The 144,179-nt window shown below is 42.2% G+C and overlaps 1 protein-coding gene, 1 long non-coding RNA gene and 1 other non-coding gene across 3 annotated transcripts; 1 reads left to right on the forward strand and 2 right to left on the reverse strand.

Moving 5' to 3' along the window:
- The first annotated feature begins 3,412 nt into the window (after positions 1-3,412).
- SLC1A3 (solute carrier family 1 member 3) lies at positions 3,413-82,955 on the forward strand. Its single transcript, XM_020900514.2, has 10 exons — positions 3,413-3,545; positions 5,139-5,410; positions 27,607-27,744; positions 67,666-67,870; positions 71,006-71,048; positions 74,089-74,381; positions 76,902-77,135; positions 77,737-77,931; positions 78,844-78,978; positions 80,637-82,955. The coding sequence occupies exons 2-10, from the start codon at positions 5,230-5,232 to the stop codon at positions 80,839-80,841; spliced, it is 1,629 nt and encodes a 542-aa protein (XP_020756173.2). The 5' UTR covers positions 3,413-3,545; positions 5,139-5,229; the 3' UTR covers positions 80,842-82,955.
- LOC139038247 (uncharacterized) lies at positions 66,693-67,687 on the reverse strand. The gene is made up of 2 exons (XR_011491191.1): positions 67,604-67,687; positions 66,693-66,867 (listed from the first exon to the last, which is right to left on the reverse strand). It is a non-coding gene; the product is annotated as an uncharacterized lncRNA (long non-coding RNA).
- A 59,665-nt stretch (positions 82,956-142,620) lies between the features above and the next one.
- Positions 142,621-142,692, reverse strand: TRNAC-GCA (transfer RNA cysteine (anticodon GCA)). Its single transcript has one exon. It is a non-coding gene; the product is annotated as a tRNA-Cys (tRNA).
- Between the last annotated feature and the right edge of the window lie 1,487 nt (positions 142,693-144,179).

The following is a 144,179-nucleotide window of genomic DNA, read 5'->3' on the forward strand; positions in this document are numbered from 1 at the left end:
AGTCCATAGGATCACAAAGAGTTGGACACCACTGAACTGACTTAACACAGCACACACAGAGTAAGAATAATGTTGAGCTAGGCACAGATTCTCCAAGAGTCTCTGAGTCTCAGAGGAAGACCTGGTAAATAGGCTTCAGGACAGGGTTCCCATAACTCTTTGGGCCGCTCCCACTGCCCACTGAATAATAATTACAGATGTGTTTGTGGGCTCCTAGAGAAAATGGGCTGGTTTTTGGAGCACAGCACTTGTTCAAGGTTTGTTGAATGAGTGACTATGGTAAAGGTTACTTATAGTTGTTCAACTGGAGTGCATAACCTTTCCTTTCTCCAGGGGATCTTCCTGATCCAGGGATCAAACTAGGGTCTCCTGCATTGCAGGCAGATTCTTCACCTTCTGAGCTACCAGGGAAGCCTAGCTGCCCACTAAAATTGGGATTTTCAGGCTTCACATAGGTTCAAGATAAACCAATCTGTTAAAAACCTAACCAGAATTCATCACCAACTTTTTGTTGTTTTGCTTTTTACATTCGGGCTTAAAAGGAAAAAAAAAATTAAGACAAAATGAGACACCAGCTACCACAAGTACTATTTCTGTGCCTGCTACCTCTAGTACTTCCACTGGAGTTAAATCAAGTCCCCTTCATTGTCCTAATATTCTAGAATTTCCAAATTGTAAAAGGAAAATTGACATTTCTTATGCTAATCCTAAACTGTAAACTACTTCAATAAGGATGGGCAAAATCTCCCATGAAATTACAAATTAAAGTGAAAAATATTCAACAAAAGTTAAAAGGGTTTCTAATCACATTCTTCCTCAAATTCCAGAATTCCCTTATCTTGAATGCTGAAATTTGATGGTTCTGTACTATGTTACAAAACTTACTAATACTTCATACTTCAAACTAATGGAAATTCAAGGATAGGTTGGATCTGGTTGTTTCTTGTTATTGTGACATTTCCTCTCACCTCCCACCGGCCCAATGAATTCACCTACAACAAAATTTATAATAGCATGTTCAAAGAAAATTCTGGAAAGTTTTCAAAAGAAATAGCATTTGCCACATCTTTTTTTTTTTTAAACTCTGTAATAGAAAACTTAATATGATTTCCTAGCCCTGTGTCTCCTACTCACAGTAGCATTAAATAAAATACATATAGAGACTTGTTCATAATTTCTTGCTGTTTGGCTTATTCAGTATTTCTATAAAGGAAAAAATGTTTGAAAGCTCAAGGGTCTTGTTTATAAAATAGAGGAAAAGGAAGAAATATGTGTTGAGTAAACCCAAGTTGTCCCAAGGGCATTATTGCTATAGCTTTCCAAAAGAGAAAGTGGTACTTAAAAGTAGTAATTCCTAATATTTCCCCCAGACTACACCCTTGTAATTCAGATGAACTCTGAACTGAGGCTCTTTGCATCTCATTTTCTCATTAGGTTTTTATTATAGAAAACAAAACTTTCAGTGGTGAATTACTTCCCTTCTCTGGGGTTCACCAGACTCCTCTAATGTCTGCGCTAACTAAAATAATGAAATGGTTTTTAACCAAGATCCAGGGATTAGAAAAAAGGAATAAAGAGAGGGCACTAGAGCCTTCTCATCTCTATACTAACCAAAGTATGGTTTTCTAATCCCTTTTCTTGTCCCCCTACTCCAAAACAACCAGAAATAAAAGACGGAAATGCCACTTGGCTTGAAATTCCATTTAAAATTATATAAAGATTTCTCTTTTAAGTTCTCTTGAAATACAAGACATTTCCACAAGAAATGTGGACAAGTTAGTCTTAAATCCATGACTCACAGAGGACTTAGTGTACTAAATAAATACTTTAAAATGTAGTCAAGGCATTGAGAAATGGCGCCTAGGCCAGAAATGCCAACATAAAAAGCGATTTTGTTTGTCGCCAAGTGTTATTATGTCACTCATTCCTAGGAGTTAAATTTAATATTTACTGTGTATCAGGTATAAAACCCATTCTTGCTTTCAAAGAACTTACAATTTAGTTGAGAAGCCAGAAATTTTAACAGGATTTTTTAAAAGAAAAGAGCGGTAGGAGACTTGTAATTAAATGTTAAACTATGTGATACAGATGCTAAGTGACCTAGGAGATAAAAGAAAGAGAAAGACTGCTGAGGGTTGGGACTGCCAAGAGCATATATTTTCAATAAACCCTTAGAATGATGCAATTTTATAAGTTGTTGTAATTGCTGCTAATTTATACTTTTAGCATTTACATGATTCACCATTGCTTTCCAACCAGGAGATGTTCAAAAAAGTATAAACATGCAACAGTTGAGACTTGGCAGGAGACATATCTTCAGAATCTCCCTGGATTTGCTAATGAAAGAAAAAGACATACTTTCTTGTTGGAAAACAGACGTAAGAATTAAGCGGATTTTGTATGGGGAATATGAGATTTAATAAACAGGAATACAGAACTCTGGCTGTAATTTTTGGTATGAGCTTTGTTTCTATTAAACGTTTTTCTTCATGCTAAACATATTCTAAGTTTTGGAGTTGAGTCAGGCTCAAAATTTTTTTTTTAATTTTTAAAAATCTATTTTCTTTCTTAAGAAAGGTGGACTAGAAGTGCGAGTTACAGTCTCAAGGAAATGAGAATTTTCTAATTCCTAAAAAATGATGGGGCAGGTGGGGGTGTAGAGGACATTTAGCATCCTTTAAAATTGAGACATCTGTCTACACAGCAAACTTATCTTTTGAAATTACCAAACTTCAAGTGTGCGTTTATACTCTTGGTCTTAAAATGCTTTTTACTTTAGTAGTCTAGCAAAGATCTTGGTCTCTTTGTGTTTCTTACCTTTTTTAATCTTTGCCATCAGACAATTTGAGCTAAATTAGATTTGCTATAATAGAGTTTTAACTGCTAAAATAGAGGCATGTCTCATCTTGTGTTTTGAGTAAGTTAGTCAAGTTTAGAGCATTATAGCATTTTTTCCCTCCATGCTTGATTGCCTCCTGGGTCTTCCCAAGAAATGTCAGTTATTTCCCCAATTCTAAAAAGAGGGACTCTTTCATAATAGTGTACAACCAGGCAAAAGAGCACACTCGTGTTTCCTTAAGGGGAGGAAACAGCAACAATGTGAGATAATTAAATTTAGCTCCAGAAATCTCTTCTTTGAAACGTTCTAATCAAGACTTCAAGCTTTCTGAGTGTGTGCGCGCTTTATTCTTCGATTCTTCCTGGTCCCGGTTTTGCATTTCTAATGAAAGTGAACTGACAAAGCGGCAAAGTGGTCTAAGGAGCAAAACAAAGCCAACAAGCAGGCTTCTGGTGCGCCAAGATTAATCAATATTCCAGAAACCTCGGGTTTCTCCCCTCCTTCCCTGTGGTGTTTTCATTTTTCCCCACTCCCCCTTTCCCGGGCACAGACTCCGCCCCTTTTCTTAAGTTGCCCCGATAGTAATTTGCAGTTTCAGAGCACATGCACTCCTCGCTCGCTGCGTTCTGTTGCTCTGCCGTACCTGCTGGGAATTCACCTTGTCATTGCCTGGGGTATCTTCCACCCGTTACAAAATCCGAAAAAGGTAAGCCTGACGTCCTGTATTCCTGCTGGGCTTAATTTCTCATTCCATTCCTCTGCCCCTGTATTTTTTGTTTCCCAAGCAGAGGAGTAGCGAGAGTAAAAGCTAGCCATTTTGGTAGATAAAGTCCATGTTAGTGATTTAATCAAGGAGCGTGTGGTGTCTATTTACGCCGCGTCCTCTCTTCATTTGGAGTTGAGTCATTCAGGGTGGATTGGGGGCAGATTGTGGTTCCGGCGCTAGAATAGAACCAAGGCTGAGCTGGTCTGTTTTAAAAGTGACTGGTAAGGGGAAAGAGAGATCGGTAGCGGGGAAAAAACTGGTCTCTCGCGTCTCCTCTGCTTTACTTCTCCCTAAACGTTTAATCTGCGATGACGTCTTGAACGACCTGTACGTCTTATTACCACTGACCCCAACCTGTAGTTTTATTTAAAAGTCAAAGCTGTTAGGGTTGTTTCCCCCACCCGCCCCGCATTTGAATTTGCCAAAAGCTTCCGAGGAGTCCCTCTCTTTCTAGTCACTTCCCCCACGGACGCACACGCTGGCTGTTCGCCAGATACACACGTCCACTGCTTTTCACTTGGATTTATCGTGGGAAAGGTTATGGATTAGAAATCTTGTTAAACGGCAGGAGGAATTTCTTGATCTTTCAAAAGAGCTGATTTCTACCAACGGGAAATTTGCTTAGATATATTTGAATAACCTAGGAGCACTTTAAAGAAACTGGAAACCACGCTAGCTGTAATGTTTGGAATGAAAATTGGACTCATCTCTTCATCTGTTCTAGAAATCCTAAATTTTAAAATACAGAGAAGTAGGCAATAGTTTCCTCAGAAGACTTCAGCATGTTTGCCACAAAGATAAATGCTACTTTGTACTTCTACTTGTGACAGAAATGTAAATGAATTATGATTTCAGATCATTTATAAATATGCCCAGCCCACTTTGCTCATTTTGTGAAAAAAACTAAAAAGTTGCCATGTGAAAGAGTCATTCTTTCTCAGGGCCTGTGGGTACTTGTGTTCTTTTCATAAGCATATTTGCTATTGGATGTTATCATGACTTTTTTCTTAATGAAGAAAATAGTTACTTTATTATATCTAACAGAAACCTCTCACTGAAATCTCAACATCTTAATTCATTTTATTGAGCTGGTTATGCCTTTGCCATGTATACAACATAAGCCATTAAGTATAGTTATTGACCGTTTCCCGTGCATTTAATTCAGTTGGACATTTATTGAGGGTGAGCCCTGTGTAAGGCGCCCAGCTGGGTTCCAGGGGATCAGGTTGGGGTAGGGGTTTCTCCGTCACACCCAGCTCTGATGAGCCCTTTTATAGCTTCACTGGAGAAGGACGGGCAATTTTTTAAAAATGTAACACAAGTTCCTGCTCATATATTCTGGATTTATGCACATGTTTCACACGTGGTTCAGTAAGATATCCACATTTGAGCCCTAAGGTCTGGCATTGCCGCTCTCCAGTCCTTGATTCCTAGTGAGATCATGCAGTTTGCCAACAGCTTCCCCTGGTGTGAGGCAGCCCTGATTTTTCACCCCTGGAGGCTGTAACTCTTGTCTCTTTCTCTCCCGTCTAGTTGTGTTCCTTAACACCAAAGAGGACTGGCTTTCTGGGGCTGATTCCGTGACATTGACATTCAAAGCAGAGACACTCTAGAGAAGTAAAATATGACGAAAAGCAATGGAGAAGAGGCCAGGTTGGGAGGCAGGATGGAGAGATTCCAGCAAGGGGTCCGTAAACGCACACTCTTGGCCAAGAAGAAAGTGCAGAACATCACAAAGGAGGACGTTAAAAGTTACCTATTTCGGAATGCATTTGTGCTGCTCACAGTCACTGCAGTCATTGTGGGTAAGTCATTTGATAACAAAACCCCCTTCCAAAATTAAAAAAAACAACAACTGGATCTTGTTTCTCTGGGGCATCTGACTGCCTGGGAAAATTATCTGATGAACTGATTGTATGTATTCAAAAGAACCGCCCAGGCTTTCCTCTGAATTTGAAGATTCCTTTTTTCCCCTTTACATGACAGTCTGTTGGCACGTTTGGAACTTCGGTAAACATGTGGGAATCTGAAGAAGCATCCTTAGGCATTATGCAAATCAATTGATTGTGTGGAGAAGGGAAATAAATCAAATGTCTTTCCATCTATTGTAAGAATAAAAGAGGATAATTTAATCATTAGGCCTGAGTGGTCAAATAACAATAATAACAAGCAAGCACAGTAGATCTGGCCAAAATGTGATCATCATACAATGTAACTTTCACTTAAAACTAATTTACACAATTAGCATACCCAAAATGAGACACAGGTCCTTGATAGTAATTATATTCTAACTGATGCTGACTTGAAGCTGAGTATCAACTCTTAGACTTAGAGGTGGAATCTTTTTTTTTTTTTTGCACTCTCTCTCATCCAGGGACTGGGAAAGCTAAATTTCGGAAAATGATAACACAGATCTCTCATTCATCCATTGCCTCTATGTACCTGACGTAAATGGCTATAACTCTTTTGAAACATTTTAGCCTCTTGCTAATTTAGCATTGTTGACAGCAATCTGTACAAATAAGAATTATTGTTTTGTTTGATTTATTTTTATCTGAAATTACAGTTCATTACTTGTGAGTAGAATTAATCTTCCTTTAAAATGTAGTTGAATAAACTCCTTACTTGGAATAAAAGTCCTTAGGCTAGTAAACAGATAAGCCACTGCCATGTTGTTAAAACAAAACAAACAAAAACAAAACAAAACAAAGCTTAAATCTGCCACCAGAAAAGGCTTTAATCTCTAACTTGCAGTTTGCTAAAATCTCCATCAAATGTAAGAGGTAATGACGAAACAACTAAGAAAATTCTGTAGCATGTAAATATAATTGTAACTTTGTCTCCCAAAATGGGATTCTTAGGTCACAGACAGATAGGAATATAGCAGAAGAGTAGTTTGTCACAAGACTTCAGATACATTCCATTTCAACATCATTGGCTCCTTCTAGTAACTGTTGTTGATTAATGACTGTTCAATTAACTCTAGAGACGTTCCAAGGGAAAGTGTCTTGACTAACTAGGAGAAGTAATGGCTTTCTTTAGGTTGCCAGGTTTGAGTACCTTCCTGGAAGAAGTATCTCAGTGCTGTGTCACTGTCTTGGAAGCTGATGTAAAATACATTATTCTCAACGAATTACAGTCTTTGTCAAGCCAACTAATAGCTGCATAATACTAACAGTGAACGTTTATACAGCACTATGCCAGCTACTTTCTAGGTGTTTTGCTTATATTAGCTCACTTAATCTTTAAACAAACCTATGAAGACCGTGGACAGGTATGATTACTCTGATCTTCATTTTATAGTTGAGGAGACTGAGCATGAAGAGATCAAGCAACTTGGCCAACATCACACAACTAATAAATGTTATAGCTGGAAGTGAAACTCAGGCTGTCTAGAGCCAGAGGTGATTTCTCTTAACTACTCTGCCATCTTGCCTCTCTGCTCTCCTGACTAGTTTATATCTCATGAGAGTTGCCAAGAAGAAAATGCTGCCATGCCTTGGTAGAAGCCAATTACCAAGCAATGCTAGATGCATTCACATAGCCTTGTCATTTTGCTATATGATTTACTCAGTTAAATTCAGCAGAAAACATATAATTCTCCTACAAATGATTAAGCTGCATCCCTATCATTAATTTAACAAATACCCATCTATTTTGTAACTCTATCCGTATAATAATAGAGCTTAGTGATTCTGGTGTATGTTTGGAAAAGATGTAGAAACACTGATTCAAAATGGTGTTCTAAACACAAGAGTTCAGTTTCTAGGACAGAAGTGTTTCATTTAAAGAATAGAGAAATAAAAAGTGATAAAAACCTGAGCATGGAAAGCAGATTAATGGAGAAGGCAGTTCTTAAGTGACTAAAAAGAAATAACATCTCTAATAGAAGGAAGATAATCCCAGATTTAAGAGTCCATTTTCTCTTTGAGTTCTGGGATCATTTCCTAGTCCAATGAGTCGTTGCTACAATTTGTGAGATTTGTGATGAGTTGGCTGAGCTGGGGTAGATAGCTTGGCAGGTTGCCCTTGGTGTTGGCTTTACTAATGGAAACTGAGGAGGTAGAAGTAAGGAGAAGAAGGCACTAACAAAGAAACAAATAGAAAGAGCTCATTGACAGTCAGAGAGACCACTGAGTCTACACCAAAGACTTGGAATCTCAATTTAGTAACAAACAGATTTAGGAAAGAAGGAAGAAGCTTCGGTTATCTCTTGGTGTCTCTTCCATTGAGTGAAAACACGACTTAAGCTTGTCACTGGTACATGTCTACATCAACCTTAAAGAAATATTAGGAAAAGGAAATGTCTGTGCACGTCTTCTCAAATTTATTTGCTGCAGCGTAAGAAAAGACTGGGGAGTTGCTACGAAGAAAGGAGAAAATAGTTTCTTTCCCCAAAGATGAAATGAGACAAAAGAACTATAGCTATGACTTAGTTTACGAATTCTTAGGTTTTGATCACTTTTACTAAGAAAGACTGTAAAAACCTACATATTGGGGTGAACTTTTTATTCCAATCTATTTTCTTTATCTTTTTACAATAAAGTAAATTTTCATTTAGTGTGTGGAAATAGAAACTAGAAAAAGAGAGGAAGAGTAGAGATATGTAAATCCATATACACAAAAAAGTAGAGAATTATAAATATTAATATTTCCATAGCGGTTCCTCTACAAACACAGGCATAGAACTACATGAACAATTGGATGTCATTTCTATGCAATAATATTTTTACTGTCATTTCTAAGTGATATCAAAAGTCTGAGAATGCCAGGTTGCAAAGCCCATGTAACAGGAACAGGTTAGCAACCTGAGAGAAGGCAGTGCCAAGTGCTAGATGTCTGTAAGATAGTTCATCATGAAAGCATTAGATGAAGTGTCTTCCCGGGCTATTGCAGACAGCTGTCTGACAAAAGCCACACTGAGAAAGTGGTTACTGTTCTTCTTTCTCCAGGAAGCATTTTCTCATTTTCAACTGTGGTCAGTTGTGTTAGAGTGACCTCAGACATCTCCCTGAAAGAAAGGAAAATCCTTTGTCATGGTCAAGTAACAGAATGTTACTCATTTCATGTGCAGGGAATGAAGAGAAAATAAAAGTGAAATCTCAGGCCAAAGAATTATGAAGAAATGGGTCTTAAGATCAATTTCAAGGGGAGGGAATCTTTAAATAGAGTTGCAGAGAATTAGATGGTGGTTTTACCTGAGGAAGTTCACAAATACAGCACCTAGCACCTTTTTCTGCTGTTGGTCTTAAGACAGACACACACACATACAACGTTAATGTTTAGGCTATTCTTTATGTGGCTTTGAAAGAAATTGGTGACTTTTTAAGAAAGAAAACCTGCTGACTGAATATGTATAAAACATTTCCCACCATTCCCTGACACTCTTTGGCAATAAATTTCAATTGCACTAAAATTAAGTGCATTTCAATAATATATCTGAAAGGATGTGCAAGAAATGAGCCATCATGACTGCCTCTTGGGGCAGAATTTGGATAGCTGGTGAGTAGGATGGAAGAAATGTTACTTTATCCTAAATAAGTTTTTGTATAGTTTAAATGCTTTAAGGGCTGATTAGTTCAGTTGGCTATGGCCTGATGCTAATAAATGCTTTATACCACATTCATACATTACCCACTGTGATCTATTATTTGCTAAATAAATAAGTTAATTTTTTTTAAAGATTCAGGGTTATTCAGTGATTTAACAAATATTGTATATTGTGTATCTGGCCCTGTGCTTTGAGATGAGGTGTCTCTGCCCTCCAGTCATTTAGTAGAAAAGATGAATGAAACATGAGATGACAAAGTGATATACAGGGTTCAGATATTGTAATAGAGGAGTTTGTAGCATTCTTTAAAATGAGATCGTATTTGTATATACAGTGCTGTATCATACATGAGGTCTTCCTGTGTTGGTACTTTAGAGATTCTACTATATTATTAACAACCGCACTTGGAGCCCTAGATGTGCCATGCGGAATAATTATTTTTTAAACTGTGGCGTTTGATGAAGGCTAGATCTGGGTTCATATTGCCAGCTGTACTTAATCACTGTGTGAACCTAAATAACGCGTTCAGCTATTCTGAAGTTTCAGTTTCCTCATCTATTGTTATATGTATAACAAATACTGTGGACACTTACATGGTGCCAAGCAGTGCTACAGTAAGCCAGGGAGGGAGGTATCTTTATTCTCATTTCATAGATGAGGAAACTGAAGGTCAGCCACAGTTGATGCACAGTTGATGCATTTTGACCACGGTTGATGCATTTTGACCATGTTTCAAACCCACCCTTCTGTCTCCAAGTTCATATTCTTACCCGCCACAGCGTTCTGGGTGCTCATCTCTGCTCTCAGGAAATGTTCATTCTTATTTTATCACAACAGTTAGCTACAGATGTGCACTGACACATCAACACAAGGCGTGGAAAGGAGAGATTGAATCGACAGTTCAGAACAAGGGTCACGCTTGAATCCTGGTGGTTGATTACATGTGAGTTGACAGAGAAAGTGGACTGCAGGTGAATCGTCCGATTTCTGGTTTGGATGCCTGAATGGTGATGGTGGAATACAGGAAGAAGTTGGGGGAAATAATAAGTTGGGTTTTGGATATATTGAGTTTGAGATGCAGGCTGCCACTGCAGTGAAGATATAGTGCAAGAGGCTCACAGAGATTTGGATGGTAGCCTTACCATCTCCAGGCCCAGTGAAGACAGGCTCTGTCTTTGAAGGTAAATGAATAATGGTCAGTGAATCAGGTTATTCTGCTACATAAGCTACTCTGTAGGTGAGTCTATTCTGAGAGCAGTATTAACTCTAGGGCCTTTCTTTATGACTAGAAGCAGTAATCTCCCAGAAATGCTCTAGTGGTATTCTGAGCCTCGGACATGTAACACAATACCCAGCTGAGTCAGTTCAGCTCAACAGGTTCATCGATGCGGTGAACCATCAGCTGCTGCACTGAAGTGACGGGTCTTGGGACCAAAGTAGCCAACTATTTGAGTTAGTGGCCTCCCTGCTGACACCTTCCACCTTACTAAGAGAAGGGCATCTTCTCTCTGGTTGAACAACAGGAATCCAAAGAATGGTGAACGGATTTCTGTTTCCTTCACCACTTCCTGGAAAAGAGAAGAAGAGAGAGAGCTTCTGGAAGTTTCGGGGAGGGTGGCTCCCAAGGCAGGCCTTCCCTCCCCTGGTGTTACCAAAGCCCAGCTATTTGTGGTCACGCAACAGAGGCTCCCCGGGCAGAGGGCTGGAATGGAAGGGTTAGACTTTCAGAGCTGAGAACCAAACGCCCTGCTCTAGAGAAATGACCCAGGGATTGAGTATTAGGGATTAGAGTCTGATTTTTTTTTTTCCCTTTTTTTTTCTGCTTTATCTTCTTCAGGGAACAGAACTACAGAAAAATTGTCAGGGACAGCAATAGCAAATAAGTGACTTGTGTTAGCTGACTTGATCCTAGCCCTCCTCCCACCCCACCTTCTCCACAAGCGTTCCAGGGAGCTGCCTCCTGTCGGGACAGAGTCCAGGACTGGAGAGGGGAGTGAATCAGAGCTATGGACTCTGGAGTCAGACACTTAGGTCTGTGTCCCACTTCCGCAACTGAGCCTCTGTTTCCTTGCGTGTAAAATAGAATAATTATAACACCTCTCTGCCAAGATTTATATCCCAGTTCTGCCATTTACAGTCGTGTAACCTTAAATCACTTCCTTAAATGCTTGGCAGGCAGAGTGTCTGTAGGAACTGTCCACAATTTGCCTTTGCTTCCCATCTTTGCTATGGCATCAGGTGGAAATATGCACAGGTTTGATGATGCTATTTGGTCAGAGGACGGAGACCCAGGAATGAGGGAGGCCTGGGAGCTGGAAGCAGAGAAGTCAGTCACCTGGTCTAGGTCTGGAAGTGGCTTCTGTTTCCTTGGCTAGAGAAAAGAGCCAAGAGAGTTGTAGGAAGAGACCTAATAGTTGTTAAGGGCTCTGAGAGCTGAGATGAAAGCCTCAGAGTAAGTGACACCATCCTTATCTGTCCCTTATCCACCTGGCCTCTTGGGTCAAAGCAGAAAGCAATCTCCAGGCAACCGCTATCACAACTCAGCTTGCTCAATGCAGGGAGCACCTGACAGCTGAGGTCCCTCTCAGGAAAATGGGAAGTTGCTGGAAAAGTGGTTTCAATAAATGTTGTAACATACTCAATAGCTCATTTTTGTTCCTAGCACTTGGGGCCCATCAGAGAGTCCATCGTCTCCTTGATTTCTCCTTTTCTCCAGCCTTTTGGTGTCTTACTTGTTGTTTAGTCGCTAAGTCATGTCCGACTCTTTTGCAACCCCGTGGACTGTAGCCCGTCCAGCTCCTCCATCCATGGGATCTCCCAGGCAAGAATACTGGAGTGGGTTGCCGTTTCCTCCAAGGGTTCTTCTTGACCCACGGAGCAAACCATGTCTTCTTCATTGGCTGGCAGATTCTTTACCGCTGAGCCACCAAGGAAGCCCATTTTTGGTGTCTACTCTTCATTAACTGTCACCCCCCATCGGAGTGGGGGCAGGAAAGATGAGGGGTTCTGGAAACTTGGAGAAACTTGCTGGTTTCTAACAGAGCTGGTAGAGGTTGTTTTGAAGTAGGGGTAAGGCTTAATGTTGTTCTAAGCTTATCTCTAGGTTCTATTTTCTTTCTGTTAAATCAGACAATGAGAAAACTGAGCAGGCAATTTCAAATCTGTTTCTCTTAAAAGTAGGCCATCAAATAAGTAGGTATGTTCAGAACAATTACCTGCAATAATAATAGTACCTTCCATTTTTCTGTGTCACTTTACAGAGCACTTTCTCTTTGCCCTCTATAGCAATGTTAGTCCATGGCCAGTTCATCCCCTCTTCTGATTAGTATCTGGGAATGTCTGGAACACAGCTAAGAAAGTGCTAAGACTCTAAAGGTCCTGCTTACAGACCCTGCTCTGCCATCAGCTCCCCTTATGATTTTTAAAGATTTTTATTTATTCTATTTTCTGCTGTGCTTGGTCTTCTTTGCTTCATGTGGCTACTGTAGTGGCAGTGTGCAGGCTTCTCATTGCAGTGGCTCATCCTGTTGGGGAGCATGGACTTCAGACCTTCTGGGCTCAGTAGTTGGGGCCCACAGGTTTGGTTGTTCTGTGGCATGTGGACTCCTCCCAGACCCGGGATCAAACCCATGTCCCCTGCATTGGCAGGAGGATTCTTAACTACTGGACCACCAGGGAAGTCCTCCCTTTATGATTTAAGACAAATCTCTGGTCCTCACAAATTCTCATCATGCGTGCATGCTAAGTCACTTCAGTCATGTCCAACTCTTTGTGACCCTACGAACTGTAGCCTGCCAGGCTCCTCTATCCGTGGAGATTCTCCAGGCAGTACTGGAATGGGTTACTGTGCTCTTCTCCAATGGATCTTCCCCACCCAGGGATCGAAGCTGCATTTCTTACATCTCCTGCATTGCCGGGTGTGTTCTTTACCCCTAGCACCACCATCAGCAAAATACATTTGGACTACTGTCTGCTGCCAGCTCCATTTAAATCAAATTTGCCTTCCTCTCAAGCTATATATGAAATAAGATACAAGAGTGTTTGCAGCTCATGACGCTGTATCATTGCAGGGACCTTTTTCCTGAACTCATGATCTCCCAACCCATTTGAGCCAGTCTCTCTAAACTAACAAGCAGCTGGCTTCTCTTGCTTTGCATTCTTGGCTGTCAAGTTCCTGACTCTGGGTAATGGCCAGTGTTTCCTAAGCAATGTTCGAGGACACACGTGAGGCATACCTCTTCTGGAGCCACTTCCAACATTCTGTCTTCTGCTAACCTATCATAGGTCCGAGAACGAAAATTTCAGGTCTCTGATTTTGCTGTAGAGTAAACAAGGTTGTGAAGAGCCTGCACTGTTTGGAAGAGGCAACTGGAATTTAAGCCCCATCTTTCCCAAGCTGTACATTCCAGGTGTTAGAGTTCTTGATATTTATGGAACACTGGGGTGCCATCATTCATCAGGTATTTGATCTGGCAGCGAGGTGAGCTGTATCATTGCTGTGAGATGTGGAAACACAGAGCACTCCAGCTCACAAAGTATTGCCATTGTACTGACTGGGGATAAAAATTATGAGTTTTATGTCAAGCTTCAGTGCAATGAAAGCAGCCCAGAGCAGATTCCCTAGACCAAGAATATTCCCATCTCTAGGCCCAGTCAAAAATATGCTCAAATGGTTTTGAAAGCAAAAAGAAAAAAATAAAACCCCCAAAACTACATAAAGAAAGATATACCCTGGCTGAATTAAGGCAAGGTTTCCTCTGTGTAGCTTATCAAAGAGTTGAAGGTAAATTTAGGAGCAGTGAGTTGAAAGGCACACTTGAATTTTGAATTTCAAGACTGAGTCTCTGTCTCCTGAGAGGACAGCGTCATTCTTCTTGGCCCCAAAGAGACTTCTCCAGTTCTCCAGCAATGATTCCAAGCCACACACTGCTATCTCTTCTCAGAGAGAAAATAGTGGGCTATTAATGACAGACTTTCTATTCAGAATCTTGTAAGACGAAGCTCATTTGTCCCTAATGAGAGTAGAGATGGGCAATTACTGCCCTTCTCACCCTGAAAAGATGGCCTCTGCGTTTAAGTCCATTGCATCATTGCAAATTCCGTCTTTAAAGCAAGAAAGGCAAAACCCCAGAGATCCATGTGTTTGTTGCTGTCTTCATCGTGTTGATGAACGTGAAGACAAAGACATCAAGAAAGAAATTTTGTCTTTGAAGAGATGCCTATGACCCTAGTTGGTTTTTTTTCTCTTATTTATTTACTTTTGTCTTAGATTTGCTTTTTTAAGGCAAATGAAGCAGTCCTGTACTAAAACTGAGACTCAGTAAACTTGCCAGGGCTTTGTAATTTCTGGCATTGGGATGCTTTACACAACATGGTGAATGAGGAAAGAGCATACCTTTGCCGAGTTGTCGAGTCTCTGAGTCTTCAGCTCTGGGGTACTTGTAACTCCAGCTAATTAGGTGAATCGGCACATGAGCCTCAGATGACTGAGTTCAAAGTTTTTTCAGAGTCATTTCCTTGTCTCCAGAAAAAGAGTCTTTTGGTCAGAAAGTGATCCACTCAACTATAGTGTCTCCTTTCTCTGTGACCCAAGTTAAGTAAATTCATTATTAAAACAGATTGAGGACAAGCCGACCCAGACCCAGAATGACTTTTTAGAAAGGTCTGGGCATCTAGCAGAAAATACGTAAAATAGAATTCCATCAGATTGCTTTTTGTAGTTGTGGACCATTTTTGTGTGTGTATTTTGTTATTTAACTTGTGAAATAAATCACACTGCCCCAAATCAAAAAGAACAGAAGTGAAATGAAAGTGTCACAGCCACCAAAACCCTCCCCCAGGGATCTAATTTGCTTTGTTATCAGTTTCCTCAGTGTATTTAGAGTGACTTTATGAGCATAAAAATAAATTCATATTGATTTTTTTTTTTTGGTCTTTTCCAAATAGTAGCATAGCATATATAGCCCACTTCATACTTTGCTTTTTTTCACTTTGCAACATTCCTTGGATGTCATTCCTTACTGGCACATAAAGAGCCTCCATTCTCTCAGGCCTGCATTGTATGGGCAAATTATAATTTATTTAAACAATCCCCAATGTAAAGCTTGTTTCTAGCTCTTCAAAATCATTTTTCAAATGGTATAATGAATTATCTTGGATGAAAGTTATTTCACCTTAGTAAAGTATGTCTATAGAATACATCCTTTAAAGTGAAATTGCTGACACTAAGGATATATGCATTTGTGATTTTGATAAATAGGCTAACTTATACCTCATAGAGGTTGTTGTCATTTACTCTTTCAAATTGTGAGATTTGAAAGTTTGTCCCAGTGGGACTGCTGCCACAGGTAAAGATGGGTGGACTTTGTAGTTTATGTGGACTGACGAGCATGTGACACATAGCAAAGGCATAGGAGGAACTTGGAAAATTTTAAATATATTTTATTTTCAGTTTCTGCTCGCGACTATATATGTACATGTGCTGTGCTTAGTCGCTCAGTCATGTCCGACTCTTTGCAACCCTTTGACCTGTAACCTGCCAGGCTCTTCTGTCCATGGGGATTCTCCAGGCAAGAATACTGAAGTGGGTTGCCATGCCCTCCTCCAGGGGATCTTCCCAACCTAGGGATTGAACCCAGGTCTCACACATTGCAGGCAGATTCTTTACCATCTAAGCCACCAGGGAAGCATATATGTATATAGTTATGTAACTATAAAATATAATACATAGTTATAAAATATAATATGTATTTAAACCAGAAATAAAGGCAACAGATTCTGGTGATTATAGTTACTATTTCTAAAATAAAAGACTTTTTTAAAAAAGACAATGGATTGGACATTTAAGAGCTCTATAGAATTATTTATAAATCACATTACCATTTTGCATAGCCTGTGTTACTGCAATTTGAAGAAGAAAGTCACACCGCATTGAAAGCCACTCTGCTGTCCCTGGGACATTCTGTGCTCACTATGCCATTTTGTTAATATTTATTGAGTCCTACTGTGTGTCAGGAACTGTAACACAAGTGGATCATCTGGTGATAAATAAATATTAGTCTCTGTCTTAAAAAAGAAGGAGAAAACCCCAGGTTTTTCAGAACGCCAGGGTTCTTGTGATTCTCTTGGGTCCCAGGGCTGCACGCCATGTGGATTCCAGTATGCGTCTGTACCCCGCCTGCTGTCAGTCACCCACGGCTGGTTATCTGGGCACCATTGGTGGAACAAGGCTGGAACAGGTATTTCCCACCTCCAGCGACAGGAAATACCAAAGGACAAAACAATGAGCCAAGCCTGGGCCCAAATCTCCGAAGGATGTGGGAACTGAGGAGGGGGGAGGGTCGAAAGGTTGACTCAACTCGGGGCAGCTTCTCACCAGGAAATGCCTGCAAGTTTGGGCTGAAACAAAAGGCCAGGGAGCTGCAGACCCCCCACCCCCTTACCCCCAGCAGGTAAACTCTCCATTTTTGCCTTGGAGTCTTTCTAAAAATGAGTTAATGATGCTTTATGTCCAGCAGCTTCCTCAAGCTGACATGAGACCGGCCTTTAACATCTCCAAATGGATTGGCCGCAGTCTAACAGATTTCCAAAACAGAAACTTTTATTCAGTCTCAACCTGTTGCGTACCTGCCATAATAGCTGTAATGGCCAAATTGATAAAGTATTTTATGACTTACTACAAGTTTCGTATGCATTGTCAAGGACTTCAGAATTCTTTAGAAGAAACAAGATGAATTCATAAAGAAGCTAAGATAATGCTCAGGACATTTAGCTGAGAATATTACAGTTTAAGAAGATCTTAGATACTGGCTTTCTGATCTAGTTCTCCCACTTTTCAAATTAACGAAGAGGGCAAGGAGATCAAAGAGATTATGTGACTTGAAGGTAGGAGCTGTGGAATTAGGGAGATCCAAGGCTATAACCCTATTTTGCCAACATCTCTTACTGGCCGTGTAATCCTGGGCAGACAGCTTATTCTTTCTAGGGTTCAGTCTCCTTACCTATACAATGGTGATTCTAAGTCCTATATGTCTGCTATGATGATTCAGTCATTTAAGTGAAGTGTCTACTTGCATAATTTACTAACAGCATCTGACTTTCAGTCCATGATCTTGCTATTGCATCACACCTGCTGCTCTTCACACTCAAAAAAATAAATAAATAAAAGCAACCTGCCTTGTCAGAGTATTAAAGATTGAGAGCTATCATGCCTAGTTAGAAGCCTAAGCGTATGAGAAATCGTAGTTCAATCAAGAACCGGTTTCCCAAATCATGAGAGAAACCACGGTTTGGCAGACAGGAGATGTCTCTAACGGCAGGCTCCTATGTTCACACAGCACAGTAAGGAATCAGATTCACTATGGAGCTAAGTCATTCTTCTGTTCAGGAAATTGTTCAACAGCAGCTGGAGGCCAGGCCTAGAGACTTTACAGGTCAGACAAACCATTCATCACCCTGCGAAGCTTGCTTGTTGGTGTGGTGGAAACTTATCTTGCTTTTAGCCAATAGAATACGGCAAAGGTGATGGATGCCACTCTTGTGATTTTATTACATCACACGTTGTTGTTTAGCTGCTAAGTCATGCCTGACTCTTTTTTGACCTCATGGACTGTAGCCCACCAGTGTCCTCTTTCCATGGGATTTCCCAGGCAAGAATACTGGAATAGGTTGCCTTTTCCTTCTTGAGGGGGTCTTCACAACCCAGGGATCGAACCTGCATCTCCTGGGTCTCCTGCATTGTCAAGTGGATTCTTAACCACTGAGCCACTTGGGAAGCCCACATCATACTTTAGATTGTTGTAAACTTGAGGCAAAGTAGTGCTAGTTTTTTGTTTGTGTGTGTGTTTGGGTTTGGTTTGGTTTTGCTTTGCTACAAAAATGAAAAGACCGTAGCTGGGAAACAGCAGCATTTGGTACATAAAACCATCGGTGCACTATCAACTTTTGTTGTCACTGTTATGTCCTTGAATCATTTTACAGACAACATGGTCTTTCTGGCTAAAGACCTACAGGCCAAGCCTTTTCTTGGTAGGAGTTTGAATGCGCTTGACCGGTTTGCAATGTAAATGCTAGAAGAGCTAGTTGGCTCATCTTGGGTGGGCTTTTGGTAGTTTTCTTACAGCTGGCCTCAGAATGTGAGGTCCTCCTCTCAAGATCAATGCCACTGTCACCTTTAAATTCTCTTGACATCTGAGCCTTTAGGGGACATCATCTCTTTCTGAGAATTTTGCACTGTAAGTAATAATTCTAGAAGGCTTTCTACCAACTCTCCAAACAGAGTTTGGAGATAGGGCAGGAATCTTAGTAAAACTTTTATTTCAAACTCCAACATCCAGCAAAACTTAAATTGGGTGACTTGATCTAGTTTACTTCGGATTGTGCCTCGTTCTTTTACTTTTAAATATGTTCTGACTTCTTAATGTTTTCAATAATTTTTTCAGATTAGATATGGACCAAATGCTTAAAAAAGGTCTTTAGCTTTTACTTGTGTGTGTTTGGCCTTCAAAAGCGAGCTGAGAATGTGTTCTTTCTGAGGCACCAGGGTACAGTTTGTGTCTTAGTGTGGAAAGTGAAGTGATATTTAATCTTCCAAAGAAGCACTTGTTACGTAGACTCCCTAGGAAGAACAGTGAGCCTCTGAAGGACCCCCGTCTGGTGCTTTACACGTTAAGAGAAAGAGTTGAGTATTTTTGACAATGCATCTTTGTTCATAGCAATTAACTATCTACAGTTAGTTTTCATCCCTGTAAACATTTTTGTTAATGTATTTCCTAGATTCTAGAAATCTTGTTAAAATACCAAAACAGGAGTGCTATAAGCCTACTGGCTGAGAATGAGTGATCTTGATATTGCCCATGACATCTGTGTATTACATAATGTCACCAAGATGCCAACCTTGCAATCTTTGCTTCAGCTCTGACCAGTCCTGTTAGGAAGTTCTTCTGGTTTTTATTGTTATTTCTGCAGAGTAATCGATAATAAAGGGTCTGTTCTTTTGCACTAAAGATCTGGTGGCCATAAAGGTCTCTATTAATTCTGGGAATATGGATCAATGTGCTTAAGTAAGTGCCCGCTAATGGAACCCAGCTCTGCAGAGGCATTGAGCTGCTTTACCGAAGGGAAACGGGCTCCCCTAGCCTTCTCCTGCTAACAAGTCAGAAGGACAGTGGAGAGGGTGCCGAGACATCTACGCATCAGGCTGTGAGAACGCGTTTCGGAGAGGGCTTCATTTCTGTAATCAGAAACCTGAATTGCTTACCCCCAAAAAGCCATCTTTGCGTGCAGAGCATTCCCTCTTGATTTTGATGTTGATCGCTGGCTGACCTCATTACTCTGGCTTTACCTCTAACTGCCTGTCCCAGCAGAAAGCTGAAGAAAAAATTGTCTTTTGTTTCTTCATGTAACAAATGAATTGAAAACAACTAGATGTTAACTTCACTAATTCAATGAAATCTGTCCTCAACTTAAGCTCCATATTTAACCTAATTAGTTAACCTAATTCGAAATAGAATGAAAAGGTAGATAAAATATTACCTTTAAAGTAGTGTCATGACTATTTTTTTAACACCAAAAACATTTTGTATTGGGGTATAGCCGATTAACAATGTTGTGATAGTTTCAGGTGAACAACGAAAGTACTCAGCCATATAGACACATGTATCCATTCTCCCCCAAACCCGCCAGTGACATGACTATTGAGAGGCCCTGAGTACAGCGTAGTGGGTGATGATCTGGGCCATGGAGTTGGATGTGAAGTCCAGCTCAGTCACTCAACTGACCTTGAAGAACTTGACCACTCATAAGGTGATCTACCTACACAGGTTTGTGGTTTTGGCAGTTTACTGACCTTATCGATGACCGGTTCTTCATCTGAAATATAGGTAGTGCTAGTCTTGGCCTCCATGGTATCTGTGCTTGTGAGAACGTGACATCTTGCACGTGCTAAAGTCTGATATCATTAGCTGATATCATTAAGCGAGAAAATCTGAAGCATGTTTCTTTTCATGTCTTTCCTACCTTTGTGTACTGATGGTTTCCAAGGATTAAAATGTGTGCCCTGGAAGGAAAAGGCAAGCTACTTTAATGAATAAATTCTATTTAAGTTTAGTTAAATCTATGAAAAAGGACTTGGTGTAACCATTTTAAAAAGTGCCTTGATACTAGTAACCATACTGTAGGACCCTCAGCAAGTCAGAGGACCTGTGGAAGGTTCCAAGATGTGCTGGGTACCTTTACAGCATCTTCAGCAGATCAAAGCTTAGTACTCAGTTGCTTCTATGATTTAGAGGTGCTTGAAGACCCAGAAGTCAGGTGCATTTGAGAACTGTCTTTAGGCAGGCTAAATGGAAGAGAAGGTACACGGAGCACTCAGAAAGAAGGAGGCTGGATACAGCTGAAGTGGTTATTGAGAGGGGAGTAGAATCAGTGTTGGCAATGGTTGGACTTTGGGGAATGGGGTCAAATGTACCTAATATTTAGAAAGAATAATCCCTTCTTTCATCTATGCTAGCTTGTCTCTTGCTCTCAGAACCTGTATCATAAGTAGAGAAGCTATCTTGCCAGTTTTTTTCTAAATTATAATTTAAGTTTTCTGAACTAGGCAGGATCCTACCTACCCTTGGAAATATTGTTGTATCAATACATGAGTAAATACATGAATTTAGAAATGAACTTGTAAAGCCAAGCTTATTCTTAAATTGTTGCTTGAAGGATATCTAAAATTCCTACTTGCTTGGTATGATCAAATTCCAGAAGACCAAAGTGAGTTTCTCATGTTTACTGTGCATATTTTTTGTTATAATTGAATGACCAGTGTTTAAATGCATTTAAACAAAAGTCACAAAACATAATCAATACCAGTGTAAATTTGATTTGGAAGTAAGGTTAAAATTTTTAAATATTTATTTATTTACATACTTATAAGATAAAGCATTTAAATTAGTAACAACCTTTACATGAACAAGTAGGAAAAAAACATGTATAACCAGAGGTTTTTATAATTCCTATCTGCTATTAATACTGCTATATCAAATAATGCACAATGAAAATTGAAGTCAAATCCTTTATACCTAAAATCAAGTTCCAGGAAGATTAAAGGTTCAATATTTTAAAACCAAGCAAACTATCAAAAAAGGAAAAATGTATTAAAGATTTCTCAAACTTGGGGGGGAAATTAAAGTTTATAACTCTTGAAGAGATCATCTAATAAAAAAGATGTGTAGACATTGTTTTATAAAGTAGAATACCTGTATATTTTAAATAATAATATATGGCAAGGTAAATTAGGAAAGTAGTTATAGCAAATGTCATTTTAAGTATAGGCAGAGAGTAATTATCTCTATTACATAAAGAATATATACCAAATATACACACAGATACATAAACTCTTGAACTATCAAAAGTTAATAAATGCTTGATGAAAATACAATTAAGGGAATGGTCAAGATCACTAAGTATTAAGTAAATTCAAAAGAAAACAAATATACATACTATTTTCTCCTCTCATTCAAAAATTCTGCTTCTTTTAAACAATTTTTTATAATGCTCCATTCCTAGAGGTATAGGAAATAAGCCATCTCAGTTCACTAATGAGTTAAACTGTTGAGCCAACCCATTGAGAAAGCAGATTGATAGCATGAATTGAGGTAGTCATATGTTTTATTTTCTTCCAGTTTTGTTGAGATATAATTGACATACAGCACCATACAAGTTTAAGATATAGTGTGGGAATTCCCTGGCTGCCAATGGTTAGGGCTCTGAGCTTTCACTGCTGAGAGACAGGATTCAGTCTCTGGTCAGGAAACAAAGATCTCACAAGCCACACAGCTCGGACCCATAATCCCCCACAAAGATGTACAAGATAATAATTTGACTTATTGTTGTTCAGTCACTCAGTCGTGTCTGACTCTTTGCAACCCCATGGAGTGCAGCACACCAGGCTTCCCTGTCCTTCATAGTCTTGCAAAGTTTGCTCAAACTCATATCTGTTGAGTCGGTGATGCCATCCAACTGTCTCATCCTCTGTCGTCCCCCTCTCCTCCTGCCTTCAGTCTTTTGTAGCATCAGGGTCTTTTCTAGTGAGTTAGCTCTTCACATCAGGTGGCCCAAGTATTAGAGCTTCAGCTTCAGCATCAGTACTTTCAGTGAATATTCAGGACTGATTTCCTTTAGGATTGACTGGTTTGATCTCCTTCCATCATGAAATGATTATCACAGTAAGTTTGGTGAGCATCCATTATCTTATAGATACAAAAACTGAATAAATAGAAATATTTTTTCCTGTGATAACTCAAGATTTATCCTTTTAACAGTTTTCATATATAAGTACAGCAGTGTTAATTTATCATGTTGTCCATTACATCCCTAGTATTTCTTTGTCTCGTGACTGGAAGTTTGTAGCTTTTGACCACCTTCCTCTAATTCTCCTTCCGCCCACACCCTGCCCCATGTAACCACAATTCTGATCTCATTTTCTTCGAGTTTGTTTTTGAAGTGTGATTGACCTGCAACACTATGTTAGTTCCTGGTGTACAACACAGTGATTTAGTATTTCCATACATTTAAAAATGATCCTCATGATAAGCCTAGTTACTATTTGTCATTCTACCAAGACATTATATAATTATTGACTATATTACCCCACACTGTACGTTTCATACCCATGACTCATTTATTTTGTAACTGCAAGTTTATACATCTTAATCTCTCCCACCTATTCCTCTCCTCTTTCCACCTTGTAGCCAGATTCTTTAACGCACAGGTTCGCTTTCCCTGAACCACGCTAAGCAAAATATTCCTGGATAAAAACCAGCCTTCTTATATTCATAATGGAGTTTTCCATAAAGTAAAAAATGTGAAACAACAAAGTGCGAACAGAAAAAGAATATTAGGTCCATTTTGATACAATCATTAGATCTCTTATCTTGAGGCTTGAAAGTGTTATTTAAAGTAACAGTATATGGAAAAGTATTGTCTTCATGATTTCAGTATATTTCACTCTGTTTGGGAACATTCTGGGAGGAAACTCACAGAAGCACTAACAGTGGTTGTCTTTCCTACTGAAGAGGCAGGAGAATGAAATGTAGTCAGCAACGTGAACTCTGAGTCCAAACGCCTGGGTTTAACTCCCAGCTCTGCCACTTCAGTAACTGTTTAACTCTGATGTGGAAGAGCTATTGGAATGGGGCATGTTTTAAGTTCACTGTGATTAAATTTCTGTGTGAGTAAATTGGTGGTAAATTAGTACCTAGGTCCTGGGATTTTTTTGAGCATTAAATATACTAATATAAGCCAGGAAAGGAAGGAGAAGGAAATGGCAACCCACTCCAGTATTCTTGCCTGGAAAACCCCATGGACAGAGGAACCTGGCAGGCTGCAGTCTATGGGGTCTCAAAAGAGTTGGATACTACTTAGTGACTAAATACAGGCAAAGCACTTAACAGCAATGTTTGGCAAATAGTAAGACCTCAATAGCATTAGCTATTTGCTGTTTAAATGGCAAAGCAAATAAAGGCAGGGTTTTGCCTGGACTTTTCCACCTTTTCCCAATCAACTTTTCTATCTCAAACCTGTTACTGTTATACTGAGGGAAAGCAATAAATATTTTTCTGAAGGTCTTGAAAACTGGGTCAGCTGGATTTTCTAGTAAACATAGATTCAGCTCATAATTGGGCTATCATAGATTCAGCTCATGATTGGGATATCACAGTGTGTAATCAAATGGATACTTCATTGTTGCTGGAATCCAAGAATTGAAATTGGAAGCTGCAGTAACAACTGAAATGAACTTTGTGTCTCATTTCATAAGAAGTTAGGATGGCTCAGTTTCCTTAAAGGAAAGCTTGCTTCCTTTGGAAAAACTTGCATTCACACAGTATTCACTTCCCCAACCTCTAGCCTCTAGACTACTCAGTACTTCTCTATAACTCACATGTTTTAGTAATAGCAGGGCAAAATTTTTGAAAATATTTATAATAATGGAATAAGCACATTTTAGGGGTCAAGGATTAGCAAGCAAACACCCTCTTCCAATAACACAAGACAAGACTCTACAACATGGACATCACCAGATGGTCAATACCAAAATCAGGTTGATTATATTCTTTGCAGCCAATGATGGAGAAGCTCTATACAGTCAGGAAAAACAAGACCAGGAGCTGACTGTGGCTCAGATCATGAACTCCTTATTGCCAAATTCAGACTTAAATTGAAGAAAGTAGGGAAAACCACTAGACCATTCAGGTATGATCTAAATCAAATCCCTTACGATTGTACAGTGGAAGTGAGAAATAGATTTATGAGACTAGATTTGATAGACAGAGTGCCTGGTGAACTATGGACGGAGGTTCGTGACATTGTACAGGAGAGAGGAGACATTGTACAGAAGACCATCCCCAAGAAAAAGAATGCAAAAAAGCAAAATGGCTGTCTGAGGAGCCCTTACAAATAGCTGTGAAAAGAAGAGAAGCAAAAAGCAAAGGAGAAAAGGAAAGATATACCTGTTTGAATTCAGAGTTCCAAAGAATAGCAAGGAGAGATAAGAAAGCCTTCCTCAGTGATCAGTGCAAAGAAATAGGAAAACTAGGAAGACTAGAGATCTCTTCAAGAAAATTAGAGATACCAAGGGAACATTTCATGCAAAGATGGACACAATAAAGGACAGAAATGGTATGGAACTAACAGAAGCAGAAGATATTAAGAAAAGGTGGCAAGAATACACAGAAGAACTGCACAAAAAAGATCTTCGCGACCCAGATAATCACAATGGTGTGATCACTCACCTAGAGCCAGACATCCTGGAATGTGAAGTCAAGTGGGCCTTAGGAAGCATCACTATGAACAAAGCTAGTGGAGGTGATGGAATCCCAGCTGAGCTATATCAAATCCTAAAAGATGATGCTGTGAAAGTGCTGCACTCAATATGCCAGCAGATTTGGAAAACTCATCAGTGGCCACAGGACTGGAAAAGTTCAGTTTTCATTCCAATCCCAAAGAAAGGCAATGCAAAACAAAGTTCAAACTATCGCACAATTGCACTCATCTCACACACTAGTAAAGTAATGCTCAAAATTCTCCAAGCCAGGCTTCAGCAATACGTGAACCATGAACTTCCAGGTGTTCAAGCTGGTTTTAGAAAAGGCAGAGGAACCAGAGATCAAATTGCCAGCATCCAGTGGATCATCGAAAAAGCAAGAGGGTTCCAGAAAAACATTTATTTCTGCTTTATTGACTATGCCAAAGCCTTTGACTGTGTGGATCACAATAAACTGGAAAATTCTGAAAGAGATGGGAATCCCAGACCACCTGACCTGCCTCTTGAGAAATCTGTATGCAAGTCAGGAAGCAACAGTCAGAACTGGACTTGGAACAAGAGACTGGTTCCAAATAGGAAAAGGAGTATGTTAAGGCTGTATATTGTCACCCTGCTTATTTAACTTATATGCAGAGTACATCATGAGAAACGCTGGGCTGGAAGAAGCACAAGCTGGAATCAAGATTGTCAGGAGAAATATCAATAACCTCAGATATGCAGATGACACCACCCTCATGGCAGAAAGTAAAGAAGAACTAAAGAGCCTCTTGATGAAAGTGAAAAAGGAGAGTGAAAAAGTTGGCTTAAAACTCAACAGTCACAAAACTAAGATCATGGCATCCGGTCCCATCACTTCATGGCAAATAGATGGGGAAACAGTGAAAACAGTGCCTGACTTTATTGTTTTGGACTCCACAATCACTGCAGATGGTGACTGCAGCCATGAGATTAAAAGACGCTTAATCTGAAAAAAAAAAGCTATGACTAACCTAGACAGCATGTTAAAAAGCAGAGATATTACTTTGCCAACAAAGGTCCGTCTAGTCAAGGCTATGGTTTTTCCAGTAGTCATGTATAGATGCGAGAGTTGGACTATAAAGAAAGCTGAGTGCTGACTAATGCTTTTGAACTGTGGTGTTGGAGAAGACTCTTGAGAGTCCCTTGGACTGCAAGGAGATCCAATCAGTCCATCCTAGAGGAGATCAGTCCTAAGTGGTCATTGGAAGGACTGATGTTGTGGCTGAAATTCCAATCCTTTGGCCATGTGGTGCAGAGAGCTGACTCATTTGAAAAGACCCTGATGCTGGGAAAGATTGAGGGCAGGAGAAGGGGATGACAGAGGATGAGATGGTTGGATCGCATCACCGACTCAATGGAGATGAGTTTGAGTAAACTCCAGAAGTTGGTGATGGACAGGGAGGCCTGGCATGCTGTGGTCACAAAATCCAACACAACTGAGCGACTAAACTGAACTGAACTGAGGGGTCAAGGAAACTTAATTAGGGAAAGGGGAGAGGGAGTAAATTTATTCACTACATTTGTTAATTTCTAAACATTTCCAAAGGTATCATGCATAGTTTAATTTCTGCATAAAGTTATTAAATATTTTAAAATTCTATTTATTTATTTTTGACTCCACTGGGTCTTCATTGTTTGGCTTGACTTTCTCTAGTTGTGGCAAGCAGGGGTTACTCTCTAGTTGCAGTGTGCGTGCTTCTCATTGCAGAGCACAGGCTCTTGGGTTTGCGGGCTTCAGTAGTCGCATCTCATGGAGCTTAAAGCGTGGGCTCAGTAGGTGTGGTATACAGGCTTAGCTGCCCCTCAGCATGTGGAATCTTCCTGGACCAAGGATTGAACCCACGTCCCCTGCATTGGCAGACAGATTCTTAACCGCCGCAGCACCACAGAGTACTTCATTTTGATATTTTTTAAAGTTCCAGGAGCAGAATCAAATTAAGGGAAAAATTGCTTTTTCTCTCCCCTACTATCCCCTAAGTTTTTCAGGGAAGATTTCTGGAAAGTCTCTGGTAATTTTGAAATCCTCTCTTGCCAGCAACTACAGGATAGTTGCCAAAGCAATATCAGGACCATGTAGACAAAAAGTGTGGTATGTAGATAAGGGGATGATGAAAATGGATTCACAGTGTGAGCAAGAGGAGTTTTTTTTTATTGTAAAAAATAAAATTACACTACCCTTTATAAGTGGTTATGTCAGCAGTTCTAACATCTGTTGTTAACAAAGGAACTTGACTATAATAAGCCTTTCCCCCCTATATTGCCTTGTGTATGGGTAAATGCTTTGTTTCCTAGATATGCCCCAGTCTTCATAACTTTGTCCTGGGCCGTGTCAAAATTGGTTGCAAGTTAGACAAAGAAATTTTTCATTGGCTAAGACCAGGAACATTTTTTTTCTCTAACTTCTATTTGAAGCCCTGAATTCCACCAGACCCTTTGAGATTATGGTGGAAAAGACAGGCAACATCCCTTGCAGGAAAGCAGCACAAATATTTGCTGCTTAAATAAATTGATTCTTGTTAGACAGGCATGATCACCAGCCAAATTCTTTCATATTTTTGTAGGCGTGTTACAGTTTCAATAAAAGACTCAACTTTTCTTCCTTGTTTTTCTTTTTCCTTCAGGTACAATCCTTGGATTTACCCTCCGACCATACAGAATGAGCTACCGGGAAGTCAAGTACTTCTCTTTTCCTGGGGAGCTACTGATGAGGATGCTACAGATGCTGGTGTTACCCCTCATCATCTCCAGTCTTGTCACAGGTACCCTATGCAGTTTTGTTTTGTTTTTTATTGTGTGCTTATTGCCAAAGATCGCTTAGAAAAACAAACGCTTTAGGTTTCTGCTGGATGCATGCTCTGTTCTAGAAAATAAAAGTCCCTTCAAAATGATGGAAAGGAGGCTTCAGTAATGCATGAATGATTATAACTCTCGTATTTTACCAATCACAAGAGGAAACGGATTTGAACTGCCAAGTAATCTGGTCTGCCTCGCTACGAAAGAGGCACCCTGCTAGACACTACACCACCAGCCTTCTCTGCCCACAGCGATATAGTTGACAACAGCGTACAACAGGTCTGTTTTCTCACCCTCTTATCCCACCCAGATAACATCTGGTTGGACAGCCTATTAGCTATTGATGCAAGAATGCTTGTTCTCAGAGCCACCACGACTTGAGCGGGAGCCTTCTTGGAAGCCTCATCAAGAGGTAATGCCCACGACACACTCACCAATTCTACTGCCACCAACACTGTATCTTTTCCTGGTGAACCCGCATGACTTCTCCATTGTCCCCCACCCCCGTTGCCTTTTACGCTGGTGGGAGAATGGGGAGGGGGTGGGAGATTTCCCCATCCAGATACTTTTGTCAGTTGACACTTGGATTGTTGAGGCGTGGAAGCTTGGCAGGCTAGGATTCTTATTCTCTATGAATGCGAAATAGCGATTTACGCCCCCGTGGGAAACGGTTTAAGAGTACATATGATTGGTGAATACGAACAGAGCCAGAAGTTTCAGAAAAATGTTGCTGTACGTTCCTCCCTGCCCACTGTTCTCTTTCCCCGCAGCACATCTCTGACTTGGAGAAGGAATATCCGTAGACACTACCCCCAGCAGGATGGTTTCTGGGTTTGTAGCTCAAGCCCAGACCTCAGGTATTACTAGCCCTGTTTTCTTTTCCGTCCTTGGCTTACTGTCCACCCTTAGGCAGATCATTCTGTGAGCTGGCTCTCAGCATCTTTTCACCTCCCAGGAGTTCGTAAGGATGTTTATAATCTCCTTTCAAGATCTCTGTGTAAAAAGAACTTCATAGAACAACTCAAAAGTCTTGAAGCAAGATTCTGACTGCTTCATGCCCTGAAGGGCTGGCCATTACTTGGAACAGAAACTACGTCAGTTTCTTTTTTTTTTCCCCAATGCCTTGCAAATCTCTGCTGGCTTCTACTTGCCCAGGTCTTCAAACAAGTGATTGCATGAACATAAAGCTCCCATTGGAGGATGAGTTGCCCATAAAACAGTCATTTAGACAGGATGATTTGGGACACTTGTTTTTGAAACTAGCCTGGCCCATTCCTGACCAGAGGTAATCACAGCCGGCCACAATTCTTATCAGAGAAGCTACATTCATACTGTGAAGGCATGTCCTTATTATGCATTTGCTGCCATTTTTCTGAGAAGCAAGTTCTTGCAGCAAGCACTCAGAGGACAGAACTCACATCTGCCATTTTGTTCAGTGGAACAGGGAGTCCCTTCCCACCACCCTATGGCTGGAGTCTGAATTGAGTACCTGCAGTTTTCCTGGATGCAGACTGGGAGTCCTGTGTTCCTTTATGCTCTCTCTTCAATGGCAAGGCCAGTGTTTAGAGGCTTCTGCTTTCTGGTAATTGTGCTTTAAAAAAAAAAAACCCACTGTGTTACCCTTTATAAGAGGAGAGCCCTTGTTCAGTACAACTAGAGAAAATATTAGTTCCCTTTAGCAATCCTAGTTAACAGTTACTTTGAAGTAGAACTCCGGAGTGTTTTCTCATACTTAATACATCAACTTTGTTGCTGGAATAAGAGCTTTCGTTGAGTAATTTTTCAGGGGGAAAAAAAAAAACAGCAACACTATGAGGCAGTCCCTCTGCTTGGTTAAAAAGAAACTGTGTGTAAACTTTGGAGAAATTATCAAATTTATGATATATGTGTTAAAGAGAAAGGAATTTTAAACTGTGAACAGCCAGTATAAAATGAACCTTTAAAAGGTAACCTAATTGCAAGTTGGGAATGCCACCACTTGGGACCATTAAAAGAGTCTCAGTTCTTTTCTAGGATTGTTAAGGCAAGGGACATAATGAAGTTTGCTAAAGATCTTTTCAAGGTGTTCGTCTCAAAGGAATAATTTCTGAGCTACATGATAATTTAGACACTTATGATCAAATGGAATGAATGATAGATTCAATAAGAATTTCTTTCATGATTTGAAGTGCAGTGATTCTGAACCAAAGCAGGATGTGATCCAGTGTAAATAAGGAGGTCCCCTTTGGGGACTTTTGCAAATTACACGTACACAAGAGCATCTCTGTGTATGTTGGGAAGCATTACTGGAAAATGTGTTGGGAGAAGACAAAGTGAGGGCCCAATATTTTAGAATGGAAAAGCAAGCTCAAATGCCTCCAGTGGCCAAGCAGGTGAGGGATTTTTATATATGAAGTTGCCCTTTCAGGCTCCTTTTTGTTTTCCTACTGGATAAGAGACGTGGATATAGGGAAATATTTCTCTTCAATGGGAGAGGTAGCAGGGATGAGTGTGACGATAAATGGAAAGTGACCCACTGCAGAACAGTGTAGACAAAGGGAGGAAAGGATGTGATTATGACCTGAAAACTGTCAACTCCATCCAATTGTTGCCATGTGTCAGTAAGGGCCAAATCTTCCAATTTTTCAAAAGAATCCAGAAATCCAAAAATTGATAAGAACCTAGATTTTTTTTTAAATTTTATTTATTTTTGGCTGTGCTGGGTCTTTATTGCTGTGCATAGGCTTTCTTTAGTTGAAGTGAGCAGGCTTCTCATTGCAATGGCTTCTCTTGTTGCAAAGCACAGGCTCTAGAGCATGGGCTAAGTAGCTGTGGACACAGGCTTATTTGCTCCATAGCATGTGGGATCTTCCTGGACCAGGGATTGAACCCATGTCTCTTGCATGGACAGGCAGATTCTTAACCACTGGACCACTAGGGAAGTCCAGAACCTAGATTTTTTTTAAACGTTGACATAGGTAACAGAACAAAACAGTACAAGCCAAACAAAGCACATCTGCAGGCTCAGTCCAACACTTGGGCCACCAAATACTGGAACTCAGGTTTCGGTGTGGGTGCTATTAATTATAACAAACGCACTGATAGGCTTGTGCATGCATCAGCCTATCGCTGGGTTTCATATGTTGCCTTATTCCACTTGGCAGTTCCGTGTCAAAGCTTAACTTAACATGGAATCAGCTACTGAACACCACGTTTATTGTCTGCTAAACAAGCAACTGTTGGAAAATCTCTCCATCTTCTGTGTTATAAACATGTTGTGTTCTGGCCATGCTGGCCTTTTCGGCACCCATCAGGAACACGAGAACTCAGCACTCTTTAAATTCAAAAGTCCCAGGGTCTGGGCAGGCAGAACTTGGAATGCATGAAACCCTTACTGCATTGCCTGCATTTGCCATTTTGTTTTAGAAGGTTCTGTGTGTTGTTTTTTCTTTAATTAATTAATTAATATATTTTAGGCTGTGCTGGGTCGTCGTTGCTGCGCCGGCCTTTCTCTAGTTGTGGAGAAAACTTGGGTGCAGTGTGCAGGTTTCTCACTGTTGTGGGTTCTCGTGTGGAGTATGGGCTCTAAGGTGCACGAGCTCCAGTAGTTTCGGCAAGTGGACTCAGTAGCTCAGTCCCCGGGCCCTGGAGCACGGGCTCAGTGGCTCAGTCCCCGGGCCCTGGAGCACGGGCTTGGTAGCTCAGTCCCCGGGCCCTGGAGCACGGGCTCAGTGGCTCAGTCCCCAGGCCCTGGAGCACGGGCTCAGTGGCTCAGTCCCCGGGCCCTAGAGCACGGGCTCGGTAGCTCAGTCCCCCAGCCCTGGAGCACGGGCTTGGTAGCTCAGTCCCCCGGCCCTGGAGCATGGGCTCAGTGGCTCAGTCCCCGGGCCCTGGAGCACGGGCTCAGTGGCTCAGTCCCCCGGCCCTGGAGCACGGGCTCAGTGGCTCAGTCCCCGGGCCCTGGAGCACGGGCTCAGTGGCTCAGTCCCCGGGCCCTGGAGCACGGGCTCAGTGGCTCAGTCCCCGGGCCCTGGAGCACGGGCTCAGTGGCTCAGTCCCCGGGCCCTGGAGCACGGGCTCAGTGGCTCAGTCCCCGGGCCCTGGAGCACGGGCTCAGTGGCTCAGTCCCCGGCCCTGGAGCACGGGCTCAGTGGCTCAGTCCCCGGGCCCTGGAGCACAGGCTCAGAGGCTGTGGCTCGCTGGCTCTCGAGTGCGCGGGCTTCGGTGGCTGTGCTATGCACGCTCTAGAACACTGAGTTGGTAGTTATGGCGCACGGACTTAGTTGCTCCACAGCATGTGGGATCTTCCCAGAGCAGGGATCCAACCTGCAACTCCTGCACTGGCAGGCAGATTCTTGACCAATGAGCCAACAGGGAAGCCGGTCCTGTATGTTTTTAATTCCATTTAAACTCTGAGAAATTTAAGTTAGATTTTCACACTTGGAGCATCCCTCTTGGTGAATTGTGGCACTAGAGACCCTGTAAGCCATGTTCTCCTTTTCTCAAAATTGAAATTTCAATCCTTCCTAACATCCTTGGTATGTATTAGCATTCCAGAAGCTGCCAGAGAGAAGCCAGGAGAAAGCCTAACGGCTAGATTTGTACTCAGGTACCTAGTTTTTTGAACAAAAGGAATACATCTGTGCCAACATACCACACAATAAAATGGGAAGTTGGCACCAATTTCTATTGATTTGGTCAAGATAGGCAACCAGACTAGATATTTCATGCCAGAAATATGAGTTCGTTTGACTGACTTAACCCTCATTAAATTCACTAGGTAATAGTTAGACTCATTTCGGGTTGCTCTGTGTAGACATAGCTACCACCTCACCTCCCCCTTACTTTGGAATCTTTTCAGAAAACTAGTGCTTTCTTTTCTCATTCTGAGTGTGCATTCCTTCTCAATCTCTTACCCTGCAAGAAATCATCTGTGTCTCCAGTTTTCTGGAAGGGGAGAGCATCCCTTTTGACAAACAACCTTCCAGATCTTTAGACCCATGAATTCAGTGGAATGTGGGACTTCAGAATAGGTGACGCCAACAAGCTCCACTCAGCAAAGGGCTCCCTTACTTGAGAAAACAGAAGTAGAGACAGTGAATGGTGAACCTCAAAACCCCTTAGTGTCAAAGAAAAGACAGCTACAATAAGAATGACCTAGAGTTTTGTCTTTTCATTTAACACAAGAGGGCAAGCAATAAGCTAGACAATTCTTGGTTCTTGGAAATATGAAGGTTTTGAGAAGGTCTTGCGAAAATGAAAGCCAAAACACATAAGAAAAATTTACTATTTTAAATGATACATTGTCGTGGCTGAGGGGTATCTCTGAGGCCTTGATGAAATACTCCAGGTGCTTATGTACAAGAAAAGGGACAGTAGATTTCTTTCCTTTTCTCCCCTACACATACATTTCATTGAAGAAGGAAATATATCTATCTCTGGTGGGGAGGAGTGCCTTTGAGCCTCCTTTTCATTCTCTGTAAAATGAATTCATTCATGGTAACTGTGTTGTAGGTCTCTTCTGAGGATTTATGCTTGGCACACAGTTCAGTTCAGTTCAGCCCAGTCATGTCCGACTCTTTGCAACCCCATGGACTGCAGCACGCCAGGCTTCCCTGTTCATCACCAACTCCCAGAGTCTACCCAAACTCATGTCCATTGAGCCAGTGATGCCATCCAGCCATCTCATCCTCTGTCGTCCCCTTCTCCTCCTGTCCTCAATCTTTCCCAGCATCAGGGTCTTTTCAAATGAGTCAGCTCTTTGCATCAAGTGGCCAAAGGATTGGAGTTTCAGCTTCAGCATCAGTCCTTCCAATGAATATTCAGGACTAATTTCCTTTAGGATGGACTGGTTGGATTTCCTTGCAGTCCAAGGGATTCTCAAGAGTCTTCTCCAATATCACAGTTCAAAAGCATTAATTCTTTGGTACTCAGCTTTCCTTATAGTTCAGCTCTCACATCCATACATGACTACTGGAAAAACCATAGCCTTGACTAGATGGACCTTTGTTGGCAAAGTAATGTCTCTCCTTTTTAATCTGCTGTCTAGGTTATACGTGCTCAGTTACTGGTAGCTACTGGAGGTAAGGATAGCAGTAGTAAGAGCTGTCCTGGTCCACACAGTATGAGTGAAAATTCTAGAAGAAGAGAGAGCTTCAGCTCAGGGGCATGTAACTAAGCCTCCAGAGTCCTTACTTTTTATTTGTCTGCGGTCTTCACAGTGATCGTTTTCCTATTAAAGGTTGATTAAAGAAACCATGAAGTTAATTGAGTAGCAACTGGGAGCCAGGGAGAATTCCTTCCTCTCCACTGGAAGTGATTGGTTTCTGCCCTGCAGGGTGGGACGAGATGACCTTATCACTGCTGCATCATTCTAAATATTATCATTGGTTATGCAACTGCCCAGTCCTTACCGAGCAACGAGGCCCCAGTGTGCGGCACCCTGGAATCCATAGGGCAGCAAAGTCCACTTACTGCTTAAATGCCACAAGCGGAGCCTTCCTGGCTAATCAAAACTTGGACAAGTGGAGTCTGTCTCGACACAATGCTTGGCAGCCTAGAAACAAGCCACCCAGAAAGCAACTGCAGCCCAGTTCATTTGAAGCCAGTAGGTTGGCCCCGCTTTATTTTCTCTCTAGATCTGTTGACAAACATGGGGAGGGAGGCTGAATTACATCCACAGAAACAGAGAGATTGTAAGATATAATAGGAAGACCCTCCTGAGGGCTGAAGAGATCACCTGGCTTTTTTTTTGCATCCTGTAGAAAGGAAATCTGGGAAACTAAATCCTCTTTATTCTTAGTGGATTTAGGTTTTGTTAAAAGGTAGAAAAAATTATTTAAGTCTAGCTGTCCCAGAAAATATCTACCTTTCCATCACAAATAATTTCGTTCAATAAGCACTTGAATTTTTTTTTTTTTTTAATGCACCAGCCACTTTTCTAGGACATGCGGATGACACAGAACTTACCTGGAAGTCCAGTGGTTAAGACTCTTAGCTTCCACTGCAAGGGGTGCAGGTTCGATCCCTGGTCACGGAAGTAGGATCCTGAATGCTTCGAGGCACAGCCAAAAAAAAATTTTTTTTTAATGAGGAAGACAAAACCCCTGACTTCAGGAGTTCAGAGTCTGGTGGGAGATAGACTTGCAGTGTCCGTGTCATGGACAGGAACAGTGACCCAGGGAGGAAGAGCCCCGTGCGGGACAAAGCAGGGACTGAGTAACCCCAGGCCAGCTGCACTCCCCAGTTTTCAGGCTCCCTAGTCAGGAAGCAACTCTGCTAGCAGAGAAGAAGCTGTTTAGGTTGTTCTCCTTACACTTGGCTCACCGTTAAATGCTGCAAGAGCCAGAGGTTGGGCCCCGGGCAGCTCCCAGCAAAAGTAACCCTGGGTTGTGTGGCCTCACAGAGGGAAGAGGCACCTTACAGGGTTTCAGCCGCAGAAACTCCCTCTGGGAGCAGAGCCTCTGAGCTCTCAGTGGGGGACGCAGGAGATTAGGTCCCTCTGAGCTGGAAAGGCAGGGAGAGGTAGTGCTGGGAGCCCCCTCCCCGGCACCCCGGAAGGCGGCCAGCAGCCGCTGCCTGAAAGTTTTGTGCTTCCCTCGCCCAGACTTAAGTTGAACTTGTCTCCTGTGAGGTCCTTGGAGAAACAGAGGATGACAGTTCGGACGGTGTCAGGAAAGCACTTGAGCACAGCCTAGAATTTTTCTGCCAATTCTTCTCAGGTGCCCAGTCCTCCTAGGCCCTTCACCAGCCTGGTTGCCTTCCACACCCCCTTGTGTTCCCAGAGCTGAACCCAGCAGGACCAAGTAGGGGCAGTCACCAGGACCCCGTCCTCTGCTCTTAGCGACTGGGGTTGGCTCAGCTGTCATCAGCTGCCAACAGACCCTGGCTCAAAGGGGTTCAGCCAGTGGTCACCTAACCCCTCAGAAATAAAGTTTGTGGAGAAGTTTTTGTGGTAAAAATCAAACAGTTCTTAAAAGATCAGAAGCCCCAGGCTCAAGGCTTTCCTAGAAAGCTTAGGCTTCTATGACTTGGGAATTCTTATCTGTGAGATTTCAGCAGCTTTAAGGTAGGTAGCCTACAGTTTTGATCAGTTCCGGCTAGTAAGACATTTTTGAAAGTTTCTTTAATTTAAAAAAAAAAAAGATTTAAAACTTTTTTTAAAGTTAAATTATTGTCTAAGAAAAAAAGATCCCCAAGCTCCCATCCCCTACCCCTCCCACCACCCCCACTCCCCACTTATGTTACCAGTCTGGTAATTTCTTTCAAACCAGTCTGAAACTGCTGGTCTGTGGGCGGTGCTGAAAACATTTGCTTTTATTCTGCTGATACGATAATGGTTTTCAGCAGAGCGAAGATGAATCCTGACTGGAGATTTGTGCTCAAGGACACACACAGACACCCAGTTTATTAACTTTGATTTGAATGGACTTTTGCTAGGAAAACTGCTTACCTTGAAAGTGACTGGGAAAACTGCCTTCCATTATAAAAGATTTCTGCATGTCCCATAAAGCCAAGTAAAAAGGTGCTGGAGTATCTGCCAGCAGAACGAGAGATAGAGAGAGAAAGAGAGAAAGTTCTATAGCTGGATAAGGCTTTCTGTCACAATGTCATGGATTGTATGTCTTCAGGGGATCATACCCCTTCTTCTCTTTGTTCAGTGTTTAGTGGGTATTTCATGATAAGCAGAAAGAAGGCTTTTGGGGGTGATAATATTTTCTGCTGCAGGATGGATCTGCTGAAATGGTTAATCAATTTTGAGCCTGTGTAGAATCTAGCTTCCCAAGTCTTGTATTTGTGCAAATTCGTTTCTCTAGGCAAGATAAACTTCTTTTGAGCTTCTTCATGGAAGATCTTTACAAAAATCCCAGATCCTCAGGCTGGAAGCCAGTTTACTACTCATGATTGCAACCTGTTTTGCTAACCCAGCAACATCTACATTTTCCATTAATACTGCTTTCAGATGTCCATTTCCTGGACTCCAGTGTATGGGGAAATAGGTTTTGCATCTTTGTGTTTAATTTGTTAAACAATTACTTTAGTTTTCATCTGAGTTTTTCTCAGAGGGAAGAAACTTCCCCTAAATTACCAAGGGGGTTTCCTCTCACAGGGCGCTGGATGAAGGGAGGCCACTGTCTGAGCTCTGTGATGCTGGGGGCAAGTAAACAAGTCAGAAGAAGCTCTTGGCTAGCCATTTAGAAAGAGTTTTAGAAGGAAGAGCAAGGTGGCAAGATGATTGTAGACTTCCTCAATTCAGCCTGTTGAAATGACATTTATATTACCAGGACTTGTCAGTGCAGTTGAGGGAAAATATAAATATATACATACCCAAAATCTTGTCTCATCTGCAGTACCCCTAGATCCCCTCCCCCACCTATACTCCTTCTCACCATTGGATTATTTTGAAGCAAATACCAGATTCTTCGTTATGTTTCTAAAAGCAAATAACACACAAGACAGGAATGATATTTTAAGATAATCGTAACTTATTTCATGTTTCTGTAATGTCCTACCCCGCCACTCCTGCACACACACACACCAAGAGCTGTCCCTCACTTTAAAAAAGTGTTGCCAACCAAGTTCTTTCCTTTTGTGGTACAAACTTCTCTGCTATTGCTTTACAGTAATTACCAAAATCTGCTTCCAGAGAGCATGACACATCTCTAGTAGAAGATAATGCAATAAAATGTTGATGCTGTGAAATTTGGGGACACAATTTTTCATTGTAGCACAATACAAGTATGTGTGTGGACACATAACTTTGTGTGTTTTTTCCAAAGTTCTTCCAACGCTGAAAAGTACTGTCATTTGGCAGTCTGACTCTTGCCTCTACTCTTTGTAATTTACAACTTTTCCAGAATTTCTGTCTGTACTTTATGGTATCTCACATAGATTATTCCTAGTTAAGCTATAATTTGAACAAAGGAATTTATGCTACGAGCCGACGTTTCAATTATTTTAGAACTAACTTTCTTAAAGAAAATCACAAAATTTTCCTGAGTTGGTGCATACCATAAAATCCTTCATATCAGTGTACCTTACCTATGCACTAAGTATTTTGGAGTTTGGGAAAGAATGAATACATATGTGTGTATGGCTAAGCTGCTTTGCTATGTACCTGAAACTATCACAACATTATTAATTGGCTATACTCCAATATAAAATAACAAGGTTTTTTTTTAAAAAAAAAAGATGGAAACATTAGTAGCTTCTATACTAGAATCTTGTAACTTTTATACTAGAATCTTGCCTTCTTTTTTTATTTTAGAATAGAATTTGGTAGTCTTATCTTGGGACCTAGGCTTAATGACATATCTGAAAGCATTCCTTTGGCATACTTAGGCTTAAAGCCAGACATTAATGTAGTAGTTCTTAAACATATTTAAGAATAACAAACTGGAAACTCATAACACTCTCATGGGTATATTCAAAATGTTTACATATTGAATGATGTAAGAACACATTTACTGTAAGAAAATATGACTCTTATGCAGTATAAGAACAAAACTATAAGCATATTTCCACAAATAGTATAAGCTATTAAACAAAAGCATGATTGAAACAGTTGCAAAGTTTGTAATATTATTTAGGTATTCATAATTTTTAAGTCCTTTTTCCGCTAGCATTCACATTCACATAAGTAGAGGCAAGAAACACTGAAGAAAAATTTATAGTGAAAAATCAGAAGAATTCGATCTACTGACTTTATTCATTTTTTTCCCCTCTGAATTGGGCATGTGGCATCATCATTTGATCTTAGCAGAAAACAGATGTTTTATGGGAAAGTGACTGACGTCACTATATAATTTCCCATTAAATAAACATCTGAACACTAACTTAACAACTAGCAAGTGAGGTCAAGTGCCTGAAAAGTACTGTATACACCACAGAAGCACATTTTCCATCTGTGAAAGATGAATGTGTAGCAGTGTGTATCAGACTTTCAACTGCTAGAGACATCCTTGTTGCCAAAATTTGCCCTCTGCCACTCCCTTCCCTTGTTCTTTGAAATGATAGAAGCCTATTTTACAATAGAAAGGGAGAGGTTTTTATTTGTATGACGTTCCTAAGATTATTTCTTGGTATTGTTAGACTTAGGTTTATCTTATTTCAAAGTGGTATTTATTTTTTTAACAGTTTTGCTGAAATGTAACTCACACACATACAATTTACCCCTATTGTGTATAATTCAATGGCTTTTAGTGTGTTCAAGAAGTTGTGCATCCATCATCACATTAAAATTTTAGAACATTATTATTTCCCCCTGACAAAAACCCACACTCTCTCCATCACCCCCCAGTTACCCCATTCCTCCAGCCCTAAGCAAACACAAACTGTTTCCTTTCTCTATGCACCTATCTATCCTGGGTATTCCATATAAATGGAATACATGGTCCTTTGTTACTGTTTCTTTCAGAGTTCATCCTTGTTGCTGTGCATGTTAGGGTTTCGTTTCCTTTTATAGCCAAATGATATTTCGTTATCTGGACATCCCATACTTTATTTATCCATTCATTACTTGGTAGACTTTGGGGATTTTGTATGTTACAGGCAGGGTGCTCTTATGAATAATGCTGCTGTAAACTTTCATGGGCCTATGTTTTCATTTCTCTTGGGTGTATACCTTAGAGGGGAGCTCCTGGGACATATGATAATTCTCCTTAAAACTTTTGAAGAACTGCCAGACTGTTTTGTATTATTTGTACTATTTTACATCTCCACCAGCCGCATGGTAGGGTTCCAGTTTGTCTACCTTCTTGGCCAACACTTACCATGTCTTTTTTGGTTTGTTGGGGTTTAACTTTTACCTATAAAAGATGTGTTTTAGCTAAAACTTTTGAAGTCATAAGATATGTAGTCTCTGTATTATAACTGAATTTTACATTTCAAAAAAGATAAAATTCAAGTATTACATCTTTGTACTAAAATAATTGTTGAAATCCTTTAAAATGTGTGTGGACTCATCAGTTACAACTTTTTGTATTAATTTCTTTATAGAAATTAACTTAACTTAATCAACTTAACTAAAAAAATAAGACAGGTGACACAATGGACTATACGTAACACCACTGAACTGTACACTTAAGAATAGTTAAGATGATAAATTTTATGTTATATGATCTTTAACACAAACATTTTTAAAAATAAGGTAGATGTACTTTTTTCCTGTTTTTTATTTTTAATTGGAGGATAATTGTTTTACAATACTGTGTTGGTTTCTGCCATCCATAAACATGAATCAGCCACAGGTGTACCTATCTCCACTCCCTCTTGAATCTCCCTCTCACCTTCCACCCCCAAAATACGATTTTTTTAAGTTAATTGTTTGAAGCATAGTTGTTTTATAATGTTGTGTTAGTTTCTATTGCATAGCAAAAATGAATCAGTCATACAAGATGTGATATATTAATGTCAGTTCTTTTGAAAGAGACAGTCTAAATATTTGTTTTCTTATTAATCTAATCTACCACAGCTAGAGTTTTTACACACAGCTTTCAAAGGACATCATACACTGCTTTAGTCAGATAGCTTTCTCCCTGCGCCTGGATTTACATTTGGAAATAGCAGTATAGATGCTTGGGTTATCCAGAATGTTAAAATCTCTCCAAAGTGAGACATTCTTCAACGGCCCCTGTGGTTTCCCTGAGGTGGTTGGGGGTGAGGGTGGGGGTTGGGGAAGAGACAGACTAAAGCCAGAGGTCCTCTGGATTCCTCCAAGGAATGTAGATGCTAAGACTGGAGTGCTGATACAAATCTCACTGGTATGAAGTGATTTTTATGAGCTGCTTCAGTGGTCTGGTACATCTGAACTTACAGAATGCCCCCCATTGCTGAAAGTTCTGTTCAGATCTTTTACAATACTATTGAATTACGTATTCATTCTAATTCTTTGCATGATGAGCTGTAATTCCAAGTCAGTTATTTTCAGCTCAGAAGGAAAGTGTTTGCTTCCTTAGGTGTTCGCACTTGGGGAATTTAAGAAGAACCCCCATAATTCCATCCTTTTAGGGAGCTTTCCCTTTAAAGCATGCATAAGACCTCCAATCCAAATTTTGCGCTATGTCTTTGCAGAATGGCTTCTGTTGCCTTTCGACCATCAGTAAACCAAAGTGAAGCCTGCCAACTGACTATTCTCAATAATTTGGGGGTTGTTTCATTCAGCTTTCATCTCATTTATTGAATTGCCAGGAGTGAGCTTTACCTCTGCTTGATGAGCTAGTTATGGTACTGGTTATTGCTCATTTTTATGCCTGAATAGAATTATAGCCCAAGCTATTTCTTGCATTGATGGTCATACACTCTTACAGATGTATAAATAATGTACAGGATAATTACAAATTATTCCTTTGCGTTTTATTAAAGAAAACCTCAAAGACTGGTGTAAGCGAAATATAAGCCACTGACCACCCATTAAAGAAACAAAGCTATATTGTTAAGGGAAAGTTAAAGTCTGTTGGGTCTTTTGAAGTTGATGTCTCAGAGGGCAACATTGGTGCTGCTGCCAGAGACAGGATGGATTATTGGTCTGACCAAGGGAAGTCTGGAATTTTAAAGAACACTGATAGAGTATTACATGGACTATCCTTGATAACAAGAGCTGGCTTTTGTTTTACTAACAGTTGGTTTCCTCTGTTTATTTTGCTGTTTCAGATTATCCTTTCTGTGTTGAAATCCACACAAGGGCCATGAGATTAAAACCCTCAAAAAATAAACAAAATATCCCAAGCTCTTTGGAAATCTAAATGTTAGACATTGTTCAGTCATGTCTGCCCACTCTGTGGTTAGACAAACCGCACTCTGGTATGTGTCGGTTTCATTCTGCAGTCTTGTGATTTGCTTTTGGTGACTTTGGGCCAGTGTCCTCTCCAAATGCAAGCTCCATGAAGGCAGACAGTGCGTCTCCCTTCTGATTAAGCTTTGCAGTCAAGCTCCCCCACAGGTGCCACACTGGCCCAGCATTGTGCATCTGTGTGTACACATTAACAGTGACAATTTAACCTCCTGCTGGGAAATGTGTTTGAATATTAGAAAGGAAAACAATTTGTGGTCTCATATTTGTGGTCTCTTAAAGGAGAATATTCCAAGTGGTTCTTAAGTCTTTGAAAACTTTTTATTTCAGTATGTCTATTTCAAGCATCCTCACAAATAATGCCCAAAGGGGTATTTTTTTTGGGGGGGGAGACTTCTTGACACTTTGCAGGTGCAAAAGTTCTTGCCTTGTTGGAGTACAAATTTTGCTATGTGAAGGAAACAAAGGCATGGGCAGGAATTTAAATTTTAATTTTATATTACATCTATCCATGTTTATTGGGCTATTGGGATGTAAGGGTCAGAGGTAGAATTGTTCCCTTGGGATATTTTTTGTTGAAATCATTTCTGTCCACAACCCTGGGGTCACTAGCCAAAATATATCTACTCTAGTAAAATATAGATTCCTTATAACACCTTATCATTATAAACTACACATTTGTGAGCATTGCAATGGAATTAGACTCTGCTTACTTACTTCATACACACAGGTGGTGCAGAGAAAGTTTCATGATTCTGCATATCTAAGTTTTAGATTTTCGTTTGTTTTCTTTAATTACCCCCATTGGAAATATGTGGTCCTTCTGTTGTAGCACCAAGTAAGAATCTAATATGACCATTTTCCTCTTAAAATACTTTGTGAGTCCTGTGAGTACTCAACTAACACTCACTGTTAACCAACTTTTATTCTCAGTCATATGCCGGTCATAATGCAATTTATTAAAAGGACTTGAATGAAATTTAATTATTTTCAATATACAAAAGGCAGACTTAGCTGCCATGAATTTCTGGAGCAGAGCATACTCAATCCTTCCAATTAAGTATTCATTTTTGACATTCAATCAAGATACACTTAAATTCAAATATATCTTTTGTTAAGTGGAATATTTCCTTTGGCATTCAAAATGATTCCAAAGTTTGCTCAGGAAAAAGAGAGAGAAATCAAATGTATTAAAGGAATTTAACCAACTTTACTTGGGCACATTATTCCTGCCAATCTACTCATTGGTTTACTTACACCAAAGATAAGATAGAATCTGTGATTCTTTCATGGAAAGAGATTTTTGTCAACACTAGAAAAAGTCAGATTTTGGTCAAATTTTTACTGAAAGGCTATTTCCTTAAATATCCAGCCCACAATCATCCATTTTATTTTATTTTTACAACTGAAAACAGTTTTTGAGAAAAGGTAACAGCAGTTCCAACAATTATTATTATTTTAAAAGAGCTCAGTTTCTTTTATGGTAATTTATCACAGTAACTTCCTGGGTTTTTTTGTTCCTTATTTTTAATTTATCCCAACCTTCATGTGGAGGAGGCTAAAATGGGCTTTGGGTGCTGAGAGTTTATAAGAAGCATTCTCTATGTTTCTATGTGATCACTTAGAATTTTCTTTTAATTAATATATTAATCAGCCTAAAATTTACCATTTGGCTTTTTTTTTTGAGGACCAAGCACATAAACATGCAAGAAACTGTATTTTATTCTGCTAAATACCTTTCTGTTATTAAATTTTAAAAAATGATTGCACTGTCTCAGTGTTGAGAGGAAATTTTTCAAGGTTTATATGTTTGATTATTTTATCTATAGTCAGGACTGTGCCACTCTAAGCAAAACTCAGTTTTCAAAATTTTAATTTGGGGACTTTTCAAGGAAATTTGAGATTTGTGTCAAGAAACCATTTTTTTTTGTTTGTTTTATAACTGATGACTAAATATAAATTGGAACACTGTTCTTAAATCAGATCTACTGTTTTTGCCCCGTAGTTCATCAGATCATTGGCCAACTTCCAAAGGCATTCTGTACCACACTTCATACTGTCTCCTCTGTGTCGTTTGAAAGTTTGGCTCTTACAACCTTCCATTGCCCTTGGGAGGTATTTATGGCTTTGATGGGCTATGTTCACAATCACAGGGTTCTTGTAGATAAACCTCTTGGCTTTCTTGTGACACCGAGCTACTCCCAGCTTCCTACGTGCACAGTCAAAGTCCACTTTCAAATAGAGCCCCACCAGAAGAAGGGCTTGGAAAGGACTTTTAGGCATGAGCAGACCCCCTGTGTGACTGATCTTTAGACACAGTGTATCTCTCTGGTTTTCTTTCTTTTCACAGACATTGTGAAAAGATTGAATAGAGAGAAGTGCAGGACTTGATCTCTCTGGACTCTAACTACATTAATGACCTGTGGTTCAAGAGTTATTAAGATTTCAGTAGAAGAAAAAATTTGGAAACAAAACCCTTTTTAGAAAACACTACACTTTCTTTTTTTGCTACATATAATGAACAGTCCTAATTGTACAGTACAGTTATTATATTCCTTATTATGTTGAATTATGAAAGTTGAATAATTCATAGTCCGTCCTAGCTGAATACATTTATCTGATTGGCTCATGGCTAAAAGATTCTCTGAGGTTTTCATTTTCTCTTCTGTGAAAAATGGACAGTTGGTTTAAATTCCTGTGCTTCCCAAAGAAAAAACACAGCCCTAACTTCTGTTGGTTGACAAAATCGAGATAGAAAAGTATCATAAAGAGCAAGGCTCTGGCCTTTCTGCAGCTTATTTATTTGTCTGTTAAGATGAAAGGCATTCCTATCTCTTGCAGGAACTTCATTCCAACAAATTGGTTCTAGAACAATTCTTGACTGTGTTGAATGATCAAGGTAGACTTCACTTTGAAAAAATACCCAAAAAGAAAGTCCAGATCAGTGGTTCTCAAAATTTTTCCAGTCCCAGCTTCCTTGATAGAGAAAAATCACTCTCCTTGGTAATTAATAGTAGCTAATATAATCTCTTAGTTTTTTGGTTTTTTTGATATGGGGAGAACAGAAAGAGCCTTACATACTTATATTGTTTAAAAAGACTCTAAAAGATATATGCTCCGATTTTCCCCACTCCGCAACCGTTGAGGGTGATATGCCTTCACTATTGAGAATAAGTGTTTGTTTTCCAAAAATAAGAAATTATAAAAGATTCACCATGGATTGCTACAGTGCATTTAAAATTTGACTCAAGCTTTTGGGAACATTGATTTCGCTTTCAGTTCACTTTCAGGATTAAATTGCTGGGCAGATGTGAAAGCAGAGTTTGGGAATGTCAGTCACCGTACTGTTTTTATTTGGAGTATCCATCTCTTAGTGAAGAGGCAGGTGGGGAAAGTAAATTCACTATTGGAGAAACTCTTCCACTGTTTCTACCCTAACCTCTAGCTCTGGAATGACAATGAAAATCATCTTTCCTGGATACAGGCTAGGGACTTTCTATAGTCTGAGGGAAAGTCTGGCTTCTGTTGGAGTCATGTATGCGTAAAAAGAGGAAAATTAGTTTCCCTAAACATAACCATTCCCTAAACAAACAAAATTTGAAATGTCGGGCTGGATGAAGCACAAGCTGGAATCAAGATTGCAGGAAGAAATATCAATAACCTCAGATATGCAGATGACATCACCCTTATGACAGAAAGCAAAGAGGAAGTAAAGAGCCTTGTTATGAAAGTGAAAGAGGAGAGTGAAAAGCTGGCTTAAAACTCAACATTCAAAAAACTAGGATCATAGCATCTGGTCCCATTATTTCATGGCAAGTAGATGGGGAAACAGTGAGAGATTTTATTTTCTTGCGCTCCAAATCACTGCAGATGGTGACCGCAGCCATGAAATTAAGACACTTGCTCCTTGGAAGAAAAGCTATGACCAACCTAGACAGCATATTAAAAAGCAGAGACATTACTTTGCCGACAAAGGTCCATCTAGTCAAAGCTAGGAGAAGGAGATGGCAACCCATTCCAGTATCCTTGCCTGGAGAACCCTGTGGACAGAGGAGCCTGGTGGGCTGCTGTCCATGGGGTTGCACAGAGTAGGACACGACTGCAGTGTCCAACATGCATGCATTGGAGAAGGAAATGGCAACCCACTCCAGTATTCTTGCCTGGAGAATCCCAGCGATGGAGGAGCCTGGTGGGCTGCAGTCTATGGGGTTGCAAAGAGTCGGACACGACTGAAGCAACTTAGCAGCAGCAGCAGCAGCAGCAGCAGTCAAAGCTATGTTTTTCCAATGGTCATGTATGGATGTGAGAGTTGGACCATAAAGAAAGCTGAGCACCAAAGAATTGATGCTTTTGAACTGTGGTGTTGGAGAAGTCTCTTGAGAGTCCCTTGGACTGCAAGGAGATCCAACCAGACCATCCTAAAGGAAATCAGTCGTGAATTTTCATTGGAAGGACTGATGCTGAAACTGAAACTCTAGTACTTTGGCCAGCCGATGCGAATAACTACCTCACTGGAAAAGACCCTGATTCTGGGAAGGACTGAAAGCAGGAGGAGAAGGGGATGACAGAGGATGAGATGGTTGGATGGCATCACCGACTTGATGGACATGAGTTTGAGCAAGCTCTGGGAGTTGGTGATGGACAGGAAAGCCTTGTGTGCTGCAGTCCATGGGGTCACAAAGAGTTGGACACGACTGAGGGACTGAACTGAACTGAGCTAAAACATAACTATAATGCTCATTATTATTTGTTTAAAAACTAACAATAATCTCTTAATATCATCCAATCAGTTTCCAAAAAAAATCCCTATTTCTTTTCTCCCTCCCTTTTTACAGTGTGTTAGTTTGCTTCAAGCTAGATTGTTTTGCATATCTTTTAAACCTTGTAATTTACAGGTTCTTTCTTTCTTTTTCTCTCTCTTTCCCACTCTTTTCTTTCACAGTTTGTTTGTTGAAGAGACCAGATTGTTTGTCATATAAAATCAGTTTTCCATATTCTGGATTTTGCTGATTACATCTCCCTGGTGTTGTTTAACATCTTCCTCTGTCCATCAGACCATAGTTTTTTGGTCAAGAGAGTCACAGATAGATACAGTTAAAAGTCTATATTGGAAAGAGACCTTGAAGAACCTTAGTAACCACAGCTTTCAGGAACTGGTAAAACTCAGTTGGCCAAAGGCTCTTGAGTTAGGCCACCTTTGACATGTGATTGCTACTTCTTTTCTTTTTTTCATGTTTATTTATCTGGCCACACCAGGTCATACTTGTGTTACACAGTATCTTCGATCTTCATTATGGCATGTAGGTTTTTTAGTTGTGGTTTGTGGGATCTAGTTCCCTAACTACAGATGGAACCTAGGCCCGCTGGATTGGGAGTACAGAGTCTTAGACCATCGGGGAAGTCCTGATAGCTACTTCTACAGACTTACAAAAATTCTTCTTTTATTTCCAGATGGAAGATAGTTATTGGATGTGTTCCCAGGTGTGTGCAAACTAGAATTATTTGCAAAACAAACTTACAGACACAGTGAAAACTTAATAATTCTGAGCCTGGTTCACTGCCTGAGAAGGACCTGCTGGTCCCTTTTAAGTTACTAAGATTTTACAGAGCTGGTTCATTATTATGAAGATGGTGAGTGCAGGTAGAATAAATGTATTCCTGGTGAAAGAATGTCAACGTGGAGGAGAAATCAGCTATTTTAGGTATAGAAAGTGTACAAAACTATTGAAAGTTTGCTGTTGTTTTTAAATCAAAGGAAATGTGGACAGTAGGGGCTGAATCGGAAACTTCACCTCCTCTGCCGCTCCTCCTTCGTGTCCAGACTTGTTCATTCCGCCTCCTTAACTCTGACTGCTCACTGTGGACGCCCCTCCACCAAGTCCGAGCAACACCAGCTCAATCCTAAACTACAGCTGCAATGCCATCACCAGCCTCTTTGCCGTCCCTCACACTCCCCACAGAGACTTGCCCTATTCTGACCTGATTTTTTACATGAAGGCAGTATGATCTTGCTAAAATTTCCCACACTGCTTTTGAAATAAAGGTCAGAATGTAAGCATGTCTTGTATGGTTCCTGCGTATCCCTTTCCATCTCATTTCTCACTGACTTTCCCCCACCATGTGTGCCTGGAAGCTTTATCTGAAAGCTCTCCTTAACCTCTGATCTTACTTTGGATGCCATTTCCTCCAAGAAACCTTTCCTACCCTTCCTGTGTCATCAGGTGGCCCCACTGTCATTTTCCACCTCCTCCAGCCAACTGTATGTTTCTGGGAAGCATAGGATCATTTTGTTTGACACTGCTTCCCTGAGGGAACTGGCAACAATTGTTTTTTGAGATCCCAGAGAGTCTTCAGTGATTTAGAAAAAGACATGAAAGTCTCCATTTTTCATGTAAAAAAGGTACTATACCCTGCATACTATTTCTCAGAGGTTAATACAGGAGGGAAGAAGGGTCAGCATTCCAAGGTGAACCAGCTCCTCCTGAAACTATTCCACTGTGTCCTTGAGCAGCATCAGACCAGAACAGCCAACATTTGGACTCCTGACTTAAAGAAATATCGCACTTTCCTGCCAATTTATGCAGTTGGCTTTTTTTTTTTAACAGGCAAAGAGAGTTTTGACATGCTTTTCCTGGAAAGATTCACTGATTCACTCTTTCAGTTAATATTTGGTAGAGTGCCTTCTAAAGCCGCAGCATGCAATTCTGCCCTAGGACATGAGAATGTGTGCCGTTTAAAACAGTGAGCATTACATGGAGTTTCTGATTGCCAGCTAGTTCGCTTCCCTGATAGGCATTTCCGGATGTGAGGAAAGATTTATTTTGGCCCCTGTAGTTCCAACTGGTATGTGTGCATGTCTACACACACACACACACCCCTACTTTCTCCCTCAGTGCTTAAAATCATCTGTCTTCAACTTTTGGAAATTGAATTGACACAGCAGCAGAATAACTGGCTCTCAGTCACTTTCAAGAGTAGAAGGGCATCACTCTCTCCTCTGGAACTGAGTACAACAGCTTATAAATAGAACAATGTGTATTGGGTGTTTTTCTTTTCATCCTTTGCATCAATAGCAGGTGTATGGTTACAGACACAAAGAGCTAGATTCACGTCTTCTGCAGGCCTGCGGAGAATTCCCAGAGTTACCTAGGGAGCAAGAACTAGCCTAAAATGATTAGTAAAAAGACAGTAACCCAATATAGCTGTGTGTTACTAACACTGCCGTATCACATGACTTTATTATTCTCCTTCCATGGTCACTCTTGGAGGTAAATGGCCAGTAGAAGAAAGTTTCACCAAGAGCAGTTCTTAGGTACCAGTAGACAATATAAAGTTAAAACCTCAAAAAGTCCAATTAGAGTCACTGACTCAGCTACTGTGAATTGCAGGCTTTGAAATAGTTACGGTGAGGGTGCTGAGAATTGAAATGCTTCCACTAGAGAACATCACTACAGCATCATAAACCAAATGTGAGATGATAGTTTGCTTTTTAATGGATTTTCTTTGTTTATTTGGCTATGCTGGGTCTTCGTGACTGCACATAGGTTTTCTCTAGTTGCAATGAGTGGAGAATGCATTTTCTAAGATGGGCTTCTTAAGTTGTTTGATGACCTTGGGGCACTGACCTCGCATGTGCCCTGGGACTGAATTCCTCATCTGTTTTGCAGCATGTCCGTGGTCAGAATGGTATTAGTTAATGAATCAGTTCACACATAAATTTACTGCCTGGAAGCGGCACCCCTCTCTAGCACACTTCTCGGCAGCTGCTTGCAATTCTTTCACGTTCCTCCCCAAGGAGATGGTTCATAATAGATTTGAACAGATGCTAGGTGTTTGGCAGCATGGTGAAGAGTACTAGTTTTCAAAATTTGGGGTTATTTCATGTCTCGTAATTAGAATTATGCCTTCGATGTGCTCACAGACATACCTAACCTCTGACTCCGCACTTAACCCCTCGTGAGCTCTCCTAACCTATTTATTAGTTCTGATGGCATCACTGCTAAATCCTTGGTGCTCGGAGTTCAATCTGGTAAACATGCACAGGCAGATCTGATTTGGCACGAAAATTGCTCCTTCTTTCTAAATGTACTTTTCCAGTTGTCCTGACAGCAAAGTCAGGCGTTGCCGGAAGCCCAGCTTCCAGGTTATCCCAGTCCCCGTGCTCTCCTTCCCCAGCGCTCCTCTCTTCTGCCAGAATGCAGCTCCCCCATCACTGCTCTGCCTGATGCTGCGAGCACTGAAACCAGCCCTGGGTTTTATTTCCGTCTGTAGCCAAGCCTGGCATACAATAAGTGCTCAATAAATTTCTTTCAAATGAGCCAAGGATGGTTCACCAAGAAAAAAGGAAACTGTTTGTGTTTTCTTCTTAATCAGCTTTAATCTCAAAATCTTCCTCAGAAGGGCTTCCAATGCCCCTCCAGGAGCCTAGGGAAAGCTGTTTGTATGAACAGAAAATCCCCAGTGCGTTGGATAAACTGGTGGAAACGCTCTCATGCTTCCAAACACTCAGGGGTGGATTAAGGGGCGTGTTTGCCTATCTTGCAAGCTGATTCCCAATAGATGGTTGCTCCGCTCACCTTCTTTACACATTTATCTCTCTACTTGAAGTCTTCTACATCTCTACTCACTTGGAAGTTATTCCGCAAGCCTTCATGAGGCATTTTCTTGTGTTGTGGCCTCAGTAAGACGGTTGAGACGCTTCCCAGGAGCGCGGGCTGTACCACCGCCTTTATTTTCCACGTCAAACCTCGTCTGGATCCGCACTTTCACTGGATGCGCAGTAAATAGTCCTGACAGCATCTGCCATATGTTTTCATGCTTCATTCCCTTCCGTGTCCTCATTGCTTCTGTGCCCTGAGTCATGCACAGTGGCTATTGTCTAGCTGAGCTTGTTAATTCATTCAGTATTGAGTTCCTCCAGTCGGCTGTGCTAGGTGCTAAAGAAGGAAGTGACAGAGCTGTAAAACAGGGACCCTGGGCCTTGGATGTCCTTCCCCTGAGGACAGACGAGGTGTTTAATCCTGAAAACTTGAAAAGGGGCTGGCTGAGCAGTGCAGAGTAGAGGATCAAAGGACAGAAGGCTCCCTCTGGCTGCATGTACCCATAGTAATCCCTGTGTGTTTCTTAAGAGCACAAACTTTGGAATTATCAGACTAGTTTTCATACTGACTAGCTAAGGGGAGCGTTGCTTTGGTATTCAAGGCTTATCAATGGAGTGGGAAATAATGGTAGTGATAGGAATATTTGTCATCCATGCTATGACAGAACTCAGAGATGAGCCCAGCTGAGATTGTGGCTATGAGCATGCTCTATGTGAATTGCAGGCAGCGAACTAATGTTAGTGATTACTGTCACTCCTGGACTCTGCTTCAGTACTGTGAACATCAAATGCAAAGGTCCTTTGGCTTCCTTGCTGGAGAGGATCTGGGGAAAGGCCCTTCCTCATTTGTAGATCTCACGTCTGCTCAGAGAGTATTCGTTTCCAAAGTCTTGGCCCCAGGTCATCTGATGATGCTCGAATCAGTGACCATGACTGTTGTTGTTATTGTTGTTCAGTCACTAAGTAGTGTCCAACTCTTTGAGACCCCCATGGACTGCAGCACGTCAGGCCTCATTGTCCTTACTATCTCCTGGGGTTTGCACAAGTTCATGTCCATTGAGTCAGGAATGCCACGCAACCATCTCATCCTCTGCCGCCCTCTCCTCCTTTTACTTTCAATCTTTCCCAGCATCAGGATCTTTTCCAGTGAGTCAGCTCTTCACATCAGGTGGCCAAAGTAGTGGAGCATCAGCTTCAGGACCACTCCTGGGCTGTCACTAGTTGGTAGCCAGTTTCAGAGATCAGATCATGTTGTATGCCACTTTACTTCCTTTCAGCCAATTTGTGGCTTTTCCTGGTGGTTCAGTGGGTAAAGAATCCACCTGCAATGCGGGAGACCTGGGTTCTGTCCCTGGGTTGGGAAGATGGAGACCTGGATTGGGAAGATCCCCTGGAGAAGGGAATGGCTATCCACTCCAGTATTCTGGCCTCAGATACGACTGAGCGACTTTCATGTCACTTCAAGACATGCTCACTGCAGCTCATCAATGTTTCTGAAAAAGAACACTGCTTGGGGATGACCCAGGGTAAACAATTAAAAGTGAAACTGAAGTCACTCAGTTGTGTCCAACTCTTTGTGACCCCATGGACTGTAGCCTACCAGGTTCCTCCAGCCATGGGATTTTCCAGGCAAGATTACTGGAGTGGGTTGCCATTTCCTTCTCCAGATCTTCCTGACCCAGAGACTGAACCCGGGTCTCCTGCATTGTAGGCAGACGCTTTACTGTCTGAGCCACCAGGAAAGCTAACTTTAATTTTTTTTTTTTTAAACAATTAAAGTCACTTTATATTCTATGTTAGGAAAAAAAAAAAAAACTCACTTGCCAAAAAAGCTCATGACCTCCCAGGATTGGGAAAATTTTCTTTGTCCTAAACTTAACCGGCTTCATGGGGCTTCCCCATGGCTCAGTGGGTAAAGAATCTGCTTGCAGTGCCAGAGACACAGGAGACGCCAGTTTGATCCCTGGTTCAGGAAGATCTCCTGGAGGAGGCAATGGCAAGCCACTCCAGTATTCTTGCCTGAAAATCCCATGGACAGAGGAGCCTGGCGGGCTACAGTCCAGGGACTTGCAAAGAGTCAGACATGACCGAGCAATTAACACGTTAACTGGCTTCAAGTTGGTGTACTAATGCAAAGCTTTAAACTACTTTGCAAAGTTCATGGTGAAGCTTTCGTTCCATCCCAGCCTCACCACTATCGAGTGGTGTCATCTTGTACATTACCGAGAGCCTCTTGGTTTCTGGGACTCATTTTCCTTAGCCATGACCTAGCCCCAGTCTTCAGCATTTAATTTTGGCTTTTTGGTAACGGACATGGTTTCAAAGGGTGTTTGCAGATTCTGCCTTGGGATTATCAAGTTTCCATAGCATTAAGTGTGCAAGTTAGAGACAGTGCTATGTGGTTTGCTTAGTCCGGGACAGAGCCTGGCACATGGTATTTCCTCAAAAATTGGCTAAATAATGTGTGATTTACATCTGAAGCTGAAAATGTATGAGAACATTGGTGTTGCCATTCAGATCACGTTTGCTCTCTTCTACCTTAAAGAGGTGAAGTGATAATCTTGATTGCAGATTGATTCTTTGATTGGTCAGTGACTTTTGAAATTTGACCTGCATAATCATTGCTAGCAGTTATTGAGTGTAAGCGGAGAAGGCAATGGCACCCCACTGCGGTACTCTTGCCTGGAAAATCCCATGGACGGAGGAGCCTGGTAGGCTGCAGTCCATGGGGTCGCGAAGAGTCAGACATGACTGAGCAACTTCACTTTCTTTCACTTCTCACTTTTATGCGTTGGAGAAGGAAATGGCAACCCACTCCAGTGTTCTTGCCTGGAGAATCCCAGGGATGGGGTCGCACAGAGTCGGACACGACTGAAGTGACTTAGCAGCAGCAGTAGCAGCATTTAGTGTAAGAGACATGCTGGGCATTGAACGCATATACTTGTTGCTCCTTCTGCAAGGTCGTTATTCCCATTTTCAGATGAGGGAACTTCCCAAAGTGTCCCTGGCAGCAAGTGACTGAACCTGTGTTCAAACTCAGATCTCTTTGTCACAAAAGAGATACCATGCAGAGATGCACTCTGCGGTGCCATGCAACCTCTCACGGGCTCTGGCCACTAGACTTGTACTAGACTGATTGACAATGGTAAAGTGCATTTGTTGCCTTAATTTTACCGCCTATATAAAGTCTTTTCTCCATATGAGCAAAATTTTTCCACGTTAAGGCAACAAATGCAGTTCAGCAGTATACACAACTTTTTATGTCACATGCGGTTGATCATTTGATTATTTGGTGAGAACTTGTAAACTCAAAGAAAGAGCTCCTTGAGAATAGGAACTAGGCCTGGTTACAGTGACGAGTTTAGTAGATATTACATAAAAAACTCATTTTTGTGTGGGTCGAGTACATTTGCTTAATTATTCTCACCTGCTAAATTTGCACTTTTTCACTCATCATCTGTACAACGAAATAACTATTTGGTCCCTACTGTGATAGCCACTGGATGTATAGCAGTAAATACAGACCATCATGTATACTTAGACTTGAAGGACTGTAACTTAGAAAACCACAAGCTGCTATGTATTGGTAGAAGGAGTAAAAGTGAAGATGAGTTAAAAGCACACATTTTTGAATAATAATGGACATTTTAATGATCAGTGTCATTAACATAACATATAACATCTGGGATTGTTTGCCAATGAATTATCCAGTGAACTTTTCTAAAGCCTAAAATAATTATTATGCTATTTCTTTCTCACATGAGTAACTTATGTTTGTATTAATCCTTGTCCTATTTAAATCTCTACCCCATGATGTTACATTCCCATTTAGTAGAGAAAGATATTTATCAATGTATAATTTTTTGGATTAATACTATTGATTCTTTTAGGAGAAGAGAATTATTTCCTAAAGTTACAAAGTCAAACTTAATGTATTCTCACAAAGTATCCTGTAAGGATTCCTTGTGCTACAAAAATCTTTTTATGTTTTAAAATCAATCCCTTTCTATAATAACATTTGGCTGTGGCATTCCTAATACAATTTATTTTGGTTATTCTGAAAATTTCAGAGCCTTCTGTAATACCTTTGATAATAAAATAGCACCTAATGAAACAGTGGTATATACTTGAAACTGACTGAATGTTTAGGTCTAAGGAGTGTTTAAAGCTCCATGGCAACCTGGAAAGATACCTGGTAACAAACTCTGATGGTGGTGATGGTTTAATCGCTAAGTTGTGTCCTGCTCTTGGTAACCCCATGGACTGTAGTTCACCAGGCTCCACATGTCCACCAGTCTGTCCACAGGATTTCCCAGACAAGAATACTGGGGTGGGTTGCCATTTCCTTCTCCAGAGGATCTTCCTGACCCAGGGATCAAACCCAGGTCTCCTGCATTGCAGGCAGGTTCCTTACCAACTGGGCCACCAGGGAAGTTTGGTGTACTTATAAAAAAAGTATTCAAGTGTACTTAGGAAAAAAACCTTGTCCTGTTCCATTCTTTTAAATCAACAACTTAATGACCCAGAAGACACCTACACTGTGTTTTGAGATGATATAAGCCCCTAAAGAATAGCTTCTACCACATATGCCTCTAAGGATGATTCAAAATGACTTCAATAGGCTGCAATGCTGGATGGAAACCAACAAGATGAAGCTGAGCAGGGGATAAACGCGCATTTCTGCTTTTAGATTCAAAAGGCAATTGCGCAATCACAGGATAGGGAGCAACTGAGCTTGGCAGCCGTTCATGTGACTAAAAGCTTAATGGGAACCAACAGTAGGATGTGGTGGCTAAAAAAGAATGAAAATAGTCGTGTGCTTCCTCGGTAGAATTATGAATAGTTCACTGTACTCCGCAGTGGCCACACCGCCTCAGGAGTATTTGTTTAGCACTGAGCACATTCGGGAGCACCTTCTGACAAAGCGGAGTAGCTACTAAGACGGTGCTGAATCCAATCCCAGACACATTTATTGGACTCCTGCTTTGAGCAGGCGATGTGCTAACTGGTATGCAGAATAAAGATGTGAAGAAGACCTTGCCAGTCTCTAGCCTCAAGGAATTGAAAATATTAATGGACTGCCCGACAGGTACACACTTGACTGTAAAACAAAGTTTGACTCTGAAGCCAAGAAGCAATAAAGAGAGTGCTCTGAGAGTTCAAGAGCTGGACCGGTGGGAGGATTTCCGCAGGAAATGAGGACAAGAGCAGAGGAAGCCGTAAAAGCAAAGATGCAGAGACATGAAAACTCGAGGCTCATCTAGGGACTACTGAGCAGTCTAGGTTGTCCGGAAGAATAGGGTAGCCCTTGCAGAAGATGAAGCTGAGGGATGAAGGTTTGGATCAGAGCATGAGGGTCCTGACTGGTAGACAGTTTTAGAAGGATTACAGGTTGGTGAACCTCTGAAAGGGCTTCCCAGGTGGTGCTAGTGGTAAAGAACCCATCTGTCAATGCAGGAGATGTAAGAGGATGTGGGTTTGGTCCCTGGGTCAGGAAGATCCCCTGGAGGAGGGCAGGACAACCCACTCCAGTGTTCATACCTGGAGAGTCCCCACAGACAGAGGAGCCTGGAGGTCTACAGTACCTAGTGTCACAAAGAGCTGGACACAGCTGAAGCGACTTAGTACACATGCACACATCAACCTCTGAAAAGAATGATATATGGAGATCGGTTGGAGAAATGATGTGTATTTAGTGTGCAGAAAAGAAGACCAAGGTCTTTGATAAATGTGGACCGGATTTGCTCTGTGTTCCTCCAGAAGCTAAAATTTATCTCAGGGGAAAAAGAGTTATAAAGAACCAGATTTCAGTTCTTTCTATGCACCAGTTTTTTAAAAAATCAAAGCTGGGACTTCCCTGGTGGTCCAGTGGTTAAGAATATGCCTTCTAACGCAGGGGATGTAGGTTCGTTACCTGGTTGGGGAACTAAGATCCCACATAATGCTGGGCAACTAAGCCCATGTGTCACAACTAGAGTGGCATTCCAAGGAGTCTTTCAGACCTAAAAATATTTTTAAAAAACAAAAAAATTGCCATCATCATGGCTAGGATATGAACCATATATTTGTTCTGAGGCATCACATGCTGAATTTATTTAATCCTCCAAACAATCCCGTGAATTAAATACTATTATTATCTCTCATTTACTGAGACACTGAGAGGCTGACCAGTCACCGGCTAATAAGTGAGGGAACCAGGATTCAAACCAAGCCCACTCCCATTTTCTTCCAATAAATACCAACAAATTTCCTGGTTTTCCTCCTAATTCCATTCCAAATCACTCTGCTGGATAATTCTATGCATTTTACTTGTTCACATTAATATATTTTAAAGTCTTACTTGTTACTAAATACTAAATACATGAGGGTCTTAATGATCGTGTCTTTGGCTAGATCACTGAGAAGGTCCTTAATGAAAGGTGAGTGAACACATGAATAAATGAGAAATTTTTAATTATAAAATCAATTCGTATAGCCACTTTCAAAAGAAGTAAGTTGCCCTTAATAGAACTTCATTACCTTACTGCCTCTTTCCATTATTTGTGATGGGACAGTCCTAATCATTTTAATTATTTAATAGTCATTTGAAATTGATGTTTTGTAGCTGCTTTTTTTTATCTTATTTATAAACCTTTTATGCCATATTCAGTTTTAACAGCAATATCCCAATTTCATATTCTTTCTTTGCCATTTTGTGTTACCAGATTTCATTCAAATGTGCCCATCCACTCCTAAAGTCTAAGTTAAAGAAGAATATTACCAATCATGCAATATCAGTCTCAAATCAACCAAACACCATTTCCACATCTTTTTGACAACTTTCTAGATCCCTGAAGTCTATTCAAGATAACTGAAGTCTGATGTCAGGGACTGCCCATAATTTTCTTTGGAGAATTTTTGGGAATTCCTAAATTATCCCTTGAAAAAAAATCAAATTAGGAAATTGACGCTACAAAACTAAAGTAGAATTTGCAGAAACAACTCCCTTGTGTAGAAGGGGAAAAAGCTATAAAGTGTTGCGCCACTTCTAGTGCACTATTTCAGGAATGATTCAATTCCATTGTCGCCCTTGGCCCTGGGGGCAAAAATGCAGCTTTTCCTGTTCCAAGGAGGGACTGTTCTCTGACTTAACGTGTGAAGCAGAGATGAGGCAAGCCAACCAGTTCTAGAGTTTACAGTCTTTTTCACTCTGTGAAGTGATACTGCCTTATTGTTTGGGTCAGGTAGTTGGAAGCACAATCTCCCACCCCCTGGGTGCGACTATTCCTTTATAGATTAGATAAGAACAATTGATGAACTTTTAAATGCTGAGAAAACTAATCAGAACTGGAAAGGGGGGTGGGTGTTGGCCACAGCCCAAGAAATATGCCGACTGAGATAAAAGCACCTTCTGAACTGTTTCTCTATCCCATACATCTCAGCTTTTAAGTCTCCATTTCTTTCGTCTCTTGTCTTTCTTATCTGTCATTCCCTCAACTCTCTTATCTCCACTATCTTTCTCTTCACCTCAACCCCAACTTGATCCCCAAAGACTTAATTTTGAAAACTCTCTTAACTGGGCAAAACATGGACTTACGTTTTTAAAAATGCATTATTTTTTTGTAGTACATGACTCTACATTCTGGATTTAATTCAGAAAATACCTCAGGTGAGCATATGAATGAATGAAAGTTGCTCAGTCGTGTCCAACTCTTTGTGACCCCATGGACTATATCCCGCCTGGCTCCTCTGTCCATGGAATTTTCCAGGCAAGAATACTGGAGTGGGTTGCCATTCCCTTCTCCTGGGGATCTTCCCGACCCAGGGATCAAACCTGGGTTTCCTGTATTGCCAGCAGAAGACATGCTTCCAGGTGAAGATATCTTACTCTCAATTCTTCCTTTCTTTTTTTTTTTTTTAAAGAAATATTTAAAATATCTTAATGTTAGTTTCAGGCAACAGATTCAACCTCAGTTCATCTCAGGTTGATTCCAGATTCTTGATGGCAAGGAGTTGGAGGGGGGAGGCTGGACCTTGGGTCACATAGTCTGTATGAATCCTTTGGCCCCAGCGCTCTTTGCTGCTTCCCAGCCTCATTTCAAGGCCTGGAGTCATACTCCTGCTTCAACTGTTCTGGGAATCCAGGCCAGATGGATTTAGGTTTTAATGTCCATATGTTGCTTTCAGTTTCTCTGAAGCTTTCAATTTTTTTTTTTTTTTTCCTGTGAGGGACGGGCCTTCCCTGGGAAGAAAGAGCACCCCTTGAGTCTGACATGTTCTGCAGTCATCTTGTGATGCCCTTTGATTAACTTGGGACGAGTCTGGCCCCGTACTGGAACTCAGTCCCATTCAGCATCCTGCCAGCCAGCAAATGTGCTGTCTCGATCACCATCTTCCTAAGAAAGTTGTACGATGCCCAGAACATAAAGGTCTTTTCCGTGGCAAGTTGGGCAACCCCAAGGAAAAAGGGCTGTTACGGAAATGGCCAACAACTCATCCGGTGGTTGGTTGTAAATCATTCTTTGGGGGAATAAAGGCAGAGGGGGCTGGAGCTCTGGCCCTCAAAGAACTTCCTCTCATTAAACCAGAGCAATTTGCTGCTCTCTGCGTGCTCTTTCTGCCGTGAGAGAAGTCACCTGCTTTCCTCATTCACATCAGTGCTCCTGGCAGGGTCTGGTTGAGGGTCCCCCGCCCAGGGGTGCCTCTTTCCACCCTGTAGAGGTCTCTTCTTGAAGCCAGACTCCACAGGTGTAACTCGGAGTCGATCTGATTAGCTCCTTGCCCCCACTGCCCAACTCTCACTTTTTCTCTTAGCTGTTCTTTTCTGTGGTCCTGGGTTTCCCAATCTTGGCGAGAAGACAGTCATTCCTTTGTGCTCGGCTGCTACAATGAGGTAACCAAAGAAAGGGTCTTGGTCTGAGGCTGTCAGCTGTTACTAATCACTACTCCCCGGCTCATCATGGGTCCCACTCGCCTCTCCCTCTTGCTCTGCTTAGCACACATAAAGAAGATGAATGACTCCCTGGTTCCTCTTCAAAAAAGCATATTGTGCGGCACATTCCAATACCGTGAGCAAAGGATGGGCTAGTGTGTGGGGTGAATGGGTATCTAAATCACCTCTCCGTGGGCCTCGCGCCGGCAGCTGTGGCCTATGAGACGTGAACCTCAGAGCTGGCCCTCTGAGTTTCCTGAGACCACGCTGAGAGAGAGAGAGAGAGAGTTGATGTGATGGGTTCCCGAGTTACTGGAACCGTTTGTTGCAGGGCTGTGTTAGGCTGGGATATGCTGTGTTAGGCTGGGATGAGGCTATTGAATGGTTAAGACTAGTGCAGAGAAGGGCTTCCCTGGTGGCTCAGAAGGTAAAGAATCTCCCTGCAATGCAGGAGACCTAGTTCGATCCCTGGGTCGGGAAGATCCCCTGGAGAAGGGCATGGCAACCCACTCAAGTATTCTTGCGTGGAGGATCCTCGTAGACAGAGGAGCCTGGCAGGCTATAGTCCACGGGGGTCACAAAGAGTCGGACATGACTGAGCGTCTCTGCACAGTGCAGAGAAGAGCGAAGCTTGACCATTCAGAGGGCCTCACCAGTTGGTTACCCAAAACGAGGGCGCTCAGACGTGTCCGACTCTTCTACCCCCCATGAGTTGTAGCCTGGCAGGCTCCTCTGTCCATGGGATTCTCCAGGCAAGAAGACTGGAGTAGGGTGCCATTCCCTCCTCCAGGGGATCTTCCCAACCCAGGGATTGAAGCCACTTCTACATCTCCTGCAGGTAGATTCTTTACCACTAGTGCCACCTGGAAAGCCCTACCCAAAAGAAGGATTCTCCCCACCCAAAGGTTACTGAAAGGGACCCAGAAACTCTTGGATATGAGAGGTAGCCGAAGTTGAAGCTGGGCCTCCATGTCCCCTCTCTGCTCCCTTCTGTGAAAGCTTATTTTCAAGGCTGTCTATAGCCAGAGAAAAGGGATTGTCTGCTCAGTCCTGCCACTGACAATCATGTCTGTTCCACTACTTTTCCTATTTAACAGTCTTGAAAAAGAATGTTTCCCTTTCACCTTTCCGTGGCATTCTACTAGTGAACACCAGAGCTCAAAAAAAGACTTATTGACAAGCCTTAAGAGTCGAATTAAAAAATCAACTTGGCTGACAAAGTGATATGCCAGTGATACATTTGTTAGGAAGCATCTTTGTGCTTCTCAGGCAAAATAACCTCATAAAACTAAGTGGTGTTATAGGTGAATGAAATGCCAAGTTTTGTGATGCTGTGAACAGCCATAACAGGAAGGAAATATTGGCCAGGGGGAAAACCCTTGTGAGAATATTTGTGATTTTATTGACTGTGAATTCCACAAAATCATTCTCAGCTTTTTGTGGAAGATGGTTAACTCTCTTCACAAAGAATCACTGATTAAAGTAAAATCCTTCTTGGCTCAAAATTCCATGAAGCATACCTTTTCTAAAAGTTTTCCCTTCATTACAGTGTCTGTAGAATTTCTGTTCAGATGAGTTGACCGGATTCGAGCGATCAGCACCGTCATTTCCTTGATCTCCGTTAGAGATGGGGTGAGGTCTTGGGTGGAGTGGGTGGGCAGCCCCAGGGGAACAGACGCAAGGTGAGAGGGTGGAAAGACTGTAGCTCATGGCTCCTTTTTCAAGCCTCTACTCTCAACTGAATGTGGGTATATACTAGTGTTTGCAAACTTTTTTTTTAACCAGAACCTGCAAATACCATGTAAACATATTTTATGCTGTGACCTGGCCGCACACAGACATACACACATGCAGCTGAAAAAAACTTCACAAAGCAGTATTTCCCTCTTACCCCACGTGATGCACTCTATCGTTTTCTATTCTATCCTGTTTCATTAATAGGATAAAAGATACTAGCTCATGACCTACTAAGTTGATTTCATGACTGGCATCTTAAGCACTTATTCGACCTCACCTCCTCTTCCATTCCCATCTCTGTGTTGGGTTTTTCATTTTTTGCTCATTGTTCTGTTACTGTGTGACAGATAGGACTATAGCAATTACATAAGCTCATCTGCAAGAGTGAAGCCTGTTAAAGATGGCAAAGAATAAAGGAGTGGGGGAGGGAGAGGCTGGGTGAGAAGGAGGGGTCCTCCTGTGGTGAGGGGTAGCTGTGTGCCAGCCTCCTGCCCATCCTGCCCTTCTCGGATTACCCCCCACCCCCACCTGGAGATAAAGCTCCAGGTGATGCTGGGTCCCTCCCCACAAGGTCTGTCTCTCCTTCTTCAAGGTAGAAGGAACCTCACTACTTTAGATTAAATGTGGGGAAAAGGGGCTTCCCCAGTGGTTCAATGGTAAAGAACATGCCTGTAATGCAGGAGACTTGCAAGAGAGGCAGGTTCAATCTCTGGATGAGGAAGAACCCCTGGAAAAGGAAATGGCAACCTGCTCCAGCCTGGAAAATCCCATGGACAGAGGAGCCTGGTGGGCTACAGTCCATGGGGTCGACAGCTGAGCACCCAAACAACAACGACAATATGATAAATGTGGGGACGAGCAATCAAAATTGGCGGGTCTGAATTTCAGAGTATTTTAAACACAACCAGTTTTAGTGCTGGTCGTTCGAACAGTAGCCTAAGTGAAATATTTTTTAAAAGTCTGTGGCCTCCTCCCAGCATAACGACAACAGGGATAAGAATGACTATTCAACATTCTATTGGGTGCCTTCCTGTGCAGGCACTGTTTGGGGCAAGGAGGCTACATCAATGAATAAAATAGATTGTTCTGCTCTCCTGGCACTAAAATTCTAACAGAGAGTGTCGTATAATAATCATAGCATTTATCAAGGGCTTACTTTGTATAGATTCTTCTTATAAGTTTTCCATAAGCTTGCAGTGTAGGTATTATCTTCTTGTCTAGGTGAAATGGAGACTTAGACAGGTCAAATATTATTATTTGATTAATTAATAATAATAGCAGCTAACATTGCTTGAATGTTTACTATGTACCAAGCACTATGCTAAGTGCATCTTGTACAGAAGTCCCTTTAGAGCCATGAAAACCCTGTGAGGGAGCTTTCTTCATTCCCATGCTACAGATAAGGAAACTGAGGCTTACAGAGGTCACAGGGCATCCCAGAGCTAGAAGTAGAATCCAGGTATTCTAACCTCAGAGCCTGAACTCTTAGTCACTGTACCACAATTTTTTAAAAACAATGTGCTTATGAAAATGCCTGAGATTGGCCTTAAGTAGTTTGAAATATCGACTCTTCGATTAAATTCTGAGGCTTTAACCAGCTTATTCATTGTGATGCAAAATTATGATACAGTTTCTAACCTAAGTAAGATTTGCCTTCTGTTCTAGAAGCCCTAGAATCATTGAACTTATTTTTTTTCCAATCTAGTTTTTAAAGAAGCTGGAAGAAAATATTACAGTAGGAAAAAAACTTCACATACTTTTAGAAGGAGATTTAAAGCAATTTGTTTCATGTTCACGCCCACCCCCTCACACCTTTCCTCAGAGCTTTTTCTCCTGCTGTGTCTGCTGAGGGTCCAGGGTGCCCTTGCTCCAGTGATGGGCAGATGCTTTAGGACACAAGAGCTCCTTTTTCAGCCTGTAAATACGAAGTACATTGTATTTTTTAAGAGTTTAACTTTCTTATTGAAAAAAAATTACCTTTTATTCAAATGAATACAGTATATACTCATCCTTGACTTCCTTGTTATAGGTTTGCCCGTCTTAAAATTCTAGGGGGCTTGGGAACAGGCGGCTTTCATTAGATGAGTGTCTGAGAAACCCACGGTAGAGAAGGAGTATATCTAAAATAAAATAAAAACTAAAAAATAAATAAATAAAAATAAAATAAAAACTAAAACAGAGCAATATTCTTGAGTCAGCAGTTGCCACCCCCTCCCTTTTCCATTCTTTCTGGGCCTGATCCAGTGGCCCTGAAAGAACAATGAAACACCATGAGGGTGAGTAGAAAGAGCATTCATAGCAGAGGCTTCTTCTTTAGATTTCACATTTCAAAGCCAGAAACAGGAATCATTGGAGGAATATACTGAGACCCATTAATGTATAAGACAGACTTTTAGCAGATGGGAGAATAAAATCCATGCAAAAAGTAGAGCCATAGGAACTTGACATTATTCATATGTTACCCTTTAATACTTGACTGAATACATATTTCATTTATCCGATAATTCGTGTACCAGAAGAAATCTAATTTACAATAGACTTACAGAGTTCCATATACATATTTATTGAACACTCTCTCCCCATCCCCATCATGCCCCCAAAACATGAATTTGATGCATTTTCTGTTGTGCTAAACTGATTACTTAAACACTATCTTCATAAATAAAGAGGTAAATGCTTACTGACCCATTTGCATTAAGAAACTCTCTTCCTCTCTCTTCAGAGTGACTGCTGCCTAAAATATTCAGGTGTTTGAAGCAAAGTCTAAATCTTTTGCATTCTAGAGAATGTCTTGTTCAGTCTTTTTTAGATGCTTAACTCATTGGTAGACATATAATAGGTTTGCAGACATGAATGATTACTTTTTAAAAATTAATTTCTATTGGAGTATAGTTGACTTGATTACTTTGTTGCTGACTGGTATTTGATGGGTTTATTTTTAGAAAAGAAGGCAAGATCTGTGTGCCCACAGTCGGCAAATATCCATGACCCTCTATGCTCCATTAGAACATGTTCTGGGCTCTTTTTCTAGGAATGATGAGGAATTTGAATGGATTGATCTGTTCTCTAGCTAGTCCTTCTAGTGACCAGTTGGTCCACTTACCCCCAAGGTGGGGGAATGTCAGAGATTTTCCACAGTTACCTCCCTGTATGCAATTTTCTTCTAGCCAAATGGCTCATTTCAACATTGAATTCAAATGCAATAAAGTTAGAGAAAGCTTGTATGGATAAAAGCGCATGAAATGTGGGTGACTCCTAGCTTGTCCATAAGGATTGAGGTATAGTAGAAAGGATGCTCCCTTAGAGTGTGGGTTCAAATCCTGCCATTACTGTTTACTAGCTATGCAACACTGGGCAAGTCACTTAACTTCTCTGGTCTCTTGTCCCTTTACCTTTAAAATGGTATCAACAATATCTGCAGCATACAGTTGTCATGAAATTAGATGAGTATGTGCCACTGGTGAGAGGAAGACTTTGGTGAGTGATTTAGTGGATCAGCACAAAAGTTAACTCAAAATATACAAAACGTATAAACTTACAAACATGTCATTGTCATTGGAGCAACTACGGCAGAACTGTAATTAACAGGCAGTGTAGTATTTCTTTGGGCTCAAGAGGATCTTAATTCCAATGACAGATTGTTTTCGTAATAAAGATGTCAGGATGTCTTGAATGGGATTGGTTCAGCTAAGCCCAGATCAGATGAAGAAAAACGGACCAGTTAAGATCATTATCTTTACTACTTGCCCTGGAATGTGTTTCTCACATACGTATTTAGATGAACACATAGTTGTCATAACATACTCCCACGAGTACCTGCATACCCAAGTGACCTCGTTTGCCCTCACCCCAGGGCCCTTTTCCTCCATATATTTTCAAATGACGAGGCTCAGTGCACACTTCCCCCTTCTCAAACATTTAGAGCACTTCCTGCCAGAGTTCTCTTTTCTACCAAGTGATTTAGTGCTTTTCCCTTGTGCCCAGACACTCTGACGTTTGTGTGCAGCGCTTTGTCTGGAATTTCTGGAGGCTGGAGAAAGGAGATGGCCCCAGAGTTGGGGCGAGAGACAGGAAGAATGACAGCCTGCTCGTGTGGAGTTTTGCCTTCCAGAGCTTTTCCTCCATTTCCTTTGCTCCTTCGGCATCGAGACTGTTCTCTTGCAGACCCAGTGTGACAGATTGTCCACATCCATCCTACCTTTGCCCTGATGACGGTGTGTGGCTTTGCTTCTAGCAGTCCCTTTAGTTGGACAGACCCTACTCAGAGAAAAGGGGAGAGGTTAGAGTTGGAAGGAGGAGGGGAGGGGGCCCCTCATGGGACATCAGACCCTTTTAGAAGAAGGACCTCCAGGGAGATTTGGTTAATAAAGATACCCGCACACACCCCTGCCTTTTCTAAAACGTTAGCAGTTGCTGCTTTATTCTCTTTCACAGGATCAGGGTCAATATGCAGAGGTTGGTGAGGCCTCTCATTTGACCATCGATTCTCGTTCTGGGCTCATTGCTAAAATAAATGCTTCAGTGTTTGTCTTCATCTATTTCACAATTGGAAAGTATGGAGTAAATACTCATTGGTTTCCTTTTTTTATTAACTTTATTTAAAAAAAGAAGGGGAAAAAAAACACCTATAAACTTTGTTTCCTAGAGCCGATGGCCCTGTAGCTGTGAATTCCGGAATCGCATTCCCCAGCCCTCCCCCGCGGTGGGAGGGAGGGAGAGTTAAGCCTCCCCTTTGTCTGCCACGTTGGTTTCCAGTGCTGTGCCTTGACCACTTAGCGCTCTCTCTGAATAGCTATAGGTCGGGAGTAGTGGGCAGGAGCGGCAGAGAAGAGTTGGCGTGAGAACGGAACAGCACCACAGAATAGAAGGCGAGAGGGAAAGAAAGCATCTCGGAGGAAGAGAATACTGCCGCCTGGTACCCCTAGCAGAGATATCCGGCCTTTTGTGCCCACACCACTCGCCCGCCGAAGAATTGCAGGCTTCAGTGGTGACGAGCTCAGGCAATGATGGGAAAGAGAGTGGGCCCCTTCTGGGAGAAATGATTTCAAGCACAGGAAAGTCAAGATATTTTGAGACGCCATAGGAGACCTGCGGAGGAACCTGGGGGGATGGGACCACGTGGATTGAGAACAGATTAGCCCATTTCTAATGATGGTAAAATGTTGAAGTGGCGCCACCCCCACAAGTGGGTATTTACCCTAGGTTTCAAGAAACCTAGGGCAAGGATAAAAGAAGCTAACTTCAGTGCCTTAAAACCAAAATTGGCCTACTCGTTTGTGGGAGCTGTAGCTGGTTTTCTCAGGGGCAGAAAGTACACTAAATTCAGTTACATAAGATCTGGGTTCAAGTTCCCACTTCATTTTACTTGGTACTAACTAAGAACTGAGAAAGTTACTTAATTGCTTTTTAATCTGCCTTATAGATTGTTGTTAAAAATAAGAACATAGCAAGTACTAAGTAATTATTATGAAAATTATGAATGATTTGATTCAAATACACATGAAATTATAAATTGGAGATCTTGGCTTCAATTCCCATATAAGCTCACTACCATTGTATCAAGGTTTGGGGGCAAACCCAGTTTTCTGGCATTCATGGACATTATCTTTTTCCAATATACTTTACCTTACTCTAAATACGTTGATATAAACAGAATCACTACCTGCATATTGAACCACTGTTAGAGTCTGATACTGATCACTGAGCTACACTAACTTTTAATATACAGTAATACAGTAAACTTTTAATATATTTATAAAGTTATGATTTTGCCTAATAAATATTTTGATTAATTATGATTGGATGATGCTATAATTGGATCTTAGTGTTTTAGGGAGTTTGGGGAGCAGAAAGAAAAAAGAGAAATGAGGAAATGGTTAATGAAACAGAAGAGCCCATATTATGATTAAGAAAATTTAATCTTTTGAGAGTTTTGGATTATTTCCAATTTTTCCAATTTTTTCCATCCCAAGAGGCACAGAGATGTGCTCCATTTGCTAGAACAGTTAGGGAAACATTCACCATCATGCCTCCTCTCTCACCATGCCTTGCCTGAGGTAGACTTTGAAGATGTCCTGAAAAAGAGGGGAAGAATGTTTTCATGTGAGATAAGGTACGCCAGGCCTGTGGGACAAGGTGGAAGAAGGCAGAGAGCAAAAATGAGAAGAACCCCACCAAAATTACTGTTTTTAAAAACTGCTGATGAGATAAAATGAAACAACAGAGAAGCTATTTGAGAACTTTGGCCTACTATAAATGTAAATTGAGGATAACTCAGTAAGTGATTAGAATAATAGCTTAAATTTTATGTTAAAAATCCAAAAAATCTTACAAGTGCATACATAAAATAATCATTCTTATAAAAGAATTTAATGGTAGTTACTCTGTGTGAGTCTGCAGAGTGCTCAAAGCTTGAGATATGCTTAGATTATCCTGCCAGAAATCTTTTTTAAGGTATCTCTTCATAGACACTCACACGTACACACACACACACACACACACACACACACACACACACACAATACTCACTAATTCACACTCACAGCTTCCCCAACTATTAGCAACCTAGGAAAGAATTTGATTGCCCCTTCAAACCATCAGAGAGTCATGTGAAATCAACTCTTGGGGCAGAAAATGGGTGATCACGTGTTAGCTGACACAGCTGGTGCCTAGCCATTCTATGGCTTTTTCCCTTCACCTTTTGTGATGCCCTGATTTAATTTGGTGCCAAGTTCTCATAACATGTATAAAATCCCATTGCCGGGGGGGGAGAGGGTTGGGGAGTAAAAAAGGAAATGCTCTTCCCATTACCTTCCACTGGACAATTCCATGAACTGATTTCCTGAAAATCTCCTTCTGTTTGCCTTCCCTAGGAATGGCGGCCCTAGATAGTAAGGCATCAGGAAAGATGGGGATGCGAGCTGTAGTCTATTACATGACTACGACCATCATTGCCGTGGTGATTGGCATAATCATTGTTATCATCATCCATCCTGGGAAGGGCACAAAGGAAAACATGCACAGAGAAGGCAAAATTGTACAAGTGACAGCTGCAGACGCCTTCCTGGACTTGATCAGGTACGTCCTTGCAAGCCCATCCTTTTGGGTATATTTTGACCACCTCTCCTCTTTTGGGGGGAGCTGATCAAACCCTAGAAGAGGTATCCAACTGAACCAATCCTGCTGGGCTTGAAATGAAGATCACATCTAACAGAAATGGAAGTAAGGATCCATTTTCTGATCTCATGTGAAAGAGATAAAAAGAGCAAGGAAAAGATAAAGATTTAGGAGCCCTGCTTTTAGGATTCAGAATCTGAGCACTCAGTCCACTTAACTGTGCAGCTCATCTTGGAATATTAATATCAATAGTTCTTTTGTGTGTATGATTTTTTATTGAAGTATATTGCTATGCAATTACATAAGTTACAGATATACAACATAGAAATTCAAATTTTTTTATGGGTTATACTCCACTTATAAAATATTGGCTTTATTCCCTGTGCTGTATCCTTGTAGCTTGATTTATACCTAGTAGTTTGTACTGCTTACTCGTCTACCCTTATATTGCCCTTTCCCCCTTCCCTCTCCCCACTGATAACCACTAATTCTCTGTCTCTGTGAGTCTGCTTTTTTTGTTATACTCACTAGTTTGCTGTACTTCTTAGATTCCGTGTATATAAGTGATAATCATATAGTATTTATCTCTTTCTGACTTACATCACTTAGCATAATGCCCTTCAATAATTCTTGACCTACTTTTCTCAAGTCTTACTCTTTAAGGCTATTTTTTTCCCCCAAGTATAGCCTGTTCATTGGACTCTTCTAATTTGGAACTTGTGATCTGTATCACCATCTATTATACACAACAATTTATTTCCAGAAGGGACCTTAGAGGTCATCTGATCTCACCTGTCCTAAGATTTTCCTTTTGTACTATCTGTGAAGAAAGGATTTGGCAAATCAATAATAAAAGATTAAAGGATGACTTCTTTAGCATTGTTTTTATATACAAACCATACAGTGATTACAAATTAGTTTTATATATTACTTGAAACAGACCCAGTGATATAGTCTGTTTTACACAGAACTGAGAAGTAAGCCCAAATTTGATCCTGGCACCTCCCTGCCTGCTTTCTATCCACATTTGCTTTTGCATGGGTCAGGTCCTGGAGGGAAGCATGTTGCAGGCTCAAAAGGATCACTGAACAGGGCGTGCAAAGGTGCGGGCAGGGTTAAGGGAACCTACAAGTGATGGTGAGACACTCGGGGACTATCAGCAATAGGAAATTGTTTTGTTACCATCTGTTGCTTTGAAGTCAGGAAGGGAGCTATTCCTAGAACTCAGGATGAGCTGTATCCTTGGGATAGGCCACCAAGGACAGGGGCTGGAGCTCTAATTTGGAGGAAGGGAGCTATTGCCCAACCTGCCAAGAGAGAGAGCTGGAAGAACCTATACATCCACGTCTCTCTCCCACTGCTCTCTGTAATCTGTCAGCACCTCCCACTGGACAAAGCCAACAGGAAGCCAGAAGGCAAGGGGGCAGCCTCGCAGGCACAGAGCAGGATGGAGGGTAGATGGAGAAGGGCAAATGGAAGATACCCTAGCACAGACCTCGAGTTGTCCCACCTGCTCAGCAGTCCAGCCAGCAGCCCATCCAGGCTGTCTTCCCAAACCTAGCTCTTTCCTCCTTACTTCCCAATGGACCTACTTGCAGAGTGACTGGCTTGCCAGTCCTAGATGTCTGCTCTAGGATTCCCCCACTGACCATTTGAAAGCAGCTCCTCCTAGCAACTCAGTCTCCCATGCCATCTCAGGGAATGGGTCCAGTAGGTTCAAGAGTGAGTTGGGCAACAAAGGACCTCTTTAGCAGCACCTCTCAATACCTACCACGAGTGACTTTGTAGCATCTATGTGTAAGCACTATACAACCCCCTCTTGAAAGCCTTTTCCAGGGAGTTAATGGCAATTATCTGAAGGTAATAAGCCATTCTGTTTTAGTTCATACCAAGTTGGCACCTGATGACAATGATTTTATTTAGTTACTACAGTTAATTAAAGCTTTTCACCATTTTTTTTCAGGGATTTTACCTCCGGGTAGTTTGGATTGGGGGTATTTTATTATATTCTCTTTCTGTATAATTTCTACTCCTTGTTTAAAGAGTTGGGATCTTGTCATTCTCTGGTGCTTTTCTGCCCCTCCTTGCCCCAGTGACAAGTATAAGGCTCACCTGTCCTCCCCCATACACCTGGTTTGAGCATTTATCTTGGAATCTCCTAAACATTTATCTCAGGGTTCATAGAAACAGACCCAGAGAGCATAGATGGGAAGAACAAAGAAACAGAATGGTCTAGGCAGTAAGAAGAGACAAGAGTTTCTAGCCTTAACATATGATCGATGACTTACAGTTGCTGGAATCTCAGGCTCTAACCAGCTGCCCACGTCCTGTCTCCTACACAGGCTTCCATCTTGGAGACCTGGTGATAGTTAAACCCATCTCCTCTCTAACAGATGAGTAGACTGGGACCTGCATGGATGCCACGAGTCACCCAAGGTCACACAGCTGGTTAGAAATTCCCCAGTGAGAATGCTGACTCTTATTCCTTCCCCATCACAAGCACAGACACTGGTCTGAGGAAAGGACAAATCCTGCCACCTGGGCCCCAGCTTCAAGTTCTGTGGGCCATCTCCTTGTTGGTTACCAAAGGGCTAGAAGCTCTAACCATTCAGAGTCGTTATCTCATCCCCCAGCGTTCTTTGGGAGGACTTTGTGGAGAAGAAGACTCCACAGTCTGACCATGACATTTGATTCAGAACGTTTGGTCCCTAAACACCCAGCGTGATACTGAAATGACCCCTATTGAATGACCCCTATTGACCCCCCCAGTCAACCAGAATGTTTATGCTAAAAGGCATTTCCATTTTCACTTGGGTTCTTCCTGGCAGCAAGGTTTGATGTCTGAATTTTAAAAATTCATTTGTCTGACAAAAGGACGGATGAGTTGAATTTGGGTCTTAAACTGAAAAATATGAACTACATGGACCACACTTAGGGATGACCTATGTCCCATTTCAAAACTATCTACCAAAATCTTTCTCTTTTTCCATTTGCTGCTTAGTTGGATGCAATCTTTACCTTACACACAATGAAAAGGTACTTAAGGAACTAATTTATTATTTGGAAAATTTCAAGTGATCATTATTTTCTTTGCAGGAATATGTTCCCTCCAAATCTGGTAGAAGCTTGCTTTAAACAGGTAAATACTCTACAGCCATGAATTCCCCTTTGAAATTCCTCTTTGGCAAACAGAGTGTGGCTGTCTTTTTAATTGAATTTACTTTTTTTTCCTGTTTCCCTGCAATAAGAAACACTTCCTTTGCCAACTAGATGGAAAGCACTAGAGTTTTCTGGGGAATTGGGAGGGGAGGGAGGGGTCTTCCCTTGTAGGGAGAGGAGGGAGGAGTCTTCCCTTGTATTGAAGGCTTATTAGTTTCCAGACACTATATGTCTTGCATACAAATGTCTCATTAAGTCTCTGTTAATTGTTAAGAAGGCTAATCAGGAGACTTTCTCCCTTCCTCTATGTCCCATACACAAAAGCTCACCAAGCACACAAACTCTAGTATAAGATATATTTACAACTTGCTTCAAAGATTAGGGAGGTTATTCAAGTTTCTGGGTTTGATTTTAAAAGTCAGTGGGTTGTGTTTTTTAAAAGTCTGTTAAGGGCCTTATGGATTCTAACGGAAGAACCATGTCAGAAAGGATTGCCGCCATCATGTATTGAATGTCTGCTCACTGCCAAGCACTAATGTTATATTTGCTCCTCACATAAATATGTTGGGTATCATTGTCTTCATTTCATCACTGAGGCAACTCTTCTATGATCATTCAGAGGGGTCATGTAACAGGCATACGATTTCACAAGTAGTAAATGCCAGACCCAGAATTCAAACCTATTGTACTGATTCCAAATTCTGTCATCTTTCTGCTTCTACATTCTGTTCCCTTTCCTGGAAAGTGGTATCCAGGCTGATGTGACACTTCCCGGGAGGCCGTAGTGAGCTCCAGTTCCTTTTAGCACCAAATCCAAGCAAATCCTTGGCTCTCTGTGTTGAACACACAAATACATTTTACTATTAGGGGATAAAATGAGTAAAGCTCATTCTAACCTCAATTGAATTAAAAAAAAAAAGCTTTGTTACCCAAAATATTAAGAGGGAAACAATTAGACATTATAGTTGTTAAATAGTAGTTCCCAAACATTTCCCCAGATGGTGTCACTTTACCCTAACCCTTGTGCTTGGGATCTGTAAAATAAACAAAACCAAACCCTGACCTCATGGAAGACCAAGTTTCCCATTCTTCACTTTTTTCCCTTTTTAAAATTTATATTGACCATTTTTAATAGTCAAGTTTGCACTAACTGCAAAATTCAAACAGAATTCTTTCTTTAAAAAAAAGGCTGACAAGGCAAAATCTAACTCTTTTTATTCAAAACAACTGTAACCATAAATAATAATCCCCTTTCAATCCATCCAGCCAACCCCAGCACCATGGGGCTGATTCTTCCAGTTAGTCAGCTGGCACTGGACGAATTAAAAAACGTTGATTTCTAGCAGCACTGGGAAAAGTGCTGACTCACACAGATTATTGTATTCAATATTTGGTTTTGGATAACACTTACATGATTTTGAAGGAGAAGCAAATGTATCGTCCCAGATCTGTTTGTCTTAAATCAGAATGCAAGTGAGGTTGCAATTTCTGTGTAGGCTGCAAACTGTGTCTTAGGGGAAAGAGTTGGAGGTGTAGGAAAAGCTAGTTGGATTGAAAATTCACCCTAGACAGTCTAAAATTGGGGTGCACTAAAATGCATAAGCACCCCAGTTGAACAGAGATTTGACTGAAATAGGAGACAGAAGGGGGCCAGTTTCTTTGTTAAAATTACACAGCAATGCCACTGATTGTTTAGGGCTATGTCTGCAGTATTGACAGCTAGCCATGTCCTTGTTTGGAAATTATAGTTTCCCACTGGACAAAAAAGTCTCCCATACTTTACCAATACTCTTAGTAAAGTGATGGCCAAGCATTCGATGTACAGCTGTGCTTTCTTCCCCTAGACTCTAGATCCAGTCAGCATCCATAGATGCTGAAAGTATCCATAGATACTTTCTTTGGTGCTTCAATACCATCAACATGAAGACCAGAAATTCTGTTCTTATTAAAATCATAAAGACATGGGCTTGTTTCAAATGGCCACAGTAATACACTCAGCATCTTCTGTCTGGGGCATCTATGCAGAAATTTTGGTATAAAGACTATCTCCCTTTTTTCTTTTAAGATTTATTTATTTATTTATGGTTTCCTGGATCTTCACTGCTGCTCACAAGCTTTCTCTAATTGCAGCGAGCAGGAACTACTTTCTGGTTGCAACACGCAGGCTCAGTAGTTGTGGCACACTGGCTTAGTTGCCCCACAGCATGTGAGATCCTCCTGGACCAGAGATTGAACCTATGTTCCCTGCGTTGGCAGGTGGATTTCTAATCACTGGGCAACCAGGGAAGCTTCACAATCATTTCCTGAGTAAGAGGAGAAACTCCTCTATAGACTTGAGAAGTGGGTTGTCATCCTCACCAATCAAGCACCTCTTCTTAAGAACTGATACAGTCAGGAATACCTGGAGGAATGTTGTTTGGGGAGATTAAAATTTTTAATTCTCACCAAAATCTCCAACTAAGTCTAGTCCCAGAAGAGCTTTATATGTGAATACCATTAGCCAACACTAAAATCTGTTTTAATTTACCAGATGATCTCATATATTCTGTTTAATTTGATCATTACAACAACCTGTGAGGTAGAGCCAGCCCAGTGACCCCTGTTTTGCTATGGATCTGACCAAAGGGAGGTTAGGTGATTTGCCAGTGATCCCATAACATGAACCCATAGAGGATACAAGGATCATTGTGAATATCTTTTAATTTTTAAAACACCTATCACAGTCATTTTATTAGGGTTTCAGAAACATGCATATGTTTACTCCAACATCTTCAATCTCTTTCCTGTTATGATTTGCTGTATATTTAAGTGTGTGTGTGTCTATCTGTCTGTCTGTACTGAGGAAGTAGTAGAGGTTTGTCACAGATTAGATAGATGATAGATATAGATAGACAGATACTTTCTATAACACAGTTCTCTGAATTCAGGGTAATGCATATCATTACAGAAAATGCAAGCAGAAAGTACAAAGAAGAAAAGAAAAATCATCTTTTATCACTGTTGTGTCTTTTCTTTTTAAGTTTAAAACCAACTATGAGAAGAGGAGCTTTAAAGTGCCCATCCAGCCCAATGAAACACTCGTGGGCGCCGTGATAAACAATGTGTCAGAGGCCATGGAGACTCTGACGAGGATCACAGAAGAGTTAGTCCCAGTCCCAGGGTCTGTGAATGGGGTCAATGCCCTGGGACTAGTTGTCTTCTCCATGTGCTTCGGATTTGTGATTGGAAACATGAAGGAGCAGGGCCAGGCCCTGCGAGAGTTCTTTGATTCTCTCAACGAAGCCATCATGAGATTGGTAGCAGTGATCATGTGGTATGTATTTCCATTTGCTCTGTATGCTCTATAGAAGATGCTTATTGCCATCAACTTGTGTTCTGTTCTGAGGAAGATGCCACCAGGCAGGATGGCCAATTGCAAAGATTTCATCCGGGTAAGCATAAGAAAATCAGTGACTTTCTGGGCCGGTAGTAGCCTTGAACATATCTGTGAACCTCTCTTCATTAGTTTGCTTCCTTGGTTTTGAAAGACGTCAACTCCTTCACTCCATTGCTGATGGCATCCCATTGCTCATTCCTCTTTTATAACTAATTAACTATTCATTCAATACGTATTTTTTTATTATCTCCTGTATACCAAGCATTTAATGCCAGGCACTATGGAAAGCAGACAAGGATGTCCTAGATCTTACATTTTTTAAAATTTTTTTCCATTATAGTTTATTATAAGATATTGCATATAGTTTCCTGAGCTATACAGTGGGACTTTGTTTGGATCTTATATTCTTAAACAAATCAACCATATGCTTGAGTCACAAGCGCTATGGAGAAAAAATAAAATAAAACATGAGATTTTATTTTGTATAGTATCATGTGGTGTGATAAAAAAAAAATAACTGAGGAGGAGGCTTAAAATTTGCCTTGGTTGGGACAGAAAGGCCTCTGAAGAGATGGATGACATTTTTTGCTGAGATCTGAGACCAGGAGAAGCTAGGTATACAAAATAGTGAGAATCACATTCCCAGGAGAGGGAAAAGCAGAGGCCCCTGAACCATCGGAAAAAGTGAGCTTTCCTCTCCTCCACTCCAGTCCTAAGAAGGAAGTGTAAATGGCCCTTCTGCAGCTAGTGTGAGAGACTCATGGGAAGTGTTATAGAAAGCCAAGCCACAATTTATAACAAAACTTCCTTCAAAGAAATGAGAGCAGGAGACAAAGGAAAAGACTAAATCCACAGAGGAACACTGACCTTGGAAAAGTAAACTCTCCCCAGCAGGGAAGAACCCAGTGATTGGTTTAAACCTCCTGTGAGGGTTGCTTTCCTTTTATCCTTTATTTTTAATCCAGACTCCCTCTTGGCACCTGAGGCAGGAAGGCATCCATTTCTAAGAAAAGCACTCACCAACGTGATTAAAAATATCCTTGGTCTTTATTGCCACCAAAGCCCAGAGAATCCATTTTTCAGGAGTTTGTACAAGATGGATATGAAGTCGGAAACACAAAGATGATCAGAGTGCGGTCTCCACAGGCGTCCCTGTTGAAATGCTGGGGGCCCTCTTTGGAAACCTTGGCAGGACTGAAAGTGGACATTTATCTTCATATTATTAAAATGCCTCTACCTTTCACCTCTTTTATGAAAGAAGTCTATTCAAGGCTGCTGAATGAACCTCACATGTAGCTTTTCTAGCTGTGCGTTTCGCCTGCACATTCAACATTGAGTTATTACATTTCTGAAAGCAGGTACTCTTATACTTTCCTGGCCTGTGTTTTTAAAGGGCTTTTAAAAGAACCATTGTATTTTTCAATATGAAAGAAGTCCTCCACAGTTCCCAACAGACCCTTCTCCTGAAGGGTGATCGACTTCTCTGTTTATGGTAATGGGAGTTGGGTTGTAGTTTACAGCATACTTCGGACAAAGAGAGCTGAAAGCCAGGCAGCACAGCCTTGATTCAATGTATACAATCCATTTCATGTCTCCGATGTTAATTCTTGCTCAGATGTAGAGCAAGATCTAGAAGAAGGAATGCAAATAGCAGTAGCAGCCTGTGGATAATAATTGCTTAAGTAGAGCACTTATAACCTGATTGTGGAAGTACATACATGCATGTTATTAGCTTTGATAGCTGTGAATTTATTTTATGATTGCCTTCTACTCATCACAAATGGTGTTAGTTTTTCATTTGCACTGTAACATATAATTTCCTCTTATAGTACATTTATTTAAGTAAAAAAATTAATACAAAGTATGTAATATTGTAACAAGGTTGTAATATAGGAAAAACCAATAAAAGTGGTCCTTGATAAAGAGAGTTGACTGCAAATCTAAAACACTGAAATGGCATGCTATACATCTTGCTTTAGCTTGGAAATCAGTCTCTGATGTGGGAAATGCTGCCCCCCTGCCCCACCCAGATGTCTGGAAATTGGTTCAGTGGATTCTGACTGTTCAGGGTATTTAGTAGGAGGTGGTGGGGAGGGCTCAGAGAGTGGATGGCATCTGAGCACCCCCAAAGTGACCGAGGTATTTAGGGAAAAAAAGAGGTAAGTAACAAAACCTCTGAACCTACCATTTTTCTTGGTTTTGGAGAAAAAAAAAACAACAACTGTGACCTAAAGAAATTCTGAGTGAAAGGAAAGCCTAAAGTACTGTTTATATTTAAATTTATATTTTAAAAAAAGGAAAGAAAGAAGTTCATAATTTCTGCAAGCCCTCATAGTATCCTGGGCAGAAAAGTTGGGAAATCAACCCTCATTGACTTTTTCTTATCACTTGGTAATTTCTGTGAAACAGTTTGTTGGAAATCAGACTTCCAACTGTGCATGTGTTGCTTCTACATAGGTACGCCCCTCTGGGCATACTCTTCCTGATTGCAGGGAAAATTGTTGAGATGGAAGACATGGGGGTGATTGGGGGACAGCTGGCCATGTACACAGTGACAGTCATCGTGGGCTTGCTCATCCATGCCGTCATTGTCCTACCCCTCCTCTACTTCCTGGTAACGCGGAAAAACCCCTGGATTTTCATCGGAGGGTTGCTGCAAGCACTCATCACGGCTCTGGGAACTTCCTCCAGGTATAGATATATCCATGGCTTATTCCTATCAGAAAATATATTTCAAACCTTACTTTGAACCAGAACCTTCAGATTGGAGTGACAGGGTGCATTTTTTCCATGTTTTAAACATCCAGACACATGCATTGGCTTTTTGACTCTGGTGCTAATCAGACTGATTTGGGATTTAGGGAGTGGCTGGCTATACACACTTGTAGGGGAAAACTAGAAATCAACTGTCCTTTCCTGCCCACTCTCATCTCCCTTGTCCAGTCGCCATTTACCTGAGATGCCAGAGCGTCAGCACAGGCTCTTCTTGCGGGGGTTGGGGAGTAATCAGAAGCAATGCCTCATGGAGGAACCTAGAAGCAGGAGAGCTGTCAAATGACGCAGTGAGGGGACCCACTGTTCCTAATCCTGCTCCCCTATTTATAATAGTGCTGACTTAGTTCCCTTTAATTAGAATACGGGAGAGGAAGGAACTCTCTGTCCAAAGTACTAAAACAGACAGGCACAGTAGTAGGACCAACTCCCTAAGGGTTGTTGCAAGAAGCAAATGAGGTAAGCCATGCTTCACATTGTCAGGATGGTCAACTGACATGTCCTGTTTTACTGTGCTCAGCTCCGCCACCCTACCCATCACCTTCAAGTGCCTGGAAGAGAACAATGGCGTGGACAAACGCGTTACCAGATTTGTGCTCCCAGTAGGGGCCACCATCAACATGGATGGGACCGCCCTCTATGAGGCTTTGGCTGCCATTTTCATTGCTCAAGTTAACAACTTTGAACTGAACTTTGGACAGATTATTACAATCAGGTACAAGGAATATTCTACATGACATTTTCTTAAGAATTCCTTTAAATGATGAGCTAGTGATCAGGGCCACCTGGATGAGGTTAACACCCAGGAATGACACAGCCACAAGCTCTGGTCCCTTACTCTGTAGAATCCTTGGTACTATACAAGGGGGACGATGTGAGGGAACCATGAACAGTCTCTTCCACAGACTTATTACTTTATGAATACCACTTCATATCTACTCATAAAACATTTTCACATTATCACATAAGCCTATCAAATAGATATTTAACAAACTGAGTTCCAGATGAGTTATGTGCCTCACAAATGAAATTCACATTGCCTCTGTAAAAAATATTGATAGTGCTACAGAACTTTGTTCATAAATCATTTTGCTTTTGGATTCATAAATTTGATTTTTTTTTTTCTGACCACAGTGGCCATACAAGTTCAGTATCCCTTACAGTCCTCTGCTTGAATAGAGGAATTATTAGAAATAAATTGTTATTATAACTGTACAGTATTTTAGACCTTACAGAATACTTTCAGGTACATGAAGAAGTATTCTATAACATCGTAGGGGAAAAGCCAAAAGAACTTTTTGGCCAACTCAATATCTAGGTACAAGGTTCTGTATTTAGAACAGGCTGTAATAGTAGGACCAACTCCCGAAGGGTTGTTGCAAGAAGCAAATGAGGTAAGCCATGCTTCACATATCAGGAGGCACATAATAGGCATTTGATAAGTATTAGTTAATATGCTTATTAACTCAGTGGGTTTTTTAACAATCTCATTTACATTTTTCTGAAGTGTGTCCTCTCATGTTAACTTGGCAAGTCAGACACCACTACTGTGCATGTTTTATAGGGTCTGCTCTCTATTTGGGGAGATTTAAACAAAGGTTTTCTGTTTGGGGACTTCCTCTAACAGCATCACAGCCACGGCTGCCAGTATTGGGGCAGCTGGGATTCCTCAGGCAGGCCTGGTCACCATGGTCATCGTGCTGACATCTGTGGGCCTGCCCACCGACGACATCACACTCATCATCGCAGTGGACTGGTTCCTGTGAGTACATTCGGACTGCATCATCCGGCTAGTCGTCATGGGGGCCCCTCTGTCATCTTAGGACACCAGGCGGCCTGGCACCCCTGCCAAAGGGCTCCAGGAAGAGGGGCAGCTTGGCCTGTAATTAAACTGTGCTCCCTGCCTGATCCCGGCGGCTATCTGGAGCCTGAGTCCCAGACTCTATGCACACTCACCCCCTTATCAGCCCACAGGGCACATCTGGCTGTTAACACTTCTCACTCCATAAAGCCATTTGGGGATTGGGAAACCCACTGTCTGCAAAGTCAACATAAATCAGCGAAGTCAGTTCTGAATTGCACAACATGTCCCCCTGGCAGCCGGGACAGAAGTGTGGGCCTCCCAGGCTGGCTCAGACTTTCTCCTTGTGCTTCCCATTCCAATGGCGTAATACCGAGCGGATGTTCCCATCCGATCCCCACAGGGAGCGGGGCGGCCCTGAAGACAGTGGGAAGAGAACTGGCGTCATTAAGTGGAATCAATTTTTGGCTCTGGGGAAAATTCCAAGAACAGTACCCTAGACCCTAACCTCTAGGGCCTATCCCTCTGCCCTTTTCCCCTCACCCTTTCGACTGACACGTTCCGCTCCTCTTCTTTCCCTTCCACTTACATAATTTCTCCCCAGGATGCCCAGGTTGAAAGCCTAGAAGGACGCAGTAGGTGCTAGAGTCTACATAGAGGCTGTGAGCTAGATCTAATGACCGCGAAAAGCTCAGAGTGCTCAAGGCACTATAAGGTGGGGGTGGGGGGGTGGTAGTTAACTGAAGCTTGAGATCCACAGTCACTTGGATCTGGGTCTGTGTCCTGCCCCTGTGTGATCCTGGGGAGTTACCCAGCCACCCTCGTTTCCTCTGTAAAATAAAGACAGTAATGTCTTCTACCTCCCAGTGGTGCTATGAGGATTAAATGCAGTGGTACGTAGGAAGCATTCGGCCCACTATCTGCCCCACAGTCCTACTCGACTCATGTGAAGACTTTGATAGCGTAAACCCATGTTTCTCAAAGGTTTTAGTCTTATAACCCCTTTACATTTAAAAAATTGAGGACTCCCAAAGCTCTTTTAATCTGTATGGGTCATATCTATCAATATTCATCATGTTAGAAAACTTGGGCATTTTTAAAATGTTGAATACATTTAAAGATTACAATAACAAATTCATTACATGTTAACATATATAACGTTTTTCTGAAAAAATACCACCTTCCAAACCAAAAACGTAGGGGAAAGAATGACATCATTTTACATTTTTGCAGATCTCCTTAATATCTAGCTTAATACAAGACTAACTGCTTCTGCCCTTCAATCTCTTTTGTTAACTTTTGTGTTATGTTGTAGTACTCTAGAAACTCCACTAGATAGACATTCATGAGAAGGTGAGATGGAAAGGGGCAAATAATATCTTGGCATTATTATGAAAATTGTTTTTGCCTCAGGGACCTCCAAGGGTCTCTAGAGTCCAATTTGAGACCTTCTGGTAAAAGGAAGCAAAGAGAACCAAAGATTAATTTTAAATAGAAGGAGACAGGGAAGCAGAACTTAAGAGATGCCCCAATGACTTAGCTGGCTAGTTAGAACATCAGCTGAAATCTCACGATGTTTACTGGAGCCTCGTTTTTCACGCCTCCCTGCTCTTCCCCAGGGACCGCCTTCGCACCACCACCAACGTGTTGGGAGACTCCCTGGGAGCCGGCATTGTTGAACACTTGTCGCGACATGAACTGAAGAACCAGGATGTCGAAATGGGTAACTCAGTGATTGAAGAGAATGAAATGAAGAAACCATATCAGCTGATTTCCCAGGAAAGCGAAATTGAAAAATCCATGGACAGTGAGACCAAGATGTAGACTAACACAAAGAAATGCTTCCTTGAGCACCAGGTGTTTGAAAACCATTATACAATGTCTCCATCTCATTACAACTCATTCTCGCCAGAAGCCCCTTACCTCCCTTCTCCTCCCTGCCCTGACAGGATTGGGAAGTATTCATCCAAAATCAAGGGAGGATTTTGCAGTGGCCAAAATGTATAGTTTTCATCCCAGCCTTGAAATTTTTAAGTCATTTCGTGTTAGTCTTATCTAATAAGGTACTGAGGTCAAAAATAGTCCTGATCAGATCTTACAAGTTTCTGTGGCACACAATCCTGTAAATGTGATAGATCTTATAATTTAAAGACTCAAAACAAATACTAGGCTAAAATGGTTTTAAATCAACTTTCAGAATGGAAAAATCATTCAGAATACAATTCAGTTTTAGGATCAAAACAAAACAAATTGATCAGCGATGGGTTATTAAGTTGGATATTAAGAGGGTCCCCCCCTCACTTCCTCCTATGATTTGTGTCCTTATTTTATTAGTAGCAGGACAACATTAATACACACCTAGCACAGCTGTAAGGAGGCATGTAAAGAGAAATTTCCATGTGGCCATGGGGAAGTTATGAAGTCTTATCTCTAGGCCTCAGTGTTCCCATCTATGAAATGAGCAAGTTCCTTAGATGCCTGTATGATTGATTCCAGTCCAAACATCTGGTGGCACCACGAAAGAGCATGTCCTCCAATTCCCCTCAGAATGTTCTGTAGCATGGACCATTCCATGGAGCATGGGACTTTCAAAGCAGACATTTATTGCGAGTGAACGTTTCTAAATAGAGGGGGTGGGGGGTGGCTGTGTGGTTTACAGGTCCTATGTCCAAAATGTCAGTTACACGTCACCAGACTGGAAGCATTCCAGGAGTGGAATTGTGCATGAAACTCTGCTTAGTTCTGCCCAAGAGGGGACGTATTCCCTTCTTTCTTACCAAACTTAAGGGACTCTTCTGGGAAGGATGTCTCCCACCACTCCTCAACTGACGATAGACTTTTAGAAAATAAAAAGTAAGACTATCAATTAGCAAGGGTGCTTACCCGTCTTACTTTGGAACACTAAAGAGCCAGCCAGGAAAGGATGGAGCGTGGTTGACATTATAAACAGAGGATTTTAAAACACCAAGATCATAAGTCATCTTTAAGGAAGAGTTTTTTTTTTTTTAAACCTGAAACACTTTTTCTCTTCAGTTCAAAAATCATTCCCTAAGGAAGTCTGCAGATTAAAATATAAGGTCACTTCTTATATTATTTTAAACAAGTCAAATGAATGAGCTCTGTCTCTACTAGAGGTCCCAGAGTCAGGTGGGTGGTCTCTTATTTGAAAAGGTTTCCGACTCTCCTCAAAAGTTCTTAGAATGAGTGAAACAAGGTATTTCTTTGTGTTGGAACACCACTCACAAAATCATTCAAAATCTTAAGCTGGAGTGGTGTTTGATTTGATTGTGTTTGTGTCCATGAGAGAAATGGTAGAAGATGAATCGGTATGAAGCCATGTCAGCGTGGTTCCAAGAAAAAAAAAAAAAAACACTGGGGCATTAGTTTCAGGCAAGGCAGCTACCAGGTTTAGAGGAAATTAATGTTTTTTTTTACCCTCTAAGGAAAATGCAGTCAACGATGTGAAGTGGGAGCTGTCAGACAATACCAACTGTGTTTGAGTTTCTGACTGAAAATGGTGAAGAATGGACTTAATTATGCTAACAGATTGAAAATCTAGACATACATCCTCTGATACACAATTAGAGATATTTTTATATAGATCACAAGCATTACGTGTGTACAAAAGTTAACATTAGGCTGTGGTGGAATAACCGTTTAATGTCAAGGCTCTATTTGGGAAATACACTACAAAACTTAATGTATTATCCATGGCTGTCATGACACCAGTAGAGCAAAAATTAATCATGTCAAATTAACTCTGTTACACAGTGTGATCTTTTTTAATACTAACCATCTCTTATGGAAAGCAGATCCTCTGAGATGACCCTCTCGCCAGCCCATCACAGGCTCTGCATATCACATGTACCCAGTGTGGACTGAGAAGCGTTACTTTGTAGATGTATTTTCAATAAAGAAAAAAAATTAGTTTTACATGATATCTTTGCATGTTGTTATTATTCTTCTCCCTGAAGGAAAATAAACTTTTCATTCAAGGAAGTATTTCAGTGAGGTCAGTATAATGCTGGGAAGGATGCCTTGCAGTTTTTTGGTTTGTTTGTTATTTTTTTCCCTTTTTAGATTTTACTAGGTAAAATCTTGGAAGGTTCAGCTAGGGAACCCAAACACAAGAAAATCAGAAAGGACATACTCTCCCTGCCCAACTCCTAAAACCGAAGCTGGAAACAGGAGGAGGTGAGGGAAGCATTTTGCCTTTAACAGCCTGCATTTACTTGTTCATTTCAGATTCAGATTTCTCCAATAGAGTGAATCATTTCCATGTTGGGATTAATTAGAAAAGTGTAATGCCACCAGTGGTTCTTCCAAAAAAAAAGTAATTTCCTGTCTGACCTTCAAATTAGATAGATTTATCTATGTGATGACTGCTGCCATTTGTGAAAAGAGCTGAATAAGATCTCAAGGGATATTTCAGAAACAGCCAGTGTGCCAGTGAACCATTCTATTCATAAAGTATGAATTATAAGTAACCACTTTTTTTTTTCTGTCATGCTTTTTAATAAAGAACTGAGAGGCAGTACCATGGAATGCCCAGATTAAAGTTGTGTCTGGAGACCTTTTAATCTAACCCTCTACCAGCAGGTGGCAGCCACCTAGAGGAGGGGCTCTTAAGTATGGTCCACAAAACCCCTAGATCAGGGGTCCCCAACCTCTGGGCCACAGTAACAGTATCTTCTGTCAGGTCAGCAGCGGCATTAGATTAGACATAAAGTGCACAGTAAATGCAAAGCACTTAAATCATCCCAAACCCTCCCCACCACCACCACCCTACCGGTGGAAAAGTTGTTTTCCATGAAACCTATCCCTGGTACCTGAGAGGTTAGGGACCACTGCCCTAGATCACCCATGCGAAGACTTCGGTGAACTCATACAGCCCTTGAAATTGTAGGGAAAGTTCTGGGCATTTGCCTTTCTGCATGGGAGCAATCTTTAATTTCCATCAATTTCTCTAAAGGATCTTATGACCAAAACATTTACAGATCACTGTTTGACCAGGCTTTTTACAAGGCATCTATGATATTTGAATGGTTGGGTGGGGAAATGCCCACAGCCTAGGGGAATCAAACCAGCTCTGGCCATCCTAAGGGAATCCGCACCTATGGGACTTTCTGGATACAGAAGCAATCAGGAAAGTGCCACAAAAAATTCCCCCCTAGGAAGTGCTTCTTCCTGCAGTCACCAGTTTCCTTCCCGTCACAGTCGAAGCTGGATTTTGCCTCCGCCCCAACCTCCACAGCCACGCCTGAGAAGCTGGTCATCGGTCTGTGGAAGATCTGGAGATGCCATTAGAGTTGAGGGACATGGCAGCCCTGTCGGTGTGTGACTAAGGTGATGATGGGGAAGCTGGCATAGATCCTCTATGTGGTGGTTAATAGATCTGTTCACAAACGGAATTTGGAGATTTTTTCAGATTCACAAGTTTTTTTTTTTTTAATGTTTTTGATGAGTAAACACACTCCTAACAAATTTTCTTACAATCCAGCACTGTGACAAGTTGAGAGTCTATTCGTGCTTCCCATATTTATCCCTTCACCACTGACCCACTCCAAGCAAGATTTTTCTCTCCTAGGCTGAAAAATCTCACTTTCCCAGTAAAATTCCATCTTTTTCTTTTTTTTCTTTGGTAAATCCTTATTCATATACAGCGTGTTGAAAAGAGAGATTTTACTGCTGTTAATTGCGTGGGTCTGAAGGAAGGGCTCATTTCGCGCTGGAAGGGGCAACGGGGCACGTGGAGGGGGCACGCGCGCTCCTTCCGGGCGGCCCGCGGGGCACTCGCCCTGAGGCCGCTGTCAGTCATCCGGCCTCCGCGGCGGCGCTGCCCCTTCTCCCAGCCGGGTGGTCCCAGAACTGGGGCAACAATGACCAGCTCTGTGTGGCCTGTGCTGGGGGCCAGAGCCGTTGGTAGGCGTCATGCCGAAAGCAGACTCCGCATGAATAAACCGTCAGAAAAAGCCGAGAAGCAAGAGCCGAGAAAGCTAAGGTCGAGGAAAGCCGAGTTCTAAAAGCGGGAGATGGGAAAACTAGGGGATAAACGAGGCAGGGTCTGGGGGAGCGATACCCGTAATAGCCACCGGGGGGAGCCCGGAGCTCTTTGCAGGAAGGAACTGCACTTCCTCTTGGAGAACTCGCTTCAATTAGCTCAGTATGAAATTCCAAGGTCTGCAATGCAGAGGGAAGATCAATATGTGAAAGCCATCAAGGGGTTTAAAATTCTACCCCGCCCCATTTCCCTTTTCCCTCTGGTCATCCTACTTCTCCAGTCCTCTCTCCCAGGAGCCTCTTCCTCTCTGGGTATTCTCTGTTTAGTCTCCCCGGTGGACCTGCCTCTCTCTCCTCCCACTTCCTTTTTTGATACCACCTTGTTCTAGATTATTATCTTCACATCCTATCACTTATGTTTCCTAAGCACAAAACAGGTACTCAGAAAGTGGCATGGGAACGGTTTTTTTTTTTCCAGCTCATCTTCCTTTATCCCTGCAAAACCAGTGTCTCAACCTTCAGTTTGGAAACAGTCTCATTTTATTGAACATACACATTCAAGTAGGACTGTCAGATAAAATACAAGAGAGCAATTAAATCTGAATACTAGCAAATAATGTTTTAGTTTGAGTATTAAATAGCAAATAATGTTTTCATGTAAGTCTGTCCCAAAATATTGTAAGGGCAACATGTATTTTTTGGTTAACTTGGCTACCTTACATACGAGTAAAAGACTATGCTTGCTTCAGTGAAATGAATGCTATAGGTGACAAAGTTCGTGTGACTGTTAAAATAATTATCCTAATTTTTAATTTCTCTTTGTAGACAAAAACATGTGTAAAAGGTAGCCCAAATCTGGGACATTTCTTCCTCTTTATTTACTTTGGGGACTTTATCACTTATTATGTGCTTGTAAATCACTGCATGGTCTTAAATAAATTAAATAGTGTTTCAGTTATCCATGCTTGAAATATTTAAGACTCACATCTGTTTTTCTTCTCTTTTCATTTTTTCCCCCTTTCCTTCTCTTACCCCTTCTTCCTGTCCTCCCCTGCCCCTACCCAACTCCAAACATAAGATATTCTGTAATCTGTTACAGGGCTGAGTGATTTGGCATTCACATACTGTTTTCCAATGTGAACATATTTTTTTCATTTGGGGTGCTCTTTTTTAGAAATGCACCCATATTCTTTTCATATTGCACTATCCAAAGACCGTCATTTTCCAGCTATTGTAAAGTTGGAAAGGAGGCATTTTTCAAAATCTTCTGAGAAAACTGTAGCCTCTGTGGTTGGGCATCATTCCCACTAAAGCCCCTTCTTTCAGCCGAGGCTGAAGGATATTAAAAGGCAGGGCCCAATTGGTGCTGCAGAAGGAGCACAAAATACACCCCTTAAAAATCGTAAAGTCTTTCCCAATAATCACATACATACAGCCAGCTTAGGGTGGGTCTTGCAGAAGATGGTGTCAGATGACAATTTTTGGGTTTCCCTTCCGAATCTGTAGGTTCAGGAGATCAGGAAAAAAGGCTGAAGGCAGCCAGCCAGGAGCTTGCAGACATAGCAGGAAAAAATAAAGACCATCCAAGAGTCATCTCAGCCCAGAAAGGAACTGACGATCCATCTGCCCTGGGGAGAACTTAACACTCAAAGTTCTGTCAACAACACAAGTCTGAAAACTGTCACCAAATTCCATGGCCTTGGCATTACAGGGCTTCAATAAAGCATTATTTCATGTAAGCTGATGATGAGCCATTAGCTGAAGAAGTAGAATGTCTACACGTGTGTTAGGAAACTAACACAGCTAGGCTAAAAGTATCAGTAACTTCATGCTTTCTCAAACTTAAAGGCCTTTGGCTGGCTTCAGAGTAATGGTTGAATCCAAACTTGTACATGGTGCTGGCTGAATCCACACTATTAACCCTAAGTTCTTGGGCAGTTTCTTCAAGGTCCTTGAACTATCTTGCTTAACCCTGGAACATAATCTATTGGCTTCATGGTGATAGTAATTACCTGGACAAGGAAATGTGAGTTCAAGTCCCTGACTTGCTTTTTTTTCTTTCTTTTATTTATTTTTTATTTGGCTGTGCTGGGTCTTAGTTGAGGTATGCAGGATCTTTAGTTGTGGTATGCAAATTCTTATTTGTGGCATATGGAATCTTGTTCCCTGACCAGGGATCGAACCTGGGCCACCCCTGCACTGGGAACTTGGAGCCTCAGCCATTGGACCATCAGGAAAATCCCTGATCTACTTTTAGCCAACTGTGGTACCTTGACCTAAACCTTCAGGCTCCCCGGTAAGCCTTCATCTCTATACATGGAGGTTAAATGAAACCTAAATTCTCCACACTGATTTTCCTATCAGGTTTCCGTATACCAGAGGAGGTCGAATGGGGCTCTGTGGTCAATTACACTTGGCTTCAGCTTTCCTTATCATCAACAGGTATAATAAAACCTCCGTAACATGTAATGAGAATTAAATAAATGAAAATTATAAAATTCTCAGCACAACTCATGGCACTTAGGAAGATTCTTAAGGTGTCTGGAATAAAACCGGCTTAGTGGAAAAAGAAGAGGCACACGGATGGTGCTGGAGGAAGGGAAGGTGGATCCTGACTCCATCTGAGCCCACAGAGCAGGAAGGAACTCCCCAAGGATGCCACAGACCAGCCTCCTCTGGGAGGGAGATTTTGCGGAGGCCCATCACCCCTAGAAACGAGTATCCTGAGAAACTGCCAGGCCGGAGGGGCCCAGGCCTCTGCATGCACCCGGGGTACAGGCAACCCCTGCCAGTCTCCTCCGCGGCCTTTGTCAGGCCCGGCTCTCCCAGCAGCCCCGCGCTGCATGGTGGTTTTGTCAAGGGCACAATTCGACACTGAGGGGACCACCCAGCTTCCTCCCGGGTCTCCCAGAGAACAAAACCGCCTCTCTGTGTGCCAGCGACCTCCCCCTCTGCCAGGGCCCCTCCAGCCGCCCTGCTCCCTGCCAAGGGGAAATGGAGAGGCAGTCAGGCCCACACTCTGTGGGAACCCCAGGGCTGGTGTGCTAATGAGCTGTCCCCAGCTCCGGGCCAGTCTCTCGGTACCTGGAATACTGCTGCCACCCTGTGGCAGACGGCTTCCTCTAGGCTCTCCCGAGGGCCCCTCCAGACCAGAGGAGGCGGAAACACTGGGCCCTTGCTGCAAACTCATGACTGCAATGGGAGCAAAGGCTAGAGGGACAGAAAATAGTTCAGGGGTCTGAAAGGAAAGGGAACCCGAAGGAATTCTCAAAGTGTGGTCCCTGGACCAGCACTATCAGTATCACCTGGGAACTAACTAGAAATGCAGATTCTCAGATTCCACCCTGGATCTACAGAATCAGAAAGGCCCAGCAGGCTGTTTTTACAAATACTCCAGGTGATTCTGAAGCACATCAGAGTTTGAGAACTACTGGTCTAGAATCTAAAGAGAAATGGACTTTGGAATTGACAGACCAGGGTCCCAATCTCGGCCTTGCCTGTTAACTGTGTGACTCTGGGCCAGTTAATTCACTTCACCATAAACCTCAATCGGCTCATCCCTATCAGGGTCATCATCACTCCTATTTTCTAGGATTTTGTTGAAGATTCTATCGGAAACAAAGGGCTGGCACATGCACCTGCCTGATCAGTGGGGCATGTTTAAGGTGTTACCATAGTGGAGTCATAAACTTGTTTACACTCCCATGAGGATAAACAGAGAAGATGCTGCCCTTCATCTGTTCACTGTACAGATATTGATAGAGGGCCTGCCGTGTGCAGCCTCAGCCATGGGCAATTTGGAAATAGCAATGCACGGACAATTCCAAGAAATGTGGAAATGTATTCGAATAAATGTGGACTTATGAGGATGCCTTGGACTGAATACTAATCCCTCCAATAGGTTGAAGCCCTAACCTCCAATGTGATTGCATTTGGAGATGGGGCTTTTAGGAGGTAATAGGGTTAAATGAAGGCACAAGTGTAGGGATCTAATTTGACAGGATGTGTGATCTTCTCTCTCTCTCACACACACACACACATACATACACACACACACACACACACACACACACACACACATATGCCAAGGAAAGATCATGTGAGCACATAGCAAGAAGGCTGCTACCTTCAAGCTTGGAGAAGAGGCCTCACCAGAACCTGACCATGCTGACACCCTAATCTTGGATTCCCAGCCTCCAGGCTATGAAAAAATGAAATCTCTGTTGTTTAAGCCACCCAGTCTGTGGTGTTTTGCTAAGACATAGGCTCAAATTGTAATCATTGTCAGGCATGATAAAGCTGTGTAAGAGCCTGGAGAGGGATCAGAGAACTATTTAAATAGGGTGGGAACTTCCCTGATGGTCCAGTGGCTAAGACTCCATACTCCCAATGCAGGGGGCCTGGGCTCGATCCCTGGTCAGGAAACTAGCTCCCACATGCTGCACCTAAGATCCCACAAGTGAAGTGAAGTCAGCGTCACTCAGTCGTGTCCGACTCTTTGCAACCCCGTGGACTGTACAGTCCATGGAATTCTCCAGGCCAGAATATTGAGTGGGTTGCCATGCCCTTCTCCAGGGGATCTTCCCAACCTAGGGATCGAACCCAGGTCTCCTGCACTACAAGTGGACTCTTTACCATCTGAACCACCAAGGATCCTCTATTTTATCTCTCACTTCCCTGTTGGTCCTTCAGGTTGACATGGAGTCCAGTCCTTGCCCATCTAAATAGTCTTCTGGGGCAGCTTGGCATCTTTCAGTGCCATTCCCTAGACTTTCTGCTCCCTCTTCTCTTCTCCACCTTCTTCTTCCAACCCTGGAACTCGCTCCCACACACACAAGGCCCCTGTTCAGACCTGCTGGCTGTCGGCCTGATGTCCACACTGCACAGGAAATGAGAGGTCTAAGTGAGCAAACCATACCACACCCTCTGCTGAAACGGGGCAGCCCGGCACAGTATAGAGGGGGAGCCCGAGGTCTCTGCCCCTGGAATTCTCCTCAGCGCGGGTAACACCAGCTTCTTAAAGAAGGTCCTTCTCTCCTGGCCTCATCTCTTTAAATAGCTACCCCCATAACTGGAAGGGATGGGGTTCTGCCCCCCACTGTACTGCCTCCATCAACCTCCCAGTGAAACCCCTACTGTCTAGTTCACCAGGCCTGGGTTTTGATAAACCAAGGAAGGATGTGAGGAAACTGAGAAAAATCTCTCTTCACAATGTCTGCTCTCAAATCTGTTGCCTCGAAATAAGATCTTATTTTGAGAATCAGAACCTGAATACCATTGATTTCTTTCTGCTGTAATTATCCTAACTTCTTGAGGCAGATAAGTGTCCTTGGCCAGGCTTGGCAGAAAAATATATTCCAAAAGGCAAAAGAGGAAATCTTGTCAACTTTTTCCTGCCAAAATATTATGTAATTATTATAATGCCAATTATTATTATAGAAAAATGAGGCTTTAGTGATTAGGGAAATTTCACTGGGGTTCTTTTTCATTCAGGGGATTTTTCCAGTGTCTTCTCAAAGACGCTTTTCACTTCTATCTAAGAAGTCCCTTTAAGATGTATTCGTGAAACTCAAGCTACATTAGGCTTTGATGTCTGGCATAGGTTTCTCCCCCTTCAGCGTCCTCCAGTTGTCCCCCCCACCGCTGCCCCATGAGGTTCTGACTTGCCCTGGGTCAGGTTGCCAGTCACCTGGATCCTTAGATGCACATGGAAGGAAAGACTATGGATACATGTTGGGGAAACCTGGCAAGTTATAGACCATGGGGTTACAAAGAGTCGGACAGGACTTAGCAACCAAACAGCACACAACACCATGCTGGGGAAAAAGCTGGAGTCTTAGAGCTCAAACTCTGTCAAGGACCCCAGCCCCTGCAGGGTCATGCTCGAACCAAGCCCAGCCATTTTTCTTGATTAAGAGCCCTCTTGAAGTGGAGAGGAGGTTTGAAGTAAAAATAATGGACATGTGTTTCAAATCCACTCCCCAAAAGGACAGGAAAGCTTTGACATAGGAAAGAGGTCACCATTTTCTATACATTTCCTGCCTTAATGGAAATAAGAAAGTAGAGTGACACTCTTGGGGGCCGTTATTGGACAAAATCAAGAAGTCTCTCTAAGTAGAATGGAGAGGACTCCCTCACCTACATGTCTCAAACTCTCAGACTCCAAACCAATGCTCCCTTGTTCCCACCTTGGCCCAGCTATGCCCTTCTGAGATGCAAGTCACCCCAGAGTGGTTAAGCAGTCAGGACCTTACAGTCAGGAGCCTCAAGTTCAAATCAGACACTTCCAGTTACTCAATATGTGTGCTAGGACACTAATGTCACTTCTCTGAACTTAATGTTTTTTCATCTGGTGGTTTTCTGGGGGTTTAATTAGGCAATGCTTAGCTCAGCAGGTAAAGAAACTGCCTGCAACGCAGGAGACATGGGTTCAATCCCTGGGTTGGGAAGACCCCCAGAGAAGGAAATGGCAACCCACTCCAGTATTCTTGCCTGAAGCATCCCATGGACAGAGGAGCCTGACCAAAGGGTCACAAAGAGTCGGACATGACTGAGCACACACAGCATATGTATATCTCATGGCCAGCACATACAAATGCTAGAGCTGAAATTCAGCTGAAAATCTGTGTCCAGTCCAGCCACACCAGGTGTTTGCTGCTGTGTCATTTCTGATTGGTCGGCATCCATGCATCAGTGATTGTAAAGTGTGTTCATTATCACCTCCAGGTACTTCATCAGTAATGATATTATTCTTCTTGTTTTCACACTGTGTGTCCCTGGTGACTTTATCTAGAGAGAGAGAGAGATCTTACCACAGGATGGCAGCAAATAATCTTCAAAGTCCTTCCCAACTCTAAAGTTTCATGAGTCTCCAAAAATGATCTATAGCTGGAACTGAGTAAGGCCAAAGAGAACTCATGTCAAAGTGCTGGGAGGTGGTGAAGGACAAGGAAGCCTGGCATGCTGCAGGCCATGGAGCCTCAAAGAGTCGGACAGGACTGAGCGACTGAAAAACAAAAAAAAGAGGGCTGAACGGTAACAGAAGCAAGTTGCTGGAGCCATGAGGAGCATCCTTCTCTGCTCGTTCCCATCCAGGCAAGAATCTTCAGGGGCTGCTTAGAGAGCCTATGGGTGTTCCTAGAGCTCAGAGCGTTTCTCCACCTCCCTGCCTTCCTTCTCGTTAATCCTTTGCTCTCCCTTGATTGTGTGTGATCTCTCTCTCTCATTCTCTCTGGCCCTCAGACTGAGGACTCAGACAGCTTACGAGTTTTTCATTTCTATTCCCCCTAAGGCATTATCTCTCTCATAGCAATTCCTCTGGATCTGTGTTCTGAAGCTTGCCCCCACTGACATGGTCCAGGATCCGTGTATATATATATATATGTATATACATGGTATATATATATACCACATCTTCTTTATCCATTTATCTATTGATAGATACTTATGTTGCTTCTATATCTTGGTTACTGTAAATAATGCTGCTATGAACATTGAGGTGCATATATCTTTTCAAATTAGTATTTTTGTTTCCTTTGAGTATATACCCAAGAGTGGAATTGCTGGCTCATATGCTAGTTATATTTTAATTTTGGGGAAACCTTCATACTGTTTTCCACAGTGGATGAACCAATTTACATTCCCACCAAAAGTGTGCAAGGTCAACAACGTATTTATCATGTACCCCGACTCTGGCTTTAGAGGTAAGTTTGAATCCTGACTCTGCTGTCTGCTAGCTGTGTGACTTGGGGAGGGTTTACACCCACTCTGAGCCTCGGTGCCTTCATCTGTCAAATGGAGCCATAACAACATCTGCCTTGCTATGGCAGCTGTGAGGATAGGTGATCATGCATATGTAGAGCAGGTAATCACAAAACAAGAGGCTTTACTGTCACAAAACAGATTCAAGGAATGTATAACCTAATGGGAGGCAGAGATACAATTACAGCACAAGAAAACACTGCCAGGCTTTCTTGGTGGTCCAGTGGTTAAGAATCTGCCTCGCAATGTTGGGGACATAGGTTCGATCCCTGGTCCATGGGGCAAGCCTAGGAGCCACAGCTATTGACCTGTGCTCTGGAGGCTGAGAGCCACAACTACTGAAGCCCATGTATCTAGAGACCATGCTCCAAAACAAGAGAAGCCACTGAAGTAAGAAGCCCACGCCCCGCAAATAGAGTAGCCCCTGCTATCCACAGCTAGAGAAAGCCCACTTGCAGCAACAAAGACCCAGCATAGCCAAAAGTAAGTAAATAAAACATTTTTTAAAAAGAAAACACTGCCAATGTTCACATGGATTCTTATGTCAGGGATTCAGAAGAGTTGAAGCGCTAGGAAATCAGTCTCTTCCTTGGGTGACATAATTCAGAGGCTCTTGCAGACTAGAAAAATCCAGGCAGTTAATTATAAAACAAATCACATTACCCTGGTAATAAGCATTTATTACCCTGAAAATTAAAAAGTCAGTTTTCCCAGCCCTCCCTCAGCATGTCACAGGGCTCCTCAGCTAGAATTCTCCAAATGGGATGTCTGGCCCATAGTCACATGCCCATTCATAATTCTGCCTTAATATCAACAATATTTTGAGCACCTACTGTTAACCAGCCAAGCTCAGATCCTAGCAGGGAAAAATCACTAAATGAAAAATAGTATTTGTGTGATTGGGCTTCCCTAGTAGCTCAGTTGGTAAAGAGTCTGCCTGCAATGCAGGAGACCCTGGTTTAATTCCTGGGTCAGGAAGATCCCCTGGAGAAGGGATAGGCTACCCATTCCAGTATTCTTTCCTGGAGAGTTCCATGGACAGAGGAGCCTGGTGGGCTACAGTCCATGGGTGGCAGATTCGGACATGACTGAGCAACTTCCACTTTACAATCACTTCACATGTGTGTGATTAGTACTAGGAGAGAGTTAGACAGGGGAATTCCAGTGAAACCGTCACTGTAAACTGAATATGTCTTCCTCTCCCCAAACCTCTAAGAAACATTATTCTGGCTCTCTGCCTCTGAGTGTGATTATGCCTGAACTACTCGCACAAGATTATTCTGTTTTTAAGGATTTCCAGGCGCTGGTTTTAGGATCTAATCCCCCTTCCACATGAAATGCTCAGGTTTAGTTAAATTGTAATTTCTCTAACCACATATAATATAATACCCACCAAATACAATATACATGGAATCTAACGCAGACACAGAACAGACTTATGGACAAAGGCGGAAGGAGGAAGGAGAGGGTGAGATGAGTGGAGAGAGTAGCACGGAAGCATATACACTATCATATGTAAAGCAGATGGCCAATGGAAATTTTCTCTATGACTCAGGGAACTCAAACCAGGTGGGAAAGGATGGGAGGTGGGAGGGAAGATCAAGAGGGAGGGGACATATGTACATCTATGGCTAATTCATGTTGCTATGTGGCAGAAATCAAACCAATATTGTAAAGCAATCATCAATCAATTAAACATAATTCAAAATTTTTTAAATAAGACAAAAAAGAAAACCCTCTTCAAGTAGAGAAGGGCAAGGCATATGCTGAAGGTCTTGTTATATACCAGGTGCCTCACAACAGTCCTGTGAGGAGGCATTGTTATATCCATTTTACATGCAAGAAAGTTGAGGTTCAAGGGATAAGAAATTTAAGGCAAATTTTCCATCTGAGTCCAGGTCTATACCTGAAGGATGGGTTTCCCTCTTAGACTACTCTAACCCTAGAATTTAACTCTGACCATGCATTGAAAATCCAGGACCTCATCTAAAACATACTATGCATAATTTCATAGGTCAGTATTTTTCAAACTGTGGGTCATCATTTTGGTGGGTCCCAACCATCATTTTTTAATGAATTAATAGAATAGAAAAGAAAATACAAGAGATCCCAACATATAGTAAAACATTGTTTTAGGAATTTTTATTTCAATTATATATGTATATGTATAGGCTTGCATAGTGAGTAATTACATTTCATGATTTAAAACTTTAAAGCTACAGTTCCAAGCCTTTGCTGATCAATAACCAATAACCAATCAATAACTTTTTCACCTCTTGAATTTAAGGGTCTGAGTGTCTTTGGTTTTCACAATTGCCTACCCTCAAGGAAAGTTCATCTTCCAAATACAAATACTTCCTTAGGATGTGATGATTTGATCTGTCTTCGTTGTTGCTTAGTCACTAAGCCCTGCAGACTCTTTTGCTACCCCATGGACTGTAGCCTGCCAGGCTCTTCTATCCATGGGATTTCTCACACAAGAATACTGAGTGGGTTGCCATTTCCTTCTCCAGGGGATCTTCTCTACCCAGGAATCAAACCCACATCCTTTGCAATGGCAGGTGAGTTCTTTATCACTGAGCCACCAATAAAAGTCCAGTGATTTAGACTTTTATCTTAAAGAGCTAAGCGTTCTACCAACGTATATTTTCCAAATTCAGTTCTAGGCTCTGCTAAAATATATATTTATAACCCAACCTTCCAAAATCCCTCCACACTCCCATGAACTAGAAGATGAGCTCCATGACCAGATTAAATTTCTCTTAGCTGTGTCTGCCAGTGGTGGCGGTAGTGGTTTAGTCACTGAGTTGTGTCTGACTCTTTTGATCCCATGGACTGTAGCTCGGTAGGCTCCCATGTCCATGGGTTTTCCCAAGTGAAGACACTTCAGCTCTGGAAACAAAACAAAGAGGAGGAACTCCTTGTTAGCACTGACATCTGGTGGTCACCAAGAGGCCGGCATCACAGTGTCTAGGCCATTTAGAATTCATCATTTATATACAAAAATATCAACGTGAATACATGTTTGTATGTATAGTGTTTACTCTGTGCCAGGGACCAAAGCAGGAGCCAGGCACCAACCCTGTTCTGTGCTTAGTCGTTCAGTCATGTCTGAGTCTTTGTGACCCCATGGACTGTAGCTCACCAGGCTCCTCTGTCCATGGGGATTCTCCAGGCAAGAATACTGGAGTGGGTAACCATGCCCTCCTCCAAGGGATCTTCCCAACCCAGGGATCAAACCTAGGTCTCCTGCAGGCAGATTTTACCATCTGAGCCACCAGGGAAGCCCTACTGTGCCAAATTGATTCCTCATGTCTTCACACCCTTCCGGGCTCACCTCTCTTCAACTTGTAGCTAGACGCAGCAAGGTGGAGGGAAAGGACAGGGACTTTGACCATGCCAAAGTCAGGGGATCCTGGGTAAACTACTTAAATTCTGGAACACTCAATTGCATCATCAGAATGAGAAAACAACAGCCTACACTGGGCATGGGGTATCTTATTTTATTTAATCCTCAGAATATTTCCTTTGTTATTAAGTTCTAGATACCTACTAAGCATTCAGAAAATACTGGTTTTCTTCCCCCTTTTGTCATTTTATGTAAGGCATTCACTAGTTGTCTTTCAAAGTCTACAGTCCTACTTTGTTCCCATTGTGGCTTACCTGCCTTACTCAATTAAAATAATAACAAAGATTTACGAAGCGCTTACTATGTGCTATGAGATTTCTACAAGATATCTAAAAGTATTCTAAGAGATTTACATGGTTAAAATAAAGTCACAGGTTTCCCTGATGGCCCAGTGGTAAATAATCTGTCTGCCAACGCAGGAGATGCAGGTACAATCCCTGATCCAGAAAGATCCCACATGCCACAAATCAAATAAGCCCATGTGCCACGGCTATTGAGCCTGTGCTCCAGAGTCCAGGAGCTGCAACTGAGCCCACGAGCCCTAGAGCCTGTGATCGGCAACAAGAGCAGACACTGCAATGAGAAGCCTGAACACCAAAACTAGAGTTTAGCCCCTGTTCACCGCAACTAGAGAAAAGTTCGTGCAACAACAAAGACCCAACACAGTCAAAAATAAACAAATAAACAAAATTATTTTGTTTCAAAAATCAAGTTACATTGGCCCTCTGAAAAGGAACTATTAATGTCTTCCTTTTTTAAAAAAAATTTGTTAATTTTATTTATTTGGCTGTGCTGGGTCTTAGTTGTGGCCCATAATTTCTTTAGGTGCAACACGTGGGATCTAGTTCCCTGACTAGGGCTTAAACACAGGCCCCCTGCATTGTGAGCATGGAGTCTTAACCACTGGACCATCAGCGAAATTCTTGCCGCCTCCCATTTTATACAATTATCTCATCTAATAGCTATTAAAACCCTGTAAGATAGTTATTATCATTATCCCTATTCTACAGATGAGAAAGCTGAGGTTAAATAACTAGGCTGAGGTCCCAAAGCTAACAAACACTGAAGCTGAAATTCCAACTAAGTTTCATTCCAAAGGCTTAGGTCTTCACTACTCTTCTCCTCTACACTTTCACATGGTTCCAGTCTCCCTACTAGCCCATCATCTCAAAGGCAGAGCAGTCAACCTGCAAATGGTTTTCCCTCACCACGTGATATATTTAACACAAAAACAACATAGCAACTTTTTAAAAATTTTGGACTTCATGACACTCTTGATACTAGAGGCCCTCCTGGGGTGTTGTGCAAAACAAAATCAGCAATCACCAGGGCCATTACATGGGGACTGCAATCAGCCAACCCAATCCTTGGGTGACCATTTGCTTTTTGTTAATAAGCTACCTTAGTTTCCTATTGCTGGTGCTGCAATAGGAAATTGCAAATTTTTACAAATTTAGTAGCTTAAGACAAAGTAAACTTATGCTTTTGTACTTTTTATTCTCTTAGAGTTTCGAATGCCAGGCTGGATGAAGCACAAGCTGGAATCAAGATTGCCGGGAGAAATATCAATAACCTCAGATATGCAGATGACATCACCCTTATGGCAGAAAGCGAAGAGGATCTAAAGAGCCTTTTGATGAAAGTGAGAGGAGAGTGAAAAAGCTGGCTTAAAACTCAACATTCAAAACACTAAGATCGTGACATCTGGTCCCATCACTTCATGGCAAATAGATGGGGAAACAATGGAAATAGTGACAGATTTTATTTTCAGGGGGCTCCAAAATCACTGCAGATGGTAACTGCAGCCATGAAATTAAAAGACCCTTGCTCCTTGGAAGAAAAGCTATTCCAAACTTAGATAGCATATTAAAAAGCAGAGACATTGCTTTGCCAACAAAGGTCCATTTAGTCAAAGCTATGGTTTTTCCAATAGTCATGTATGGATGTGAGAGTTGGAACATAAAGAAGGCCAAATGCCAAAGAATTGATGCTTTTGAATTGTGGTGTTGGAGAAGATGCTTGAGAGTCTCTTGGACTCCTAGAAGATTAAACCAGTCAATCCTAAAGGAAATCAGTCCTGAATATTCATTGGAAGGACTGATGCTGAAGCTGAAGCTCCAATACTTTGGCCACCTGATGCAAAGAATTGACTCATTTGAAAAGACCCTGATGCTGGGAAAGACTGAAGGCAGGAGGAGAAGGGGATGACAGAGCATGAGATGGTTGGATGGGATAACTGACTCAATGGACATGAGTTTGAGCAAGCTGCGGGAGATGGTGAAGGACAGGGAAGCGTGTCGTGCTACAGTCCATGGGTTTGCAAAGAGTTGGACACTGAGTGACTGAACAACAACAACAACAGTTCTGGAGACCAGAAGTCTCAAATCAAGATGTTGTCCAGGCTGAATTCCTTCTGGGGATTTCCCACAAGAGTCTATTTCTTTGCCTTTTCTAGTTTTTAGACATCATCCACATTCCTTGGCCCATGACCCCTTCCTTGCATCACTCCAACCTCTTCCTTCCACTATCACATCTCCTACTAGTAACTTTAATCCTCCTGCCTCCCTCTCATAAGGACCCTTGGGATTATATTGGGCCCATTACAACCCACTCCAGTACTGTTGCCTGGCAAATCCCATGGACAGAGGAGCCTGGTAGGCTGCAGTCCACGGGGTCGCTAAGAGTCGGACACAACTTAGCGAATTCACTTTCACTTTTCACTTTCATGCATTGGAGAAGGAAATAGCAACCCACTCCAGTGTTCTTGCCTGGAGAAGCCCAGGGACGGGGAAGCCTGGTGGGCTGCCGTCTAGGGGGTCGCACGGAGTCAGACATGACTGAAGCAACTTAGCAGCAGCAGCAGCAGCACCAGCACACAATACAGCATAATTTTCCTAACTCAAGATTGCTAGCAGGGCCTCCCTGGTGGTCAAATGGTTAAGAATCCACCTCTGAATACAGGAGACATGGGTTTGATCCTTGATCTGGGAAGATTCCACATGCTGCCAGGCAACCAAACCCACGTGCCCCAATTACTGAGCCCACGTACCACAGCTACTGAAGACCTCAGGCCCTGGAGCCCGTGCCATGCAACAAGAGAAGTCGCTGCAATGAAAAGCCCCTGCTCGCAGCAACTAGAGAAAGCCCAAGTGCAGCACCAAAGACCCAGCACAGACATAGGAATAAATAAATAAATGTTTTTAAAAAGACTGTTAACAAAGTCCCTTTAACCGTGTCAGGGAACATCCTCACAGGTTCCAGGCATCAGACCCGGACATCGCTGGATGACCACAATGCAGCCTACCACACAAGCCCAGGCCAGCTTTCCTCCCACAGGGAATTTCACAGATCAGGGCTCTGCTCCTCCAACCAGCTGGTACCTGGAAGCTCTAGGAGGCCTGGACTCCAGACGTGTGAGGTGAACCTTTATTCTGGACAGTGAAGCAGCATGGTGTGGTGCTTTAGAAACCATAGGAAAGCAGGACTTCTGAGTTCAGCTTGCATTCCCTTTTATCAGGTAGATCAAAGACCATTCACTTCACTAGATTAAGCTTCAGTGTCTTGTCTGTGAAATGGAAGCATCACCTGCCCTCAGGGTTGATGTGAGGACTGAAGATCCATTCCAAAAAGGGCCTAGTGCATAGTAGGTTCTCCCTGAGACCCTCTTGGGTGACTGTGAACTTGAGCTGCCCAGCAGTAACATTGATGTGATGGGTCTGCCCATGTAGAGATGAAGGATGAGGAGAGAGGAGGAATCCAGAAAAAAAAAAAAAATGTTGGTCATGTGGCCAGAGCAAGAATGAAGTAGTCTTCTACTTGACCTATTTTGTGAAAACTATAAAAATCTCTTCTGCTTTCTCGTTATCCATTGTTAACCTCAAATATATATACAAGCAGTAGATAGATGTTGGATCTGTGTCGAGAGCAAAAGGCTAGGTTCATGAAATGCCTGATGTGCTTTGAAAATGGTGCTGAGATTTTGAGACTTGAAAGCTATGTTGAATATTCAACATTACTGATACCCGGTTAAATTGAGAAAGCAAAAACCCTTAGTTGATTGGTGGTCTCAGCTTCCTGCTCTGCAAATGAGAGGATTTTTTTTTTTTTTTTAATGCCTCACTTTCTAACTGGGTAGAGCACAGAGGAACCTCAAAGATTTTCATTAATGAGCATGCTGTTTATCTATTTTGAAGATAATCATAGCTTAAGTCAGGGTTTGTGTCTTAGTTACTGATGTCAGCACAGGAAAGTATTAAGTATAGGACTCTCTTATGAATAAAAGTTGTGAAACTCTACTGCTGTTTCTTTTATACTCAGAGGCACTGATCACTTTAATCAAAGATAAGACACCTTGCCTAAAACAATTAGCGTTGACAGTACATGTAATAAGCAGAACATTAAATTGTATATGTGTTCCTTTTCTTTTTCCCTGCCACACATATTAGGTAACAGTGACAAGAAAAGTAGGTGAAAGATGATTTCAGGTAATTTCAGAGCATGATTACAAAGTGAGGCTGGTGAGATTTTTGTCTTTTTGACAAATCGAAGGAAGCTCGTAGAACAAATCTACTTTCAAGAGTGCGTTTGCACTTAGCTATTCTCTAAGTGGCGATGCATTACCCTTAGAAAGAAATATCAAAGTTCTTCAACTGCCAAAGATAAAATGACGCATTTGGCTCCTAGCAGTACATTCTTGACTGTCACTAGATTTCCAGGAAAAGAAAACAAGAAAATTAAATTTGACAGAAATGCAGAGAGTGAAGAAAGAAGGAATTTTTTCCAGTTAGCATCTCAAAGTCCATTCAGTAACAGACCCCTTTGGCATCTCCCCCATTTTACCCTACAGATATGAATGTTATTTTTAAAATTATTTTATTATTAGTGTTTTAGGCTGCACTGGGTCCTGGTTGCTTTGCAAGGGCTTTGTCTGGTTGCAGAGAGTGGGGGCTACTCTTCGTTGCGGTGCTCAGGCTTTTCATCAAGGTGGTGTCTCTTGTTGCAGAGCGTGGGCTCTGGGGCATGTGGGTTTCAGCAGCCGTGGCACACAGGCTTATTAGCTGTGGCTCGCGGGCTCTAGAGCATGGGCTCAGTCATTGTGATACAGGGTCTTCGTTGCTCTGTGGTATGTGGGATCTTCTCTGAACAGGGATCAAGTCTGTATTCCCTGCATTGGCATGCAGATTCTTTACCACTGAGCCATCAGGAAAGTTCCATGAATGTTATTTTAATGGAGCTGCCACCCTATAAAGAATAGACGGTGTCTACATGTTTAGTCCATAGATGACTTGTTTAGTTTGCATGATAACTCATTCCAGACAACTTGAGAATAACTGCGAAAAACTACCTGTCCAGAAATGAATTGTACAGCTCTCACTTCCGTATTTCCAAAATACCCTTCCGTGGAATTATTGCAAAAGCCTGTTCTTCAATATGAGGTTAAAACTGAGGATCTTGTTTGTTCTGTGTTTGGAAACTATTCAATATGGTAGTGGTTATTTAAATTAATTTCAATGTCATTTTAGTCAATTATTAGTCAGTTTTATTTAAAACGAAATGAAATGTAAAATTTCAGTTCTTCAGTTGCACTAACCACATGGCAGGTGCTCAATGTGGCTAGTGGCTGCCATCTTGGACAGCGCAGATGGAGGACATGGCCACCGTGGCGGAAGGTCTTATTTACTGAATTGTCTCTGAGCTCAGGACACTGTAGGTTGAGAGTGAAGAGTTGGTACACAAGGAATATAGTTGGGAAAGAGGAGTTGCAAGAGACGTTTATGGGCAGCCAGACGGGGATTCGAGTCAAAAAAAGAAATTTTTGATTGACTGCTCTGTGAGCACCAACGCTGAGAGAAACAGAGATGAATAAACGAGATGTAGTTCCTTCCCTCAGGATATTCGGGGTAGGACAAAAACAACAAATACACATCACAAAACTACTTTCATACAAATTATTATGCCAAAAGGACGTATCATGAGAGAGCTATGGGGGCATTCAGACAGTTATTAATGGAAATTAAAGATGAGAACAATCAGGAACTGAAGGGCAGAAGAAAAAGGGGGCCACGGGGTAGGCGAGGCTGCCAGAGGGAGATGGTGGGGATCAGAGAAATGTCGAAGTGGATTTGCTAACAAACACGAGCCCGATGTGGAGCAAGACTAGCAGATGGTATAGATTCTCAACATCACCAAACACTGTTTGTTTTTTATTAGTCTTCCACTACTATGTTTTGAAAGATGTTTATCATTATTACCTGAAATAATAAAACATGCACGTGCTTTGGAGTAAGAAAGACTTGGATTGAATCCCAGCTCTACTACTTACCAGCTATGTAATGTTAGTTAACTTACCTAACCTAACCTCTCTGAGCCTGTCTTCTTCCTCATTTACAGATCTGTGGGTTATAACAGCTATTTCTAAGTATTGTCATGAATTAAATGAAATAGTGCAAATAAAAGTGTTTAACAGAGTGCCTGACACATGGTAAATACCCAACTGGGGTTATGTTTTCCCTTCCCTTTCTGGAAGATGATGGCTAAGCCTACAGCTTTGGGGGTAGACTGCTTGGTTCAACTCATACTCTGTCTCTTACTGGCTGTGTGATATTGGGTACAGTCTGAGAGACATCTTCCCAAGTGACAGTAAGTGTGGACTCGTGACAGTTTAAGTCTGAGCATACCACTTTTTTTTTTTTAGCAGAAAAGGGTCCTATTGGCAAAATCACTTTGTAGGACTCCATTTTCACTGCTTATGTTAAGGATAAACCCTTGTTAGTTAATAATACAGTAACAATTTGAGAATAGTGGTAACTAGCACTGAAGTGATCACTCAGACAATTAGGGAATGAAACAAATTAAGCAGGATTATGGTTTGTTTACACCTGTATGGTCAGCTCTGTTTTAATCTGCACCAGCAGTGATACCTCATACCATTTCCTATCGGTTTACACTTCTTGAACTTAATCACGTACATTTTGGGCTTGCGGTGTTATCTCTTCTATAACAGATCATCTGTTTCCTTTTCATTTATCTTATCTCCCAAGCCAATGTGCAATGTTTCTGAAATAAAGAGCCAAGTATATGTTCTTTATATCTCACATGGTTTCTAGCACAGTCTTGAACTTGTTGCAGAAGAAGGCGGGGGGGTTGGAGAAAGGAAAAATGGGAGGGAGCAGCTTGTGTTTGCTTAGAAATCTGAAATAAACATGTATTTGGTTATGGCAGAAAGTGAAGAACTAAAGAGCCTCTTGATGAAAGTGAAAGAGAGAGTGAAAAAGTTGGCTTAAAGCTCAACGTTCAGAAAACTAAGATCATGGCATCCGGTCCCATCACTTCATGGCAAATAGATGGGGAAACAGTGGAAACAGTGGCAGACTTAATTTTCTTGGGCTCCAAAATCACTGCAGATGGTGACTGTAGCTATGAAATTAAAAGACGCTCACTCCTTGGAAGGAAAGTTATGACCAACCTAGATAGCATATTAAAAAGCAGAGACATTACTTTGCCAAAAAAGGTCCATCTAGGTTTTGGTTTTCCAGTACTCATGTATGGATGTGAGAGCTGGACTATAAAGAAACCTGAGCACTGAAGAATTGATACTTTTGAACTGTGGTGTTGGAGAAGACTCTTGAGAGTCCCTTGGACTGCAAGGACATCCAACAAGTCCATCCTAAAGGAGATCAGTCCTGGGTGTTCATTGGAAGGACTGATGCTGAAGCTGAAACTCCAATACTTTGGCCACCTCATTTGAAGAGCTGACTCCTTTGAAAAGACCCTGAAGCTGGGAGAGATTGAAGGCAGGAGGAGAAGGGGATGACAGAGGATGAGATGATTGGATGGCATCACCGACTCAATAGACATGAGTTTGGGTAAACTCTGGGAATTGGTGATGGACAGGGAGGCCTGGCGTGCTGTGGTCCATGGGGTCGCAAAAAGTTGGACACAACTGAGTGACTGAACTGAACTGAACTGACAATAAAATGGCCATACAGGGTAAGCCCAGCATTGGATGTGTAATCATGATATCATGACACCAAGTGCTGGGTGGTGGAAGACTCTGGTCCTCCTTCTTGTCGGTTTTAAATAATCAAGACTTTATCCTAGAAATACACTAGAAAAACCTTTAAGGCTCTACAGTCATAATTACCTGTTTTAAATTATTTTAAGGTATATATTAAATTATTTTGCTTACATTTCAAAAAATGAAACATGAATTTATTCCCTTATGATGAATGACGGGGAAACACATAAGACACCATTGAAGTTGCCTTCACAGCCTTATCTCTCTCTCCACCCCGCTGACAGCACTGATAACTGCCTGTTTCCTTGAATCAATTTCTATTTTATGCCTGTACCATGTTTTGGGTTGTTGGATTCCTTCTAGATGAAAGATTTCATGATTTTATGATTAAGAAGGGATCGTTAGATATATTCATTCATCCAATAAATATTTACTGGAAATTTACTCTAGCACCACCTGGGAAGCCCTAGGGGAATATGGTGGTGGATTTAACACACCGTGCTGTCTTCTCTTGCTATTGACATCAGGATTCCAAGAACTCTCTTTCAAAAGGACATTTTCAGGGCTTCTCTAGTGGCCCAGATGGTAGAGAATCTGCCTGCAATGCAGGAGACCGGGTTTGATCCCTGGGTTGGGAAGATCCCCTGGAAAAGGAGATGGCTACCCACTCCAGTATTATAAATGCCTGGGAAATCCCATGGACATATGAAGTGGCAAGTTACAGTCCATGAAGTTGCAAAGAGTTGGACACGACTGAGCAACTAAACAACAACAAAACTGAGATGAAGCTAAATGTCAGGAAGTTGGGGTGTGGTGGGGAAGGAAGACTGAAAACTGTACTGTTGTGGTTTTGTGAAATTTGGCTGGGAAAGAAAGACTTGTGGTGAGGTGGTAGCTTATAGAAGTATAATAGCTGGGACAAGGAAGGATCTGTTGCAACACGGGAAGAACCTATAACTTCTTGTAAGAAGGTGTTTTTGAACACCTACAAAGGCCAGGCACTGGGGTTACTTCCACAGGAATATGTGTCACCTGTGTTAACTCAAAACACATATAGTGAGCTCCTTCACATTTGGCTGGACACTGTGGGGTGTAGAAGTGTGTGTAAAATAAACACTGCCCATTTACAAGCACCACTACCACATTTGAACCAGAAGTGCAGAGAAAATCAAGCCTAGTGTGAGAAGAGTTGATTCATGGGGTCAGTTCCAGGAAGATGCTAAGAGAATGACTTACGTGACCAGGTAGGAAGATTTATTTTGAAGCAGTTTTGGAAGACATCATTTCTTTTTTCTCATTGGTGGGAATGGCCACTTAGTATAAATTTTCTATAAAGTAATTGAGGAAAATATATCACTAGTCTTAAAAATGTCCATATGCTTTGGGAATTCTGTGGCCATTCAGTGGTTAGAACTCTATACACTCTCACTGCTGAGGGCCCGGGTTCAATTCCTTGTCAGAGAATTAGAATCCCCACCTTTTCTATTTTTTTTTTTTTTGGTCAACATCCCTCCCCCCGACACACACAAAAATACGCATACCCTTTAACTAATTCCTATTCCAGAAATCTTCTCTAAGGAAATAATCAGTTCTTGGCAAAAATGAGAAGCACAGTGGTAGTTACAGAATTTGGACTCTAGGCTCAAATCTGGCCACTCTACTAACTAGTTACATTCCCTTGAACAAATATCTTAACTTTACTCTCTTCAGTTTAAAATAGGGATAATAATATTTATCTATAAGATTATTGCAAGGCTTTAAATGAATTGATACGTCAAACATTTGAAACTTGGCAAGCAAAACATGATGGGGCTCCCTGGTAGCTCAGATAATAAAGAATCTGCCTGCGATGCAGGAGACCCCAGTTTGATTCCTGAGTTGGGAAGATCTCCTGGAGAAGGGATAGGCTACCCACTCCAGTATTCTTGTCTGGAGAATTCCCATGGGCAGAGAATCCCCTGGTGGGCTGCAGTCTATGGGGTCGCAAAGAGTCAGACATGACTGAGCAGCTCAGCACACACACAAGCACAAAAATACAAAGATTTAGCATTAAAGCAAAAGAAAATGGAGACACTAAAAATCTCTAGCAAAAACACATGGTTTGCATTAGCAAAAGACTGCACAGCCAGGCAAAGTGTGGCAGAAACTGCTAGCTGAGCCTCAGTATCTGTCTTATCCTTCTAAAGTAGTAGAAACCCTGGATTTTAGTTGGGCATATTACCACCCAGAATAAATACTATGATTCCCATCTTTCCTTGCAACTGATTATGGCCATATGACTAGATATGGCCAATGTAATATGAGCAAAAGTGATGGACATTAGGGGTGTGCCTTCCCCTCCTCTTCCCCCTCCCCCACTTTATGATTTTCACATAAGCATGATGGTGAGACATCTTGGACCATGCAGAAAAGGACCACACCTGGAGATGGCAAAGCAATGCAATAAAAGAGCCTGAGCCTCTGGCATCTTCACAGAGCTTTACAATAGCTCACACTGCCACAACAGAGAAACACATTTCTATCTTGGTTAAGTCACTGCTCTGTCTCTTTCACAATGGCCATACCTATTTCCTATTAGTACAAGGAAATAGTATGCAGCTACTTAAAATGATGCTTTAGGAAGCAGCTTGAATTTCATGAAAGAATAATTATTACTTAGTAGGTGGGAAAAAAAAACTGAATACTATATTACTATATGATCTCAGTACTTTTTAAAATTCATAGTTAAAAAAACACGAGAGGGAACTATGCCAAATTGAATTATGTTTGGATATTTTTCTTCTACTTGACTATACTCTTCCAAATTTTCTGCAGTGTAATTACAATATGCTGATAATCAAGAGAAGATAAAGTATAAAAATTCTAGCCACCTATATATTCAGAAAACTAAGATCACGGCATCTGGTCCCATCATTTCATGGCAAATAGATGGGGAAACATTGGAAACAGTGTCAGATTTTGTCTTTTTGGGTTCCAAAATCACTGCCATGAAATTAAAAGACGCCTACTCCTTGGAAGGAAAGTTATGACCAACCTAGATAGCATATTAAAAAGCAGAGACATTACTTTGCCAACAAAGGTCTGTCTAGTCAAGGCTATGGTTTTTCCAGTGGTCATGTATGGATGTTAGAGTTGGACTGTGAAGAAAGCTGAGCACCGAAGAATTGATGCTTTTGAACTGTGGTCTTGGAGAAGACTCCTGAGAGTCCCTTGGACTGCAAGGAGATCCACCCAGTCCATCCTAAAGGAGATCAGTCCTGGGTGTTCATTGGAAGGACTGATGCTGAAGCTGAAACTCCAATACTTTGGCCACCTCATGCGAAGTGTTGACTCATTTGCAAAGACCCTGATGCTGGGAGGGATTGGGGGCAGGAGGAGAAGGGGACGACAAAGGATGAGATGGCTGGATGGCATCACCAACTCGATGGACATGAGTTTGAGTAAACTCCGGGAGTTCGTGATGGACAGGGAGGCCTGGTGTGCTGCGGTTCATGGGGTTGAAAAAAGTTGGACACTACTGAGCGACTGAACTGAACTGATATTTCAAGACAAAGCTGCTCCAGTTTCCAGAAATACCCCCTTCTCCTTCTACACTCGTGGGTCATTTTGGTCCTGCCTCCTTAGATTGTAAGCAAGCACTGTATCTTGTATAATTCTGTGTTGCACAAAATTTCACCTCTAGTAAACACTAAATAAGTATTTCATGGATAATTCATCTCAAGGCAGAGATGTTTATGAATATAGCTAAAGCAATCACTTGGTCACTTTATTTGTATAGACCCTTAAAAGAAGCAACCTAGTCACAATTCCTTGCATGTAGTTTATCTTCCAATATTATACTTAAGAACAATAGAAAATTTATTATATCTGCATTTGAGTTTTCAATATATTTTAAAATATTCATCACCAGTCTATTAAGCACATATTATTATCACCATTTTACAGATTTCAAAACTGAGGCATAGAGAGGTTATTCACCCCAGATCACAGAACTAGCAAGTGATAGGGTTGAGATTGTAACCTAGATCTCCTTTACCACTTTATTCTACTTCATATATATAGAGAGACATATATAAAATCTAGCATGCATGCATGCATCTTCTGGCCTGACCCAGGGATCAAACCCTCATCTCCTGTGTCTCCTGCATTGGCAGGCAGATTCTTTACCACTGTGCCATCATGGAAGCCCTTTGATAAATACAGTATATCAGTATACTATATGAATATATATATATATGTATATATATATATATATATTCAATATGTATAGTATATCAGCCCTACCTAATACACATAGACACTCACACTATTTTAATCCTCTCAATAATCTACATAAATATTTTTAGTATGCTAATAATATATTTTTTATTGTGTACTCAGTTGCTCAGTCATGTCCAACTCTTTGCAGCCCCGTGAACTGTACAGTCCATCAGGCTCCTTCTTTCCATGGAATTTTCCAGGCAAGAATACTGGAACAGGTTGCCATTTCCTGCTCCAGGAGATCTTCCCAACCCAGGGATCAAACCCACATCTCTTGTGTCTCCTGCATTGGCAGGCAGATTCTTTACCACTTTGCCACCTAGGAGTCTTTAATTGAAAAAGGAATACATGCCCCAGTCCAATCGTGACAAAAACATCAGACAAATCCCAGTTGAGACATCCTATTGACTAGTAGCCAGTACTGACTCCTCTAAAGGTCATCTGAGAAGTCTGAGAAACTGTTTCAGCCAAAAGGAGCCCAACGGGACATGACAATTAAGTGAAATGTGGTGTTCGAGGTGGGATCTTGGCAAAGAAAAAGGACAAGAGGTAAAAAACTAGGGAAATTGGAATAAGGTATGGATTTTACTTAATAGTAATGTATCAATATGAGTTCACTGTGACAAACTGTGAATAATGAAACATACTCGTAAGATGCTAATCATAGGGGAAACTGGGTTTAGGTATAAGGGAACTCTCTGTATGCTCTTCGTAATTTTTCTGTAAATTTAAAATTATCCCAAAGTTAAAAGTGTTTTTTAAAGGATTATGTACATTTGAAAAAATTCAAACAATCAGAATATATAAAATGAGCAGTAAGTCTGCCTCTTACCTTAGACTCTTATTTTCTTGGTTCCCCTTCCAAGAGGCAAACCTTGCTGCCCATTTCTCATGTCCCCTTCTCTAGAAGCACAGAACGTACTGACCTATTTTTCAGTAGACAGACCTATGTTCATGACTTAAGAATTTAATTCCCTAGGTTCAAGTTAAGTACTTGTATCAGTTTTCTACGACAAGTGTAACAAATTACCACAAACGAAGGCTCAAAACAATGAGATTTATTTCCTCACAGTTCTGGAGGTAAGATATCCAAAATCAGCATGATTGGCCCAATACCAAGCAGTCAGCAGAGGCTCTGGGGAGATTCTGTCCCTTGACTCTTCCAGCTTCAGGGAGCTGCCAGCATTCCTTGGCTTGTGACTATATCCCTCTGATCTCTACCTTCATGTTCATATTGCCTTCTCCTCTTCTTCCTTGTATGTCATCTCCTTTTATTTCCCCCTTTAAAGGATTATTCTGTGGGGACTTCCCTGGTAGTCCAGTGGTTAAGACTTTGCCTTCCAATGGAGAGGATACAGGTTAAATCCCTGGTAGGGGAGCAAAGATCCTACATACCTTGTGGCCAAAAGAACAAAAACATAAGACTGAAGTACTATGGTAACAAATTCAATAAAGACTTTAAAAGTGGTCCACATCAAAAAAATCTCAAAAATAAAAATAAAAAATTTGAAAAAGAGTATAGTGTGATTATGTAGGGCCTATTGGATAATTCTGGATAATCCTTCCAATTCAAGTGTTTTAACTCAATCACTCCTGCAAAGGATTTTTTGAAATAAGAAGCCATTTACAGGTTTCAAGTTCAAGGACCTGATATCTTTGGGAGCTATTATTTAGCCCACTGTAGTAATTTAGTTTTTATAATGAAAGTTTCATTCACAAGTTAAAGACAAATTCAAGAACAAAACCGCTGCACACACATTATTCATGTTAATAAAACTAAGAAATGATAAAATTCTGATGAGTCTCTAGCATACCTCATCCCTTTCCCTCTAAGTGACATAATTATATTCCCTTAGGTCCTCCAAAAAGACATGGGATGGTCTCACGTAAAATGTAGTTGGTCTTTTATTTTTCTTTCCGTCTTTCCTTTGGCAAGGATAGGTTAACTCCCAGGGCTACCAGCTCCTTCTACCCTGTTGCATCAGTGTTCAGCTGTGGTTTTCTAGTCTCATTGTCAGAGCATGTGATGAAAGAGTTTCAGCATCTGATGCAAGATTGTGCTCCCTCGGTGACCTTGTACCCCAACACGTTGGCTCTGTGCCCCCGTGTGAGAACCTCGCTGACTGATTGGCGAACATTTGCCAGTCCCTGAAGTCCTGACTTTAAGAGCAATCTGTAGGGCTTTACCTGTGAAGTGGAGGAACTCTGGAAAACTGTCCTCTGATGGGATCACCAGGAACAGTAAGGAGGGTAAGAAGGTGGTGTACAGTCTAGGAGGAAACAAACACAGAAATCTCAGCCTCCACTGACCTGCCATCCTCTGCAGACTCATTTGCTCCTACTCAAAACATCAGACCCTCCAGAGACAGCCTGGAATATCTTGCCTGCAAAATAAATGGCACAGAGACCTGGTACTTTTTGTTCTCACAAGACAAAGCATTCAAACATAATGGTTAATCCTGAGCCTGAGAGGAGAGGCCGAGTTCAACCCTTAACACTTTCCTACATCTTAGGCTCTTAATCATTCTTACTGGTTGTTTTGTTTTGTTTTGTTTTGTTTTTTCACTGCAGGGAAGGAAGAAGTTAAATTTCAACATGAAACAATGGCCCCCAGTATTTTCATTTACCACCAGTAATTACTGCTCAGGGAAAGGATTAAAAAAACATACAAAGTCTAACTCCAATTCCCTATAGCCCGCTGCTCATTCCTTTCTATAACCAGCAACATATTTAAAATCAAGCATGAAAAAGTCAAGAATACCAATAATTTTGTTATTTGGAGTGCTGACAAAGGATCTAATGGGGCTTTAGGCACCATGTCTGTCTGGGCTCATTACACAAATATGCCCATCCTCTGGGAGGGCTGCAGGAGGAATGAGTGAGGTAATATATCCAGGGCGCTTCTCACAGAGCCTGGCAAGTGGTAAAGGCTTGATAAATAGCAGCTATCGCTATTATTAGCACCACAGTGGGGCTCGCAGGGAAACTCCATCCGGTGTCAGGCTAAGGGAGGAGAGGCGAAAAGGAATGTGCAGTACAAGGTGGAGAGGGAGAGAAAGGAGGGAGACCAGGAGAGATCAAGAATCAGACAAGTTTTCCAAATTTTTCTGAGGATAACTTCTACCCTAGATGCACCATCCAAAATGATCTTTTTCTAAATTTGATTATTAGACGCTGACAACTGAGTTAAACTGTATGCTTTTTATTTATGAAAAGCATTTTTCCAAGATAGAAGATTCAGCTAGCTATATTTAGGTGATCCTTGGTTTTTTATGTTTTGCTTTGTTTTGTTTTTTGGTGGGGAGGGTGGTTTGTGTGTTTTACAAAAATGAAAGACCCAGGCGATAATTCTTCCTATTTAGTCCTGAGACAAAATTCTGGTGGGTTATAGTTTTGTAGACCATTTGTCTACCCAGAATATCTGGAAAAAGTGCCTGGTTGGATAAAGCTCAAGACCTCCCCTGATCCACACAGTGGAATAAGTAACATTGGCACCATCCCTCTGCCCTTTCAATGTAGCGACAGAAAATACACAGCTGACACCATCAGCAATCTCCTGATGGCGGCAGAAACATCAGGGTTACTATTCTGCATACCTATTTGTGTTCTGTATTAGTTCATGGAGGCAATGAAAAGCTTTTCAATGAAAACACATATAATAATATTGTGATGTAATATAGGTTAGAATAAAGAATCAGCAGCAGGGACAATATAAATAAAAATAGAAAGTTGAGACCGAGGAAAGCCCGTGATGGCTTATATAGAGCCTATAATTGTGCCTCAAATTTAGCTTGAGAGAGAACTTTCCAGCAGCCAGAGCAGTAACCTAGGAGCCCATGTCCCTGAGGCCAACTTCAGACCCAGAGAGGAGAGAAGTAGGCAAGGCCAAGTCTGACCAGCCTGCCAGTCTGGACTAGGGACACAGCCAGTGAGCCAGAGATATCCAGCTTGTTCCCATTTTTGCAACCACACTCCGCCTCCATTCCCATTTAGTGTGACCCCGGAGAAGCACAGATTACAAATTCTCAGTCAAGGAAGGACTTGGTAAATAATCCAAGATGCTGGTTAAAAGTAGATCCAGATGGGACTTCCCTGGCGGTCCAGTGGTTGAGAATCTGCCCTTCTGCTGTAGGGGCGTATGAGTTCAATCCCTGGTAAGGGAACTAAGATCCCTCATGCTGTGTGGTCCAAAAAAAAAAAAATTTTAAAGTAGATACAGAAGTTTTTGAGGTCAGATGAGCAAGTGGTTAAATCAGCATCTGCAGGGTACCAAGGACATAGCCAGGAATTTCCCTGAGATCCAGGGTCTATGCTAGCATGAAGGTGAGGGTTGTGGCATTCTATATCACAGATCAAGGCTCTGATGCTCTTGACATGGACCAAGCTTACAGCAGGTGTGCCCAATCATTCAGCAAGGTCAAAAACTTTTTTAAAAAGCCATCTCAGAAATGCTGTCAGCTTCCCAGTGAACCTGCCTGGATGAATTAACTGCAAAATGTGCCCCTGGAGGAACTAGATGAATTCGCCTGCAGCAGCAGTTGCCAGATATGAAGCAATAAATCTTGAAGGACATCTGCCAAAAGCATAATTTTCATTTTAGAATCGTTACTATAGAATAGCTCTTGAAGAGAGGAAAACAATTAGCTAGCAGGACCACCTGTTTATGATAAGCCCCTTGGTTCCTAAGTAGAGGTCAGTAAACTATAAGCTTTGCCTGTTTGTATCCTCCCATTAGGGGCTTCTCTGATGGCTCAGTGGTAAGGAATCCGCCTGCTAATGCAGGAGACTCAGGCTTAATCCCTGATCTGGGAAGATCCCCTGAAGGAGGAAATGGCAACCCACTGTAGTATTCTTGCCTGGAAAACCCCATGGACAGAGAAGCCTGGTGGGCTACAGCCAATGGGCTTGCAAAAAGAGTCAGACACGACTTAGCGACTGCATAACAACAAATTTCCCCATTATCTATAGCCAGGCATTCAGGGGACTGCAAAGAAGTTTCAAATCATTGAAACATAATAAACATAAGTTTGCCAATAAGAGGAAAGTGCAAGAGTAAACAATCTCAAATTATTTATCTAATTTATTTTTCAATTAATTAATCAATTTCTTGGCTGCAGTGAGTCTTTTTTGCTGAGCACAGGCTATCTCTAGCTACGGCGTGTGGGGGCTACTCTTCGTTGCGATGCACAGGCTTCTCGTTGTGGTGGTTTCTCTTGTTGCAGAGCACGGGCTCTAGAGCTTGGGCTTCAGTAGTTTGTGGTGCATGGGCCCAGTTGCCCCGCAGCACGTGGAACCTTCCCAGACTAGGAATCAAACCCGAACGTGTCCCCTGCATTGGCAGGTGGACTCTTAACCACTGAACTACCAGGGAAGTCTTCTGATTTCTCTTTTGAAAATTTATTATTTATTTTGGCTGCTCTGGATCTTCATTGCAGTATGCAGGCTCTTCCTTGGGAACCACAGGCTTCTCTTGTTGAGGTGCAAGGCCTCGGTAGTTACTGCACACAGGCTTAGGTGCAGCAGGGAGATTCTTAGTTCCTCTACCAGGGATCAAACTGGGGCCCCCTGCATTAGGAACTTGGAGTCATTCCCTGGACCACCAGGGAAGTCCTACTTAATTTCCTAGCCGTCCGTTTTGGCTAATCATGCTTCTTAAAGAAGTATGAATGTAGGGTGTACCAGGCTCCCACTTATTTCTAAATTAATTGTGCAATAGCTATTGAGTTCCTTGGCCCCTCCAATTGCCTTGGAGGGGCAATTCAAAAAGCATGGGGAAGGAATCCCTAGGGTGCAACCCAGCAACCTTTTCTCTTATTTTCTTATGAAAAGCAGGATAATGCCCTTCCCCACAAAGGTGTCCATACTCTAACCCCCAAAACCTGTGCATATGTTAAATTACATGGCAAGAAGGAAATAAGGTTGAAGGTGGAATTAAATTGCTAATCAACTAACCTTGATAGGAAAAGATTAACCTGGATTATCTCAGTGGGCCCAGCGTCATCATAGGGGCCTTAAAATCAGAAGAGGGAGACAGAAGGGTCAAAACCAGGGAGACAGTGTCATGAAAAGACAGCCATTCTTTGTTGGCTTTGAGGATGGAAGGGAGCCAAGAACCAAGGGATGCAGGCAACTTCTAGAATGCTGGAAAAGGCAGGAAACAGATTCTCCCCTAGAGTTCTCAGAAAAGAACCAGCCTGGATTGTAGCCCAATGAGATCTCTTTCAATTTTGTGACTGCAAAATGGTAAATTTGCCACTATGTAGTGTCTTATTTCTTCTCAACTGCAACTCATACATAACCTGAGAACTGACCTCTCTCTCTTCCAGACTGCAGTGATTCTCCAAACTTGGATACACAATGGAATCACTTGAGCAGTTTTAAAATACTGGATGCTGGGACTTTCCTGGTGGTCCAGCAGCTAAGATTCTGCACTCCCACTGCTGGCAGTTCAGGTTCAGTCCTTGGTTAGGGAAATAGATCCCACATGTTGCAACTAAGACCCACTGCAGCCAAATAAGTAAATAATTTTTTTTTTTTAAGTACTGAAAGCTGGGTCCCACACACAGAGATTTCTGATTTAATGAGTCTGGGGACAGTTCATGAATCAGAAATTTTTCAAACTCCCAAGACAATTCTAATGTACAGGCAAGTTTAAGAACTGCTGTCATAGAGGGTGTGACGTATGTCCCTGTTAACCCCTGGGTGTCTCAATAACTTTTGGTCTTACACTCTTCAGACCTTAACTGTGTCCAATCAGAATCAAAGGTTGACGAAAGAGCAACAAAAGATATAAAGATATAGACTGATGTGTAATTTTTGACAAATTTCTCTCTAGAATGGAGGGCATAATAAGTAGTGAAGAAGCTATATCTGAACCGTGCTCACTCCTCATGTAAAGTATATATATATATATTATACTCCTCATGTAAAGTATATATATGTAAAATATATATATATATATTGCACAGGATAGTGGGCTCCTAAGCTCTTGTATTGATCAGGGTTTCCATGCAAGGGACATAATCCACTGTAGCTAGCTTGAGCAGGAAAAACTTATGACGGGCTTCCCTGATAGCTGAATTGGTAAAGAATCTGCCTGCAATGCAGGAGACCCCTGTTAAATTCCTGGGTTGGGAAGATCCACTGGAGAAGGGATAGGCTACCCACTCCAGTATTCTTGGGCTTCCCTGGTGGCTCAGCTGGTAAAGAATCTGCCTGTAATGCAGGAGACTTGGGTTGGGAAGATCCCCTGGAAAAGGGAAAGGCTACCCACTCCAGTATTCTGGCCTGGAGAATTCCGTGGACTGTGTAGTCCATGGGGTCGCAGAGTCAGACACAACTGAGCGACACAACTTTCACTTACTGTAAGCTTACTATAAAAGACTTACTGAATCACTGAGAAAGCTGAATAAATAGGCTCCATGACAAGTTTCAAGAACAGAAAGACTCAGTGTAGAAATGGATCACCAGAGGAGTTTCTGCCTCTTCTGTGGTCAGGAAGCATCTGGCTCCAGGACCGTGGCAGGAAGCTGCTAGAGTGAGGAAGCTGCCCCATCCCTGCTCTGATACATACCAGCAGGGAGACTTCATGCTCTGCCTCTTAGCGCTCAAGCCAGCTGAGTTAATGATGCTTCAGGGTAGGGGGAGGGTTGGGGTGGAGGGATGGTGCTTTTCAGAAATAAAGCAAGTGCAGCAGAAATACAGCCTCCATTTCACTTGTGCCTTCTAAATCTTGCACAAGTGTGCTTTATTGGCCCAGTCTAACAACATCCAAAACCTTAGCTGCAAGAGAGTCTGGGTTTAAAAAATAATAATTTTTTTAACTTCTGCAGATTGGGAAAATTCACAGAACAAAGCTTGAATGGATATTGAGCACCAATCCACCATAAATGCCATAGACTTTTCCTCTGGCTATTCAACATCCTTGGACAGCAAGGAGATCAAACCAGTCAATCCTAAAGGAAATCAACCCTGAATATTCATTGGAAGGACTGATGCTGAAGATGAAGCTCCAGTATTTTGGCCACCTGATTCAAAGAGCTAACTCATTAGGAACAAAACCCTGATGCTGGGAAAGATTGAGGGCAGGAGGAGAAGGGGGCAGCAGAGGATAAGATGGTTAGATAACATTACTGACTCAATGGACATGAGTTTGAGCAAACACCGGGAGATTGTGAAAGACAGGGAAACCTGTACCAAAAAAAACACAAAAACAAAGAAATACAAGTGTATTCACCTCCTCTCAAAAGGAGAGACCCAAATTTCCATAAGTCTCTGCATCTATCTATGGGTAATATTTATTCCTTCTCTACAAACAATTCCATCATGATATTCTATACTGTAGAAATTAACTTGTAAAATTAACCACCATCAGGGGACCATTTATAAAGTTTTGAGAAAACTGAAAAAGGAGGAGGAGAAATGGTTAATGTGTTAAAAATATATATGTATATATACATAACAGAACAAGGATGAAATCATTGGTGGCCATGGCAGTTCCAGAGACAGTTACAAGTCTACAGAGGGTATTTACAGCTGTTTTCCTCCACAGCCTATTATAGGTTACTTTTGTCCTCAGCCAGCATCACAGCTGGGCCAAGTAATTTAGCTGGTAGAGTGACCCAGATCTTCATTCCTCGGGAATAAACCCTTAGGGATCCTGGCTGCTAGATTTCTATAGTCTTCTGCTAAAATTTATTGTTAAATATATAAATTAAATTAAAATGCATATTAAATATAAAATTTAATGTAACTTTTACCACTGGGCATAGCCCTACTATGAAGTGTCCTGGAAGAACTTACCAGAAGATTCCAGAAACACCTCTCCCTGCTCCCATAGTAAAAGAGCAATCCTATTTCCCCTGGATTACCCTGCTGAAACACTCTCCTGACACAGAACTGACCCCTCTTTGCCTCTTGGTTTATTTGACAAGGTGACCAAAATTGTGAGTAGCAATCTCAAATTCCAGTTGAACACAACAAATTAATATCACATGACTCCTGATGTTTTGATTGAGAAGGATAGAACATTAATTATGTGGTATTCCTGCCAAAGGGTCTTCCCAGGTGGTGCTAGTGGTAAAGAACCCGCCCGCCAACGCAGGGGATGTAAGAGGCGCATGTTTGATCCCCAGATCCCGTGGAGGAGGGCATGGCACCCCACTGCAGTATTCTTGCCTGAAGAATCCCAAGAACAGAGGAGCCTAGTGGGCTATAGTACGTAGGATAAAAAAGAGTCGGACACGGACTGAAGCGACTAAGCAGGCCACATGCATATTCCAACTACGCATTTAAGGGTAAGGGAAATAATTATAGGAGGGCTTCACAAACTCAGTAGGGCCACTGAGAGACAAGCTCAAACCCAAAGTTCATTTATCACCTCTAGACACCACTGTAGTATTCAGAGTCTTGCAGGATTAATGTTAATGAAAGCTAGAATCCAATCAGCACTCACCAGTCTTTGTGGTTCTCTTTTCCTAGTGAAGGGTTAAGTTATTAAATAGCTACAGGTTTCTTTGAGAAAAGTTAGGAGAAAGATTTATAGTACCTTTTCTTGATAAGATCTCAGGTTTCTGGTTTATCCTTCATTCAATGGTTTTAGGTTTATAAAGTGCTCTGAAAATTGTGAAGGCCTTTGACTTTCCAGATGTATAGTATTTTTGATTCTATATATCAAGTGGATTCTGATAGAATAGCCATCTTTTTACTCGTAGAAGCCTCATGATCAATCAACTACCAGCAGAGATCAGATTGCCACTCTGGCTCTGCTGCCAGAAGCTTGCTGCTGGCATATAAGTATTACTACTTGTTCTCTGCCTCTCCAGGGTCTCAACAGACCCACTGCAATCAAAACGTCCATTTTAAAAGTTGCATCTCTCACTTTCCTGGCTTACAGAGGACTCCACTGTGACACTTTTCAAGGATGTATTTCTCACAATTTTGTTTCTCTATGCCCTTGTGAAAAGAGGGTCCTCAGGCCCTCTTAGTGGGTTATTGGATTGTACATGAGATACCTACTCCAACAGTCCTTTCTCCTAAGTGTTTGGATTTCTCCCTCTACATTATACCATGGGTTTCTGACACCTAAGTTTCCTTCGACTAGATCACCACTGAGTCTCCTTTCTGGTCAATCAGTCAGGCCAAGAGTTACAGTCATCCCTAGCCGCACCAACTAGAACAATGAATCCAAAATCTCCAGAAAATGCACCCACACCAATAAAGTAAGCCAGATTTAAAATTATATTTCTTCTTTTCTAGCCTAAGTTCTCATAATCTATTCCCACACATATTCCCTAAGCTTTTCCTAATATAAGTGAGCAAAATCTCACCATTCCTTGATTATGCAAACCTTTGCCTCCTAAGGTAGACATCGCACTTGTCCTTCATAATGTCATTTGACTCTAGTTATGGATCTAGACAGAGAAGGCAATGGCACCCCACTCCAGTACTCTTGCCTGGAAAATCCCATGAATGGAGGAGCCTGGTAGGCTGTGGTCCATGGGGTCACTAAGAGTTGGACATGACTGAGCGACTTCACTTTCACTTTTCACTTTCATGCATTGGAGAAGGAAATGGCAACCCACTCCAGTGTTCTTGCCTGGAGAATCCCAGGGATGGCGGAGCCTAGTGGGCTGCCATCTATGGGGTGAAACAGAGTCGGACACAACTGAAGCGACTTGGCAGCAGCAGCAGCATGGATCTAGAACAAAGAGTGATGGGAAATGGCACAGGAGGAAAACTAGCATCCCCTTGCAAGGGAACTACCTCAACAAGGTCATTACGGAGTCTCTGAGCAAGACTGGACCACCTCACCAAACAGAGGAGAAGATGCTTCTACTAGCACCAGAGGTTCAATGGAGTTTTGGAGATGTTGGCGCTCAGTTCAATTGAACCCACCCAAATGGTCCCAGTTCATATGGTCTCACTCTCTCCCAAACAATATTCAAACTTTCACATAGGAGACCTAGTGACTCTGTGAGGTTAGATTATCTTTTAATCATCAACCCACAGGATAAGGTCGCATTTGACATTAGACTGTATCAGCCTTGAAGCTACATGCAATAAATGATTCTTCTAGAAATTAATAGGCACTTCTTGGTCCCCTGATCATGCCTTATGGCAGTAACTTTAAATTCTGAGCAGATAATTTTTTCTATTCTTTAAGCTCTCTAATATATGTAAAAACAGCCACCCAGCTCCACAGGCCTTGTATACCTTACTCTCACCATAGTGGTCAGCAGCCACCCAATCCACCAAGCCTTGCCTGCACTGTGCACTTCATTCCAAGTGACCCATATTTTAAGTAATGATTTCACCTCTCCATGTAGTACACTGCCAGTATTCCATATTCTAATGCTAATGTCATTGTTGCTCCTCTCAAACCTAATAAGTCAGAAAAAAAAAAAGTCCAGATTTCCAATTTCTTTAGAGTCTGTTGTCCCTTGTACCAATCACAGTCACAGACAGGGTTTACAAGGAGAGAATATAAGCCAGTCTAGCAAACTGAAGCATGGAAGGATTTATCAAAGAGAATTAAAAAGCTCATGGAGGGGACTTCCCTGGTAGTCCAGGAGGGGACCTCCCTGGTAGTTCAGTGCTTAAGAATCCACCTGCCAATGCAGGGGACACAGGTTCAATCCCTGGTCCAGGAAGATCCCACATGCAACAAAGCCCATGTAGCACAACTACTGAGCCAGCGTTCTAGAGCTCATGATCCATAACAAGAGAAGTCACCACAATGAGAGGACCACACACCACAACTAAAGAGGAGCCCCCACTTGCTCCAACTAGAGAAAGCAAGAAAGATCCAGTGCAGACAAAATAAATAAATAAACAACTTAAAATGGCTCACTGAGTCATTGAGAGAGCTGGGGAAACAGACTTAGGTAGAGATTTCAGAAATGACTCTCCAAGCCCCATGTAGAACTGGGTCACCCCTGGAGCTCCTGGTTATGTCAAGATTAGGAAACTGCCACTTTCTAAACAATATGACAGCCAAAGTCAGGAAGCCACCACAGTGCGTAGAGCTCCTCACAGACAGGAAGCTGGCTTCCCACCCAGCCAGATATGCTTTAATCCTCACCTGCAGGATGCGTTCTCTGTGACCTGCCTCCTGACACCCACCAACTTCTGCTAATGCGGCCACAGAAAATGCAAATGCCTCCACAACCAGATTTTAAAAAGAAAAAGCAGAATTGGCGAAGGTGTGGCCTCTGCTCATTTCTGCCTCTTAAACCTTATAATAGTGCAGAGTAGTGGTTGGACTTGAGTCACAGCTGGGGCACACCCTGAGGGCAGGGGAGTCTGGGAAACAGGGTGTTTGGCTCTCCAGCACCCCCCGTGCAGGAAGGCATCTTAGAAGGCAGATAGGGTGGACACTGGGTGCAGATCTATCTAATCCTGGGTTCTAGTCTTTAGCTCTGACAAAGAATCTGGGCAGATTAACTCTACTTGCAACTAGTGAGTCCTCCAATGACATTTCTTTATATTCCCCACACACCTCTATAATTCCTTGACAGTTAGAGGTAAATTATAAATTCCAATTTATTGAATGATTGGTTTAGAATGCATGACTGTAGCAAAAGTCCTTTATTTTTATTTTTCTGACTCATTGCTAGAAGTCACTGGGAAAAGACTTGTCCACACAGGTGCAGCACAAAATATTTGCTGTTTGTCTTAATGAGATCCCAGAGGGTTTTCTGAATCATTTGAGTAACAGTAAGTTATATTGGGTATCAGTGTAGATTGAAGTATATTGTACATGATATTCATTTCTGGAAACTGATATAGGGAACCAAAACACCATTCCCCTCCCACCTTCTTTTTTCCACTCGCTTCATAAAACAGAGCATTTACTGTCCTAAGGAAAGACACACTTTCATAGCCTCTTGCCTTGAAGTCAATAATGTTCCTTCCGGGAGAGTCCCAGTAGGGATAAGCAGTCTAGCTTCCGCACGCTATTCCTTTTCTTATCTTGCATTCAGTTGTCTTGAAACTCCTCCAGTCTCAGGAGTAATCACTGTGGCTGAAACAGAGGACATCTTTGTGAGTGTTTCTCAGAGGAAACTCTGACCCTCCTTCAAATACTGCTCTCAGCACCAAGACCTGTTTTTCTGGATGTATAAAGCCACTTCACACAGCGTGTACTGCCCAGAACTCACACCTTGCACAGCCCACCAGCCTGCTCAAAATTTGAGAGACCAAAGATCATCCCATCCATCCCCCTGCCTTCAGAACTTTGTGAAATCACTCCTGACCTATAAGAACCCCACTGTGAATCAGGAATGCTGTTTGAGACACTAAATAGCCGTTTTCTTCCCATGTGCCACTGTTACTTCCTAAGCAACTCATGGAAAGAGAAAGGTAATTAATATTTCCACCTTTTGGTGGAAATATTTTGTCTAAGAAGTACTAGGAGACCTCACTTATGCCCATAGAGGCCTGAGAAGATGATATTTCAATCATTACTGTTTTTTACTAAAAAGTGAAGGATTTAGGGGGACTTCCCTGGTGGTTCAGTGGTTAAGACTCTGTGCTTCCACTGCAGGGGTCACAAGTTCGATCCCTGGTCATGGAACTGAGAAACCACACGCCATGTGGTTCAGGGACCCCTGCCCCCTACAGAAAAAAAGTTGGAGGCAGCCCTCACCCAGCAAGGTGGTACACATTGACATGAGCGGACCAGATCTCTCCCTATGAACAAAAAGAAATGAAATAGAGATAACTATTCTAGTAATTCAATAGCTCACCTTCTTCCTGAACCACCAGAATAATCGCCTCAATCTTTGGTGGAAACTAAACTACAGTTTGGGCTTCCCTGGTGGCTCAGATGGTAAAGAATCTGCCTGCAATGCAGGAGACTTGAGTTCAATTCCTGAGTCAGGAAAGATCCCCTGGAGAAGGGAATGGCAACCCACTCCAGTATTCTCGCCTGGAGAATTCCATGGACAGAGGAGCCTGGTGGGCTACAGTCCATGGAGTCGCAGAGAGTCAGACACAACTGAGCGACTAACACTTTCACTTCAAACTACAGCTTAGCAGCTGCTCTGGACCTGAACCTCGAGTTAATTCTTCATGGTGAAGGGATTTCCCATCCCCACACTTCGACTGCAAACTCCACACTTCTGGGCAGTGTCCATATAGCCACCCTCCACCTTCTCTCTTTAAATACACTCAAAGCCAGACCTTCCTGTCTAACCCTAAATTCTCAAATCTTGTCTATTAAGTAGCACCAGCTTCTAGGGGGTATTGGCTAGAAGAGAGGTTTATGGCTCCAAAGGAAGCTATTTAATATGGCAAAGGAAGGAATTTAATGTGGCATTGTTTTTAAAAAGAATAATGGACATTTAGGTGCCATTTCCATTTCTATTCTTTTTTTGTTTTTAAAAAGGGAAGAAATGAGTAAGAGAAACCCCTGAGGATCTCAGGCTAGAATCCTCTCTGGCTCTCAAGACATGCCCAGCCATGTCTCGTTGCTTTGTGACATCTGTCTGTCACGTCTTTCAGCTACTTCCCCTGACACGCACCAGTAGAGGTTTCTGTGCACATTCTTGCCTTTCTGACCTTTGTGCCTTGCATTCATTCTCCCTCTTAAAACTGTCCCACCCTAGCACACACACACACACAGTGATCCTCTGTCATGACCCCAAAATAGTCATAAAGATCAGTGGCTTCGGAGCTAAATTGTGTCAATTCTATTTGTGGGAGACTTCCCTGGTGGTCCAGTGGCTAACACCCCACACTACCAATGCAGGGGGCCTGGGTTCGATCCCTGGTCAGAGAACAAGATCCCACATGCCACAACTAAGACCCAGTGCAGCCAAATTAATATTAATTAATTGTAGCTCCACAGTATAAAAACTGCTGAACAAGCTCTATGCTTCAATTTCTTAATCCACAAAGATAGTAAGAGAATTTACCGGAAAAGGTTGTTTTTGACGGTGCAGTTTTTAATGGTAATCAAACGCTTAGAAAAATATCTGGCATAATGGGGTATGTGTATGGTATGTTAGTCGCTCAGTCATGTCTGACTCTCTGCAACCCCTAACTATAGCCCACCAGGCTCCTCTGTCCATGGAATTCTCCAGGCTAGAATACATAAGGTGGTACTCAATGCATACTAGCGCATATCGTTATTGGACATGGCATTTGAATAATATATTAAATAAGTGTATCCCCTTCCTGTCGTAACAAATAATGAAATCCTATATTCTAGTTGTACCCACATCCCACCTCAGAGAAAAGTGGTCATAAGACACATTAAGATACCACAACTAGGCAATTCCCTGGCAGTCCAGTGGTTAGGCAATTCCCTGGCGGTCTGTTGTTTTCTCTGCCAGGGCCCAAGTTCATCCCTGATAGGGGAACTAAGATTCTGCAAGCTGCATGGAATGGTGAAAGAAAAAACATACCATAGCTAATGGTTACTCAATCAAAAATGAATGCTTAGGCCAAAGGCAATGCATGTGTATGTGAGATGAACATGAGTGAGAGCTGCTGCCAAGGAAATGACTTAACTTGAGATGCTCTCTTTCCATATTACGTGCTGACAACCCAGCCTAATCAGAACTTTCTCTTGGAAACTTGAGATATAAAAGTACACAGAAAAGAAAGCAATAGGGGCTTATTTGGAAGTAGTTGAAAAGATGGCCGTATCAAGAATGTGGTGATCATATTCTGAATGGCAACGATTTACTAAGTTATCCATGAAGCCAGCTGGACCATTTAAGCTGGAACATTTAAGAGGATCCAGGGATGGCATAGGTGCTGAGCTAATTTCCCACGTTTTTTTCCTTTTGATATATGCTTTCTTTATATAGGTATATGTATAATTTTTACGTGTTTATTTATTGTTGGCTCTGCTGGGTCTTCATTGCTACGTGGGTTTTTCTTTAGTTGTGGAGAGCGAGGGCTGCTCTTTGTTGCAGTGCTCGGGCCTCTCCTTGTGGTAGCTGCTCTTGTTTGGGAGCACAGGCTCTAGGGCGCGTGGGCTCAGTAGTTGCGATTCCCAGGCTCTAGAGCACAGGCTCGGTAGTTGTGGCACGTGAGCCTCGATGCTACATAGTAGGAGGGATCTTCCTTGATCAGGGATCGAACCCATGTCTCTTGCATTGGTAGGCAGATTCTTCACCATTGAACCACCAGGGAAGCTCTGTATATGCTTTTCTTAAAACCCTATCTCCTAAGCAGTGGTTTTCAAACTTCAGTATTAATAAGAACCTGAGAAGTTGGTTAAAATGTAGATTTGGGGCCCCTTCCCCAGAGATTCTGCTTGAGTAGACTGGAGACTGGAGTGGGACCTCAGACTGGGCCACTGTTTGTGGCCACATGGGTTGTTCTTTGCACTCTTCTGGGGACATGTTCATTTTGACTATGATGTGCATGCCTCCCGAGAGTTGTGCTATATACAACTTACCCAGTTAAACATGGCAGCTATCAATAATTCTCCAAGTTCACACTGAGAAATACTAAAGGTAACTTGGATATGTTGCCATTTTGCTATCTAATAGAATCCAACAAACACTAGTCCCCTGCTGATCCACTCCAAGTCCTAGTCATTGTTCATATCTACAGGGGATCTACATTTGGAAAGGGCTGAAGCAGAGGGGAAAGGACAGGTAGAGAAAGAACCAGTGCAACTGTGTTTTATTATGTACAGACAGCTTCAACAAGACACCTCAAGCCGAGTCTAAATAAATGTCCCTTCTGAGGGCCACTGGCTGTGAAACAACTGGAGTGAAACCAAATACAAGGAGTGCAGAATGAATTGCAGATGAAAACCTTACAACACCCTACGGCTCTAGCATCTTGCTCCCAGATTCCTGCCCCTCATTAAAGATGTTACTTACCAAGCCCCATTAATTGGTGAGGGTCTCAATATAGTTAGGAAATAGACTCCACAGGCCCCTGAAAGGATGATTGTGCTTTTATACGAAGGATTTGTCATCTATCAAGTGACAGTCAACAGGTTTTTACTGAGCACAGTTAGGTGCTGATACGATAAAAAAGAACTAGAAGAATCCATCCCAGGCTTCCCAAGGAGATTGAGGGGAAGCAGGGCACCATTCAAATATATGAAGAAACTAGAAGACAAGAAAGAGAAAACATCATTAAGTGCTGAGATGCCCAGGCTGTCCATGCAATTTGAGTTCAGGAAACCAAGAGACTAGTGAGGCTACAAACACCACGTGGAAGCAACTGGAGAATATTCCAGTGGCTACTTTCATAAACAGTGAAGACATCTGAGGTTTAAGGGGACAAGCAGCCTTGCTCCTTTCTCTGCTGACTCTCCTCCTTTGATCCTGGCATTGGACTGGGTCGTTTTCACTTCACATACCCTGGATCTAATATTTTACTCCCATTTTCCTGAACAGAGCTCACTTTTGCTACTTGCTTGCCTGGGCTTCTCAGACACCTTTCGTGGGACACCTATGAGAACCAACCACTCAGCACTTGTGCAAACCTGACAGTGTGAGGGGGTGAACATCCGGGGCCAATCCTTGGCCTGTCATGAATGGGAACTTGTGGGCGCCTGCCTCACTCGTGACCCTCAAGTGCACAATTCTGCAATGTATTCCTCACGGCTCTCAGATGCTCCCAGAAGGGTCAGGCCCCAGATTCCCACAGCTGTGTCCAAACGTTTTTATTTTTTTTGTGGTAAAAGTCACATAATAGAAAACATACTATTTTAACCATCATTAACTGTTCAGTTCAGCAGCACTGAGGACCTTCACACTGTTGTGCAACTCTTACCAACATCCATCTCCAGAATTTTTCACCTTCCTAAGCTGAAACTCTGTCCGCATTAAACCCCAAGTCCCCATTTCCCCTCCCCATCCCTCACCCTGGCCCCTGGCATCTACCAAGCTGTGACCAAACTTGAAATTGAATTGAATTGAATTGGCTCCCCCTCTCTCCCTGTTTCTCCTCTTTCCAGTCCCCCATCCCACTCCCTGAGGTCACTTCCCAAACTAGCTGCATGCAAGACTTTATCTTGGATTCTAGTCTCTGGAATGAAGCCTAGCTAAAACAAGCCCTGAGAAAGATGATTTCTGGTTTTGGAATTTGAATATTTTATGCTCAGTTGGCAGAGAACTCTGACACAGGGCTCTGCCCCCAAGTACACTCATCTCAGGACAGTTGAAACCAAAACACGCTGTCTGTTTGATTTGAGGTTTTGCTAAAACTGAGATATACTTCACAAAGGCCCAGAACATGAGGATGAGGAGCAAGGGCAGGATTTTACACTTCACAGGTTCCTATAATGTTCCTGTTATGTGCTATACATACTATCATATTACTAACCATTACATAAATGTGATGATGTGGGTAGAATCACCTCTCATTTGGAGATGAGGAGAGTGTGGCTCAGAGAGAGCAGGAAGTGAGATATTCAGGATCTGAGGTCAAGTCCATGCCCCTCAAATCTGTATCTTGCCCATTTACCTGACGCTTCCTCTCACACACTATTTTATCCATGGGGTTAGGTGCCTTTCTCTCAAGTGTATCAGAGGTCTTTATACTTTTTTTTTTCAGGTTTGGAACTAGGATTCAATGATCTGCAGCAACTGATTGGCATTTTAATCTCTCCAGGTTGAGGGGTGGAGGTGGCGCTTTGAGCCAGAGTGAAAGCACAGGATTCTAGAAAGCTGTTCGTGTCTGTGTGCTATCCTCAGGAATGAACACCAGCCTTGGTTTGGCCCTAGAAATACAAGACAGCTGTCTGGCTGAACACAGAATATGTGTCAGGTCTATCATGGCCCTAGGCTCAATGCTGAGCACACAGTAGGTACACAAAAAACATTTGACAAATTACCTATAAACTCTCAGAGCCAAAGCTCCTTTTCCCTCCAAGTGTTTGCTGAAGGTAAATTGCCATGGGCCACGTAACCCATTTCTGTGCCATCTACACTGTGCCCGACTTGTACCTTTCACATGCGAACCCCCAGAATAACAAGGCTCTAAAGACATTTATTGAAGCCACGCAGTAGCTTTTTGCAAGACCTCTCTGCACCCCACCCCTTCTTGCGCTCACGTGTGTTCTGGAACACTGTCCTCACAGGCCTTTGAGCCTTTGCTCTTTATATTGTTTCTATACAGGATTAACTAGCTCTGCTTTGTGTCATCCTCTGTGCGTTCCTGGTTTTGTGTTTGTTTACTGATTGGCTGACTGGTTGTTTCTTACTGATCTACAGGTCAACTTAGAATGATTCAAGTGCCGGCTGTGGAAAGCTCAGGTCTGTTTCCTCACATCGCTTCTTTGGCCCCAGCGACCAATCACATCTCTGGGAGTATCTGCCCTCACCGTGTGTGTCCCAGCCTTGGTGAAGAAAGAGAAGGAATAACTAAACCCCCAGAGTCAGCAGCACCATGCTCATTTCATTGTATTTATTGAGATGACTACTACATTATTTCTACATAAAGTAAAGTAGGCACTTAAATTTTCTTTTTCTTTTTTTTTTTAATTTTCTTTTTTTAAGTAATTTTTATTGGAGCATGGTTGCTTTACAATGCTGTATCCATTTCTACTGTACAGCCAAGTGATTCAGCTAAATGTTTATATGAAATGAACATGAGAGAGTTAGTTGCTCAGTCATGTCTGACTCTTTGCAAGCCCATGGACTGCAGCCCGCCAGGCTCCTCTATACATATATCCTGGTGGTTGTTTTTTTTTATTTCTTTCCCATTCAGTCCATCACAGAGCATTAAGGAGAGTTCCCTGTGCTATATAGTATATTCGCACTAGCTATGTGCTTTATATATAGTATCAATATTGTGTATATGTCAATCCCAACCTCCCGATTCATCCCACCCATGCCCCTTTCTCCCTTGGTATCCATACATTGTAATCAATTTTCTTGAGCACTAAGTTGCCATGGAATTTTGACTCTACATGCAGTGTCTGTCAAATGGTGATCCTTCTACCAGCAGCATCAGAATTCCCTGAAATAATTATTCAAATATAGATCCCTGGGCTTCATCCCAGACTTAATAAATTGGAGTTGGGTTTTTTTGTTTTTTACAAGGCAACTGTTAACAAGGAGATTCTCACCCCACTGAAGTTTAAGATCCCCCTGCATGGCCCCAAGTACCAAGCAAAAATTTCACTGGTACATTATATCACCTCTGCCCTGTCCAACTCAGAGCTCTCAGCCCCGTCTGGCCCTATATTACCTAATCCTCTTTCATTTTATGAATCTGAGTCAATGTGTTGGTGGCAGTGAGAAGAAACCAAGTAGAGAAGAAAAAGCAAAGAATCAAAATCCTATAAGTTCACTGATGATCTCTGAGGAGGGAATTGACCCAAGAGAGTGTGTGTGTTAGTCACTCAGTTGTGTTCAACTCTGCAACCCCACGACTGAGGCTCGCCAGGTTCCTCTGTCCATGGAATTCTACTGTCAAGAATGCTGAAGTGGGTTGCCATTCCCTTCTCCAGGAGATCTTCCCAATCTGGGAATCAAACCCAGGTCTCCTGCACTGCAGCCAGATTCTTTACCATCTGAGCCACCAGGAAAGCCCCCTGGTAGTTTACTCACTCCAAAATATATATATTTATATGTATATTTAAGCCACTCCAAAGCATATGTATTTCAGCTATTACCCACATCTATGTATGGCCCTCACTTGAAATTGGAATCCAATTTTGCTTCCAAAACCAGTCATCCAAGATCAGCCTGGAAGTGGGGAAGAGTTAACTGAATAGCCTAATTTTCACTGGGGATGTAAGAGAAATTCAGCTTTATATCAAAGCCATGTGTATAATAATATCACTACCACTTTACATTTGCAAAGTAATTTATTGGTTTCTAACAGTCTTTCAGGATAATATCTCATTTAAACTCTACATTGTGGGAGATATCAAAATTATAATTTATAGACTAAGGTTAACAACAAAACAGGATTTGGTTATCTCCCCCAAATAATTTATTTGAAACACACTAAGGTCTTGGAGCCAGATCAGAAGACATTCTTCAGCTATGATATAAGAAATATGCAAACTCTGACTCACAGATTGAGTTTTCCAAGACAATCCTGATCCCCAGGTACGTAGTCAGTGCCCTCCCCCAAAAAATTATGATTTGCCAGAATGAAAATTAGCTCCTCTGATTCACTGGATTTGAGTGTATAAGTTTTGTTAACAAAAGCACCTGCCATGGATCAGGTTCTAGAAGACGTATCATGTCTTAAATCACTTCCTGAATGTATTCAAATCTTCCTGTCACAGAAAGGTTTTCTCTCAGACATAATGCCTTTGACCACAAATAAAGTCTCTGCCATCTGTTTTCACACTAGGAAAACATGATTTGGATTCAGTAATGAAATAAATCCTATTCACATAAATCCAAATCTTGTTCTCTTACCCTGGGATACTTCTTGCTGAAATTACAAGAAAAAAAGGAGTTTGTTAATTAACATGATGAAATGTGAACATGTGTTGTTCAAGAATATTGATACCTCCAACTACCCTTCCAAAGTATTAACATTCACATAGCCGCTGATGTTTATGTGTTTAATAAGTTTTTTTTAAAATCCGGGCTTCAAATATTATCATTTTATAAGGCACAATATTCTGGAGTGTAGGAGGAAATGTCTTTATTTTTATAGCTCCTTTTAGCTTTTTGCATCAAATATTTCAAGGATATCTATCACCACTAAGTCTGTTGTCAAAATGGGAAGACAGGCAAATGAGAACATTAAAGAACTACAGAGAGAAATTTAAGTCTGATTAGGCAAAAGACCGGAGAAGGCAATGGCACCCCACTCCAGTACTCTTGCCTGGAAAATCCCATCGACAGAGGAGCCTGGTAGGCTGCAGTCCATGAGGTCGCTAAGAGTTGGACATGACTGAGCAACTTCACTTTCACTTTTCACTTTCATGTGCTGGAGAAGGAAATGGCAACCCACTCCAGTATTCTTGCCTGGAGAATCCCAGGGACGGGGGAGCCTGGTGAGCTGCCATCTATGGGGTCGCACAGAGTCAGACACGACTGAAGTGACTTAATAGTAGCAGGCAAAAGACTAGTAAAGAGTCCCCCTGCAATGCAAGAGACCTGGGTTCAATCCCTGGGTTGGGAAGATCCTCTGGAGAAGGAAAAGACTACCCACTCCAGTATTCCGGCCTGGAGAATTCCACGGACTGTATAGTTGATGGGGTTGCAAAGAGTCAGACACAACTGAGAGACATTCACTGAGTCTCTTAGGCAAAAGAAACATCATTACCATGTTTGATAACAGCTGATTCCGAATCCTTAAATCCCACCGCATGATGACTTCTGCTCTGGGTTACAATGAGGTCACAGCTAAAGGGCAAATGTATAGTCTTCAATACAGCCTGGAATGTTGCCCCAATCTCCTAAACCTCCCCAGGGAGCTAAGAATTGCCGACCCCCCCCCCCTTTTTTTTTTTGCCCCTTACTGCCAGACCTAGAACACGGGCAGGCTGAACACTGGCAAGCCTGTTACTTGGCTCATTTCTCTCTAGCCCTCACCGTGTTCTTGAATCTCACAGTTGCCATTTTCCCTTCAGAGAAGGAAGTGGGGGGATTGTGAATATGTCAGTAATCCCTTCCCCTGAACCAGCACCCCATGATTCTTTTCCCTGGTCCCTCCCCACAAGGACTTCCAAAGGGGTTGGAGGCATGCCCAGGCCCAGAGTTTCCTAATACCTGACTTTCCATCATCCTAGGGAAGACAGGCATGCAGGGTGGTTTTGTTCATCATCCCTTTGATTCTCCCAGCAAGAGCTCCACCTGCTAGCAAGCTGGTCCTCTTGAATGTGACTAATCCACAGCAGCATCCCTCCTTTGGGGACAGAACATGGAAGGAGATGGGAGGAGTCTTCATCACTGCATCTTGGAAACCTTACCAACCCAGAATCTCAGGGCCACACATGAGTCAAAGGCCCTTCCAGCTGCCTCTACTTCAGACCACAGCCTCACCACTCTCTCAGGGCCGAACTTTCAAGTCCCTCTGCATTTTAAGTCCTTCACACCATCTCTCACATCTATAACTTTCCATAATCACTGCTACTGTTCTAATTCAGGCTTTGATATTCATGTCCCAGGATTTACTGCCAGAGGCTTTTATTGGATTCCTTCATTCAGCTATCAATCACTCTACCTCTCTGCTTCCAAATGTCTCTTCCTGGAGCATCACTATCTTCACGTCACGCTTACTTACCAACCTTCTATGGCTTTCTATTACCTAGAGATGGTGATACAGAGAAATATTAAGAGCATGGATTCTGAAGCTGGTCTGTCTGGGCTCCATCCCTGATTCTGCCACTTATTAACTTTGCTGCTTTGGGCAAATTACTTAGCCTCTCTGTGCCTCAGTGTCCTCCTCCTGAAATAGAGATAATAGAGTACATACCTCATAGGATTAATGTGAAGGGTAAATGATTCATACAGAACAGAGTCTGGTATTCAATAAGAATCCAGAGACTCTTACTGGATTCCTTCATTCATCCACCAATCACTCTCTCTGCTATTGTGACAATTATTGTCACAAAATGTGGTCCAAGCTCCTTGGCCCAGCATCTACTGGCCTATATAAGTGGTACCCGGGAGCTGGAACGTTAAGATTGTAGATGCCCTCCTGGAGCTACCTGCTGCTAAGTCACATCAGTCATATCCGACTCTGTGTGACCGCATAGACGGCAGCCCACCAGGCTCCCCCGTCCCCGGGATTCTCCAGGCAAGAATACTGGAGTGGTTTGCCATTTCCTTCTCCAATGCACGAAAGTGAAAAGTGAAAGTGAAGTCGCTCAGTCGTGTCCGACTCTTCCACAAGCCGTGGACTGTAGCCCACCAGGCTGCTCCGTCCATGGGATTTCCCGGGCAAGAGTACTGGAGTGGGGTGCCATTGCCTTCTCCCCTGGAGCTACCTACCAGCTTCCAAAACAAATTAGAAGCCCACTTCAGGTGATTGACATGGTGGCCAATGAGCCGTTCTCTGCTATAACAGAGTAAGTGTTTAAGTTGAGCCTAGAAGAAGTACAGAAAGCTGGGGAGGAGAAGTGGTTTTCTCTGTTCTGCCCCTCCTGGGGACACGTGTTATGCTCTGAGAAGCCAGAAGGGAAGATGTGAGCTGATTATAATCTAATGAAGCTGCCAAATCAGTTTTACTTTCCAATACAGCATAATGACTGGTGAGCCCCGTGGGCCCTGAGCCAGGATTATTTTAGCTGGTAGCGTGATCTGGGTCAGAGTCATCAGTCCCTATGGGGAAAAACTTTGGAAAGTGTCATCTTCCAAGCCAGAGTGGGAGCAAGCCTTGCCAGTACATGGAGGGTGGTGCCCGTGGTATTTGGAGGGTAATTTCTGAGTTCATGAGATGTAGCAGGGCAGCACAGAATGGGGAAGGAGAAGGAAGACGGGAAAGGACACGGCATAACAGACGAACAAAAGAACAATACAGGTGGGATGGGAGTCAAGGGAGAGGGAAAAGATGCTTTTAAAAGAAAACTAAAAACAGTAGAGATTACAGGAACTGAGTACCTGGGAATCGAGACGTGTCTGGAAAGAGAATGAGAAGTGCCAAGGGGCTTGAGCTCCTGGTGGGTTCTGAAGACTTAACGTTCTTAACACACACATACAGCACGCAAGACACCAGGGATGCATCTTTGTATACTAAGCAAGGTCATTTGTGAATATTTGTTAATAAGCTTAGTGACGTGCTACATGGAAGAATGATCTGGCGAAACAGAACAAGTTGTGCACCAGCCAGTTGGGTTCCTGAAGCCTCGGAGTCTTCTTCCTGCTCCAGCAGGTGACAGGAGCTCCCCCAGCGCTCTAGTGCCTTCTACTGCTTGGCAACAAGGCTGGTTCAATGCACTTTACGTTTCCAGACAAACGCCTCACTGGGCTGGCCACAAGGCTGGCAGCAGAGGGGCAGGGCCCCGCCTTCCCCTTTCCCTGCCCCACCCCAGGCAACTCCTACACGTTCACTCCCAGTGTGTGTGGGTGAAGGAGGGCTTGGCAGCACCAAATATACCCTGGGGTAAAGATTTAGTCACCCCTAATGACTGTGTCTCCACAAATAGTCACCACCCCTCCACGCTGCGTTGTGGGCTTATATTTCTGAGCTATTTTTTCCTCATATGTGAGTAATTTCACAAAAAAAAAATACCAGTGAAAACAGCTTCTGTCACCTACAGAATCAGGAATAGAGATCAGATTCACAGATCAGAGCATCCTTTCAAGCACCCCCCCACTCCCACCCCATGGAAGAAAAATAATGAAAATATGGGGAAATGCCAAGGTGTGATGTTTATTTAGGCAATATTTTTCAAAAGCCAAAAAATTCTCCTCTATTAAAAGTTCCAAACAGGATATGGATGCATTGGTGGAAAATAAGGTGGGGGGAGGGATATAACCAAATGATAAGATGAACCCTTCCACGAGAAGGCCTCATTCAATTTTCTTTTTCTTCCCCTCAAGTTTCTGAATGTTAGCCAAGTGCAATGTAACTTTTGTTTCGTTTTGTTCTTTTTTCATTCACCCTAGGGCAATGACAGGGGTTTCCCTGGTGGCTCAGATGGTAAAGAATCTGGCTGCCAAAGCAGGAGACCCAAGTTCAAGCCCTGGGTTGGGAAGGTCCCCTGGAGAAGGAATGGCAACCCACTCTAGTATTCTTGCCTGGAGAATCCCATGGACAGACCATGGGGTCGCAAAGAGTCGGACACGACTGAGCAACTAATGCAACGGTGAGGATGAGATTCATTCTACATGGCAGTAGGTTAGACCCTTAGAAGTTTCTTGAGGGTTTTTTTTTCCACTTCACCCAAACTCTAGGGCCGCCACTCTAATCAAGCCACCATCACCGGCTCCCCCTGCCAGGGGTTCCACTCTCTCCCCCTCTTTACCACTCACTTCCTCTGTGGTGCCCCCTCCTCCCACTTCTGTTTGTGCTTCTCCTTCATAGCACTGTTGCAGCTTGTAAACATGTGACTGTGAAACTATTGGACTAATAGTTTTCTCCTGCCTGACTGTAAATCTAGGAGGGCGGGGACGGTTTGCAGCCTTAGTGCCTGGTTCAATGCCTGTCACTAAGAGCCTGAATCTATGGGAGCAAGCTAGATCAGAGCACATGGGTATGAGGGAGGGAGGAAGAAAGGAGAAGCTGTCAGTCATGTGACCTTAAATGGCCATCAGAATCCTTTCCTGAGCTGTTGAAGCCTGAAGTGAGAAGTCATAGTCTTCGGTTGAGTTCTCCCAGAAGCAGAGCCTGAGTTGATGATTCAGGTGCAAGGGCTTTTTAAAGGAGATGCTCCCAGAAGAAAGCAGTAAGGGAGACAGGGAAGAAAGAGGGGGAGAAGCCAAGCAACAGAACAGTCACTGAGTCAGGGTGAGCAGGGGGAGGCAACCCTGGAGCCCCGCTCTGGGCTGTTGAGGAGGTGGGGCCTAGGTAGGCCTCAGCTCCCTTCTTTCATCTCCTGTCTTTACCTGGGGTCGTAGGCTCTACATAAAAAGCTGCCACAGCCACCTGCCTGGGCTTCAGTTCTGGCTCACTTTTCATCCACTTTCTCAGACTCTCTCTGCCTTGACTGCCTCAGCTGAACCCACAGGTTTTGCATTTCGTTCTTTGCCACCTGCACGGGTAACCTGGCTCCAGATGTTGGGTCTGTGTGAATTGTCTCCTGGGCGTCACGTGCAGCTTCCCAGGCATGAGATGTCCTGTGGTTTCTGCCCAACTTCCCGGAAGGGAGATCCAAGGCTCAAAGGCGTTGCCTGACTCCAAGACCCTGTGCTTATTTGGGCTTAAAAAAATAATTTATCTTATTGAGAGACAAACTTGGAATCTACTAACATCTCTTGATATATTAAAATTAACTTGAATGAGAGGGGGCTCCCTGATATTTTCATCAAAGGCAGATTAAATGACTATGAAGAGGAAAAATACCTTTTTAAGATTCATTGCTCCATTCCTTTCATCCATCTCCATCTTTGGTGGTATGAGCTCCCATTTATTAATGGCAACTACATGTCAGGCTTCATGCATTCACACATACATTTCATTCTCAGTGTGAAAGAAGGTAATTTCCCCAGAGCCACACAGCTGGTATGTGGAAAGGCTTCGATTCCAATGTGGGTCTATCTGACTCGAAACTCACACTCTCTACTGATTACCTCAACTTCTGTCAGCAATCATATCTCCTGGGCTGAATGCCAAGATCTAAATACATAGGGATTTGAGAGTGTAAGGAGGAGAAACAGAGTAGGTCTTTGGAAATGGTTTGAAAATGGTTTCTGCATATCTGGGAGACATTTTCTAACCAAAGGATCTCAAGTCCCTTACCACTTACAGTTGATTCATTCAACCCATCCTTACAGAATACTCCTGGTGTTAGGTGGGAGACCCAGGTTTGATCCCTGGGTCGAAAAGATCCACTAGAGAAGGAAATGGCAACCCACTCCAGTATTCTTGAAGGAAAATCCCATGGAAAGAAGAGCCTGGCAGGCAGGCTACAGTCTTAGGGGGTCACATGACTTCACTCACTCAGCACTGGTGTTTGCTGACAACCAGGAAAAATAAAAACACTGTGCTTGCTCATAGAATTTACATTCAAGGATGCAAGAAGGAGGCTTTGAAGAGAGGTAGGAAACAGACATAAAAAATTAAGTAAATTTTGTAGTGATCACTATTGGGGGGTGATGAGCAAAGTAAGGGAAATTTGGGGTGCAATTTAAAGTAGGGTGGTCAGGTGAGGCCTCCCTGAGAAGGTGACTTTTGGGCAGCCTGCACACTGAGGGAGTGGGCCTAGAGGCTACCTGGAGAGACAGAGGTCCTCTGGTAGTAACGTGGCAGCTTCACTTGTTCATTAAGCCATTCCAGTCCTACCTACCCTCACCCAAGAACCACACTCAACTCAGTTTTTTTTTAAGAAACTGGGGTGACTGGAAACCAGAAGAGGTGAAATTCCCCACCTCTCAAGCCATCTGCAGCTGCTGCTTCTGCATGCCCCTCCCCCAGCAGAGCCTGAACCCCACCCTCCTCCCCTGCATATTCAGGGCACCCCCAAGCCTGCGTCTCACCAATGCTGACCTTCTTCAGGAAGACTTTTGGAGGACTTCTGCTTCATTCTTGAGACCCTTGCCCACCCCATGGTCCACTCTGGGTGACTTTATTCCTTACACCTAATGTTTGGCGATTGACCTGGTATCCCCCACACCCTCTAGGACCCAGATAATGCCATGGTACTGTCAGCCTCCAGCCTACCACATGTCCACTGATGGGAACCAGCCTTTCCCTAGGGACTGGGCCCCCCACCTAAGGTCTGGGGAACCTTCAGGAGGCTATTTCCAGTTTGCTGAACTGGACTTTCTTCCACTACACCTCCTAGTTTATTTCAGTTCTTACCAGGCCATATCACCTTCCTTCACTATGAATTCCTGTTTCTGATGCTATCCCAGAAAGGTCTCTGGCTAAGCTGCGGGGGACAGGGTGTGAAATGTGGCAGAGCTCGGGCAGAGTCTACTTGCCAACACTGACCACGGTCTGGCTTTCACACACTTTGGCCTTCAGGTCCACCTAAGATAAGCTCAAGGGGCACTGGCCAAGGTGAATCTCAGACATAAGAGGAACAGGATGTCTACATGATAAAGCAGACCCAAAATACTCCATATCTATATTCTTGGCAGAATTCTGTTTCAAATATTTTTGCTGCAGTTAATATATAGAAATCATTCTTTTTTTTAAATTCCCAGACATGCTTACTATTTAAAAAAATTTAATACAAAGTGAACTAAGTCAGAAGGAGAAAAACAAATATTGTATATTAATGCATATATATGGAATCCAGAAATATGGTGCTGATGAACCTATTTGCAGGGCAACACTGGAGACACAGACATAGAGAACAGACTTAGGGACAAGGGTGGGGAGAGTAAGAAGAGGGTGAGATGATTGGAGAGAGTAGCATGGATGCATATACGCTGCCATATGTAAAACAGATAGCCAATGCAAATTTTCTATATGACTCAGGGAACACAAACTGGGGGCTTTATAACCACCTAGAGGGATGGGAAAGGGTGGGAGAGAGGCTCCAGTGGGAGGGGACATATGTACACCTATGGCTAATTCATGTTGATGTGTGGCAGAAACCAAACCAATATTGTAAAGCAATCATCAATCTATTAAAAATTAATAAATAGAATAAAAAAGAAAAAATTTAAATAATTGTGAATTTTACTAGTGGAAAATAGATACTCGCCCTTCTACCCTACTCCTTCTTCATCCCCAATTCCACTCCTCAGGGGCCACCCACTGTTAACAGTTTGGTATCTATCACTTCAAATATTTTTTCTATGAATGTAGAAATTCATACAGTTTTTCTACTATACACACTGCTGTGCAACTTGTCTTTTTAAATTGAACAGTTTATTGTAGAACCATTTCCAGCTATATATTGTGAGAACATGAACACAATATATCCATGTCATTGGTTTTTTTTAACAGCTGTTTGATTCTATATTATAAACATACAATGGAATCAAGTAGCCATAATTTGTTTAATTAGTACCCTGTTAATAGATAGGAGAGGGTTTTTTCCTTCCCTCCTTTTTTTAAACAAACATTCCTATAAATGCACATGTGTGGGTAGTTACATAAGAATAAATTATTCCTGGAAATGAGATTGCAAAATAGCCACTGCCAAGCTGTCTCCAAAGAGTCGATTTACCCTCCTGACAAGAGTATATCAGTGTTGTATGAGTGAATAGATTAGGACTGTTAAGTATCTTTACCAAGTACTTTTTTCAAGCAAGGGAGACAAAATTGCCTGGAGTTAACATCTTCAGTGGTAAAGAATCTGCCTGCCAGTGCAGGAAATGCAGGTTTGATCCCTGAGTCAGGAATATCCCCTGGAGAAGGAAATGGCAATTCCCTCTAGTATTCTTGCCTGGGAAATCCCATGGACAGAGGAGTCTGGTGGGCTACAGTCCAGAGAGTCGCAAAAGAGGTGGACATGACGGAGAGACTAAACAACAACAACCTCATAATTAAGAAAGTACCAAAGGGTCTCAAGTCTCAGGGGCAGGATGCAAATGAACAGCAAAGTCAGGGGCCAAGAGAGACGGTGAGATTTGAGTGTGGGTTGGGTCTAGTTGCTGGAGTACAGTGTCCACTTCAAGGGTTTTAACTTGTGCCTGGAGGTGGGGCTCCTGCATGTGAAAGAGCTGCCACAGGCTGCACAGGCATGGCTTTGTGCAAATCTCACTGTCAGGGGTGCAGGTCATTGAGAGGTTTTTCTCTTACCTTATGGGTAGGGGGCAAAGCAGGGCTTTCTGCTTCCTATGGCTCTGTAGGGGTGACATTGCCTCGTGTCAGCCAAGGCTGTTTACACACACACATTAGCCTTGCTGCTACTTTCCCCTGAGGAAACATAACACACAGCCAAGCGCACAGCTGCAGTTTGGGGTTGGAGCTGCAAGTGAACACGACCCAGCATTTGGAGTCGTGCACAGCAAGAAGGCAAAGCATAAACCAAGAGGTCAGACTTGAGGCTGAACCCCAGGTCTGCCACTTCACAGCTGGGTAGCAGGTGACTTCAGTTCTCTGGGCCTTTCTTACAGAAAACAAGGGTATATCAAACAATCTCAAAGGCTTGTTGAGAGGATTAAACAGGATGTAGAACACCTGACACAGTGGCTGGCCTGTAGCACCTGCTCACAAAACCCCTTTCAGGAGAACACCATTCAGGATATCCGGGGGACCGGAGAATTAGATGCCACACTCGAGAAGCTGAGAGAAAATATGGAAATGTCAGTAATACTTTCCTTCCAGGAAACACACAATTTACTTTCAACTCCGCCTTTAGATTCCTGCACAAACTATGCAGTGCATCTGAGGGAAAAAAGTGAATATCCAACCTTCAACCAAGGGCTTTGGAACAATGACTCCAAACAAACCCAAGCAAAATCCGACTTGAATGTCTTGTCTTTTTTTTTTTTTTTAATGTATTTTATGGAGGAAAAAATACATAAATAATTGAAAAGTTTATTCCAATACAACATTCTCCAAAACGACTGTGGAGAGAGCAACAAGTAAAAATCTTTAGGCTATATTCACTTTTCTTGACATTAACTCATATAGCACAACATTGTTGATTTTAAAATATTTACCACTGAAAACCGTTAAAGGCAAATGCAGCCAATATTTGTGTAAAGAGTCACCTCTTTCTCACAGTTTTGGACTCTTAAAAATATTTCTATAAAAAAATTAAGGATACCAAGGTTAATATTTTAGCAAGAGATGTCAGAAAGATCTTTGGTAAATACAAGATTTTTTCTTTGGTTCTTCAGACTCTGTAAGAAGCAAATATTTCCAAGATTTACCACCAGAGGGCACTGATGCCAAATTGAGTGACAGTAGCATACAGTGTGTTTGGCCTTGCTGTCACTGAAATACTCACATTTAAACAAAATGCCCCTTTTTAATTGAGCAAAACTTTGAATAAAAATATCTCACACTAGAATTGACTGAAAGCAAAATGTCTAACTATATGCCAACACTGATATAAACACAAAGTACTCAGGAATAGTATACGAACTGTTTTTTCTATTAGAGTATGTGGAAGTACAGAGACTTCCCACTGGTGGTCCACTGACTAAGACTCTGTGCTCCCAATACAGGGAGCTCAGGTTCGATCCCTGGTCAGGGAACTAGATCCCACATGCCACAACTAAAGATGGCACAAACTATGCAGTGCAGGCAAATACATGCATACATACATATATATATATAATAGGTATATATATATATAAGTGCATAAAAATTAAAATATGGCAGAATCAAGAACATGTTCAGAAAAACTGAGTTCCCACCTCTTGAGCCTACTTCTGTGTCCCTCTAGTTTTCCGCATTTGTACCACTTCCTGAGTTTGGGGTCTAATGAACTTCCTGAGGCTGTACTGCAAAGAATCGGTATCTAGACAAGATCTGAGTTTGCCTCCCAGCCTTTCCACATAATTGTGACGTTCACAAAGTCTCTAGGCCTCAGTTTCCTCACCTGTAAGATGGGAGTGGTGGCACTCAGCTTGCCAAGCTATAATAAAGTGTAGGAGATCATACTTTTAAAGTCTTTAGCACATTTTGGGTACCTACTTATTGCTGGAATTTGCTGGGATTGTATGTAAGACTCAGACATAAAAAGATCCTAAGAATGAAGTTCTTTTTTCTTTTTTTGGCTGCGCTGGGTCTTCCTCATTGTATGCCAGCTTTCTCTAGCTGTGGTGAGCAGGGACTACTCTCTAGATGTGGGGTGCAGGTTTCCCATTGAGGTGGCTTCCCTTGTTGCAGAGCACAGGCTCTAGGGCTCATGGGCTTCAGTAGTTGTGGCACATGGGCCTAGTTGCTCTTTAGCATGTGGATTCTTCCCAGACCAAGGATCAAACCCATATTCCCTGCATTGGCAGGCAGATTCCTAACCACTGGACCACCAGGGAAGTCCCTGAAGTTCTATTATTATTCATATATTACAGGCATGAAAACTGAGGTTATACAACATGCCAAAGGTCACAGAGCTACTGAGCAGCTGGGAGGTTTATAAAGCTCATGTTGTTTTGATTTTCCATAGCTCTTCCCTTCGGAGAGAAGAGGGTGGGTCAGTGGGCATTGTATATTATGCTTCTTTGTACTTCCAAGGGCTTCCCAGGTGGCACTAGTGGTAAAGAACCCACCTGCCAATGGAGGAGACCTAAAAGACACGGGTTTGAACCCTGGGTCAGGAAGATGCCCTGGAGGAGGGCATGGCAACCCACTCCAGTATTTTGCCTGGAGAATCCCAAGGACAGAGGAGCCTGGCAGGCTATAGTCCTTTGGGTTGCAAGGAATCAGACACAACTCAAGCGACTTAGCTCACAAGTACCTCCAAGGCTGACAAACATCTCTGATACTCTGTAAATGCCTGGTGGAGATGATCAATATGCATATGTAGTGTTCTAGGGGGGGAGAAATGAGATAAAAATACTATTTGCTCTGAAAAATCAAAAGAATTTTACCAAAGCAATGTATTGTTATCACCAGTATTATTATCTCTATCATTATGATAAAATGCATCACCAGTTTGGCAGATTGCAGGGTAATGATATTCAGAGACTGCAATTCAGTCTAAAAGGTGATGAATTTCTAGGAAATAGAAAGGGAGGCTAAGCTGGGGTCCAGGTGGCTCAGAGTTTCTGAACAGCGAGAGGAGCTGGGCCTGAGCAGGAGAAGGGACCAAAGGGAGCAGTAGGGTGCTGACAGGTAAGTTGGTCCAGGACCCAGCAGGCAGCCACACCTGGAGAAGCCCACCCGACCCCAGCCAGACCCAAAGAACAGTCTGAACCTGAAGGGGCTTCAGCCCTGGGGCCAGTGAGAAGATGTAACCCTTGTTTGCGCCCTGGTCTCTGTGTGGCCATCCTTGTCACTGCCACCATCACAGGTCCCTGCCATCAGAGACCACGTCGAGGCCATCTTTGTATTCCCAGTGCTAAACCTAATAGCTCGTTCCATGACTCTCTGCAGCCTGAAAAATGAAAGGCCCACACTCGCCGCCGCCACCACCGCAGGAAGAGGATTTTGCCAGCGTCTGTCCTGAAGCATCAGCATCAAGGGCTTTCAGCCGCAGCTCCCTCAGAGCTCTGGGACTGTTGTTTTCTTGCTACACAGGCAGTAAGAAGCACAGGCCTGCGGCTGCTACAGCAAGCCAAACAGAAGCTAATTACAGCAACCTGAACCTGCCATGACTAACAGGCTTATTTAATTTCAAATGTTTGTTTGTTGACCTACAAAAATCAAATACAGCAACCTCACAGGCCAGGCCGCCACTGGGGCCCTGGGAGCAATGTCTGTATGCAAAGCAATTACGTCGGCCCTGTCCAGGCAGGGGTTGGAGGCACCATGATACCTGGAATAGGACTCACTCTGGAAACATGTCAATTCTGTGGGGAATGTGGTTCAACTCGGGCAGTGAATGAAAGACGTGAAGCTGGCCACAGAGGGCCCTCAGCCAGTGAGGGCACTCCAGCATGAAGGCTGAAAAAAAAAAAGCCTTAGTCACTCAGTCGTGTACGACTGTTTGCGACCCCACAGAATATAGCCCACCAGGCTCCTCTGTTCATGGGATTCTCCAGGCAAGAACACTGGAGTGGGTTGCCATTTCCTTCTTCAGGGGATCTTCCCAACCCAGGGATCGAACCAGGGTCTCCTGCATTGCAGGCAGATGCTTTACCATCTGAGCCACCAGGGAAGCCAGCATGAAAACTAATTTGGGGAAATAATGATACAGCTCACGTCACCGAAAATCTATGCATCATGTCCCTCATGTACATTATTACATCTGTCCCTTCCATCTTTATGAGATAGATATTAACTATTCCAAGTTTACAGGTGAGCCTCTGAGAGGTTAAATAAGTTACCCATGGTCATACTCTTATGGTAATAACAATATAACAAATATTGGGTACTTACTATAATTCTGACCTGAGTACTTATTATAAGGCCATTTAGTCTTAATGCTAATTCTATGAGGCAAAGATTATTATTAACCCCATTTTCCAGATGAGAAAACCAAGGCTTGGGGAGGTTAAGTAACATGCCCAAGATCACAAACAACTACTAGGTGGCAGAGGCAGGGTTCCTGTGATGATAATAACAGTTAATATTTGTGGCAAGTATGTTAATCCATGACTTTTGTCATTTCAATCCTCCCAACAGCCTGGTGAGGTGAGAACCAGTATTCCATTCAATAGATGAAGGAACTGAGTCTGGGGGAGACTAAAGAAATGTATCTAGGGAGTAAGAATTTCTACATAGACAGTTTTATCACTCAAGCCTGAGATCACTGTGCTATGCTAGCTCCTTGGTCCAGGCATCCTCAGATCATAGGATGTGAACTAGGCTTCAGACTCAGCCTACATAGCTTCACAGCCTGTCCTGCTTTCTGGCTCTCGATTACACAGCCCTCCAAGTGAGGCTCTTGTCTAACAATTGCCCTTGAAGTCTAAGCACGATATGCACGGGCTACTCCAATCCAAGGGCAGCCAAAGAGAAGGGAAAGTGCATGGGGCTAGAAAGAGATGGGAATGAGATGGGGAGGACTGCGGCTATAAATTAAAGCTCATCGCTCATATCAACAACCAGCCATTCCTATTCTGGCCAGAGGAAGGCGCAGTCACCACTGGTAGCAAGGTGCCAACCAAGCAACGGGATTTGGAGCAGGCTTGTTTTTAATATTAAAGATGTTAATGGACACTAATATTTACTGAGCACCAATTAGGTACAAGATATGGTTCTAGGTTCCCATTCTCTCATCTATCACATCCCCATTTCACGCAAGAGGTAACCGAGGCCCAGAAATCTAGAAGACCTGCCCAATGTGACAGATAAGGAGCAAAGCCAGCACTGGAATCCAGCTCTCACCCTAGAGCTCACTGAAGCCGAGCAGTTTCTGCCACTGACATCACCAGCGGGGGTGAGCTAACTTAATGCCTTGGTTAATTAGTTTTCATCATCGACTAAATGAGCTCAGAAGTTCCTCTCTTATAAAGGAATTCCCTCCCTCTCAGGGAAGGAAAGTATTAAGGCAGTTCTTTCTTTAAAAAAAAAAAAAATGCCAATGGCTTTAAAATTTTCCAAGCTGTCACTAAATAAATATACCTGTCACAGAAAGGATGCAAGACTCTTAAAGAAGACAGCCCAACATCAAACCAAAATACACCTCCACTGTCCATCATA

This window comes from Odocoileus virginianus, chromosome 14, assembly GCF_023699985.2.
Source record: "Odocoileus virginianus isolate 20LAN1187 ecotype Illinois chromosome 14, Ovbor_1.2, whole genome shotgun sequence".
In the NCBI taxonomy this organism is placed as follows: domain Eukaryota; kingdom Metazoa; phylum Chordata; class Mammalia; order Artiodactyla; family Cervidae; genus Odocoileus; species Odocoileus virginianus.

Bases quoted from the DNA above. Each gene is read 5' to 3' on its own strand.
- SLC1A3 (XM_020900514.2), top strand. From the start codon at position 5,230: ATGACGAAAAGCAATGGAGAAGAGGCCAGGTTGGGAGGCAGGATGGAG. The intron at 5,411-27,606 runs GTAAGTCATTTG...TTTTTCCTTCAG, and splicing joins AGTCACTGCAGTCATTGTGG to GTACAATCCTTGGATTTACC. The intron at 71,049-74,088 runs GTAAATACTCTA...TTTCTTTTTAAG, and splicing joins TAGAAGCTTGCTTTAAACAG to TTTAAAACCAACTATGAGAA.